Raw genomic sequence first — 144,179 nt, 5'->3', positions numbered from 1 at the left:
CAAAGGAAATGATTTGAAAAATGTGTCAGAGACAGAAAGGTAAGCTTCTTCAGTTAATTGATAAGCTGGTGAGGCACAGGAAGGTAAACAAAAGAAAGAAGGAGCAGAATTGTGGTCATGAATGACTTATTTCTATCAGTATTCAAAAGGAAAAAACATGCAAAAAAGTTGAGGTATAGAATATTAATGCAAATGAAGGCTGCTGGCACCTTTCATGATTCCCAAATCCTTCATCAATGGATAACGTCTCTCTACTACTGACATAATCTTGTGGACTGTACATGCAAATTAATGGTGCCAAAGTACTGCACTGGTCTCAACTGTCCACCAAAGGCTAAGCATCATTCAGCATAGCATTGCTAAGCAATAGTGTTAGCAGGTAGGTTATGCAAACTGCAAAAGGTAACATAAAGTAACAGTGCTAAAGCACTGCAAAGTACAGTTACCTTCCTGAGACCAATAATCCTCACTACCCCCACAACACAATACAACAACATTTTTGTACCAGTAACTGTAAGAATAGGAACAGCTCCCTTAATTTAAATAACTGAAATTTAAATATAAACCACAGTCACAACTAATTAGCCTGAAAGTATTGCAACTCACTCCTTGTCATGTCTGTGGAGCAACATGGAGAAAATCTCAGTGTTAGGACCCTAACCAATAACACATATCTACAGCAAATGTAAAGCTATCTAGGTATAGGTCACAATTTGTGCTATAGACCAATGTTTTGTACAAACATCTGTATCAGGAATAGTGCTGTGTTTACTCATACCCTGATGTGTGTACCATCTTTCCTCTAATGTGGCCCATGTGCAACTTATATAGGTTGGTTCATAGGTTTGTACTAGGCTATCGGCCCTAGAGCCTATACAAGCCTAGCCATAACAATTACCTGGCTATTTCTTCCCACACTATTTACTTCCCTGTATATTAGTTGTACTCTTCCCCCAAACAGCCATTCATGTTTTTTCCAGATGCTGAGGAGCACTATGTGCCTTCCAAGACTCTGCAGATCCATATCAGGAGTACATTTGCACTGTAATTATATCATCCACTTATCTAAGAGGTCCACAAAAGGCTGTGCACAGATGAGAAAACAGTACCTTTCTACATACCTGATCAGTTGCATGAATGACACCACATAATGTCACTCTGCTATGTCTGCATTCTCTGCTTTTTATTTCATTTATAAGGTAACTTGATCTTAGCATATGCACTGACTACATGGAGACTATGAGGTGTCTGTCATCTGCTGTTCACTTACAGTGCTTTATTAAAGATGATTGCTTTTAATAAGAACAAGCAGATAAAGTTTTGGAGGTATCATATGGCTAAAAGGAAAAAAATCTCAACAACAAAACTGATTAAATTTTTGCCAAAGCCACTGCCCCAAGTCAACAAAACAAATAAACAAAAAAGCCTTATACAGCTATTAGCCTATTTGTTTGAAGGTTTGCTTCTGGAAACCTTGTCTTTAATACAATTTTAATATACTAATTTCTCTAGTATAGAAAATTGTGTTTGTGACTACATCTATTTTCTATATATATTTTTATTTTCAGAATTAGTTCACTCTAAAGGGAGAAAGAAATATTGCATCTACCTTATACAGCAAAATAGCCCACTCACAACACGTCTGGGAGTGTAGATTACAGATGTCAGTATTATGCTGAAAATTATCAACACAGACTGGGAATATCAGTTTTACAGTAGTTTCCTACTGAATGCTATATAGTCCTAAACAGCTTATGATAAATTACATTTTCTACATATGTTCCACTCATACCTCTCAACCTCTTAGAGCAAGAAATCTGGACAAAACCACAAATAATGAGGGGACGAAAGCCCAAAATAGGGTCACTTTTTAAATATTGCTCTTACAAACTTGGAAAGTTCATAGAATAGGTTTTGAATTAGCATGAATTTTCTGAAAGATAAGAAGTCTGAAAATCAAATGTCTGCCATTATTTTCTGACTTCAGTCCTCATTGATTTGTCAGTGATTTGCCAGAAAACTGCAATTTTATGAGTAATGGACCAAAAATATGAGTCAAAAATCTGGGCATTGTGTGAACACCTGGACAGTTGAGAGCTATGGTTCTACTGGATAATGCAGTCTACAGGTTCCAGTAGATGACAAGAATGCAGTCTACAGGTTCCAGTAGATGACAAGAATGCAGGGGCATAGCTGATTGCACCAGTGTCTGATCTCTATCCTTGGTAGATGCAAGTGAATTTTTTGCATACAGAGTCTCACATTACCTTGAATCAGCATTATGAATCATAGAAATGTCCAGTCTGTGAAACAACAATAGCATATATAATGACTGTGTACTACAGTATATACTGTTTATGGATACTTCAAAAGCACTTCCCAAATATCACTTCCAGAGTTACAGGGGCACATTTTAAATGCTGGTACAAGGAGCATAGAACTTCTCAAAATAAATTCCAATTTGTGGAGGGATGGTGCCAAAGCTTGAGAAAAAATAGGGGCACCACTCTGACCTATCTGAGGCACAAAGAGTTCATTCGATATTATAAACATACTTTCTAGGAGAAGTATTATCTTTTACCTGGAACATGTAGGCTGCTATTCAACAGGCCAAGCTAGTTCAACTCATGTGAAACATTCAAAGATAGTAAAGTCAAACTAGTTCCTTTCATCATCATAATGTGAGTTTTTTCTTTGTTAAGAAAAATAAGCCAATGCTTTTTCAGCTCCTTTGGCCTTTAAAAAGACTTGAATGACTGTTAAAACCTGAAAGAAGTAATATGAAAATGCATAAAATAAGTATTTAAGCTAAAAGCATTCTGATTCATAGCACTTACTTGATATGTTATTTTGAATTTTTCTTAAAAAGTTTCTAAAGTGATAAATAAGGTAATAAGGAAACCTTGCCTTATACCTTTACTATCGAAAAAAAAATAGACTTTTACCATTTAATAAATAAGTCAACAGATGAAATAAACACTTAACTATGTTTTAAACATTGTAAGAGATGTAAAAACATCAAAAATATAAAACTGCACCTGTTTAGTAAATCAAAAGTTTCATAATCGACTATTGCTGCTAAAGTAAGATCGCCTTTATAGCTGCAAGTTTTAACCTTTGAAATTATTTCCTGAATTGTTTGATTTACAGTACTGATCATCTGAACACGTGCAAAACCATACTAGTTGGAAGGTATTATTTCTTTTTTATAACTATATCGGATAGTTATTCACTTGTTTTGCAATAATCCTGTAAATAGTAATAGGGAAAGAAACTGGCCCAGCATAACTGGATCCTACTAACTTAATATTACAGTTATTTTGTTATATTAAAGTACTGTTGGAATCCAGCTTTCAGTTGCAAGAATAACTCATTATTTTATAAATATATGATCTAACAAATCTGAAAACAATATGTAAAACTCTAGTATAACAACAAAAAATAGGCAGGCAACAGTAATTCTTAAACTTTTATGGTTAGTGCTTTCGTCAAGTATTCTTACACTTAACTTCATCAGACACTAGTTAAAAGAATGGTAGCCATAGTTAAAACCAGATTCATAGTCACATGTTCAGTCACCTCACATGACACCATGTCACCTGATACAATTCTCATTTCTATAACACATGTACCTAAAAATTGTATAAACAATTGTGTATAAAATGTGTATGCACTTTCCTATTGACTTAATACTCAAATTCATATGTACATATACAAAGAATACATAAATATACATGAAAAAGTCAGCTAAAACATCCACAAAACAATATTTGTTGTTGTGTACATAAAAATTGTTACGTCACTAATCAACCTCTATACATTTCAGTTGAATGAAATAAATGCATGTACTTGTGTATAAGGGGGGGGATTTGTGTGTATATAACAAACACAAAGAGTGCCCCAAATTATATGTCTAGTCACCTGAGTATTAGCCTTGTGTTAACATTTTAAACTCCTCAGTTTCAAGACACAAGCCAAAGAGCATACATTGTTCAACCCTGGTGTCACATAGGCCCTAGTTCTAAGCTGCCAAATCAGCTCCTTCACCTCAAGTTTTAAGCCTAATGGACTGCCCCTGATGTCAATTTCAATTTGGTCGATCACCCTGAATGTGAAGGAATGACCAGGGTTTTCTACCACATGTTTTGCGAGAGCGTTGTCTGTTTTGGCTTTCCTAATGTGGTAAATATACTTGTACACTCTTTCCCTTACTTTACGCTCAGTCTTGCCGATGTAAAAGCCCATACAAAACTGACAGGAAGAGAGGTAAACAACCATAGTGGAATTGCAATTAAATCTGCCCTTACCAACAAATTTTTCATCCAGGATGTTAAATCAGTTACCTGTTTGCATAAACCTGCAATTAGAGCAGGCTTCACATTTGTACATACCTGGAATACGTATCATCTTTGGGGGTGGCAGTTCCAAGAGGTTTTTCAAATTAATCCTCCTCCTGTAAACTACATTTGGTGCAGGTCCAAATTTAATAAATTCTTTGTCTATTTGGAAAATATTCCAATTCTTTTGCAAAATCTGTCTAATGTTTTCACCATCTAAACTAAACGTAGTAATGAAGGCGTACCTATAATCGACCCTTAGGTTACTTTCACCTCCAACAGGTATCCTATCATCAATACTTATCCCCTGATTGCTGTTGTCTAAAATGGCTTTAAAATGGCCATTTGTCCTTTTATTTTGAACTTCCTCAAATAGGTTGCTCAACATGTCTACAGGGTAACCTCTGTTTGTGAACATTTGCAATAACAATCTACACTCCTCCTCAAAGTCAGTGGCAGTAGTACACATTCTTGTGGCCCTGACCAGTTGTCCCTTTACTATGGACCTTTTTTGGTGTTGGAGGTGGGCACTACTGTAATGGAGGAAGGAATTACAATGTGTCCTTCCGATGTATTTTGGCTAAATACTGTTTGTTGGCATTATCATCCCTTAATTCTACATCAAGAAAAGCTATTCTTTCAATATGAAATACATGGATGAATACCAGAAAATCTGTTGTGTTGTTGCAGTATATCATAAATTCCTTAAACGTACTTTCTTCTCCCGTAAAGATCAAAGAAATATTGTCCAAAAATCTGGTATAGTAATGAATCTCACCCTTAAATCTATTTATGGTGTTATCCACAAACTGGTCCTCCCAAAAGGCCATTACTAAGTTAGCAAAACTGCCCCCCACTGGGGATCCCATTGCCACCCCACTGTTCTGTAAATAAAACTGTCCGTTGAACAAAAAGAAGTTGTTGGACAAAATTATGTCCAACAGTTCTGTTATTAGGCCGATTTCAGATGCAAGGTGCCCCTCTTTTTACTAATAGTAACTCAAGCCATTCAATACCTACATCACTTGGGATGACGGTGTACAAATCTTTGAGGTCAATTGTGGCAAAGTTAAAATCAGGGTGAAAGACCTGATTGTTTATTGCTTCCAAAAAAAGACCAGGAGTCCTTGCAAATAAAGGGTTCCCTTGATATCTATTTTTTCAACAAACTGTCCACTAATTTTGCCAATGGGTATGTCATTGAATCCCTTCCATCCACAATTAGGCGCATGGGAGGGTCCATCAAGCATTTGTGGATTTTCGGAATCATCTCAGATGTCCATTTAGTGTCAATGTCTATAGTATGGACAAAGTCTATGAATGTTTCCTCTTCCAGCTACATCTTTATCAGTTCATAGGTTCATAGGTTCATAGGTTGGTACTAGGCTATCGGCTCTAGGGCCTATACAAGCTTAGCCATAACAATTCCCTGGATATTTCTTCCCACAATATTTACTTCCCTGGACCCCTGTCTAGCAGGGTGACTGACATGATCCCCGGGGTGAATTTCCTATCTCCCATCCAATCATCAAGGTTCCTTTAGAAGGGGGCCAAGGAGGCACTCTGCTTGACATGTATGAGCAGTCTATTCCAGAGTATGGGGTGTCTCTGGGTAAGGAACCTATCCCTCCAACATGTTTTGTTCATTGTAATGACAAGGTTTAGATCCCTGGAGCATGTGACTCTGAGGGATTGGGATTTCTTTAAGTGGAGCATGTCCAACAGCTCAGGGTTTGACATGGCCTTGTATGTTAAGCAGAGATCACCTCTGAATAGACGATATGCCACAGAGTATAGCTGGAGTTTTTTTAGACGGTCAGCATATGGCATCTGCTTTAGGCCTATGATTCTTTTAGTGAGGTATTTTTGCGGCCTTTCCAGCTGTTGCAGATGTCTTGTGAGGTACATACCAAATGGGGCATTATACTCTATAATGGGTCTAATGAGGGATGAGTACAGTGGGACAATGATCTCCTTTTTTCTGGATGAAAAGCCCTTAGTGATGAGATGTGCCACATAGAAGGATTTCCTGACTGTTGTGGCGATATGGTTATCAAAGGTGAGACCACTGTCCACCTGTGTCCCTAAGTCTCTCATCACACTTTCAATGTTTAGTGTACTGCCACCTATGTGGTAATTCATGGGTACATGTTTTTTCCAAAGGGGATAACTATACATTTCTTGGCATTAAGCTTGAGCCCATGGCTCTGGCACCAGGCATCTGTTTCTGTAAGGCCCTTTTGTAGACTATCCACATAATTTGGGGATTCAGTAATGGCTCTCAGTTTGCAGTCATCTGCGAACTTTGTTAGCCAGAGTCCCTTAGTGTTGGCCTGTACTTCAGACAAGTAGATGCCAAACAAGAGTGGTCCCAGGACTGAACCCTGAGGTACTCCACTTATCACTTGTCTGGAGCTGGATTTGGAGTCGGCTACTTTTACAGTCTGGGTTCTGTCAGTAAGCCAGTTGGCAACCCATTGAGTGACATAGGGAGTTATGCCCAGCTTAGTAAGTTTATCTATGATTCCAGAGTGGGGGATGGTGTTGAAGGCCTTGGCGAGGTCCAGATAGGCTGTGTGGACCACCTTTCCCTCGTCCACAGCTCTGGAGACTGATTCAAAGAAGTCAATCAGGTTCAGGAGACAAGATTGGCCCTTCACAAACCCAAACTGGGTGGGGTCCAGTGTTTGAAGGTTGCCAATGTCTTTGTTTATAAGTTCCATGATAATGCGTTCCATGCCCTTGCAGATCAGGCTCGTCAGAGTGATGGGGCAGTAGTTCCCAGGATCCAAGGTGGATCCTCCCTTGTGTAGTGGGATAACTGTATCTGTGCACTACTCAGTGGGCATGAAGCCAGAGGTGAGGCTGTGATTAAACATGACACTTAGGTGAGGTGCCATTTCATTTTGTAGTTCATGTAGTACACAACCCAGGATGTCATATGGTCCCATGGATGCTGTATTCTTAGCTTTGGAGAGTGCGGTTTCTACCTGTGTGGCCATGATTACTCGAATTTGGCAATCCTTCGGTGTTGAAATGGGCCCTTTAGGGGGTGAGAGTTGGGTGAAGATGGCACTAAATTGATCTGCCAGGATATTGGCAATATCCTTGGGATCAGTATATTTAATGCCATTCTGTTGTAGCTCAGAGCAGATTTGAGCATTGCCATTTAGATTCTTGACATAACTATAGAATGCCTTGTGGTTGTCTTTGGAATCATTGGCAATTTAATTTTCGTAACTAGTTTTTGAGAATTTTATGAGGGATCTCAGCTTCTTACTGAGGCTGGTAAAGGAGTTTTTTTTCATCCTGGGATTTTCCTCTCTTCTGCAACAGTTTCTTCCTTCTGTTGTATAGTTTGTTTATAGCAGGGGACCACCAGATTGGCTTCCTTTTTTTGCAAGAGAGCATCTTGCTTCTATTTGGGATGGCATGATTCATGCACGAGTGGATGTGCTCGTACACTGCCTTAGTGTAGGATTCAGCAGTCAAACTTTCAGATCCCATCTGCATGGGAGTCATGAAGTTTTTCACTTCTGACTTCAGTAGCATGAAGTTGACTTTGGAGATGTTTTTTAGGGAGGTTTCCTTACTGGGGGGTGGGATGTGGCTGTCAAGGGTGATTTGCTTATGGTCAGACCTGACCAATGAGTTGGTGACCACTGGTGTGGAGCATCTATCTCCCATGTTGGTAATGACCAGGTCTAGGATATTGGAGCCCCTGAATGGACAATGGATTTGCTGATCCAGGGCATTGGAATTTATGAATTCCAAGAACCGTTGGGAAAAGGTGTTGATACCTGAGTAGTTTTCCTAGTTAATAGCAGGGTAGTTGAAATCACCCAGTATTAGGGTGTTTGGTTGTATCTTAATATTTTCCAGTATGTTTAGAAAGGTGCAGTGAGAATCTTGGGGCATGGTGGGGGATCTGAAGCAAGCTACAAGTTGGATTGCAGTCTTACTTAGCGTTAGTTGCACCTGGAGAATTTCAGATGCATTGTGTTGGGCAACTAGCCTGGAGGTGTGAATATCCTTGGTGAATATGGACCCTCCTCCACCTTTAGTGTTTCAGTCTTGGTTTTGTGGCCGAAAAGTGTGGTAAGAGTTGTAGCCTGTTATTGCAGGGGTGCTCTCTGGAGCCTTGAACCAGGTCTCAGTTACTGCACAGATATCGATGTTCTCCATTTTTAGGAGTGCCTCGATAGAGTGCATTTTTAGGTTTAGACTTCTAGCATTGAGTAGCATTACCTTCAGATTTTACATGTTTGTATCTGTTATGGTGGTGGTTTTGTCCTTTGAACCTTGCCTAAAAAGGCACTATAGGGGTGGCAAGAGCTTTAGCCAGTAACCTGAATCCCAGGGGTGACAGGTGCAGACCATCTCTGGCAAAGCATTGTGGTTTGTCAATCATGTCTTCCCAGGCAGACAGATACTGGATCCCCTTTCTTTGTATGACATCATAAGCTTAGCCAATTGTTGAAGTCAATCATTTTGTCCTTGTACTGTGGTATCATCCTGGGCGAAGGCAGGATGCTACTCAGGGCTAGGGTCATAACTGCCTGGGCCACATGATCCGAGAGCTCTTCCATGTCTCTTTTCATGTAGTCCAGAGAGGTATGTCTCAAGTCATTCACTCCAACATGGACAATGACAGAGTCGTATTTGTACTTGTTGTGGAGTGACTTGAGTGCATGCATTATGTGGTGGATCCTGGCACCTGACAGGCAGCTGACTAATTTTCTCCTTGTTCAGCCTGGTGAGTGGGACATCAGTGTGCCTGACTATAGAGTCACCTATGACTAAAGTGTTGGGTACATTGTCTTGCCTTAGGGGCTGTTGTTGGGTGGCACACTGGTGTTGTGAGCTATGTGTCACTTTGGTTGTGACTGGTGTTTGTTTGCATTTCAGCTTCAGAGGTCCTTGTTGCTTGGGCAGGTTAATGTTAAGGGCCTCTGCATATGTGGGTTTAGTGTTGCTATGTGTGGGTGTTGATGGTGTATGTTTTGAAGGGCCATGAGTTGCTTGAGGTATAGTGCAGGTGTTAACCTTCTCCTCTTGACTGCCTAGCACAATCTTGGCCGGAGAGAGCTTTGCTTCCAGTTTGGCTATGTAAGTGCATCTCTCATAGGTTGTAGTGTTGGGTGGTAGGAGGAGAGGATTGTCTGTGTACATGAGGCAGTTGCCACATTGCCCCAGTATGCCCAGATTCACCAGGTAGACAGGAGAAATCACTGGAAGCTGACCCTTGGACATGCCTGTTTAGGTGCTTTTTTTTTGTAAAGTACAAGAGCTGTTTTCCCTTACCTTTGCAAGGTACTTTGCAGCTATAAGCTGTTTAGTGCCTACGATTAATTTCTCCTTATTGACAAGGAGAGTCGAGTGCTTGTATCAGTTTCAGGCTTTCTATTGCTTTCCAACAGGTTCTAGAGCAAGTGCTAGTCACAGGGGTTCAGATTTTTAGTGCTACTACTGAGAAACCAGCTTGTTCTAAGGGAAAATCTAAAGAGCAGACTTTCTGGCACCTGGAATAGTTTAACTGTTGCCCCGCGGTGCTGCACAATACGAAAAATGCTTAAACACACACGTTTTCCACCCAGAAAGTTGGAAGGGATAGACATCAGCCCAAACAAAGGCTAATAAAATTACAATTTCATAGCTGGAAACCACTCCTCTAGTGTCTGATAGGCAGTACAATGCTCACCACTCCCACTGGTAAGCAGTAGGACTTCCTTCTACCACAGCAAGGTCTGGATAGCTCTGCACACAGAAAATAAAGTCCTGAGACAAGCAAAGCCTGGGATCTGGACTATACTGGCTAGGAAAGGTAGGAAACGAGCAAACAAGATAGTATTTTTTTTGTTAAAACAGGCTAAACAATGCAATAATACAGTAAACAAACACAGAAAAGGCTAACACATGAGTGTGTAGTCCTAAACAGTAAATGCAATTAAAACTCTACAAAATTAACAATTTAAAACGTTTTAAATGAAGCAAGGCAAGTGCACAACTGAAAAATGATTTAAGAGGCAGTAATACAGTAGAATAAGTAGCTAGTCTACATATACAGAGAAGCCTATATATACAGAAAAGCAGCTAAAACACACAAACAATTCAAATGCAGTGCAACCTAGAGCACTTGAGTAGTAGCAATATTAAGGCGAATACAGTTATAATAAATGCACTAAAATATACTCTATATTTCCAAAATGTTTAAGAGGCACAGTCAGAACACAAGGAGATTCAGGCATTTTTTTTAGAAAGGGAGAAAGGAGCAACAGAAGGGCTTCTCAGATGTTCTCTCTGTATTAGGTAGAATGTGCTAATGACACTAGACTGGGAGGAGTGTCCCAGATCAAATTTACAGTAGGGGCGGGCAACTGCAAAGCCACCAAGTATATCAACAAGACACCAACAGGGAGGGAGGATGGGGACTAATACTAAAGCTATTAGCCTATACTCTTTAGACAGTAAATACTACAGAAATCTTTATGACAGCAATGAGTCACAAAATGAAAGTTTTTAAACAGATAAAGGGGCAAAGAGACTTTACAGAATGCTTTTAACTGCAAACAAATCATTTACCCATGCAGATTAGTTAATAGCAATAAAATACAGTAAAAAGTGTGCAGCAGGCAATAAAAAGTGCTATATATAAATTGCTAGAAGCAATAATCAGTATAATTAAGCCAAAAAAAGGATACTTATACATCTCAGATCAGAGTTGTTGTCAATGCCCCTCCTTCACTCTGCTCAGTGTGTATAGACAGAAATCCTCTCAAAGTTAGGGCCTAAATACCAGAAGATACAACCTTAGACAACTTTTTTTTTTTTTAAAGCACAAAAGAACCAGCCCCCACTAGCCAGCAGCCAATCAACACAATCTAGCCAAGAAGGTGAAGAAAGGCTTTTGCTAATTCAAGATGGCCTGTTCATGTGCTCTGAACAATCACTGCAAGGACAAACAGGCCCAGAGCCAGCAAATCTGAACTGGGACAATACTAAAACTATTAGCCTACACTCTTTAGACAGTAAACACTACAGAAATCTTTATGACAGCAGTGAGCCACAAAATGAAAGTTTTTAAACAGATAAAGGAGCAAAGAGACTCTACAGAATGCTTTTAACTGCAAACAAATCAGTTACCCGTGCAGATTAGTTAATAGCAATAAAATACAGTAAAAAGTGTGCAGTAGGCAATAAAAAGTGCTATATATAAATTGCTAGAAGCAATAATCAGTATAATTAAGCCAAAAAAACAGGATACTTATATTTCTCAGATCAGAGTTGTAGTCAATGCCTCTCCTCCACTCTGCTCAGAAAAATCCATTGAAGCTCCCTGACTGGGAATCGAACCTGGGCCATGGTGATGAGAGTGCCAAATCCTAATCCCTAGACCATCAGGGATCCCCCATGAATGCTTTCCTAAAAAAATTATTTAATATTAAAACATTCAAAAGAAACAGATCAGTCACTCATTGTAGCTATGGAAGATGCCAAAGAACTAGTGGCTGTAATGAAACACTCATTTATTGGTCAGGTGATTATCACTTAACCAGAAGAAACACTCATTTCTACTGGTTAAGATGATCACTTGATTGCTGTGGCCGATGCCTTTGCCAGATGAATAGCCTATTGTGCTTCTAATCATTTTGTCCTTTGAATGTCTTTTTTTCCTTTCTTTTCAAAATTTCAGTTTCATACTTTTCACACTGCATTTTTATTTCCTGAAGTTTAGAAACAGAGAAACCTTGGTGAGCACCATTTCTATTTCCAGTTTTAAATGTTTAATCTCAGAAACAAATGCCATGTGTTTTCATTTATCAAAGTCAATCAAAATTTTCAACTATTTTAATAGCAACATAAACAAACTGTTTACTATAATTATTAAAACCACTCGAAAGACACTAAGACATGAACCGCTGTAGCCAGAAAACTCCACATACCTGGTAACTGAAAATAGTTCCATTTATTTGGAATGCAAGTATTAAATTAATAGCAGCCAAATTTATATGATGGAATTCAATAAAATAGCAACAAACAAGTTCAATCCAACAATATTGCTATAAACCAGCAGCAAACCAATCTTGATCATAAAATATCACGAACAGCAAAACTATTGTCTCCTAGCACCTCGGCTAAAACAGCCTTTTCAGAGTAATTAACATGCAAAAAAGTTTCACTTTTTATATCCTAACCAATTGTCTATCAATAAAATACTCACCAAAAACAAATACAATCAATTATATATGCAAATTAAGACAAATAATTCCTACAAAAGAGTCATACATTCTTAAAGTAACATCTCTAAATAAAAAATGTTCCAACTGCATTCTCTATTAAGTCCCATAGGTTGTAGTATATTGTATTTTAGTATTAAAATAGATTCATTTGTCCTAAGGAGATACTTTATCCTATTCTCACTAACTTAACTTGAATTAATTTGTTCTAGAACAGATACTTTAAAATTCATGAATTGTCCCCCATGCTTTTTACTACAATGTTCTGCAAGTGGGCTTATTATTTTGTTATTTTTAATATCTCTCACATGTTCCTTAATTCTTTCTCCCAAGCTTCTTTTAGTTTCACCAATATCAAATTTACTATATTCACACTTTATAGCATAAATCACTCCTACACTTTTACAAGTGTAGCATCCTTTAGTGTCAAACCTTTTTCCATTTATTTGTTCAAAAGTGTTTACTATATATTGGCAAATAGAACATTTGCCACATGCTGTAGTACCATATTCCACTCCTAAATTAGTTATTATTTCTTTTGGTCTTTTATATATGCTATGCACCAAAAAGTCCTTTAAGCTTCTACCCTTTTGGTAGGAAAATTTAATATGAATTTATGAAAGTGAAGAAACTTCTCTTCTGATAATTTTCCAAAAATCTACCACCATTTTTTGCAACTTATGTGAAAAAATTGTATATTTGGATACAAAAACTATTGTTGTTCCTGATCCCATCCCTTATGTGTTTCCATATATGTATTATTTGGATACCTACTTCTGGGATCTATTTCTTTGTGTCCAAATATTCTATTATAGCTCTCCCTTACCACTTTCTCAGTGTAGCCTCTATCTATAAATATGTTAACCACTTTAGAAGCTTCTCTTCTGGCATCTTGCAAATCACTGCATAGTCTTTTAATTCTCAAATTTCACCATGTGGCAAAGCTTTTAATGTGCGTGTGGGATTAAAAACTGTTTACTATATTTCATACAAGACATTAGTTTCTCCAGGAAATGGAAAATCTGGTCATTTAGCGCATAAACCACTATGTGTTAGATTTTGGTGAACACATTGGAGCAGTGTCATTTCATCATAAAATACACTGATTGTTGAAATTGAGGAAGAGTTAAATGACCCATTGATGAAGGTGCCATTTAGCTATATTAATTCCTCTATAAATATATGTGGAAATAGAAGAGGCAGTGACAGATTAAGTTTTCCTGGTCTAAAAGATCTCTGCAGCTAGTGATTGCAGCCATGGAATCATGTAAGAAAAACTATGGCAAATCCATGTAAGATTTTATAAAAAACAATGACATTGCATTGTCAACAAAGGTCCATTTAGTCAAATCTGTTTTTTCACATTAGTAACATATGGCTGTGAGACACAAATTATAAATAAGGCATGCTGGAACATAAATATTTTTGAATTGTGGTCTTGCAAACATTTTTTGAGAATTATGTGGACTGCAAGAACATCAAATCAATCAGTACTTAAGGAAATAAACCCAGACTGTTTATTGGGAGGACTGATTGCAAAACTAAAATTCAGATACATAATCCAAATGCAATATTCAATGGAGAAGACATGGAGCATGGGAAACATCAAAAACAAAATAAGAATGTTGCAGGTTAGGCTATGATAGATAAACAGCATTACTTAATAATGACTGTGAATGTGTAGGAAATTAAAGAAGCAATTCTTGACAGACAAATATTGCTAACAAATTCACATTAGGATTCATTGTATTTCTCAAACTTTTGATGTATACCTTATATGTGTGCACATATTTTATGTATTGCTCATTTGAATTCATATTTGTATTCACAGACAAATAAAACACATTAATCTAGAGCAATTTGTACATTCTAATATGAGGTAGACTGGGAAGGCAGCAGTGTGTGTCTATGAGTACAAATATAAATGTGTGACTAAATCCCTTATTGGTGCTCATTTATTCCAAGGAGACTACCAATTTCTGCATCAGAAATTGTATTTCCATTCCTGTGTAAAGGCACCACTTTAAGATTTGTTATTCACAGCTGGGTCCTAATACAGGTTACTTGAGCTATGTTCCATGTAGTGTATGAAGTATGAGTCTTCTCTTCAATGCAACAGCACTCCAGGTGTTCCAGATAATATCTGACAAACTAATACCCCACATCTGCAAAATTTCACCTTCTTCTGCTTAACTCGGTATTTAGTCCATCTTTTCTACCTGTGAAGATGTAAAGTCTTCAAAATCAGCTGTACAAAGTGTAACACTGCTTTCTGTCACCATGGTGACACACTGTGTCTTTATTCTCCCTCTTCATGATTACATGTCACTTCTGTTGCTGTGATCCTTAACCATCATGTAGCAAGAGAGCTAGTCCTACAGTGTTGCCTTCCCTGCCTTCTGTAAAGTAGAAACCCACTGTCAGTTGGCATTATATTCATTCTGTTTTCAGCATCACGATTCTGTAACCACAAAAAGTTGCTGGCAATGATCTTTATCAGATTGGGGAGATTATTACTGAAATTATGGATTTTGACAGTCATTTTCAAGCAACTTTCCCCTTTTTTGTTTGGTTTCCCCTTCCACCTGCATTTTTTCATAATGTAAGCATTTATACTTTCCTAGCAAATTCTCTCTTATGTTAGTCTTCATAGTTACCTGATTTGAGAGAGCATTAAAATTCTCCAGTGACTTACTGTGACACCCATGGGTAATTAAGTGCCTGCTACTGAAGTATTCAAATCTCTTAGTTTGCCTCCTGGCTATCCACCATGAACACATGCTGATCGTCACATTAATGTAATGCTATATGCCTGTAACTAGATCTGCAGGCCTCAGTGAAAACAAAACCCTACCTTCTGCACCAGAGGCTTAACAATCTGCACAGCCCCATAGTGCAAAGCACCCCCTTCAGTCATGCTATGACAGAGTATAACCATAAAGAATATTTCCCTGTGTGCTAATTTTGTACATCTCATCCACAGAATCCTGCTTTGCTCTAATCATTTTAGCAAGGCTAAGGCTGTGTACCGCTAGATGAACTGCAATATTCAGCGTTCTTCCTTGTGTGACTGATGTCAGTATCCAAAATATTCATTCCACATCCCATACAGCCCATAAGAAACTGAGTTACAAGGATAGAAACTTAATACTTTTCTAGTAGCTCAGGGACTTTAGCTAACAATCATCTTGATTTTCATCTGCTAGTTATAGCTTTCCACCTAACGGATCCTTCACCAGATGTAATCAGATGTAACAGCCTCATAGCAAAGAAGATGCAGCGTAAATACTGAATCTGTTCAAACATTTTTTAAGTACAATAGTCACTGTAGAAAATGAAAATGAAAGGATACCCTAGATGAGACTGTTTGCATTAATACTATGATACCAAGCAAAACAAATAATTGGCAGTAACCATATCTTCTGTTCTGAAATGCAGCAGCAGATTAGATCGGCTAAGTAGTCTTTATCTACTGTCTCAGTCCTAGCTTCGAAATAGTTTATAAGAAAAGCTAAAAAACACGCCTGCACTGAAAACAGGATGTTACTAGGATACCTAACAAACAGAAAAGGAAGCAGCTATATCCTGATAAAAAGAAATTATTTTATTACTGTTTATACAAATATTTTCTGAAGAAACTAAAGATAAGGTTGTACTCAAAACTGGACGCAGCTAGTACATTTGATACTTAAATAAGGCTGCAGTCATGGTAGTAAGCAGAGAAAATTGTTCAGCCAAGATAAAGCATGCTACTGTAATGGTAGTAAACGTCTAGCAAAAAGGCTGAAATGTAGCCTTTAAGAGTAAAGACGGAAAGAGAAGCATAGCTGTTTCATATAAAAGATTCAATTTAGCAACCAGTACATAAGAAGGAGATGGCAAAATCTGAAAGCCTGAAAATATTTAGGTAGCCTTCCTACTGTACCCACCTGAGGCTTTCCTGTTCCTCTAATCTGTTGAGAGTACACAGGAAGCAGATGGAACTTCAGAGATATCCACAATTTGGTTACTGCATAACCTGAACACCAAATACTATTCTGACGGTAGCAAAAATGGCATGTGTCTGTATGTGAATTTTGTGGAATATTATAGGATGCTGAGGCATGAGTCTTAGAAATACAATTTAGATAATTGTACAAAAAACATAAAGATACAGGTTCCTCCCAAAACATAAGTCTTATGCTTAAAAATGTACACAGCAAGCACCTTCCATACTCTCCTATACAAATGAAATACAGTAGGTCTCTCTCTCTCTCTCTCTGTCACTCACACACCACACACACACACACACACACACACACACACACACACACACACACACACACACACACACACACACACACACACACACACACACACACACACACACACAGCCTCTCTGTAGAATCAGTAGTGTAGCTAGGGTGGTACGAAAGGGGGCAGCTGTCCTGGGCAGAAAGGGAGCAATCAGCTGATCCAGATCACTCTTTAGTGTAATGCCAGTCTTGCATTTGTGGTTTAGCACTCTGTGTATAACAGAAAAAAAGGAAGAGACTTAATTTTTCCATTCAACTCAAGCAAAGAGCTTTTTTGGAGAAGCATCCATTGGACTGGGAGAAGGACCACGTGCAAAAGCAGCTAGTTACACCTCTGACAGGAACCATCTCAAGCTTTCACCTAGTGTCTTCTTTCAGTTCTTTTATCACTATGCTGTCTTTATTCCAGAGCTGCTGCAATGGACATCAGCTCCACCAGAAGGGTTAACAACATTCTGTTTGAATTTAGCTTAGCCCTCCTTTTAGGAAACATAAATCATTTTATTAAGTAAACCTTCTCTAGTCAATACAGCAAATTTTTCTCTGTTCTTAAAGCAATATTCCAATTTTTAAAGTGATAGAAAGAGTTCTACTTCTCCAGCTAACACAATAAAAGATCCTATCTGTCTAAAAGAAACACTCTTGCTTACCTTACATGCTTAAAGGAAATGCTTATTACTAAGAACAGCAATTCTATATGCACAGTTTACATTCAAATACAGCAGTACTTATAATATCTGTGTTCATTCAGAAAGTTTATTTAGTTAGATCCACCATCACTCTCACTCTCTCTCTCTCTATATATATATATATATATATATATATATATATATATATATATGGCTTACTATACAAATGTCGACAGCGATTCCACGAGTGATGACTTACATAAATGAAAATGTTGAAAATGACAACATCAAACAGTCACAAGTACACCACCTGCAAAACACCAAATATCCAATGTCAGCATTGTCGACATTATCAAAATATACCTTCACTTCCGGTGACTGTCTAGTCTCGTTTTGCAAGGGGGTAAGCCCCCCTGCACCCCCACACCCCCTGCTAATTATATATTACAACTCTGTGATTGCACTTTAAATTTTTTTTTTTATTTGTTTCGGAATTTCAATATCCCAAAACATCAATCATATGATCTCGATCATATGAAATTCAATGTTTCGGAATTTTGAGTTTCTGAAGTGAAGATATATATATATATATATATATATATATATATATATATATATATATATATATATATATATATATATATATACACACACACACACACACACACATATATATATATATATATATATATATATATATATATATATATAGCTATATCTAAATACACGACTCACTCCTCTCACACACACACACATGCACAGATATATCTATCTATATATATATATATATATATATATATATATATATATACATTTTTAATATATATATATAGAGAGAGAGAGAGAGAGAGAGAGAAAGATAGCTACATTTCATTCTGTTGAATCTACCTTTTGTTAATCATTTTATTAAGTAAACCTTCTCTAGCCAATACAGCAAAATTTTCTCTGTTCTTAAAGCAATACTCCAATTTTTAAAGTCATAGCAAGACTTCCACTTCTCCAGCTAATACAATAAAAGATCCTATCTGTCAAAAAGAAACACTCTTACTTACCTTACATGCTTAAAAGAAATGCTTATTACTAAGAAAAGCAATTCTATATGCACAGTTTACATTCAAATATAGCAGTACTTACAATACTTGTGTTCATTCAGAAACTTTATTTAGTTAGATCCACCATCACTCTCTCTCTGTATCGTATATATATATATATATATATATATATATATATATATATATATATATATATATATATAGTTTACTATCAAAATGTCAACAATGATTTTATGAGTGATGACTTACGCGAATGGAAATGCTGAAAATGACAACATCAAACAACACCTTCAAAACACCGAATATTCGATATCAGCATTGTCGACATTATCAAAACATACTCTCATTTTACAGGGAAACAAGCTACCCTGCATCCCCCACACCCTCTGCTAATAATATAGTACAACTCTAGATAGCACTACACTGAGGACAAGGGCAAAATTCCCGATCACCTCTGTAATGCGCTTTACAATTGATATGTCAACCTCACAACAGCAAATGCACACTAGCATTCACTGTTGCGGGTTCAACATATCTCAAATCACTGAAATGATAACTTTGAAAACTGCCTTTTGACCTTTCTATAATCAAAGTTTGCATAATGACATTCCAGATTTTGATTGTAAACCTATATGAATATATATATATATATATATATATATATATATATATATATATATATATATATATATATATATATAATATATGTATATATATATATATATATATATATATATATATATATATATATATATATATATATATATATATATATATACATATATATATATATATATATATATGTCTACTTCAGAATGTCGACCATTCAGAATGCTGACTTTCATATGGCCAACACCATATGATCGACATTCTGAAATACCAACATCCTGAAATAGCACCATTTACCTACCTGTAAATACAGTAAAACTGTGTTATGCAGGAAGGCAAGCCCCCCTGCACCCCCCACACCCCTGCTACTTAAATATTCTCACTCCGAGATCGCACTACAGTGCAGGAAAGGGGAATCTCCCAGTCCCGCACTTTAATGGGATCTCCACTATCATTTATCGGCCTTTCAAATGTTCGGTCCTATGGTGTTGGCCATATGAGTTTTGAACATTTGAAAGTTCGAACAAATGAAGGGCTCCCATATATATATATATATATATATATATATATATATATATATATATATATATATATATATATATATATATATATATATATATATATATATATATATATATATATATATATATATAGATATATATATATATATATATATATATATATATATATATATATATATATATACACAAACTCACTCGGAAAAACAGCAAACTTTTAAAACAACAAAGGCGGGCAGCATTGTCAGAAAAGTTGGAGAACCAAATATACTTCAAACAAACACTGTTTAATGAGCGCTTTCGGTAGGCTCAGTGTCCTACTTTCTTCAGACAACTAGAAATCAATTAACAAGGTATTTAAAACATAAAAAACGTCACAATTAAGCAATTAGTAAAAAACCATGAGAAAGATACTTGTCCTTAAAGCTGCAATGGATTACCTAATGCTGCACACTACATAAATATATATACACATTCATTTTTCACATTTAGTCATCAAAGAAGCTGGATATATAAATTATTTTATGGAAAATAGATAAATATCTATAAATAATATATAAATAATATAAACTCGTATACAACCATTAATAAAGAAAAAATAAATATATATAGACATTATTATGTATATTTTAAAAAATATGTAATTATATTTCTATAAAGAATTAATATAATAAATATGTTTAAATATGAGTATAATATTTTACATTTATTTCAATATAAAATGAGTTAAACTTCTTTCAATATAAAATGAATCTAAAACGTGTGTAAAAATGTTTATATACCAACACATATAAAAGCACATATCAGGGGCAGCCTAAAACTAAACACTCTAACAGTAAGCAATCAAGAAAAGATAAAAATATTACCATATAGAACAACTTGCCAACATAAACTCAAGATGGAATAGAGTATATGGCTCATACATATAACATATCCCTACAAAATAAAACAATAGGTAGATTCATATAACGCTAATTAGGTCATCTGTTTAAAGCCAAACGTTTTAAGATACATTTAATAGATATATATTCATTTAGACCTGGATATATGTGGGCTTCAGTTCTAATCTGCCACATAATTTCATCAACTTCTAGATTTAACTGCCAAGGACCACCTCTGAGATCCAGGTGCCTTTGTTGTAAAATAGAAAATTTAAAACCATGGTCAGGGAAGTCAACAATATGCCTGGCCAAGGCATTATTCATATCTTTTTTACTAATGGCATAAACATGCTCATAAATTCGTTGTCTTAATTTTCTCTCAGTCTTTCTTATGTAAAATGCGGAACACTGAGAACAAGTAGCTACATATATAACGGCTTTAGTATGGCAGTTGTACCTTCCATTTATGAAAAATGCTTTGTCTTTTAACATAATTTTGTTGTTTCCACAAATAAACTTACATTGGTGACATGCACCACATTTATACATTCCAGAATTACCATGGATTGAAGATGCTACATTCCTTTCTAAAATAGATTTTAAATTTGCCCCTCTTCTAAAAGTAATTTTAGGTTTTAAACCTAACAGTTTAAGTAGCCCTTTGTCCTCTATTATAATGGACCAATTCTTGTATAACATTTCTTTCATATTATAATGGTCCAGCGAATAGGTACAAAGAAAACTTACTCTGTAGTCTAATTCTGCCTTATAGGGAGACTGATCATTAACTGCCATCAAAGTGTTAGGAGTTGGGGATGAGCTATTTGCCAACAAGGGCCTAAAATGACCTACTTCTCTTTTATTACTGACCTCCAAGCAAATAGAATCTATTAGAGGCCCTGGATATCCTCGACTTATAAACATACTCTTTAGAAGTGAACATTCCAAATAAAAGTCTGTATCATCAGTGACCATCCTAGCCACTCTCACCAATTGTCCTTTCACAACAGCTTTCTTTTGGTGATAGCTAGCTATGTATAGATAAAGCTAAATACACCACACACACATACACGCACACACAGATATATATATATATATATATATATATATATATATATATATATATATATATAAAGAGAGAGAGAGAAGGAGAAATAGGTACATTTCATTCTGTCGAATCTACCTTTTGTTGATGATTGTTTTTTTGTGACATAATTGGTTGAGTGGTGGAATTACTGAGGGCAGCAATTGTTAAAGTGGTTAATATTGTATGCAGGATGAGACAGATTGTGTAATAATGCCAAAACCTTAATTTGTAATGAAAGTTTTGGAAATGGAATTCAGTTTGTGTGTGGGGGGTGTGCACGAGTGAGTGTGAGTGTATGTGTGCATATGTGTCTGCGTATGTATGTGGGTGTGTGTGCACAGGTGAGTCTTTGCAGGTTAGGGATAGAGTAAGATCTATGGTAGGAGATAGATGTGTCTGAAGTATGTCTATGTGAGTGTGTGTGTGTGTGTGTGTGTGTGTGTGTGTGTGTGTGTGTGTGTGTGTGTGTGTGTGTGTGTGTGTATATGTGTGTCTGTATAGTTGCAGTACTATTGAATGTCTTAGATGCTAATCCGCAGTGTAGATGAATGGTGTTATTAATCAATTGTTTAGTGATCAACTATGTTTTGGTCATTAGTTGATTGGATATGTACTATAGTTACTGTTTTACAAGCATGGAGTTGGTGTATTTAAGTTGTGGGAATAGAGGTAATGCCACTACACTTGGTGGTGTGTGTTGATTTTATGTTTTTTTTTATAATCTTTGCATACACTGACTTGTTCTGCACATGGTTTATTGTTATCAAGTCAGACACTTCATGACAGCATTTTGTAAAAACAAAACCCAGTGTAGAACTAATACTGTATTATGATGTCAACGCCATTTGTGGTTTGTATTTTACTGAATTGTTGCTTCACTTTTACTGTTTTTGCTGCTGTGACTGATTCATTCTGCACTCTGTATATTTACATCTTCTGCCTTAACTAGCATAGGCTAGATACAGAATTGCTGAATCTAGACTGTTTGCCATCACTTGAGCACTAAAACCAGCCATCTTACATTAAGAGGGCCCCCCTGCACCCTTGTGGCAGACGTTTGTAGCTCAGGACCCATCTGAGTTGGAGACTGCTGGAATAAAGGCTTTGTGAGGGGCTTTTCTATTGGTAGATTTTGTTAGAACTGTTTAAACTCGCTTGTATTTAAGCATCTCATTTGCATGTAGCAGCGCACCATGCAACGGGGGTTAGTGATGGCTTCTATAGACACAAACCCCTAGAATCACATGTTTTCCCTGAAGACCACTCAGTGAAACCCTCTCAGACTTCTCTACTCCTCTTCAGGCAACTTGGTTGTGCACTGCTGCACTGTAGGCAGCTCAGCTAAGCACTGAAAAGTGCCCCACTTTCTTTGCTAATCCTATTTGAGTCCCCTTGTTTATCCCAGAGTAATAGCTGATCTTTTGCCCTGCCACAAACCAGGAATTACCTGCTGCTATAGATTGTCAATTTCCCAACATTTATCCATCCAGCCTGATTGACATGAGCATCCTGAGGCAATGTAGCAATTGCCTCATGTATACTGACAACCATCTTCTCCTAAAGCAAAAAAAGACAGTATGTGAGAGATGTCACTATACCATGAAACTTAAATCAGTCCCCTCACTTAACAATAAACAAGACATCAAAAAACTTGTCAGCTTACATACCTCTCCTCTTACACAAGATAAAGTCATGACACATAAACCCACATATGTGGAGGTACTCACTAAGAGCCTGCCAAAAGACAAGACACCTTCCAAGTGCAAACAACTCTCACATACTGGTACACAAATAGAATCCACCAGTACATATAACAACACATACAACAGTGTCACAGCAATCAAGCTCCTAAGGAAAAACACTACAAAACCAAATATCCTAGTCATAGGTGACTTAATGAAACACATAGACATCCCTCTCACCAGGCTGGACAAGGAGAAGGTCATGGTCATCTGCCTGTTGAGTGCCAGGATCCACCAAGTCACGCACGCACTCACTCAGCAGCAAATGCCATTATGACACTATTATAGTACATGTTGGAGTGAATGACTTGAGATGTATCGTTCTGGACTATATGAAGACAGACATGATAGATATTTCATATTGTGTGCCAGGCAGGTATGTCCCAAGCCCTAAGTAGTATTGTAGCTTCACCTAATACTACAGTACAAACAAAATTGATTGATTTTAACAAATGGCTTAGTTTCTGATGTCACTCCAAGGGGATCTAGTATCTTTCAGCCTGGGAAGACATGATCAACAGACCTAGATGCTTTGCCAGAGATGGCCTTCACCTGTCTCCTCGAGGCTTTAGGATATTGGCTAAGGCACTTGCCTCTCCCATAGAGCTTTTTTTAGGCTATATCAAAACAACAAAGCTTCTGACTAGAAAAATACTCTAGAGACAAACTCAAGATCATGCTGCATAATACTAGGGGCCTAGACAGTACGCTGCACTCCCAGGAAGCACTCCTCACCTTGAAAGATGCTGATGTCTGTGCAGTCACAGATATGGGTCAAGACTGCAGAGAGTACCCCAAGTACCCCAGGGCTACAATGCCTTCCACACATTCAGACCCCAAAACAAGCGTGTAAGAACCAAAGGTGGATTTGTATCCATTTTCATTAAATCCAAATACACCTTGTGACTGGTGAAACAGTACAACTCTCTTGAACTGCTCCAGGACCAAATAACTATAGGTAAAATATCCTACCACATCATAGATAGCTGCAGGTCCCCCACCATAAATCAGGAGAAACACACCACCTACCTCAACTTGCTTGAAACACTCAGTATACAGTCAAACACCTTGATCATGGGAGATTTCAACTACCCATCCATCAATTGGACAACTTACATGAGCACAAACATGATCACACTGAGGTTCCTGGATTTGTTAATTCAAATGCACTGGAATAGTTAGTCTGCACCTCCACAAGGGGCTCAAATGTCCTAGACCTAGTACTCACCAACAAGGGGGATTACTGCACTACCTCCAGTGTGCTACCCTCCCTAGTTAAGTCAGACCATAAATCTGTCTCATTTGAAGTAAAGATCAGACCTGACACCCCCACAAAAGAAAAAAAAATTTTCCAAAGCAAACTATCATCTTCTGAGTGATGGTATAAATGGTTTCAAAGCCCCTGCTAACACAGGCAACAACAACTCCTATGCAGAGGAGTACAAAAATGCCCTATATAGCCACTTAAGCAAATGTATTAACTTGACAGTACCTAACAGGACTAAAACTGGGTCCTCTCACAAAAACAGCCACCCTGGTGGACTGCAAGTATAAATAAGTTATATAACAAAAGAAAGAAACTGATGTCTAAGAACAAGAAGGAATGTACTCAGCAAAAGAAGATTAACCTACACAGCCTAAACAAGCAAGTCAGAGACCTTCTAAAGTCCTCTAAAGCTGGTTATGAAATTAGACTGGCATCACTAGCTAAAGACAATCATAAGACATTGTTTAGCTACATCCAGAACCTCAAAGGGTATACTCAGCTGTGTGCCAAACTTATACTGGATGGCACCACTCATACTGAACCTGAAGAAATTGCCAACCTGCTAGCTGACAGATTTGGTGTAAATTTCACCCCCTCTCCCCACCAGCCATACCCCATAGCATTCCTGATACCTGTCCTCTATCAATTATCTCCAAAGAACAGGTCATTCAAGTACTCTCCAAGGCCAAAGATACGGCCTCTATGGGACCAGATAACATCCCAGGCTGCATACGAAACAATCTAAAACAAGACCTAGTGGAACAATTTAGCTGTCTCTTTAACCACAGCCTGAGCATTGGTATTGTGCCAGAGAAGTGGAAAATAGCAGCAGTAATCCCCTTGCACAAAGGGGGTCCATCAACCAACCCTAGAAACTATAGACCCATTAGCCTGACCAGCCTTATCTGCAAGGCCATGAAAAGAATCATTATGGACCTTATCAACGAGGACATAGGCAACCGTCAAACTCTTGAACCAACCCAGTTTGGTTTCTTCAAGGATAGATCTTGCTTATTAAACCTGATTAACTTCTTTGAGAAAGTCACCAAAGCCCTGGATGAGGGGAAAGTAGTACATGCCACCTATCTTGATTTAGCCAAGGCATTTGACGCAATTCCCCATTCAGGGATCATAGAGAAACTCTCCCAACTGGGTATTAATCTATCCCTAGATGTGTAGTAAACTGGCTTGCAGATAGAACACTCACTGTTAAAGTTGGGGAATCCACATTCACCAGTAGACCAGTTACCAGTGGTGTAACACAAGAAACTGTACTGGGCCCTCTACTGTTTAGAATTTATTTTTCTGAAGTCCAGTCAAAAGTAGATGGCCTGTGGCTTACTAGGTTTGCAGATGACTGTAAACTAGGGGCAATCCTAGAGTCCCCCCAACAATATCAACAAATTACAGAAGGAACTGACACAGAAAAATGACTGGTGTCAGGGCCATGGACTGAAACTAAATGCAAAAAATGCCTCATTATCCCCTTCGGCAAAGACGTAGTCCTTGCTAGTTATGATATAGGTAGCACACCTCTAAGCTCAAACAGTGGTGCGAGACTTGAGAACGCAGGTTGATAACAATCTAAACTTCGATCACCATGTGTCCACAGTAGTAAGGAAAGCCTTCTACACTGCTCATATCATAAATAAGGGCATCACATCCAAGATGAGGGGGGTCATAACTCTGCTGTACTTGGCCTTTATCAGACCATTGATTGAGTACAGTGCTCCCTTCTATATGTACCTCACCAAAGACCTGCAGCAGCTGGAGAGACTACAGAAGTTTCTAACCAAGAGAATTCGGGCCCTCCAAGATATGACCTATGTGGAAAGACTGAAAGGCCTATCACTGTACTCTGTATCATACAGGCTGCTGAGAGGTGACCTGTGTCTGGCCTATAGAGCAGTATCTGACTCTGCCCTAATGGAAATGCTGCACATCTGCAAAACAAATGGAACAAGAGTCACTCACTCCAGGGATCTCAGCCTAGCCTGTGACATTAATAGAACTTGTGCAAGAGACATATATGTCTCCCAGAGATTGCCACTTCACTGGAATAAGTTCCCACTTCATGTGAAGCAGACCTCCTCAATGACCCTATTTAAGTGCAACCTTGACAATTGGATGGGAAACCACAAATTCACCCATGGGGGTAGTACATATGGCCCTCATAGAGAGGGGCACTCGATGCTGATCATAGTATCACTATGCAAACAATGACCACCTAACTGTGGTTAACTAGGGTACTCTGGGTTTTTTACATGGCTAGGCTTGTAAAAGCACTAGGCCTATTAGCCTAGGAAGCTCTTATGAACCTATGTAACAACAATTCTATGTACAGAGCAAGCACACTATGATGTAAAAGCTGGTCTGAGATAACACTCTATAATAAAGCCCTGTTAAGAATCAATACTGCATTATAATGTCAGTCACCTAATGACAACAACAAAATCTTATGCTGAACTAATAGTTCATTATGATATCTAGGTCAGTTTGTGACCACAATCTTTTAACAATAAATCCCTGAGCAGGGCTAATACTGCATTATGATGCCTACGTTTGTGACATCACTCTGTAACAACAAAGTCCTGTGCAGAACTAGTTCTATATGATGATGTAAGTCACTTTAGGGCAACACTCTGAAAAAACATATTGTGCAGAACTAGTACTATATTATAATGTATAATCCACTTTGTATCAGCACACTGTAATAACAAAGGGCTGTGCAGAACTAGTACTATGCTACAATGTCTAAATCACTTTGTGACAGCACACTGTAACAACAAAGGCTTGTGCAGAACTAGTATTGTATTATGATGTCTAACTCACTTTGTGACAGCACACTGTAACAACAAAGGCCTGTGCAGAACTAGTATTGTATTATGATGTCTAACACACTTTGTGACAGCACACAGTAACAACAAAGGATTGTGCAGAACTAGTACTGCATTATAATATCCAACTCACTTTCTGACAGCACACAGTAACAACAAAGGGCTGTGCAGAACTAGTTTTGTGTTATGATGTCTAACTCACTTAGTTTCAGCACACTGTAACAATTTTATTTATTGAACATTTGTTATCAGGAAAGTTTGGCTTGGAACAAAGCCAATTTTCAGCAGAGCTCAGGAAAGAAATGATCCAGATGCATGTCTTTGTAACGTGGGAGAAAACCGGAGCACCAGCAGGAAACTCACACAAACGCAGGGAAGACATGCAATCTCAGCACAGAAGACACCCCAGCCAAGAATTAAAGGAGAGAGCCTCTTGCTGTGAGACAACAACACTACAGCTGCACCATTGCACCATCCAAACAACAAAGGGCTGTGCAGAACTAGTATTGTGTTATAATGTCTAACTCACTTTGTGACACTACACAGTAACAACAAAGGGTTGTGCAGAACTAGTATTGTATTATGATGCCTAAATCACTTTGTGACAGCACACAGTAACAACAAACACCTCTGCAGAACTATTATTGTGTTATAATGTCTAATTCACTTTGTGACAGCACACACTAACAACAAAGGCCAGTGCAAAACTAGTATTGTATAGTGATGTCTAACTCACTTTGTGACAGCACACAGTAACAACAAAGGGTTGTGCAGAACTAGTATTGTGTTATAATGTCTAACTCACTTTCTTTTTTTTTCAAAACAGGTTTATTGTTTTAACATACAAGAGAAATATCATAACAATTTTATGCAAGTAATTAAAAATAGATATGATTATAACATGCAACAAAACAACTAAAATATTTACAAAGACATCCACTACAATCAGATCAATTAATTAAACTAAAATACCATGCTATTGAAATCAGGATTTTTTTAACAAATTTTGTAAATTATCCCATACAATATAATAAGATGTTTTTCTAGTTGTTCTTGACCTAATTGTGTTTATTTCCATATGGCACACTATATTCATAACATTTTTAAATTCATTGAACGAAGGAGGTGTATCTGAAATCCAATTTCTGGTTATTATTTTCCTAGCCACTGCTAGAATAGACCATAACAAGGGAAGCTTAACCTATTTTAACACTTTGAGGTACAGGTGTGTTGAATAATATAAGAGATTTAGAAATAATGAAATTATCTGTAAAAAGAGCCTGCAAAAATTCATTAATTGACTTCCAGTATTCTTTCAATTTTATACAGTCATAAAACATATGAGCCCAGTCAGCATTAATTTCTACATTACATCTCTTACATAGATTATCTTTATTATTTATTTTATTCATCATCAAAGGTGTATAAAAAAAAAACTATGTAAAAATTTCCATGTATAAAGTCTCCAGACAATGGAAGACGTAGTTCTATAGGCAGATTCAATATATATTGTTTATCTTGTTGATTTGGTGGGTCCCCATTAATAGAAGTGAAATAATTCCAGTATGTATCTACACTGTAAAAGTTTCTTGTCTGATAATTTTATGGATGTATGAAAGTTTACCTTTATCAGAAACTTTATGTTGTAAATTTAATATCAAGTAATCAATCAGTGTTGGAATAGATTCTTTAACTGTTATAGACATTAGATCTATTTTATTAATGAGATGTTGTCTAAAGGTCTGAACCTCTAACCAGCAAGTTTCTCTTAGATCAAATTCTTGTTTTAAGAAATCTAGATTTTTAACTTTATTATCAGATATCAACTGATACCAGTACTTTAGATCATTATCTATAGCTAAATGAGTTCCTTCAGAAGTAGATGACAAAAGCATACCCTGAGTATACATTATAGGAATATAATAAAATTCCATTCCCTATACTTAGGGTGCATGAATATAAAGTTACGATAGCTAATAATAATATTTAATGGGTAACAAACCATATGTTTAGGTGTAATAGGTGAAGTACAAAATTCCTTTAGTAACCATAACATGGAGTTATTTACAATCATATTTTTATGTGTTAAGGAGATTTTCATGAAGTGCATACTAATTAGCTCCCAATAATCTTTCCATTTACATATGACTGATCTATTAATAAAGTAATAACTTTTACAATAGAAGAGATAGTATATAAATTAAAGTCTGGAAAAGAAATACCCCTTGAGACCAGCTATTGGTATGTTTCTTTAATGCAATCCTAGGTCTATTAGGTGCCCATAGGAAATTTAACATTAGTGTATTCAGTTTCTTGATAATTATTTTTGTAGGTGGAAGTATTATTGATTGTATTAAGTATAAAATCTTGGGGAATATTATCATTTTAATAATTGTAAGTCTCTCCTCCATAGTAAAACATATTATTCCAGGTATTAAAAGATTTTGTATATTAAGAAAACAGGTATTATAATTATTATATATAATAGATTTAATATCTTTAGATAGTATTATACCTAAATAAGTTATCTGACCTGAATTGGGTACATATTTAGTAAAATCACTAATGAGAATATTTTTCATGTATATATATGTAGTATTTTAGTTTTTCTTCATTGAATATTAAACCAGAAATACTTTTAAAATTCATCATTTTATCAAATAGAGACTGCATAGAAGAATTAGATCCTGCTGATGTAATTAGAACATCATCTGCAAAAGTTGAATTTTGGATGTTGTATTTTCATCTATTTCAAAACCCTGTACTGTTTCTGATCAAATTAGCCCAAGGCTCCATTACTAAAGTGAATAATAGTGGAGAAAGTGGACATCCTTGTTTTGCACCTTTAAAATGGGTATTTTTGTGAAACATATGTTCCTACCTTAATATAAGCCAATGTTCCTTTGTATAAATGCTCAATTAGATTTACAAATGCATCTGAGAAGTTTGTGCACTTCAGTAAGGTAAACAGATAGTCCCAACTTACTGAATCAAATGCAGAACTTATATCAAGACTAATAAGTGTTAAATCTTTCTTTTTCCTATTTGCAAAATCAATTAATGTTAAAGTTCTTCTTATATTATCAAAAGTATTTCTATTTACAATGAAGCCTGTCTGATCTATATCTATAATGCCAGGGATGATTGTCTTCAATCTATCAGCAAAAATACTCATAAACATTTTATAATCAACATTAAGTAATGAGATGGGCCAATATGAAGTACATCTAGTTGGATCTTTATTAGGTTTTAAAATTGGCGAAATAAATGTATATTGCCAAGATGGGGGAGTTATTAACTCAGTTTGGGCCAAAATAAAAACCTTATGTATTAATGAATATGTACTTTTAGAAAGGATTTTATATATCTCTGGTATAATACCATCATTACCCGGTGCTTTGTTTGATTTAAGCTTATTTATTTGTGTAATAACCTCTGTATATGAAATACTTTTGTCCAATAGTTTAATCTGTTGTTTATTAAGCTTTTTATTCATGTTTGTGGTTATAAACTCCTTTATTTTATCTTTAGGTTCCATGTTAATGTTATTATGGTTAATTTTGTGAAAGTGATTTCTAAATTCATCTAGTATTTCTGGTATACTAGAAACATTCTTCTTTTTCCTTAGAGAAAAGATTTCTTTGATATGGTTTTGTTTATTCAACCTTTTGTTTTATTTTTAAGTCTATGTAAGTATTTGGGGCTTACTGAATAAGACAAAACTTGTATTTCTCTAAAGTTATTTTAACTTTATGAGTTAAAATTTCTTTGTATTCTCATTTAGTTTGTTTATTTCTTCAATAACTTTCTTGTCCATAATATTTTCTTTATTATTATGTTTATAAGAGTCTAATTTACTTTGAATATCTAACAATTCCTTATCCCAAGATTTCCTTTTATTATTATACCATCTGATACTTTGTCCATATAGATATGATTTTAAGGCATCCCAAACATAGACAATGGAGACTTCAGGAGTATTATTTATGTCTAAAAATATTTTACTTCTGAAAGTATATATTCTTTATAGTCTTTTAGTTGAATTAAGTATGCTGGTATCCTTTTGATCTGAACATTATGAGTATTTTTATCATGAATTCAAAAACAATTGAATTATGATCAGATATAGGACATGAAATGATTTTGGAATTAATTAAATCTGTTACCATCTGGTTAGAAATAAAGACCCTATCTATTTTTGAATAAGTTTTGTATCTGTTAGAAAAAGGTGTATGGTAATGATTTTGAATCTATCTGATTATTAATATCATTCAAATGATAAGAATTAGCAAAATCATTTAAATGTTTTGCATTAGATGTAATTCTTCTTTTCCTATAGTGGTAGTATCACTTTCATGTAGTATACAATTAAAGTCACCAGCTAAAATAATATCTCCTATAGAGAATGATATGATCTTATCAAGATGATGTTTCACTGTATTAATACCAATTCCAGGTATCCAATATACATTAATTAAAGTGTAAGTCTTCCCATTAATTTGTATTGTAACCATACAAAACATTCCTTTGTCATCCTGATAAGACTTAATGGTTTTAGGAATGGGCATACTTTCTGAGTGTGCTCTGAACTAACCAATACTGTATATTTGTTTGTGGCTAGTTTATCAATATCTTTTCAAGAGATGGGTTTCTTGTAGGAAGACTAAGTTGGCCTTATGTAAATTAATGTTTCTTATTGGGTTATTCAATCCATTAATGTTTAAAGAAATTCCTTTTAAAGATGTCATTTGGCATTTTTAAAACTTAAGAATCTTATGATCAAAATAACAAATAACAACATAAGTAATGTTACATCTCCTCCTTTAGGTGTACCTTTAAATATAGCTGTATTTATTGAATCTCTTATAGGATTTTGTATAGGATTCAATTTTGTTTGTAGTGACAATGAGTGTACAAAATATATTGTGGATGTCAAAACTATATACATATAACAATGAACAAGTGAAAATAATGTTCAGCTACCACCTTATCAATTTAATACTGGTTATATTTAACTTAAATTAACAGCTTTCAATTCAATTATCTAGCAAGACAAGACTACACATTTGATAAAACAGCATCATATAAACTAAAATAAACTTTTTTTGTATTCAAATAGCATTCAAATAATCTTGATATTAGGAACCAAGAGGAGAGAGAACATATTAATTTATTCAAAGTATGTAAAATAAGTTATAACATTCATTTAAATCAAAACTTTGGCTAATATGGTTCAGACATTACATATATTAAGATGCATCTATTTTCTGTCATGTAAATTGTATATGAGCATTTTACTCATACTCATTATTGTCAATAGAATAAAATATTATATTTATAGAAATTGTTATAAATCATTATATCACATGACAATTTCTTCCAGAATAGAGTTATAAAGTTATTTATGCTTGTCAATCAGATGAATTAAATTAGTTATAGAAATGTATATGATATTTAAGTAATTATATAAAATAACTCACATTTAAATGTTAAAGAGTTCATTTTCCTTCACATAGTAGTGTTCTTCCTGAATCTGCAATGTGTCAGTGTGATATCTGGGTCAAAGGTCAAATTGACTGCTTTCAGCTTCTAGATTGTCTCCCTTAACATTCTAGTGACAAACATTCATTTAGCAGTGTAATATGTAAGTGAAATTGTCTTATTATTTACTGTGTCTATATGATCAAAAGCATTTCTATATATTAATATGAAAAAAAAGTATATACAATGGAATATTACTTACTGTTTATATTAATAGAGTTAAAAATAAAACATATTATTTACTATTATTTAGTTCTAATTATTATTAGTTAAAGCATGACAGATTATTTACAAACAAGCATAAGCAGTATAATCAAGAAAGTATAATTAGGAATAGCATTTGAAGAACATATAAACTTTTAAATATGTTATTATTCCATTTATCATATTTTCATTACTCTTACCCACTACATAATCTAAATAGAATGTCATTGTTTAAACAAAGAAAAAGTTCCTCAGATATTTTGACTGGTTATGAAACAAAACATTTCTTTGCACACAGAGAATAACTTTGATTAAATCTTTTGTGGCTTTCTGGAAATGCAGGAACTATATTTAAAAGATTAATAATGAAGTAAAATGATGAGCATAGAACAAATCATTTGTTTTTAGTCTCTTCTTCTTCTCTGAAGTCTTCCAGTTGCCAGTCTCTTTAATGAAGGACTAGCCCATTCCATTTCCTCTATTTTATCCAAAATCTTATTTTTGATAAACAGTAAAGCAGAGTCTAAGTCATCAAAATTTTAGAACCATCAGGAAGGAAGATTTTTAGCTTGGCAGGAAACAGAAGGTATGTTTGATTTAAGAACCATCTCTTTATCAAAAGATGATAGAAATCTAACTATAACTGATCTAGGATAGTTTTTAATGTTATTGCTTCTAGATCTATTTTCCAGGTCATCCAGCTTTGTTTGTAAATGTGTATTTTGTTTCAGCAGAAACTCAATGTTGATTTCCTCTTCTTGGATTCTATTTTCCATGTCATTCACAGCTTCTTCTATGCCTGTCATCTGGATCTTCTGTTGTTGCAGGTCTATATGTAACAAGTCTATTTGTTTTGTAGTTTTTCTATGAAGGTATCAATTTTAGTATCCATTTTATCCATCTTAGCAGTAAGTTGCTGGATTATAGTTATCAGAGACTGAAGTTCTTTCTTGATGCTGGAGTCTTGAGAATTTGTCTTACTGGAACTCATTTCAGACTGATAAACTGACAGGAAAATTTCCAAAGTGATTTCTTTCTTTTTAGATATAGTTCAAGAACTATATAAAACAAACATATTTAGAAAAATTGGTGGAGCTGAAGAAATCTGCTGCTATTCTAACTCACTTTCTGACAGCACACAGTAACAACAAAGGCCTGTGAAGAATGGGTCTATATTAGAACGCTGACGGGACAAAAGAGCAAATGCCCTTATGTCGACACATCTTAAGCAAAACCACTAAATCTTGAATTGCCAGAACACAGATTTTTTTTTCCCAGAGAAAAAAAAATCTCTGGGCCAAAAAAAAAAACTGACAGACTATAAAGTGTGGGGGGGAGTTCACCCCACACCCTCCAATGTGGGGAGAGGCTCTGCACCCCACATCCTCCTACTTAAATATACCAAATCCGAGATCGCACTACAGTGGAGGAAATGGCAAATTCCCAACAATGGCCCAGCAAATTTTTTCCATGGGAAAAAAATCGTTCTTCTGGCCATTCAAGATTTAGTGGTTTCACTTAAGGTGTGTCAATGTAAGGGCGTTCGCTCTTCTGCCCTGTCAACATCCTAATATAGACCCATGCAGAACTATTACTGTATATGATGTCTTAACTCACTTTTGACAGCACACAGTAGCAACAAAGGCCTGTGCAGAACTGGTATTGCATTATGATGTCTAACTCACTTTGTGACAGCAGACAGTAACAACAAACAGCTGTGCAGAACTAGTATTGTATTAGAATGTCTAACTCACTTTGTATCAGCACACTGTAACAACAAAGACTTGTGCAGAACTAGTATTGTATTATAATGTCTAACTCCCTTTGTGACAGCACACAGTAACAACAAAGGCCTGTGCAGAACTAGTATTGTATTATGATGTCTAACTCACTTTGTGGCAGCAGACAGTAACAGCAAACGGCTGTGCAGAACTAGTATTGTATTATAATCTCTAACTCACTTTGTGTCAACACACAATTACAAAAAAAGACCTGTGCAGAACTACTATTGTATTATAATGTCCATCTCACATTCTGATAGCACACAGTAACAACAAATGCCTGTGCAGAACTAGTATTGTATTATAATGTCTAATCCCCTTTGTGACAGCTCTCTGTAACAACAAAGGCCTTTGCAGAACTAGTATTGTATTATGATGTCTACCTCACGTTGTGACAGCACACAGTAACAACAAAGGGTTGTGCAGAACTAGTATTGTATTATAATGTCTAACTCACTTTGTGACAGCACACACTGTAACAACAAAGGCCTGTGCAGAACTAGTATTGTATTAGAATGTCTAGCTCACTTTGTGACAGCACACTGTAACAACAAAGGCCTGTGCAGAACTAGTATTGTATTATAATGTCTAACTTACTTTGTGACAGCACATTGTACAACAAAGATCTGCACATAACTAGTACTGTAGTATTGTATTATAATGTCTAACTCTCTCTGTGACAGTACACAGTAACAACAAAGGCCTGTGCAGAACTAGTACTACATTATGATGTCAATCAGATTGTGGCAACACTCTAAATACAAAGCCCTGGGCAGAATTAATAACACACTATGATGCCAGTAACATTTGTTAACATCTGAAACAAGAAAGCCCTGTGCAGAACTATTACTGCATTATGATGTTGGTTACTTTTTGACAGTCTATGAAATAACAAGGCTCTGTGCAGAATTAGCATTATACAGTAATGTTTGTCACTTTTTGACAACAGTGCGATTTACCAAAGCCCTGTGCAGAACTAGTACTGTATTATGATGACAGTCCATTTTTGACAATATTATTGATTGATTGATTGATTGATTGATTGATTTTCGACATTTGTTTACCAAGAAAGTCCACTGGATCAGAAACCCATTTTCATGCATCTCTAAGTAACAAACTACAATCATGTTATTACAAATTTGCAAAATTTGCCTCTGGACTACCAAACCAAACACCACTAAATCTATGAAATGGATAATTCAATAGAGGCTTGGGGAGAAAAGCTCCATTTACAAATCAAAAGAAATATTTTAAGGCAAAATTATATTTACAGAATGGACAGTAACCAAAACAATTTTTACACAATTTTCTAGAGATTAGAAAGGCATAGATTATAAAGTTTTATGTAATTCTACCACATACACACATTTCTAGATGTTAGTAATACATAAAGTATGGAGTTTTATATAGTCTAGTTAATGTTGGTAGAATACCTGGATTATTCTTAGTGGCACTTAAATTATAGAGGGAATACACTAGATATAAATTACGGAGGAAATTCAGGAGATACATTCTTATTATAAAAATTTTTTATGCATGTCAATACATAGGCAGTTTTGGCCTGATAGTGAAATTAACAGAGAAAACAATGCCATACCTTAGCAAATATAAAGTCAAATCAGATTCAGAGGATTTAATAATTTCCTGAAACTGATAGGAGTCATGCTAGTATGCATTTCATAGACTTCGTTTATGGTGGATCCGAGGATTTAATAATTTCTTGAAATTGATAGGAGTCATGCTACTATCCATTTCATAGATTTAGTTTATGGTGGTGTATAGTTTTGTGCACAAGAGCAGATTGGTTTGTTGAGGAAGTGAGTTTTTAAAGTGAGTTTGACATTTTTTAAAGGATCCAGTTGTGTAATAGAGGGGGGAGGGCATTCTATAGTTTAGATACGGAGTGGGAGTACAGGCTTTGTCCAGCACTTTTATTAGGTTTGGAAACATTTAGGAGATGTTTGTTAGCAGACTGAAGATTTCTGTTGTGGATGTAGAATTCTAGGTTAGAATGAAGTCAAGGGCAATTTCTGGGTTGTATATTAGTTTATGAGCCAGAGTTAGCTGGGTAAAATGAAGGTGGGGGGAATTCAAGCCATTTCAGTCCTTTAATGGTCTGACAGTGGTGTTTGGTTTGGTAGTCCAGAGGCAAATTTTGCAAATTTGTAATAACATGATTGTAGTTTGTTACTTAGAGATGCATGAAGGTTAGTAAAAATGGGGGAACCATAGCGGAGGGAAGAGAGTACAAGGGTATTTGCCAGTTTTATTTTTGTGGGTTTATCCATATAGAGCTTATGTCTGTAGAGTTTGCCTAGTTTAAAATGTGTTTTTTTTATTGTGCTAACAATATGTTGTTCAAAGGATAGTTTATCATCAATAGTAATGCCTAGTAATTTTGCTGACTTCACTACTTCAGTTTCAGTCCTATTATGGGACTAGATCTTAAAGTCATGTGGAGGTGGTTTAGATGAAAATAATAGTAGTTTAGATTTTTTTGAATTTAGTAGAAGTTGTGCTTCATTTAGCCAATTTTCTATTTTTGTAAAGGCCTTTTGTGTTATTTTTAGGAGATCTCAGAAGTTATTGGAAGAGGATATAATAGTAAAATCATCAGTGTATTGGATAAGTGAACTTTGAAGGGAGACAGAGTGAAAATTATTTATGAACACATTGAAAAGCAAAGGACCGAGAATAGACCCCTGAGGAACACCTGCTTTCTTAACTATGTATCCAGATTGTTTTGCCATTTAACTGATTGTTGTCTGTTATTCAGGTAGTTGGAGAACCAGGTAAGGCTATGTTGGGAGCATCCTAAGGTTGCAAGTTGTATTAGTTTAGTATGTGATACTGCGTCAAAAGCTTTGGACAGGTTTAATAACACTACTGTTGTTAACAGACCAGTGTCCAGAGCCTTATTCACAGCATCAGTAAAGGAAAGTAGGGCTGTAGTAGTGCTGTGTCCAGGTCAAAAACCATGTTGGGTAAGGACAAGGAGTTTGTTGTCACAGAGGTATTTTAATAGTTGACTTTGTATACACTTTTCCAGCATTTTAGATAAAGGAGAGAGAAATGGAAATGGGGCGATAGTTAAGTCATTTGTATTTCCATCTTTGTGCAATGGTGTTATGATGGATTATTTTCAAATTTGAGGGACCGAGGACTTTGAGATGGATCTATTAATTAGAATACTGATGGGGTAGGCTATTGCTTTGGCACCGAATTTCAGATATTCGGAGGAGAGGTTATCAGCATATAAGGAGCAAGGTGTTAGTTTATTCAGCAATGTAAGTACTAGAGAGGTGGGCACTGGTTTTAGGGAGAATATTGGAATTGTTGGGGTGTTAGTGAAAATTACTGTAGAGTTAGGGGTGTATGCTGGAGTCCTTAAGAGCTGAGTTTGAGGTGGTTATCTTGTTGTCGTGGAAGAAACTGATTTCCAGAATTGTTTTGAGTTATTTCTTGAACTAGATAGTTATTGTGAAAAATAGTTCTTTTCATAATTTTTAACTAGTTTCTTTGCTTTATTAAGAAAGTTGTTTGAAATTAATTCGATTTGCTTGATGCCTGTTTTTACACCATTCTTTCCAGGCTTGGTTTCTTGATCAGAGCGTTTGTTTAGTTGGTTTTGTAAGCCAGGGAGCATCAGTACATTTTGTCCTTTTGTATCGAAGGGGGGGCTAAAATATTTAGGGTATTAAAAAAGATTTTATTAAAATGGTTTACTGCTTCTTCTAATGATAAGGTTTTTAGTGGGGTCCAACTATGGGCATTTAGTGCATTGTTGAAAGTTGTTTGGTTGAAGTTAATTAGGTTTCTGGATGCTCTATAAGAGTGGGATTTTAGTACCTGAGTATGGGTTCTATGTGTAAGGGCAGGAAGTTGGTCACTTAGAATGTTAGGGAGGATATCAGTGTTGGAATATTTGTGTGGATCTGAGACTAGGATCCAATCTAAGATAGATTCTGGTTGGTTATTTAGTATTCAAGTGGGGCATGTGACAGCTGTGTATAGCTGTGCAGGTTAATACAATTGACAGGGGAGTCTAAGGTTAAATTTTGCCAGTTGATGTTAGTATCTTCAAAAATGATGGTTTTGTTTGTTACATTTTGGGTTGTCCAAGATAAAAAAATCTTCACGATTAAGGATATTTTGGCCTGGAGGAATATATATTGCTGCTATGCATAAGTTTTTATTATTGATTATTTGTAATGATGTTAATAGAATTTCCATGTTGCTGAAGGGTGGGACATGCTTCAGAAAGGATGTAATGGTTAAAGAATTATGATAGATTATAGCTACACTGCCAAACAAAGCCTTGTCCTGAATAGCTACACCACCCAACAAAGCCTTGTCCTGAACTAATACTATGCTACACTAGGTAATAACGAAGTCCTGTGCAGAACTAGCATTGTGACCAGAGGTGTAGCTGGGTTTTTAGCACCTGGGACTAATTCCCATACTGCCCCCCTAAAAAGGTACTGTCCTTGTACTGTCTCCCCTCCCTCCCTCAGTCATTGTGTTAACATGCATTTTCTGAAGGATATGCAGTCTGAAACTCAAATGTATGTAACTAAAAAAAAGTCAGTGATCAGGTACCTGGGGATCCTCAAATGCATGTAACAATCCGGTCCTGTTTCTTTCTCTAAAAAAATCAGGACTATAACCTCTGTTAGTAAAAAGAGTAATAATGAAATTAATTTCTTCTTCAAACACCTTGCCATTACTAATCATTTGGGAAGCCCTGATAAATTGTCCTCTTGGTATGTTTCTTTTTATATGGTAAGGATGGTTGCTACAAAAATGTAGGTAGCTATTTGAAAAAGTACTTTTGCTAAGTGCCCCACTCTCAAATATCTTATTTTCTTGATTTCATTTTAACTGTACATCTAAAAAGGGAATGTCATGTCCAGTTTCACTGATAGTAACCTTGAAAAATGATGAAACCTTATTTACATGATCTATAAAAGTGGTCCCATCAACATTTCCTTCTACAATAATAATTATGTCATCCATGAATCTTTTCTAAAAGACTATGCCCCTGTAAACCTGTGTTGTGGGCAGTAGTTCTCTCGTCCACCACCCAAGAACATGACTGTTGTAAACAGGGGCAACAGCTGCCCCCATAGCTACACCCCTTTTTTGTTGATAGAATTTGTTATTAAAAAAAGAAAAGAAAATGTTCTCAAGCAAGGTTTCTAATAAGGTATAAAATAATTGTACTCAAGCTACATCATATTTTGAATATTTGCCCAAGTAACTCCTTATGTATTCAACACCTTCTTCTTGAGGAATGCTTGTAAGTAGTGAAACTACATCTACTTAATAACAAAATTCTTAATAGTAAAATAGGAATATGCTTGACTGAATTTCTTAATGTTGTTTAAAAAATTCCAGGAGTCTTTAATGTAAGAGGGTAACTGTTGTACCAACATATTAAAAATAAAATTTAATCCAGAAATATAGAAATCTCCTAAGTAATACCTCCTCTAGCAGAAATAATAGGTCTAAATGGGGCATGGGTTGGATTTTTATACATCTTTGGTATTCCAAACAACATATCTACTTGTAGATTGTCATTAGTAAAAAAATTGTACAACTGTACATCTATTTCTTTATTCATTGCTAAATCATATAAATTATGATTTATAAGCTTATATCCTTTGTGTATGTCATTTAAAGAAATCTTTAACATAGTTTCCATGGCTTTTTGATAATCTTCCACTTCCATTACCACCAACCCACTCCACCTTGTCTGCTTTCATAATACATAAATTGTCCTGTTCACTCAATTCTTTTAAAGTTTAATGTTCTAAGACAGTTAAATTATAATAAGATTGTGCTGGTTTATTGGTCAAAACACCCTTTATACCCTCTCCCAAAGTGCTTCAAATATTTTAATAGTATAATGTGATAGAGGATTATAGACTGATGTCAACATATTTTAAGATAAAATGAAAATTGAGCTTCCTTGTGTAAAATGTAAACTCTAAAATGGCTTGAGTCAATTTAGTCCTATGATTTGGAATAAAATTCAAGCCCAGCTTTAGAAGATTCAAATGGTGTTTGCTTAAAACAAATGTGCTTAAATTAAATATTTTGTCTCTGCAGGACCAGTCTTTGAAATGGAGTCACTTATGTTTTTCTTCTTTTATTTCTCCTCCATGCTCAGTTTCATGTGTTCAGTGTTTTTCGTCACCTGAAGTTTCTTAATTGTTCTCTGCATGTCCCTCAATCTGCAGAAGTAAACTCATATTGGAAGACCCCAAGGGCAGTTCAGGAAAATCTTCCTCATAATTTCTTATAGCAAAATTCCAAGTGGTTAGTTGCCTGGAATTACATTACGGTTTGTAAAATTAACGTTTCAGCAACATCGTTTTGATTTTCCATCATTCAATGAAGTGGCCATTTTGGAATTAGAAGTAGATCCATAAAGATATATATATAGATATAGATACATATATATATATATATATATATATATATATATATATATATATATATATATATGAGTCTTAAGTGCATATCTCTAAAGTATCCATTCAACTTAGGCAATCCTACACCACCTTGTTATATGGGGAGAATCAACTTAACCCATTTAACACCGGACTTCTTCCCCTCCCAAATAAATTTATTTTACTCTTTATTAATTATCATCTATTCCTTCTTCTCTTGTTGATAAAAATCTATATCTCATGCATATAAAACTAAAGGAACTAAAATCATCTTCATTGCTTGTAATTATATCCATATTCATAATCAAGGGATCCAGCTTCTAAATTGTTCTGTTATCTATTGTTTAGGCTCTTTCCACATATCTTTAGCTACCATAATATAATCATTTTAGGCCATACACATAAATATGTCATCTTACCATGTCCCCATAAATGTGTTTTTTGCTGAACCAATTCATGTGTGGTAACATAGTTTACTACAATAGCTTTTATTTTATCTTCATTTATTCTATACTCCAAAATGACTTGAAATTATCTTAATATGTTCTGTAGCCCTACAATTTCCTTTTCTTGATTTATCAAGTACAACATAATATCATTTATAAATAAAGATACCTTTTCTTGATTACCATAGCAGTTATATCCCTGAAAATATAAAACAAATAACAAAGGGGAAAGAGAACATCCCTGGCTGGTTACCCTATTCAAACATAGTTTGATGGAGAGAAACCTCCCACCATTAATTCTTGCCTCCAACCCTTCATGTATCCTCCTTATTAACCATATTATTTTATCAGCAGTATTGAGAACCTCACAATTACCAGCTTAGTTACCTTGCTTTATTTTTGTTTATCTCAGCACCTGCTTGTAGGAGGATGAGTTTATATTTGCCACCTCAGATCTGAGACTGCATGTCTCTAGTTTTATTATTTTTAATATTATTCTATCAGGGAAAGCAAATGCTAACATTGCCTTACTCATAAAATCCCTGCTGACTCTACTGAATGTTTTCTCTTCATCCAGACTCACAAACAATAGTGTAATTTTCTTACATTCTGCTTCCTTCTGGATCATTATAATGATAATATTGTCAAATGTTTTCTACCCCTCCACAAATCATAATGATCCATATCTATCTCTTTTGGCAGCATCTTTGACATTCTTTTAGCTAGCACTGAAATATGCACTTTATAATCATGGTTAAAAATTGAAATTGATCTATATGAATATGGGTCTGAAGTATTTTTGCCATCTTTGTGTAATACAACCAACACAGCTTTCTTGCAATATGCTGGTACCATACCACCTTTTAAAATATAGTTAAGCAAAACCTTTCAGATCTTTATCATTTTCTGCCACCCTAACTTCCAAGCTTCAACAGAAATACCATCTGTTCCTGCAGATTTCCCTGTTGATTGATTAAATATATCATCATTTTATCTAATCTCTTCCGATCTTAGCTATTTACTTCTTGAGCTTCGTGTTCCTTTAACCATAGCACAGTTTAGTACTATTTTAATATTTCCATTTGTGCCTTTTCTAAGATCCCCATTCCTCTGCATTATATACATTTGAAGAATTTCCAAAGGATCTCTTATGCTGGTATAGGATCTCTGGATATTTTTATTCTGATAGGCCCCCTAAGTTTGGCAGCAACTCTTTCTGTTTTCTGTTGCCTAAGTCATTGTGCTAAGAGTTTTTGTGTACTGAAGTTGTTACCAAAAATATTTGCTGAACTGTGATCTTTTTAATACTCATACATATTATCCAAATACTTTATTATTCTCTGTGTTGCACTCAACAATGGCCTCTCTTCTTGTTTTGTTAGATATCTCCTCTTGTGTAATACATTAACTTTTGACAACTCCTCATAATAATTCCGATTACTTTCCCATAATTTCTGTCTAGTGTAGCCCAGTTATTGTACGTTGAGGAATAATATGTAAATTCTGCCTGAGTTCCTGTTAGTAAATTCCCATTCTCTATTCCAAATATTCTCATATATTTCTACTGAAATTGATCCTATTTTGTTATATTTCCCATCTACATTTCCCTGATACAGCTTCACTACTGCAAACCATGTTCCATTCCTCACCCATAAATAATATCACCTGAAGAAACCTAATTATTTCACTCAAAGATCTCTTAAGCTCCATAATATTATCTTTAGTTGAAATAGAAATACATGCCAGTTTAATCCTCCTTTCCTGCCAGTAATCCATTATTACCACATATCTACCATTATTGCCTTTCTTTTCCTCTTCTTTCACTATTACAGCCTCTCTCACAGTCAGTATTATTACCCTCCATTGTCCAACTCCCTGATACTGTGCTGAAAATCTATTCTGAAATAATTTATTTGCCAAGCTCACATGCTCATTTCTGTGCATATATGTCTCCAGTAACGTTGCTATTTGCACCTAACACTTCTTAATATAATTCAGTACTCATTTTTCTATAACTGTAATGCCATTTACATTCCATGATAAAATTGAGAAGGCGGTCATTCTGATAAAAAAATATAACTTTCATACATACCTCTCAACTATTCCTGATTTTCAAGGCATCCCTGATTTTGATTCAAATTTTTCTATCCCACTTATTCCCTAGTAAAACTTGTGACTTCTGGAGAAAAGTTGGTGAATTACACTTAATACTTAATGATAACTATTATAGTTATGGCCTTCTTTTACTTCAGAAAATGTAAATTAATTTGCATTCTCTTAGTCTGTTAGTCTCTCAAGTAAACAGCACTAATATTTTAAAAATGTCCCTGATTGTTTCTGGGTTTTTCCCTAATTCTGTTGTGATTTGTCCCTGATTCACTAAGAGCTATGCTTACATATATTCTGTATAACAGTTCTTTTGAATATAATTTCCAACATGCAATTTACAAGCATATAATAATGCTTTGCAGGCTAATCTTATATGCAGTTGTTACTTCTTACCTCTGTTTGAACCTATGTCACATTCTCCCAAATTGTTCAGTTCAATAAAAACACTTAGGAAAGAACATTCTACATACATTTTCAAACACCCAACCCATTTTTACTCACATCAAACACATACAACTATATTCACTTTCCAAAAATTGAAGTTATCTCTTCACAGAGGAACAGTTGCTTTAACAGCTAAACATGCAGACTTTACTTGGTCTAAAGTTAGGTTTAATTATATTGGAAGTGTATGCTAGAGCCTGTTTTACCACTTGCATAGATACCATCTCTCATTGTCCTATTTCCAGTTCTTTCACATATAAGAAAACTTGCATTCTCTCAGGTAACTGATTTTTAGCCTTAAGAAAAAGTACACTGTCTACATTAAATAAATCAAAATGTGAATGTTATATTTAATACTGAAGTACTAAGGCTGCTGGAGATGCAACTACTTTAAAAAATATTCACTTTCCTTAGTGTCAATTTTCATTTATTTTCACTGAACTGATTGCAATTCTACTTTGAACAAAAATTAGGATGTTTATTTATTTATTGCCTTTTGTTTACCAGGTAAGTCCAACTGGGCACAAGTCCCATTTTTAGTGGTGGCCCTGGGAGAAAAGTTCATCATAAAATACACAGTTACAATGAACAACAATAAAAATTAAACATTTTAAACATTGCTTTGGATGTATTCTTGAGACAAATAGTAAAGATATTTATCATATAATTTAGAAGTTATATTGTTTCACATAAGTAAAAGACATTTTACCATGTAATAGCAGGAGATACAGCAGCAATAATATTCCACATAGGTTCAGTATATGTCCATTGACATTAATGAGGTAGGATGTTTCTAGAGCAGGACAGAAAAGAGAGGAGGAAGAACAGTATAAGCAGAGATATTCAATAAAAACCATAAGCAGAAGAAGTTCTGATAGTGGAGAGTTTGAGATACTACTAAAGAAGGAATTAAAGTATTAAGCAGCAATGTCCAACAATGCACTGAGCTAATTTATAATAATATCACATAGTCTGTTCTCAATATACAAGCAGAAAAATTAGTGCTAACTTTACCTCAGCTGTCCACACTGTTGCCCCCACTATCCATGAAAATTTAGTTTCTGCTGAAGTCACTTTGGAACAAGTCTTAGAATGCCTGACAAAGGTAAAATATAATACTGCCATGAAATCAGAGAAGATAACAGGCTGCATTCTCATCTGTGTCAAATATGCATGATCTGAGCCTCTAATTAAACTCTTCTGCCTCAGCCTAGCCAGAGGGTTTGTTCTTGATACCTAGAGAACAGCCGCTGTAACTCCTCTACACAAAGGTGTTCCTTCTGTGACCTCAGGTAATTATAGGCCAATTAGCCTCACCAGCCTTATATGCAAAGCCATGGAATGTATAAAAAGAATTAATTTATATTGACATAGGCAACTTAACTGATTCATGTGACATGGTTCTCACAATATGTATTGCACCAGATGTGGTACTATTTTCCTGATTATATCAATCTTTGATAGAATATGTAATAAGGAATCCTTCCATGTTGTACTACAGTTGGTAAATGTATATGTAATTAAATTATGAAATATTCTAGTCCAGATTTGCTTTCCATTATAGCAGTTTCACAGAATGTGTTTCAAATTGGCCTGAACTGGTTTATATATAATACAGATCAGTAAAACCTGCCAGCTACTTTAATTGGTTTAAGCAACATTAAACCTGCTTATCCATTTCTTGGTTGTGTAGTATTTTACTAGAAATACAGTACTATAATCTGGGCAATAATAATCAACATTTTGTGAATTAGCCCTGGCTACTGAAGTAGCTGACTTTGAATGGGTCCCACATCATGCAGACTGAGCACTATTGAGCACTAAAATAGTTCTCTACCTCACACAGTAACATAAAACATGATCTTGACCCCAATCTGTTCACTTTTTTTCAAGGGCAGTTACTGTTTCCCAAATCTAGTAAATTTCTTTTAAAAAGGTTACAGAAGCTGTGGACAGAGATCACTCAGTGCACATTGCTTATTTTAACCTGTTCAAGGCTTCTGACACCATCCCCCATGCTGATAGTATTGAAAAATTAGACAAACTTAATGTAAACTGCTACACTGACTACTGGACTGCAAATTAACTATTCAACAAATCCCAGGTTGAGAAAGTTGCTGGTATTTCTATTATAAAGCTCCTTGGTGGTCACATGTAAAGATGATTTGAGGAGTTAAAGTATGAAAAGTTATTTATTAGATGAACAATTTGCTGCAAAATATTATCATGTGTTCTACTTCAGCAGAGGCCCCTACACCTGTAAAAAAGCTGAAAGAGTGGAATAAGGATTTATTATATATTCAATTTAAATTTCAAACATTAAAGCCAAATGTAAAGAAAATGATAGAACCATAAAAAAATGAAACTGAAAATTTAAATAAAAATATTCTCAGCTACTATCACATAAGACAGCAGTAGCAAAAGAAAAATTAAAAATTAGCCTTCTATGCTATGTCACCAAAATATATGCATAACTTATCAAAAAGAGTCAAAACAGAATCTAGATCCAACCATATTTTGGTCTTGACGGCTGGATGGATAGATACAAATTTACACAAGAGTTGTTGTGCATGACCTTGCTCACTATGGAAAGTGAGCACCATTCACTGCTCAAGAAGACAGGCAAGGACATTTAAGTCTGTCTACTTAAATGTGTATATGGCTAGATATCTTATGGTCTAAATCTTTACTTGCTTAGTATTGTTCTGGTTCCTATATTCTCAGCCTATTGTGAGTCCTGATCCCTTCTAGAATACAGTTCTTTAGGTTATATGGTTCATTGATATTGATATATGAGCAAAACAGGACCACGCATGTTGGAAATATTATGAAATTAGGTTAAAGCAATAAAACAACTGTCAGTTATGGAAATTAAAAGTCAAGTTCAAGGAACAGACACTTGTTAGGAATGACCATTAATGTGAAGGAGTTGAGGGATTAGAAGATGGGAGAAGGTTGCTATTGCACAGCAGCTTTGATGGAAAGTATCTTAATGTAGCACCCAGAATAAACATAATGTAATGGATTTTTCACAACTTACTTCAGAGGTCCTGTCACAACCTCTTCCACCAACACAAAAATCATGCAATATTCTCACAAAATCATAGGCATACAATAACTGTGATGTTATCGCCATTAAGATGAGTAGGAGGAAGGGTGAAGAACAAGGTGAGACTTTTTCTTGGCCCAGAACATGATTCTGGTTGTTGTACAAGGTATCAAGGAGACATATACAAAAGGCTAATGCAGTGTCAGCATCAAATTACAGCAACTTAAGTTTTTTGCAGAATTTTAGTTTACTTACTGACTGAGTAAACTCTGTAACTCTGAAATTCTAATGAAGCAGTTTTGTTGCATGTAACGCTCATAAACTTTGCATTGCATTCTACTCTATGATTTTTACTATATATAAAACAAACTTTCTGTATATTGTAGTTGTGTTTGTTAAGTAATGTACTGCAGATACCTTGATTGTATTCTTAATGTTGTTTCTCTCAAGGCTTTCTCCCTGGGCCTTCAGTAAAAAGAGGTTCATGCCCAGCTGGACTTTACCAGTCAACAAATGCCATAACTATATAAATAAATACTGTACACAATCTGCTGATTCCATGTCTATCTGGAAAATATTTAGCAAAACTAGTACTCAAAACTGCAATAACAAAAATATTGTCATATATCAGCAAGTATAATGTTCTGGCGTTGTCAGTTTAGGCTGGGAACAGTTATTCACATTTCAGCTGTGGTTCTAATCCTATCAAACATAACTACACAGGAGAATTAAAAAAAATTGCAACTTACATCTTACACAAATTGTGTGCATGTTGCATTTAGTCAGTATTTTGCTAGCATTTGAAAAAAATAATGGTACTTACGTAGTATCACATTTTTCACGGCAATAGTGGTTGGTTCCCGAGCCTGAAATATGTTCCTTAATGTTTTTAAAATGTTACATAGTGTGTTTTCTTTAACAGTCCAGACTGTTTTCTGAACTATCACTCATATGTAAAAAACATACTGTTGCTGTTGGTTTATGTACTGTATTGCCAGCATGTCTGTTAATCCAACTCTGCCTGCTGAACGTTCCTTTTTTCCTGAGAGCAAATGCAGTCAAATAACGGTTGTAATGAAATTTGCCCATCACAGGTGTGTCATTATTCAAGTGTGACTCGTACAAGACAGTATGTGGCTTAGCTTAAGAAACATGTAGCGTGACACTCAGCTTTCCTAGAAAAAAGACTGTTTTGAAGCAGTGCTAACTGCACTTGCTGAGAAATGCGCACCACATAGAAAGACAAATGCATACAAAGAGCAATCAGCATTGTTACAGCACTACTGAAATGAATAATCACTTAAGTACTAGCTGGGTTTTGTCTGAACATGCCAGCATCACACAAACAAACAAAATCAGTACTGCCTACTTATTCCTTGCAAAACAAGACCACAATCATCTGTCAACCTCATCCATGCTCACTTTTTAAAAGGATTACTTAGGGCAACTTATGCATTGCACTGGCTGTTTGCAAGTATGTATACACATTTCTACAAAAGTAGTACTTCACCCAAACCATATTTTCTGTTTCTGTGTTTTTCTTTGCTGAAGGATTCGTTCCTCACGGTCCAAATATCACATTCATCACTCATACATCATCTGTGACACTTCAAGCATGCGTCTGTAATGCACGCAAAAAGGGGAAGATGCCTTTATCAAGATTTTGTGTTCCTGAGGGTAATCTCCACTTCTTAGCCACCAATAAGGAGGTGGAATATCACCTTACAGTGTTTTATGTGGTCCTTTGTAGTCAACAAAGCAATTTTTGCAACCGCGAAAATGTGGTTGCGATAATATGTAAGTACCAAAATAACATTAACATTCTTACATGCCACTCAGAAAGAAGTACAGGTATCACTAAAAATATCAGAAATTGTTTTGATATCACTTCTTCATTTTTCTTATCTGAGCTAGAAAACAAATCTGTCAGAGTACTGCCTTCAAATAATATTTTTACACATAGTTTGTAAGTAGGTAGTAGTTACAGCAATCATGTCTTTAAACCTCAAAGAACTGTTTTGTAGAGCAAGTAACAGAATGTTTGCCTTGGCTTACAGCCTAAAATGTGTTAACTTGAAAGCATACCATCAAAATTCACACCTGCCACACTACATGTACTGAAGGCTAATGCCAACCCCACCTTCAGGAAATGCATATTGAGCTCAAATAAGGATGAAGTCTGAGCTAAGGCCATGGAGACAGACAAAAAATATTCAGCTGATTTAATTTAGGCTATGCCAGCAATCTGAAAATACAATAAAACATCTGTTACTATGAATTCTACAGTAAAATTGAATCATGGAAATAAGGTGTATATTAAAAGATAGCTGGTAGTTTGTATACAATATGAATACCAAGTACCCATTACCACAATGTGCAACCACCACCACCTACAATGTATGAATAAAACACCTTCAGCACTAACTCATGTCCTCCACCTTCTGTATTCTTCCTGTTTCCCTGTAAATACATTTTGCTTTTGTCATGCTACTCTTTCATCTTTACACGGGGAACCTGTACCTGTTCTTCTGTCCCTACCTACCTAAGCTGTTATGCCAACAGTTATCTTCAGAGAAATGTTTAACTTTGATAATATAAGTAGCAACAACTTTGACCTCTGCAAATGATTTTTAAACACACATTTTTGCATCCATAAAAGCATTCTTATGTATAGCAGTTATTGGTCTCTCCACCCAAGTAAACTGAAATAAACACAGTTTAGAACATATTTTCAGGTTACTGGTATTTACTGTTGCTGACAATTTAATGAGTACATATAAGACTGGCTTTTTTCTTTATGTTTATATATAATATCTGTCTATAACTATAAATACATACATACATATCTGGGTCTACATTACTACGTCAAAACGCTGTAACATTGAACACCTGAATGCCAAGTATTCAGCGAAATTCACTTCCATGATTCGCTGAATACTTGTCGGGCAAATAAATACTTGCCCGGCAATGCAACAGAACTAATTCTAACAAACCAAACCCACCCATCTGGGGGGGCTGTGCCCCCACAATGCCCAGTGTGGGGGGTTGTGCCCCCCACACCCCCATTAACTAAATATACCAACTCCAAGATCGCACTACAGTGGAGAAAAGGGCAACATTGTGTAGTTGGCCAAGTACATCTTTGCTCGACAGATATTCAGCATATCACGGAAATGAATTTCCCTGAATACTTGTCAGCATAGAGGTGTTCAATGTTGTGGCATTTCAACCGGCTTGTTAGGAGGTTTTTTTTTTTTTTTTTTTATCTGTTTGGTCTCCGTTCTTTTCCTGGCTGCTGCCTCGCTGAAAGGGAGGGAATTTAGGCTTGAAGCTGCATTGAAGTAAAGCTTTGCTTCAGGTGCATCGTGACCCTCTGGTATGCAGTACACAGACACACTAACAGAAACAGATGCTCCCAGGTTGCTATGGTAACAGAGACAGAGTGACGATAATGCTTAATGGCTCTGAGGAGCCTCCAAGATGATTCTCAGCAATGAAGTTTTTGGTTTAAAAAATATATATATATAATAAAAGGGCTGTTTTAAACCACCTGTACACATATTGATGATCTTCCAACACTTTGTTTAGCTCATTAAGTTGATTCATGATAAAAAATAAATAAATAATAAGCACAATTTTATATTTAAAATGTATTGTGGTCTAAACACTTTAAGGACTTACATAAGAGTGGAAGTCTGAGTTATTGTGAAAGACTAAGAGCACTTGGTCTTGTGCAGTACCCTTTACAATGGTCTGGGAGGTGAGCTTGCTCAGACATGTTGGGCATATGGGGATAGCTGATTCTAGGGGTGTTTGGGGTTGCCAGGATGTGCTAGAGAGTCATCAGATTTCCTTCATGGAGATATTTGTGGGAATGGAAGGTATGTTTAGTGGCTCACTGGCAGAGTGGCCACTGCACGGAACAGGCTGGGAAAATGGAGCAGAACAAATATTGGTTTGGATATTTTAAGAACAGCCTGGAAACAAACCACATAAACTAGTGAATGGAATTCTGGCAAAACTGGATGGGCGTTGTTGCCCGTGCTTGAAGTACTGATATGTGTGTATGTAAGAATGGAAATATACTTATAACAAATAAGAAACTAGAAGGGTCTCATAATTTAAAGTCTATGGACTTTATAAACATGCTTGGAAGGAGCTAATAATAAGAATAAGCATTACACCTTTTGGTCTCTAAAATAACTAAGCAACAGCCAAAAAAAAAAAAAACACACACACACAATAGTTATGTAATGCATGATTTTAGTAAATCTAGACATAAAATATATAATCATCATAGAAGATGAAGCAGTCAGCTGAATTTAGATATTAAAGACAGGATTTAATAACATGGGCTTGTGTATAATAACACTACTGTCTTAACTTGTCATAAATGACATACACTACATTGAACATCAAGGGGAAGCATGATGATTTTCTTATATAAGTAAATATGCATAACAAGTCATGTAATTGCTTTAATTTGAATTGTAGTTTTTGTAATCCATCTTGACCATATATAATACTTTAAGCAGCTACCAAGGTAACTAATGTTTTATACATGACATCAAACTGACAAAGTTGTTCAAGAGAAACAATAGAAGCCTGAACTTGAAATGTCACAGAATGTAACAATCATATTCTGAACAAATAGTATTAAACTGATAATAGACACTCAGTTTAATAACATGGGCTTGTGTATAATAACACTACTGTTTTAACTTGTCATACATGACATATACTATATTGAACATCAAGGGGAAGCATGATGATTTTTCTCATATAAGTAAAGGTGCATAACAAGTCATATAATTGCTTTAACTTGAATTGTAGTTGTGTAACCCATCTTAACCATACATAATACATAAGCTGTTACCAAGGTAAGTAATGTTTTATACATGACATGAAACTGACAAAGTTGTTCAAAGGAAACAATAGAAGCCTGAACTAGGAATGTCACAGAATATAACAATCACATTTTGAACAAATAGTATTAAATTGACAATAATCACTCAGTTTAATCTTTGCTGATTATACAAAATAGAATGTTGCCATTTAAATCTAAAAACTTTCAGTATATGCCATAAAATGGCAATTTATGAATATGGAAAGGGAACTTGTAATCATTAATCACAATAAGTGAATTTGTAGTTTTTAACGTATAATTTTACTCATTTTATAATAAGAAATGACAGATATGAAAATCCTTATGTGTAGGAAATTGGGGAAGAGGGATGCACTGATAATTAAAATGCACTAACTTTTCATCAATGTCCACATAAAAAAACTTGATGCTTTACGTAAGTTAGCAACAAACAAAGTGATTACTTAAATGCTGGCAAACAATAAATATAACTTCTGATATACCCAGTAAATACATTATATTATAAACATTAGGTATAAATATTATTACCATCTATTTTTATTAAGTAACAAGTTTTGAAAGACTTCATCAATAAGGGTGAATATATTAAACAAATGTGTGCTATAATCTTTTACTGAGGTTTTATATATGATACATCCTACTTTACCATGATTGAATTGCTTGTCAACTATCTTTCATGTAAATATTAATTGCTTATACAATAAGTAGACATTTATATTGTACTAGAATCTAATCTACAATAGTACCATATCTATTCAAAATAATAGAAATATTGCTTATTCCTATTACAAATATTCTACATATGATAATTCAATTTATGGAGCCCTGGATTGTCAAGGTATGAGTGATAATCTGATAGATTTAGGTTTATCCATCAGATTAGGAATGATTTTCATTCTGTGGCTATTGTGGATCTTAGTTTTGTTAATATTTATTAATTTAAATTTATTTCACAAAAACATTTTTAGCATGTCTGACCAAAACATTACTTTATTGATAAACACTCAAAGTATAAACTGATAGTTTCCTTTAAAAGCTCAAACATATACTTTATAGTTATCAGAGGAAAATGTTTAATAGTCACAATAAAATGAGAAATACATAGTCTAAATAACCTAAGATGGGTTTAACTTCATTATCTTTAAATACCAATGGCTTAAACAATTCTAGCAAGAGATCAAATCTACTGAAATATTTAAAACTGAACAAAGCACAAATTGTCTTCCTTCAAGAAACTCATTTCAAAATAAATGACAATTACAAATGGAATCCTAAGGAACATATCATATTGGCACAATCCAGTTATAAGACAAAGACAAAAGGAGTAACAATTTTATGGAAAACAAATGTGATTAACCCAGAAATCATTTATAAGTATGAAGATAAAGAAAGCCTTATGGCATTAGTAATAATTAAATATAATAACAGAATATAGACCCTAGCCAATCTATACTGGTTCCCAGGCATTGAAACAGGAACTGCTAAAAAACACTTGGATTTAATTTCCAACAATTATAAAGGCAACTTAATATTAGGAGGAGATTTTAACTGTATACTCGATATTTCTGAAACTACAAATAAAAGACCGCTGCGTACATCTACTGTATCAAAAGTTTTAAACAATTGGGTAGAATCATTTCATCTTGTAGATACTTTCAAATTTAAAGAAGATAAATCTTTGTTGTTTTCCCATCAAGATCACAGATTTGGTACCCAAACTAGAATATATAAAATATCTGTTGCCCATGACTTACACTCTAAAATCATTAATTTCTCAATCACTTCCTGACCCTTTTCAGACCACAATTCATTGATACTAAAACTTCAAAATGGGTACAAACCATTAATCTTTAACTCCAGAATTCCAGCATATATAACTGAAATTAAAAAGTTCAAAGCCTGGTCATTATCTGAATTACAGTTCTTCTTAGATATTAATTACACCACAGAAATAAATAAAATAATGATATGGGACTCATTAAAAGCTTACATATATGGTAAAACCCTAACTTGGTATAAAAAAATCAGAGAATGGGATTCTGAATTATTAGATCTACAATCCAAACTTTTGTCAGTATTAAACAATAAATGCAATGAAATTCTAACACATAAAACTAGTTTAACTTTAGAAAAACTAAAAATTAATATCTTGGCCACTTCTCCCAAATATCTACATACTTTACCCACAAGAATCAAAATACAATCAAAAGCTAATAACATTAAAAGTATCTTCCATGAAAAAAGGGAAAAATGTATCGGATACAGGTGACATTCTTGATGCCTATAGAAATCACTATATGGAACATTTCCAAAAAGAAAATATACATATCAATCAATTAAATCTAGATGAAAAATGTTCTAATATAAAAAAATACCAGAAAAATTAAAACTAGGTCTGCAAGTACCCATATCCTACAAAGAAATTACAGATACAATAAAAGAGGGTAAAAATAATAAAGCTCCAGGTATAGATGGCATAATTATGGAAATATATAAACTTTTTCCTTCAAAGATACTGTCCCTCTTCCATAAAACTCTATTAGAAATTCAGTCACAAGTTTTAATACCACCTTCTTGGAGATATTCCTTAATCACCACAATCCTAAAGGAAAACAAATCCCCAAATCTCTGTACTCATATAGACCTATATCATTATTAAATAATGACTATAAGATATTTATGACAATATTAACTATCCAAAACAATAAGTAATGATCAAACTGGATTTATATATCATAGACACACACATGACAACATTAAAAGGATAATTTCTCTTATAGATTATGTTAATAAAGAAAAAAATATAAGGAATCACTGATAATTGGCTTAGATATAGAGAAAGCCTTTGATTCCTTAAATTGGGATTATTTATTCAAAATCCTAATGCTATTTGAATTTCCTGCATCCTTTGTTCATCTCCTAAAGAATATATATACAAATAATTTAGCATATGTCAAGTTAGATCCTTTTATCTCTGAATCTATACATATAACAAAAAGCACTAAACAAGGATGTCCCATATCACTGATTCTATTTGTGATGGCTATTGAAATATTAGCAGATTCAATTTGTAACAATATAAAAATCAAAGGAATAGATGTTTATGAACAATACAATTCTAAATTAATACTATTTGCTGATGATATATTACATTATCTAATACAAAGGAGACATTAGAAGTATTAGATATATTAATTGACAAATTTCACATGACTTCAGGACTCCATTTCAATAAATCAAAATCAAAATTTTTATTTTTAAATAAAAGAAAGACTAAGGGGAAGCACATCATAGGGAAACAAAAATCTACCTTAAAATATCTAGGTCTACCTGATGAATCTGGGCATCTTGGGGCAATGCAGTAATTGCCTCATGTACACAGACAACCCTCTCCTCCTACCACCCAACACTACAACCTGTGAGAGATGCACTTATATAGCCAAACTGGAAGCAAAGCTCTCTTCACCCAAGACTGGACTAGACAGTCAAGAGGAGAAGGTAAACACTTGCACCACACCACACTCAGCACATAGTCCCTCAAAACCTACACCACCAAAACACACATATAGAAACACAAAACACACACCTACTTTCACAGAGGCTCTCAGTAAAAACCTGCCCAAGCAACAGGGACCTCCAAAGCAGAAATACAAGCAACCTCCACCCCCAACACAGCCCAAATGACACATAGCCCACAAACTCAGTGTGCCACTCAACCACAGCCCATAAGGCATAACAACATACCCAACACTCTAGTCATAGGTGACTCTATAGTCAGGCACACTGATGTTCCACTCACCAGGCTAAACAAGGAGAAAGTTACTGTCAGCTGCCTGTCAGGTGCCAAGATCCACCACATAATGCATGCACTCAGGTCACTCCACAACAAGTACAAATATGACTCTGTCATTGCCCATGTTGGTGAGAATGACCTGAGACATACCTCCTTGGACTACATGAAAAGGGACATGGAGGAGCTGTCCAATCTTGTAGTCCAGGCAGGTATGACCCTAGCCCTGAGTAGCATCCTGCCATCACCCAGAATGATACCACAGTACAAGGACAAAATGATTGACTTCAACAATTGGCTAAGCTTCTGGTGTCATTCTAAGGGGATCCAGTATCTGTCTGCCTGGTATGACTTAATCGACAAACCATGATGCTTTGCCAGAGATGGTCTGCACCTGTCACCCCTGGGATTCTGGATACTGGCTAAGGCTCTAGCCACCCCTATAGTGCCTTTTTAGGCAAGGTTCAAATGACAAATTCACCACCCTAACAGGTACAGGCAAGAAGAATCTGAGGGTAATGCTACTCAATGCTAGAAGTCTAAACCTCAAAATGCACTCACTCGAGGCACTCCTTAAAATGGAGAACATCGACATCTGTGCAGCAACAGAGACCTGGTTCAAGGCTCCAGTGAGTACCCCTGCATTACCAGACTATAATTCATACCACACCTTTCGGCCATCTAACCTGGTCTGAAACACTAAAGGCGGACGCGTGTCCATATTCATTAAGGATATCCACACCTCCAGGTTAGTTGCTCAGCATAATGCATCTGAGATTATCCAAGTGCAACTAACTCTGGGCAAGACCGCAATCCAAATTGTAGCTTGCTACAGATCTCCCACCATGCCCCATGATTCCCAGCCCTCATTTCTTAATACACTGGAAAATATTAGGGTACAACCTAACACCCTAATAATGGGTGATTTCAACCACCCTACCATTAACTGAAAAAACTACTCATGTACCAGCTCTTGTGCTCAACGTTTTCTGGAATTCATAAATTCCAATGCCATGGATCAGCTTATCCACACCCCCACCAGGAGCAGCAATATCCTAGACCTGGTTGTTACCAACATGGGCAACCGGTGCTCCACACCAGAGGTCAATTCCTCATTGGTCAAATCCAACCACAAGCTAATCACCCTAGGCATCCACATCCCTCCCCTACCCCCCATTAGGGAAACCACAGTAAAAAATTTCTCCAAAGCCAACTTCACACTTCTTAAGACAGAAGTGGCAAACTTCACAACACCCATGCAACAGACAATAGAGGTATGACTGCTTAATCCTACACAAATGCACTTTATAAGCACTTACATGAGTGCATGGATCGTGCAATCCCTAACAGAACCAAGATGCTATCCTCCAAAAAAGGAAGCCAATCTGGTGGTCCCCTGCCATAAACAAACTCTACAACAGAAGAAAGAAACTGTTGCAAAAAATAGTAAAATCTCATGATTGAAGAAACTCCCTGGTCAGCCTCAGTAAGAAGCTGAGATCCCTCATAAAATCCACCAAAGCTAGTTATGAAAACAAAATTGCCACTGACTCTAAAGCCAACCACAAAGCATTCTACAGCTATGTCAAGAATCTCAATGGCAACACTCAGATCTGCTCTGAGTTACAGCACAATGGTACTAAATATACAGAACCAACTGATATTGCCAACATCCTGGCAGATAGGTTCAGCACTAACTTTACCCTCCTGTCATCCCCTAAAGGGCCCATCTCTGTACCAGAAGAATGCAAAGTTCTTGTAATCACGGCTGCACAGGTAAGAAACACACTATCCAAAGCCAAGAACACAGCATCCATGGGACCTGATGACATCCCAGGCTGTGTTCTACATGAACTACAGAATGAACTGGCACCCCACCTAAGTACCATATTCAATCATACCCTCACCTCAGGCTATGTGCTCACTGAATGGTGCACAGTGACAGTTATCCTACTCCACAAAGGGGAGCCACCACAGACCCCAGAAACTACTGCCCCATTAGCCTAATGAGCCTGGTCTGCAAGGCTATGGAACGTATCATCATGGAACTTATAAACAATGACACTGGTAATCTCCAAACTCAGGACCCCACCCAGTTCAGGTTTGTAAAAGGCAGATCATGTCTCCTAAACCTGATAGACTTCTTTGAAGCAGTCACCAAAGCCGTAGATGTGGGTAAGGTGGTTCACACAACCTATCTAGATCTTGCCAAGGCTTTTGACACCATCCCCCACTCTGGAATTATAGATAAACTCACTAAACTAGGTATAAATCCCTATGTCACAAGATGGGTTGCCAACTGGCTCACTGACAGAACCCACACTGTGAAAGTAGCAGACTCCAAATCCAACTTCAGACCAGTGACAAGTGGAGTACCACAGGGTTCAGTCCTGGGTCCTCTCCTGTTTGGTATCTACTTCTCTGAAGTACAGGCCAACACAGAAGGTCTTTGGCTAATGAAGTTCACAGATGACTGCAAACTAGGAGCCATAATCAAAACTCCAAAAGATGCAGACATCCTACAAAAGGGCCTCACTGAGACAGATGCCTGGTGTCAAAGCCATGGCCTCAAGCTCAATGCCAAAAAGTGCATTGTCATCCCTTTTGGTAAAAACTCAGTACCCATGAACTACTACATAGGCAGTAGTCTACTTAACACTGAAAGTGTGATAAGAGACCTTGGGACACAGGTGGACAATAGTCTCTATTTTGATAATCACATCGCCACAGTAGTCAGGAAATCCTTCTACGTGGCACACCTCATCACAAAAGGTTTCTCATCCAGGAAAAAAGAGGTCATTGTTCCCCTCATTAGACCCATTATAGAGTACAATGCCCCTTTTGGTATGTACCTCACAAGACATCTACAACAACTGGAAAGGCAACAGAAATACCTCACAAAGAGGATTACCAGCCTCAAACAGATGCCCTATGCAGACCATCTCAAAAAACTGCAGCATTACTCCATTGCATATCGCCTACTCAGAGGCAATCTCTGCCTAACACACAAAGCTATGTCAAACCCAGAGCTTTTAGACATGCTCCACTTAAAGAAATCCCAATCCCTACAAGCCACATGGTCTAGGGACCTAAACCTTGTCACCACAATAAACAGAACATGCTGGAGGGATAGATTCCTGTCCCAGAGACTTCCCATACTCTGGAACAAACTACCTATCTATATCAAACAAAGCTCCTCATTAGCGCTCTTCAAGTAAAATCTTGATGATTGGATGTGAGATAGAAAATTCACCCCGGGGATCACTTCTGTGGCTCTGCTCAACAGTGGCACAGGAAAATAATTTTCTTGGGTGGCGAAAGCCAGGGTACCTTTGGCTAGGCTTATATAGGCCCTAGGGCCAATAGCTTAGTACCTACCTATGAACCTATGAACCTATGAATTGATTGAGTTATGAAAGGATATTAATGAATTAGTCTAAAAAAACTACAATAATATCATCAATACAATTAAAATCTCTGTGGAAAAATGGAGCACAATAATATTAACATTTGAAGATAGACTACAGTTAATAAAAATTGTTTTACTGCTCAAGATCCTATATATAGCCTTGGCAATACAACTGTTACCAGAAAGGAATATACTTAAAGAAATAAATTCATGCCTAATAAAATTGTTATGGTTTCCCAAAAGAAACAGAATAGCTTTAATACATCATATCAGACCATGAAAACAGGGACGATTAAACTTTCCTGATATAGAAGCATATAAAAGCATCACTATCTAAAACAATCTCAGATTGGATAATTCCAAATTACTCTGCAAATTGGAAAGAATTACAAACTGTAATATCAATAAATGAATTTGATTTACAAAAATAATTTCAAATAGATAAAAATTTGACTCATTTAGGAAAAGTATTAATGCAAATATAGATTTAAAAATGTGGTTTGATATTTTAATACCATTTATAGTCACAAAGAACTTTCCACATAAAATATATAGAGAAATATTAATTCCTGGGAACAGAAAGGATTTGTTTGTTGCCTCCAATGTATCAAAGAACTAAAAGTTTTAGATATGCAAGTAATAAAAACAACATACACAATTCCACAACAGGATTGGCTAACTTTACAAAATATTCTGTCATATTCACAAGATTTAAGTAGAATAATTAACAATTCTTCATTTAAAGAAATACCTACATTTACAAAATACATATGTGAAATCATATATGACTTTGACATGGAAAACAGTATTTCAAAAATTTACAAAATATTCATAAACTATAAAACAAGACCCAAAACCTCATATTGGAAATATATAACAAAAGGACACTCAATACAGTTAACTGAAGATATTAAAACAAATATCTTATTATCGATAAAATATACATCCTTTACACAATACTAGAAAGTTTTTAATTGGATATGCTTGCACAGAGCATTCTTAACGCCAGACAGAATCAGTAAAATTAGTTCTTCCATAAAAGGAATATGGTGGAGATGTGAGCAAGTACACATGGCAGATTGGGACCACATTTTCTTTGATTGTGTTATAATTAAGCCATTTTGGAATTGTATTAATAACTTTCTACAAACTTTATTTAATGAATCAAGCTCTTATATTATTGAATTGTATAACAAGAAGATAGAATACAAACACAATACCAACTCTGGAAGACTTCTGCAGCCTACTGAAGACCATAGCATTATTGGAAATTAAAATTAAAGAACTAAGAATTTATCCAAAGCCATTTATCAGCAGCCCTTGGGGAAAAGTTTTATCGATTGACACTATACAATAATTGATCAGACACTCTGATAATGGATTGGATATACTTATAAAGTAACTGTATACATTAAGATCTGTTATAGTGTTAGGCTAATATAAATAGTGTAATAATAATGTAAATAACGTAAATAGTTATTTAAGATGTTATGTATAAATACTATGGAATTCATTCAAATGTATTTGAAAAAATAAAAAAAAAATTAAAAAAAAAAAACCTGCTGGAGAGACAGGTTTGTCTCCCAGAGGCTGCCCTGTCTCAGGAATAGACTTCCATGCACGTCAAACAGAGCACCTTGCTGACCCTCTTCAAGCGCAGCCTTGATGAGTGGATGGGAAACCACAAATTCATCCCAGGGGTTCTACCTGTGTCTCTCATTGACAGGGGCGACAAGTGCTGACTGAGGTTTCTTTTTGGGGATGAACTCTTGGCTAGGCTTGTAAGAGTCCCAGGGTTATTAGCCTAATACCCTCCTATGTTCATATATATATATATATATATATATATATATATATATATATATATATATATATATATATATATAGATAGATAGCTATAGATATATAAAACTGTTTAAAACATTTACATTTGAGCTACATAAAATAATATTTATATTAATTTCTTATGATTGTAATGTTTATAATGTTAAATATGTTAACTTTCTATGTAAAATTCCTGATTTATTTTATTATTAACATGTTAAAAACTATTGTTAAATTAATTATATTTATATATTAAATAAAATGTTAAATAAATTTACATTTACATATTAAAATGTTACATAATATATTAAATTCCTATGTAAAATTCCTGATTGAAATATTAAGTAGTAAAATGCTTTTATTAAATTTAATTGCAGTGAAATAGTCCAGGGTCAAACTCTCCAATAAATATTCTCATAGACAATAAATGTGAATTTTAATGTGAAACTGTATCCAATTACATTGTGGTCAAACTGTCCTGCTTCCACTGGGCCAAGAGTATGCCTGTGAGATATCCACTGTGCCCCCCACTCTATCTGTAAAAGATCCTAGTGGCAAGTATAGTGAGTGCTGTATATGCCTTGGTATCCAAAGGAATAGGAATGATATGCATTTCCCGCAGTTCCAGTTTGAGAGCCATATAACTTCATCAAAGCTCTGATAATCTCTCTGTCCACTGTAAACCCATCAAGCAGCACTGGCCCAAAAGGTGTAATGGATAGCCCTTTGCCTGTATCTCCTACTCCAAGTAGAACTGCTTCATTGCATGTTAGGGATCTAAACGTGGAATAACTTGTACTTCAGAAGCAGTCTGAGCAATGCAACTAGGCCTATGTTTCTGTGCAAACAGAAATGATGTTAAGGGTTCTGAGGAACAGGAATAAACAGAAATGTATAAATATTTGAGACTGGTCTTTGATCTGTCTTGCTTTTGAGAGGAAGAAATTAGTGACAATTCTGTGAAAAGGTCTACATGTATTTTTATTATGTTTTCTAACATCAGAAATTATGACTAGTATTCTTTAGCAATAGATAGCTAGGATGTTTAGTTTTCCATGCAGCAGATTTTATTTTCATACCCTTAGTTTGATATTTCCTATTCACTTTCTTATTCTTCTGAAGATTGAATTTGCAACTGTAATGTCTGCATTATTTTAAGTAAAGGTTATTTACTTTAAAGCTCTTTTGGGTGATATTTATTATATGTAGTATTGCTACTTATTATCTAAGAAGAGGGATACCATTTATTACTGTAGGTTAACAAGCTGTGGCTCCCATCCCCTCTTGGCTAGATCACTTGAGTCTACTACCAATGAAAATATGTATGTGTATAATTTATTAACTAGCTTAATCAAAAACAACAAGTAGTTGGAGATTCTGGGTATATCAGGGGTGGTATCGGTATTACAGTACCCTGAAGAAAGCTATGGTGAATTGAAGAATTATGCAGGTTTTCCCTAGAAATGTTTTGTGTGTGTGTGTGTGTGTGTGTGTGTGTGTGTGTGTGTGTGTGTGTGTGTGTGTGTGTGTGTGTGTGTGTGTGTGTGTGTGTGTGTGTGTGTGTGTTTATTATATATGCATGTCTGACACACTTTTAAATGGCAATTTGTTCAAAAGTGTATGCACCTAAGTAGATAAATTGAAAACACTGATTGTCAAGTATGTTGGAAGTTGAAGGCAGAAGGTTTGATCTTGTGCGTTTATGTTAAGTGGGTTGCGGTAGGTTGATGTGAGAATGTATGTGTTTTAGGGTTGATAAGAGTTGGTTAGGGAATAGGTTTAATGATGTGTGTGTGCATGCATGTATTTTAGATTTAGGTAAGGGTTAGGATAGGGGATAGGTGTAATTGTATATGTTTGATAGTAGTTTGCAAAGTCCCCCTCTCCACCTAACTCAAGCATGCTAGCCTTAACCCAATACATATCCCTGCTCCCATCTCTAACTCTGCACTTTAATATAGGAAATCCCCTTTCCCTAACAATATCATTATTCAGGCAACTTTAATTTCTGAATATTAATAGAGTTATGATTTAGAAATTGGAAAAGGAAACTGTTTCCTTTTTCAGTCGCTCAGTTTTTTTTTAGTTTCATTTTTTCAGGTTTGTTTATTGAACTGCTGGCATCTATGGTTTATATCAATGTTACTACAGTTCAATTATCTGTCATAGAATCATATAAAAAATACTTTCTTTGAAAAGCAATTACCTTGCATAAGGGGCACTGAAATACTTTGTGGTTCACAGAAAGAGTGGTAAGAAAGTGACCTGGGGTGCTAGGCTAAAGATTCAGCTCTGTAGGTGGCCTGTGTGTAATCTAGTCTGGGTGAGGATGTACAAACAGTAGCACAAGCTCCAGTGGGAGCAAAATAGAAGATGGCAGAGAGATGCCACTGCTGGTTCACTCATATTGGGGAGTGAGGGCGGCTCTGGCTCACCATAAGGGTTACAGCTAATGAGGGCACTAAGTGTTACCTAGTGCAGTTCAAGCCTACTGAGCACTCACTGGCATGGTGTATATGCACCAGGTAGCTGAAAACACCTTGACATGCACACGCACACTTCTTCTCAGGAAACAGTGATGGCATAGCTCAGAGGAGATGCCAATGGGAATGGGAGGAGTTCCCATGTGGTGAGGATAGACTATCCCCTGGACAAGCAAGCTGTCCTGCTCCCTACTACCTGACTCTTACCTGGGAACTTCTGGTCAATTGGGATTCCCAGGCAAGAACAAATGGGCTCTAGGGTTTTCACTTCACCTTGATGTGCCAGGCCTCCAATTCCCCTCGAATGAGTGGGCTAGCCAGCTACTGGTTTTAGAGCAATCAGATGAGATCTTGAAGGGGAGCTAAAAAAATCTTAACCAAATATATAACAAAATAGAAAGATTTATAATCATCCACCATAGCAGGACTCATCATTGTTCAACACTACACAGCCTAAACTGGTTGGCATTTCCCCAGGAACTGTCTCTAATTAAATCAAAATTTGTTCAGAAATTCCTTTACATAACAAATTGTCATCATATAACATAAAAGGGATCAGTTGGCATAACGAGTAACATTTTTGCCTCTGATTCACAACGTCTAAAATTCAATCCTGACCTCCAACTAATGTCTGTTTGGAGTTTGCATGTTCTTCCTGTGTCGCTGTAGGGTTCCACCCATCTCCAAAACACATGCCAAGTGTTTCCGTCTCGAGCTCAACAAAGAAGCAAGCTGTGAGCATTAGACTCTTCATGGTGCTCTATAAGGGGAAGAGTTGCACAGACCAGCCGCTTTTCACAGCTATTGTAGTGCTCAGTGTCCTCAAGATAGGAGAACATGGATCACAGACTGCACATTGTGTCAGGGCTATCCACCTAACAGTGTAAAATATGGCTCTAGCTGATTGGTCATGTTAATTAATGTTACCAAATGGGCAAAGTTATTTGCTGGTAACAAGTTGGTTGAGGATCCAGCCTTCTCTGACCTACCCAAGGGACCCATGCTAACAGTGAGAGCTGTGAATGTGCCCCTGTTGACCTGTGTGTGCCCATCATAAAGCCCAGGAGTCCTGGGTCAATAAACTACTGGATGGTGCCCACTTGCCCAGCTTGGGTTACCTGGAAAAGCTCTTTTGTATGAAAGCTGGATGTAAAAACAATCAACCTGCCAAATATGAACTTAGAATTGTTACACTTAATGTAGGTTCACTTTGTTCATAGGTTCATAGGTGATTACAAGGCTAATGGCACAAGATCCTTTACAAGCCTAGCCAGTAATACCCAGGATATGACAGTATTATATCTTAATTCCCCAAATATGGAATGGGGAAATGACATGATGATAAGGAGGAGGCTGGACATCCTATGTATCCAAGAGACAAGATGTAAGGCAGTGCAGCAAAGCTAATTGGCTTGGGGTCCAGAGTCCACTAATCAGGAGGAGAACAGGCTAGAAATAAATAGTGTGGGAACTGTGGTGAGAGAGAGTCTTTAGAAGGCAATGAGGGATGTCATCAGAATAAGTGATAGACTCATGGCAATCAGATTCCAACCTAATGATAGAACAGTATCCATAATCTCAGCCTGTACTCCATAGCAGGGTTGTGATAGTGAAGAGAAGACTATGTTAAGACAGCAATTGCAGGAAGTACTAGATAAAGCAGGACAATATGAATTTGTGTTGACAATGGGTGACTTGAATGCCACATCTGGACAGAAAGAACAGGATATGAGGACTACCTGGTTCCACATGGGTGGGACAACAGGAATTAAAGAAGGAAAGGCCATTCTAGACTTCTGTCTGGCAAATGGCTTGATGGTGACCAACACATGGTTCAGAAAGAGAGACAGTCACAAGATCAGGTACAAGAGTTGCCAACATGCAACTCAGGTAGACTTCCTCCTAGTAAGAAAAGGGCAAAGGGCATTGGGGCAGAATCAGTGATTGCAAAGTCATCCCCAATAAAACAGTCAGCCCACAGCATAAACAACTAGTTGCTACAATCAGCTGCAAGCAGTGGTCTGAGAAGGCTTTAATGTCAACTGAGACTGGGCTGAAGACCTGGAAGCTAACTGGAGAGAAAGCACAACAGTTCAAGGAATTACTCAGGCTTCTAGCACCCCAAGAAGAAGAGGAAATAGGTGGAGTTGAAAAAGAATGGCCGCACCTTGAAACCGCATGTGTGAGGACTACAGAATGATATGGAGTTAAGCCAGGTATGGAAATAAGGTACATTAAAGAAAGCTGGTGGCAGAATGCAAAAGCCCAGGAAGTCAACAAAAGAAAAAAGGAGTTCAGGAAAATGTGGGAGGAAGAAAAGATGGACCATGCTAGGAAGGAATACTGGTTGGCTAACAAAGAGGCTAAGAAAGGAGTTGCAATAGCAAAAAATAAGGCTCTACCAGCTTCTGGAAAGCAAGTCAGTAGATGGCACAAAGAAACTATATCAGGCTGCAAGGCAAAGGCAGAAAGATAAAGAAGATAGTCAGACACCCTTTATAATGGATGCCAGCAACAACCTGCTCACCAGTCTACAAGTCATCAAAGGCAGATGGAAGGAGTACTTCCAGTAACTTCTGAATGAAGAAAATCCCACAGAAGCTGTACTGCCCCATGCATAATCTACAATAAGAGAAGAAAAGGAACTCACCATAGAAGAAGTAAGAACAGCACTAAAGAAAATGAAGTAAGGACAAAAGGCTCCTGAGGCTACTCACAGCAGTATGGAGAGGACGGAGTATTTCAGATGACTGTAGAATAAGCACAGTCATGGTAGTGTGCAAGAACAAAGGGGACATCCACAGTTGTGGCAGTACAGAGGTATAAAACTCCTATCACATTGCATGAAAGTTCTGGAAAGGGTAATTGATAAATGGATATGCAGAATAGTAGAATGAAAGATGGAAGATGAGCAGTTTGGATTCAAACCAGGATGCAGAACAACTGACCCAGTATTTATTGTGAGAAAGAAAGTTGTGAAGAAGCCAGAGATGAGGAAAGAGCCCAACTGGGCATTCCTAGACTTGGATAAAGCATATGACAATGTCCCAAGAAAGCTGATTTGGGCAGCCCTCGGGTGGTTTGAAGTCCAAGAAACATTGGTAGAGTTAGTGCAGGCTATGTACAAGGATTCAATAATTCAAGTACAAACAGTGTTCAGTCTCACAGAGGGGTTCCCAGTGGGAGTGGGTGTGCATCAGTGTTCAGCTTTGAGCCCAATGCTGTTCATACTGGTGATTGACTACATTAGCAAACAAGATGGAGAGGACAGATCAACAAAGTTGCTGTATGCAGACAATGTGGCATTACAGGCAGACTCTGAGCTAGAACTTCAGCAAAGGATAGGAGAATGGAATGCAAAACCGAAGGTACATGGGATGAAACTAAGCACAGATAAGATAGTGGTAATGCCAGCAAATGGGGGAAATCAGAAGAAGCTGAAAACTGAGATAGAAGGGAAGATAGTAGAACAGGTTAACAGCTTCATGTATCTTGGATTGGTGGTTGGGGAAAAGGGAAATCTGAAGGAAGAGGTCAAATCTAGAATCAGAGTGGCTGCAGCCAACTGACATAGAGTGTCAGGGGTAGTGTATGACAGAAGAATGCCAAAGAAGCTGAAAATAAGGTTTACAAAACAGTGGTGAGAACAGTTCCACTGTGTGGTACAGAAACCTGAGCAGGAAAGGCAGAGCAGTTGAGGAAGGTAGAGGTGATGGAAATGAAGTGCCTGAGATGGATGGTAGGATGCACACTGTTGGATAAATGAATAAATGAGGACATAAAAGCAGAACCCAAAGTAGCTCCAATTGCAGAAAAGGTCAAAGAGAACAGATTATGGTGATTGCAGCACATGTGCAGAAAAGCAGAAGACAATCTGGTGAATAAAATTTGGGACAGACAAGAAGAAGGCAAAAGAAGATGAGGGCAAGAGAGATTGTGTGTGAGAGATCTGCAACAGTCAGGCATTAGTGTCAAAGAAGGCAGGAGTGCGGCATTGAATAAAGTGAGAGGGTGACAGTTGACATGACACCCTGGCCTTATGTAGAAAATGGGAAAAAGGGTGTGGATGATGATGAAGAGGAGGATGATGATGAATAAATTGTCATGCTTGGATAGGTGATAGAAGAATGGGCATTAAATCCATGTTGAAACATATTCTTATATGACATGAATCTCATCTAAAACAAGGATATTCTATCGGGAGGATACTCTGCATTCTGAAAGCAAAAAATAAATTTGGTGATACTCATAGGTTCATAGATTAGTACTAAGCTAACTGCCCTTGTGAGCCATTTTAAGCCTAGCCAATTATCCCGTGTGAGGCACAAACCCTGCACATTCTGTTTGTAAGGCAAACACCTTAACCATTAGGCCACCTTCCCAACTTATTATCTTGTTTTTATTGGCAAACTCTGAAACTGGCAACCCCCAATTAATTGGTCTATATATTCCCCCCAAATGCATCCTTCATTTGTCTTAAAAATGTTTGAGTTGATCTCCAGGAATATCAAGACAAAAACCTTAGTAGTCACTAACGTAAATGTTAATTGAAACCAACATACAAAGCCTTTCATGTAGCCAGAACTATTTCTACATAACAAGACTACAATTGAATAGAGTTTATCTTCTACCCCACAAAATATCAAACTTATTAGAACTTCATCTGACACCTTAAGTGGCCACATTCCTGCATTCACTATTTGGCATACTGATAAAATGTTAAATACTCCTCCACTATCCTTAATAGAAACCTCAGACATTTCTGTCAAGCCTCATATGATCAATTGTGCCAAATAGCAGACTAATGACATGATCTCATAATTTTAATGATGAACAACAGCAAATAGTTGACATATTGGATATGTGCCAAAAATGCATGACACAAATGGGTGAATGATGATGTATGTATGACAATGGCCAAGAGAATTAACCACTGAACATCAATCAAGGAACCTAAAACTCAGTCCTTAGTCGGGCAGTTTTACCCACAAGAAATCATTGCTAGTGATTGTGAAATAAGTCTAAATGCAGAGAGGTTTCCATACACTACAAGAGACTTCATTAATCAATCCTGAAATAGTCTAAACTAATTTAAAGAACTTAATAAGGCCAGGTCAAGAAACAGCATCCAACCCTTTCCCACATCATAATTCTGCCCAAAATGCAGGACAATTGTCTAATCGTTTGTAGCTATTATACCTATAGCTAATGGATAGCTGGGGCTCACCTGTAAACTTACTTCAAATGTTATCAATAGTCTTTTTCACTTAAATTACACAATCATCTTAGGAAACCTTGAAAATATTATATTTTGTGCTGTGCAGCAAATGACCAAATCCATCCTGAGTTTCCTCATCAAAGAGCTTATAATTGTCTTATTCTGCAATATAGTTTCAATCATTGTATTAATAAGATTCTGTTCTACTCTTGATGCAAGCTATGATACTATCTTTAAACAAAAGTGTACCCATTAATAACGTACAACATCTATCACACAGGTGTTGTACTACTTCATCTAATAAACTTATCTGGATAGCCATTCACAAGTGACTCTTTGACCAGTTACTATCTTAAAGTAATAGTGACTGCCGACACGGCTTCTGTCCAGTCACAAAGCAGACACAGCAACTCTAGCTGTCACTGCCTATCTTAACTGTGAATGCAGGAAACAATGCTTGCTGCTGTGATTTTGGATTTCTCTTAAGCATCTGGTACAATTTTTTTTTTTTTTACAAGTGAACATATTTATAAAAGCAAATATAAATCACAATATAAATAACTTAATATTTCAGCATGAAATATATACAAGAAAGTTGAAAAGTACATGGCAACCAATTGTAAAGAAAAAACAAACAGCTAAAACATTCATAGCTATTTATAATGGTGTCTAGCCAAAAGAGAAAAAAATGATTTATACAGATTAGATGAAGTTCAAGCTGAACTGATGTCACTTTTCTCTAATAATTCCATTATTTTCAGCCAAGAATTATAATATGTAGTAAATTTTTTCTCTTCTTGTTTTTATAGTGGCAATTTCTATTCGAGCAACAGATAGTGTTAGATTCTTATATTCTTTGAAGGAAGAAGAATCACTTTTCCAGCTGGTAGTTATTATCTTTCTGGCTATGGCTAACAAAGTCCAGAGAAGTGAAAGTTTTTTCCTGGGAACACATTTAGGTATAGGGGAATTAAATAAAACTAATGATTTGGTTAAATGAAAATTATCATTGAAAACAGACTGAAAGAAATAATTTAATTTCTCCCAATATGTACTAAGTGATTTACAAACATAAAACATATGTTGCCAGTCTGCTTTTGCTTTTAATTTGGTACTCTTGACAACTTCTTTTGGGATTCAGTCATCCTGTGTTACTCAGGTTTCCATTTATCATAGGCAGCAAAGTGTAAACTGACAAATATCACCTCAACATTTATAACTTTACAGTGCATACATACTAAAAGGAGGACACCACAAATAAACTGCAAATATAGAATGCAAAAAACATCATCTGTACTTCAAAAGTTATGGTGGTATGAACCAAGCACCAACATCTGATTATAAATTCACACAGGCAGAGAGAAAAACTTTAACATACTCATATTTCCATGTTTGTAGATTTCCATTTTTGTGTTCTACACTTGTGGTTCCTGTACTCATTTTTTCTGTGATAATGAATTATTTTTCTACAATAAATGCCTTAGGGGGGGTCTACCCTTGATCTTCAGCTGTACTTTGTAAAGACCATGCACTCCTGCTCACAAAAATGCATTTTTGTATTATGTTGATGACCCAGCCCTCCTGTGCTCAGCCCTCACTGCAGGTCTTGCCCAACAATAGCTGCATACTAACTTTATCAACTTAACAATATTGGTGAATATCCTCAGTCTTTCTATTTCCAAATGAGGCAAAGCATATATTATGTAAACCATGGTATCATCAATCCAAATGGACAAATATGCTAAGGATTGCATCCTTTGAGCAAACCAAAACATAAGGAGACTCATCTAGTTAATGCTTTAGAATCTATTCAGATCAGGATTTAATAATGGGCATCCCAGTAAAAAAATGTCATACCCAGTTCAAATAAAATGCTACGTTTCCTTTAAATGTCAAATGCCAAGCCCTTCGTCACCTCCCAACCACATTAATCCTTCAAACAACAAGCCTTCCGCCCAAGTCTTTCTTTTGTCATATTCTCTACGCATTATTTTGCCAATGCCCACTTTATCCTGTTCAGTATAATAGTGGAACCAGAGCCTATCCTGTGGGCTAAAGGGCATAGAGCAACAGTTTATTGCAGGATACAAAACACACACTCCCTCATTCAGACACACACACAATATACACATACACACACACACACACACACACACACACACACACACACACACACACACACACACACACACACACACACACACGGAGCTACAGAAAATTTGGAAGATGTCCAGTTTTCCTGCTTAAATTTCTTTGGGATGTCAGAGAAAATCAGGGCATGCAGGTAAAATTCATTTAGTCAGAAATATACCTCAGCCAGGGAACAAGCATTGTAAGGTAGCCATGCTGCACCACTGCACTGTAAAAATATTTCGAAATATATCTTTCTCTGTACAAACTATTAAAAAAAAGTTAAACAAACTCATGAAAAAGTTAAAGTTACATCTGCCATGCACTAAAGAAGCCTTCCTCTCCATGTTCTTCATTCAACTAGCTCTCACTCTGCAAAAGAAAAGCTGATACTAATCTTTAGTGTTTGTTCTAAGATTAAGTTTAGCGTGTGTGTGTGTGTGTGTGTGTGTGTGTGTGTGTGTGTGTGTGTGTGTGTGTGTGTGTGTGTGTGTGTGTGTGTTTGAATATTTCATACTTAGTTAAACTATTATATTACAAAATTAAAAGTAATCCAAATGTCCATGACTTCAAGAATTATGCACAAGGCATTATGCCCATCACTTGAGTTACTAGTAAAAGGATTTAAACAGGCCATATGGATAATACACTTATTCATGTAAGGCTTTATATAGGGCATAAGGATAATTCATGTATTCATGTAAGGATTTATATAGACCATATGGATAATACACTTATTCATGTAAGGATTTATATAGGCCATATGGATAATACACTTATTCATGTAAGAATTTATATAGGCCATATGGATAATACATGTATTCATGTAAGGATTTATATAGACCATATGGATAATACACTTATTCATGTAAGGATTTATATAAGCCATATGGATAATGCACTTTTTCATGTAAGGCTTTATATAGGCCATATGGATAATACATGTATTCATGTAAGGATTTATATATGCCATATGGATAATACACTTATTCATGTAAGGATTTATATAGGCCATATGGATAATACACTTATTCATGTAAGGCTTTATATAGGTCATATGGATAATACATGTATTCATGTAAGGATTTATATAGGTCATATGGATAATACACTTATTCATGTAAGGATTTATTTAGGCCATACGGATAATACATGCATTCATGTAAGGATTTATATATGCCATATGGATAATGCACTTATTCATGTAAGGATTTATATAAGCCATATGGATAATACACTTATTCATGTAAGGCTGTATATAGGCCATATGGATAATACACTTATTCATGTAAGGATTTATATAGGCCATATGGATAATACATGCATTCATGTAAGGATTGATATATGCCATATGGATAATGCACTTATTCATGTAAGGATTTATATAGGCCATATGGATAATACACTTATTCATGTAAGGCTTTATATAGGCCATATGGATAATACATGAATTCATGTAAGGATTTATATAGACCATATGGATAATACACTTATTCATGTAAGGATTTATATAGGCCATATGGATAATACACTTATTCATGTAAGGCTTTATATAGGTCATATGGATAATACATGTATTCATGTAAGGATTTATATAGGCCATATGGATAATACGCTTATTCATGTAAGGATTTATATAGGCCATACGGATAATACATGTATTCATGTAAGGATTTATATATGCCATATGGATAATACACTTATTCATGTAAGGATTTATATAGGCCATATGGATAATAAAGGATTTATATAGGCCATTTGGATAATACATGTATTCATGTAAGGATTTATATAGGCCATATGGATAATACCCTTATTCATGTAAGGCTTTACATAGGCCATATGGATAATACATGTATTCATGCAATGATTTATATAGACCATATGGATAATACACTTATTCATGTAAGGATTTATATAGGCCATAAGGATAATACACTTATTCATGTAAGGCTTTATATAGGTCATATGGATAATACATGTATTCATGTAAGGATTTATATAGGCCATATGGATAATACACTTATTCATGTAAGGATTTATATAGGCCATACGGATAATACATGCATTCATGTAAGGATTTATATATGCCATATGTATAATGCACTTATTCATGTAAGGATTTATATAGGTCATATGGATAATACACTTATTCATGTAAGGCTGTATATAGGCCATATGGATAATACATGTATTCATGTAATGATTTATATAGACCATATGGATAATACTTATTCATGTAAGGATTTATATAGGCCATATGGATAATACACTTATTCATGTAAGGCTTTATATAGGTCATATGGATAATACATGTATTCATGTAAGGATTTATATAGGCCATACGGATAATACGCTTATTCATGTAAGGATTTATATAGGCCATACGGATAATACATGTATTCATGTAAGGATTTATATATGCCATATGGATAATACACTTATTCATGTAAGGATTTATATAGGCCATATGGATAATACATGTATTCATGTAAGGATTTATATAGGCCATATGGATAACACACTTATTCATGTAAGGATTTATGTAGGCCATATCGATAATCCACGTATTCATGTAAGGATTTATATAGACCATATGGATAATACACTTATTCATGTAAGGATTTATATAGGCCATTTGGATAATACATGTATTCATGTAAGGATTTATATAGGCCATATGGATAATACACTTATTCATGTAAGGCTTTATATAGGGCATATGGATAATACATGTATTCATGTAAAGATTTATATAGGCTATATGGATAATACACTTATTCATGTATGGATTTATACAGGCCATATGGATAATACATGTATTCATGTAAGGATTTATATATGCCATATGGATAATACACTTATTCATGTAAGGATTTATATAGGCCATATGGATAATACACTTATTCATGTAAGAATTTATATAGGCCATATGGATAATACATGTATTCATGTAAGGATTTATATAGACCATATGGATAATACACTTATTCATGTAAGGATTTATATAGGCCATATGGATAATACACTTATTCATGTAAGGATTTATATAGGCCATTTGGATAATACATGTATTCATGTAAGGATTTATATAGGCCATATGGATAATACACTTATTCATGTAAGGATTTATATAGGCCATATGGATAATACATGTATTCATGTAAGGATTTATATATGCCATATGGATAATACACTTATTCATGTAAGGATTTATATAGGCCATTTGGATAATACATGTATTCATGTAAGGATTTATATAGGCCATATGGATAATACACTTATTCATGTAAGGCTTTATATAGGGCATATGGATAATACATGTATTCATGTAAAGATTTATATAGGCCATATGGATAATACATGTATTCATGTAAGGATTTATATAGGCCATATGGATAATACACTTATTCATGTAAGGATTTATATAGGCCATATGGATAATACATGTATTCATGTAAGGATTTATATAGGCCATATGGATAACACACTTATTCATGTAAGGATTTATATAGGCCATATCGATAATCCACGTATTCATGTAAGGATTTATATAGACCATATGGATAATACACATATTCATGTAAGGATTTATATAGGCCATGTGGATGATACACTTATTCATTTAAGGATTTATATAGTTCATATGGATGATACATGCATTCATGTAAGGATTTATATAGGCCATATGGATAATACACTTATTCATGTAAGGCTTTATATAGGGCATATGGATAATACATGTATTCATGTAAAGATTTATATAGGCCATATGGATAATACACTTATTCATGTATGGATTTATATAGGCCATATGGATAATACATGTATTCATGTAAGGCTTTATACATGCCATATGGATAATACACTTATTCATGTAAGGATTTATATAGGCCATATGGATAATACACTTTTTCATGTAAGAATTTATATAGGCCATATGGATAATACATGTATTCATGTAAGGATTTATATAGACCATATGGATAATACACTTATTCATGTAAGGATTTATATAGGCCATATGGATAATACACTTATTCATGTATGGATTTGTATAGGCCATATGGATAATACATGTATTCATGTAAGGATTTATATAGGCCATATGGATAATACACGTATTCATGTAAGGATTTATATAGGCCATATCGATAATCCACGTATTCATGTAAGGATTTATATAGACCATATGGATAATACATGTATTCATGTAAGGATTTATATAGGCCATATGGGGTCTATATTATAACATCGAAATCTACAAAGATCAAATTTTATAATATCGTACTCTAAACACCAAAATCTGCAAACATCGAACAGTCAGAATAGCGATTTTTTTCCCAGGGAAAAAAATGACTATTCAGAGAAACATACACACAACACAAACACACACAAAAACAGCAATCCACACACATACACTTAAAATCCTACACCTAAACCTAAACTAAACTTTACATGCACTACTAGCTATCCACTTACCTTAACCCGACCCTAACCCTAAGGTCCATCACTATTGCACACTCACCTCACCTTTGCCCTAACCTTAACTCACCTAACCCACCCCCAACCCTAACCTACACACAACCGCACACTTACCTGACCTGCTCCCTAACCCTAACTCACCTAACCTGCCCCTTAACCCTATCCTACACACAATCGCACACTTACCTGAACCCGACCCGTAACACTCCAACATATCGAACGCTGAAAACAGCGAAGCCACAGCAATGGCCCACCGAATTCTTTCCCTGGGAAAGAATTTGGTGTCCTGCACCTTCGCTGTTTTCAGCGTTTGACAAAACTGGTTCTATATTATAACATTCTAACTTTATAAAATTCGATGTTATAATATAGACCCGGCCATATGGACAACACACTTATTCATGTAAGGATTTATATAGGCCATATGGATAATACACTTATTCATGTATGGATTTATATAGGCCATATGGATAATACATGTATTCATGTAAGGATTTATATATGCCATATGGATAATACACTTATTCATGTAAGGATTTATATAGGCCATATAGATAATACACGTATTCATGTAAGGATTTATATAGGCCATATGGATAATACACTTATTCATGTAAGGCTTTATATAGGGCATATGGATAATACATGTATTCATGTAAAGATTTATATAGGCCATATGGATAATACACTTATTCATGTATGGATTTATATAGGCCATATGGATAATACATGTATTCATGTAAGGATTTATATATGCCATATGGATAATACACTTATTCATGTAAGGATTTATATAGGCCATTTGGATAATACATGTATTCATGTAAGGATTTATATAGGCCATATGGATAATACCCTTATTCATGTAAGGCTTTATATAGGCCATATGGATAATACATGTATTCATGTAATGATTTATATAGACCATATGGATAATACACTTATTCATGTAAGTATTTATATAGGCCATATGGATAAGACACATATTCATGTAAGAATTTATATAGGCCATATGGACAATAGACTTATTCATGTAAGGATTTATATAGGCCATATGGATAATACACATATTCATGTAAGGATTTATACAGTCCATATAGATAATACACGTATTCATGTAAGGATTTATATAAGCCATATGGATAATGCACGTATTCTTGTAAGGATTTATATAGGCCATATGGACAATGCACTTATTCGTGTAAGGATTTATATAGGCCATATGGATAATACATGTATTCATGTAAGGATTCATATAGGCCATATGGATAATACACTTATTCATGTGGTGTTGCTGTTTTTGACCATCACACTTCTAAACTACATATCAGCCTATCTCATCATATCCGAAGCTGCCTTACTCTGTCACTGCTCTTTTTGCTCCTTAAAGTCCAACAAGACTAGAATATAGAATGTTTTTCCAAAAATACATAGAATGTAAAGTCTACTTTTCCAAATTAAGTCACTTAAAATCAGATTAGTACTCACTAAAGATACTGACAATCACCTTACTTTAATGCTTCCCACCTAACACTCCCAGGGCCATATTCCAAAAGATAATTTTGGACAGCACAGCGCACCACAGGAAGATGTTGACGTATCAGCAGCAGATGTGATTCCTTAACCATTGTTAAAACAAGAGCATGTAATAATTTATTCAGCATAGGATAATCACAGACTCCACTCACACCATCCAGCTTTCAAAACAAAATGGGCCAGATTCAATAAAGCCTACACCAAGTGTGTACACTAAGTGTACCATGTTCTGAGTGAACAGACCAAACAGACATAACTCACAACTCCCTCCTCTTAATTTTAGTTTTCCTACTGATATTCTTGCAGTTTTAAATATTGACAGGGATTCATAAAGGTTGCCACAACGTGTAAACTACATGTACACTTAGTGTAATCTTTCTGAGTGACTAGAAAGCACAAAAATGTGATAAGAATTTTATTGAATACATATTGTGCTTTATTGAATCCAAACTATTGTGTACATCTAACAACAATAAAATGTGACAGACTAGTGCAGCAAAAACTTTATGAACGCACTCATTGGAGGCCATATGTGCTAAACTTTTTGCCATAAAAGTTGTTACAGATTGTTCCGCAATCCTGTGGATTCCACAGTATATTTCTAAACAAAACAAATGCAAGCTGCATTCAGTGCATTACAGCAGGCTGGGATATTATAAGCTATAATAGAGGACAATCTGCAAATGCATCCCAGAAGGCAGCCAGCAAGGAGCTGAGCCATGCTACAGCTAAGCCAGCTCTTTGACCAAGATATAATAGATACAGATTAGACAGAGAGCTCGTTCAGGCTATCACAGGCTGTGTGCAGGATGTGTGCATCTCATATGTCTTCACACAGTCTGTGGAGTAACCCAAAACAGGTAGAAACAAAAGTGTGTTTGATCCAGGGTATACTGGTCTCTGGGACATTTCAGCAGCATATGGATGATGCCACAGGAGTGTCCCAGACAGCCACCAGTCACATTCTAGAATGGTTTCTGGCAGTAATGTGCAGGAAGGTGGATGAATTCATACTTTTACCAGCGACTACTGTGGAGTGTAGAACTGCCATGGAACAGTTCTATGCCATTGGCAATTCCTCCTGTGTCCTTGGTGCAATAGACTGCACATCCATCCCAATCAAAAGCCCAGTAGTACCTGATGCTGAACATTACATCAATAGAAAGGGGTGGTCATTGCTCATCTGTAGGTTGCATGCACAGCAGATTGCCTCATTACCGATATCATGGCAACACACCCTGGTAGTGTGCATGATACAGAAATATGCAGGGAAAAGAGTCTGAGGGCTGCTTTACAATATGGCAAAATTCCTGATGGGCTCCTACTCAATAAATACAGGGCCACAGCCATAATGTAAGCATAATCCAGACCTGTCAGCAGTAAGCATGAGGACTAAATATTTTATTTTCCCCATCCTACAAACAGGTGACTATGGTTATCCACTGGATCTTTAGCTTATGATGCCATACAGAGTACCATCAAGACATGTTGAGGATGCATGCAACAGAGTGCAGACTGTGTCAGGCAACACAAGTGAGCAGATGTTTAGCATGCTGAAAGGAAAATTTAGATGCCTGAACACATCTGGGGGGTGCACTCCAATACATACCAGGGGTTGGGAGGCAGGCCTAATGGTTAAGGTATTTGCCTTGCAAGCACAAGGTGCAGGGTTTGAGTCTCACAAGGGATAATTGGCTAGGCTTAAAATAGCTCGCAAGGGCAGTTAGCTTAGTACTAATCTATGAACCTATAATCTATGAAAAGGCGTCACAGATGATTACTGTGTGCGCCATGCTGCACAACATGCTAACATCAAATCATGGTCACCTGCCAGCTGCAGGTGGGAGTAATCTGCCCCAAGAGCCTCAGAGTTCTGATATGGAGCTATCAGAGCTCTCAAAGGATGAGCAGGAGGACCCAAGGGTGAGAAGAAATAGGGCATGGACGACATAGGCTGGAGACGTATGTTCTAGCTCAGGCAACATGGCAGTGTCTGGCTCACACCTTTGGGTCATGACAAGCCACACATATAGAAATATACATACAAGACAGAGATGTTCACACAGGATTACCCCACAACAGCAGCACGGAATACAACTAATGGAAAAAGCCCATTAGAAGTGTATATTAAATATCATGCATATCATAATCACAATATTCACCTGCAAAACCTTATACACATCTACATGACATAGCAGTGAACACATCTGGATTTGCACAGAGGAACATTCCCCATAGAACCACTTCATACAAAGTACATCACCAAAAACTGACCCTCCTGGCATGTGTGTGGCACACCTCAGGTGTGCACAACAGAAGGGGTTGGTTGTCATTATACGTACAATTAGAGAGTGAAGGTAGCTGTATAACAGCCATTAGCACACTAAATGTTGGATAATACGTTGAGGGGGGATGTACCATAAGCAACAGAACCTAATTTCAGGGACAGTGCAATAACATTGAGATGCATCATATATGTCATACAGATGTGTAACGCCATAGTACATCACACTATTCAGCAGATCCCAGCAGCAATAATGACAACATGGCAAGGCTGATAGCAAAGCCACATACCCAACATGGCACATACAAGTAGTATAGGACATGCCTGAACTGGAACACCACACATAAGGCAACATTATAATGCACACATTGGTGCAACAACAAGGGCCACCCAAATGAGCAAATATGTTCAGTTCAACAAAGCATCAATGACAGGCATTCCACATCAGCCATGGAACATGCAGCATTGTATGGGATATGACAATATAAGTATGTATGTGTGTATGTAGGAAGGTAAATATGGAAAGGCATACATCAGATGTACACTTCAGCCAGAGAATATCACAGGTAAATATATAAACAAATGTGCACATTATGCTGAGGTATCACCTGTATGCACAATGAAGTGTACCTGTGCATGCACAGGTATACTTCATTGTGTATACAGGTGATACCTCAGCACAATGAAGTATACCTGTGCATGCAGTTAATGCTGACAACAATGATAATGTGCAATGTATAAATCAATGCCATAAGAATAAGGTAATATGCTGATGACTGGGAGAAAGGGTCGCTATATGTCAACTAGCAAGAGCTGCTGAAATGGAAGCAATATATTACCTAAATTATCACTATGACAAATATGTACAACATAACACAACATGAAGGCAATCATTAATGTCAGACAAATGAGCAGAAAAGCCTGTGGCATAACACATTTGAGAAACAATTACATGTATAGTAAGAGGTGGTCAGCATAGCGGTCATCATTGCCACAGGGTTAGAAAGACACAACAGGACACACATTGGATCAACTGCCAGCATTACTCTAACATAGTCTAGGGCACCCATGCTGACAGCTCACACTGTTATCTTGGCTGAAAACACTCTATGGAGAGTGCTGTACTGAGGATCTGGTTGTGGTGACATTAACAGGTTGGGACACAATGTGGGTATGAGCAGTGACAGCTGGGTTCAGAATAGGTCAGGCAACAGCAGATGTGCATGTAAATTGCAGTATAGACAATGATGTTCAAGGCCCATGTGTAGGTCTAATGAGACAAAGTCTGCCTCTCTGCACTGGAAGTATTCTACTCAGTACAGTTACGGCAAGTAACACCCGGATTGTACTGCAGCACTGCTCTAACACCACTGCATCAAGGCTTTCAACACAGCATGAAACAGATACCACACTGTCATGATGTGCAGCCAATGCTGACATGACCTCTCCATGTCTGCTCTCCTGACCTTCATGTAGCATATGCAGCTAATGTGCTGCATGATCAGTGGCATGGGCAAGTGCATGCAGGTCAGAGCCATGATGTCACTGTGAATATTTACATACCTGTAACAGTAAGTATACACCATTACTGTCTGACACACATCCAAGCACATCAGCTACACTCATATGCATAGTCTGATAGGTACTATCAGACTACTGTGTGAAAAATTCATCATCACTACCAGACTCAGCTTGGGAAATCGGGGCACAGTTATCATAATGTCCAACATCTGATGCTCCTACATCATCAGACTAGCTGGACACCCTATCCTCACACTTGAGAGCTATACCATGAACTACATGACTGTCCCTTTCTGAGCCAGACAGTATTGAACCACTGCATTGTCCTGTGTGCTACTGGATGTACTATCAGAATGAGGCACATCACATCCCACTTCAGGATCAGTGGACAACCTTTTGGAGGAGGCAGAAAATGGACGTGCTGCAAATACAGAAAGAAGATATATGCCATATACATTTAACTCATTACATCTGAGTGACACCTCCAGATGCATCTGCAGTTAACTCCCATTGATGCCTCTAGGCATCACAAGTCAAATAAAGCATGATTTTACTGGCCAAGTAACTAATTGCACTGACTTATTATGGTGTTATGGACTTACTGGGTTGGCATGCCCATGGTGGTGCAGTGGCCTTATAAAGCAGAGATAAGCCACATTAGCCACATATCAAAGAAATATGAAGGACAATTTATTTAATATTTGTTTAACTGGGACAGAGCCCATTTTCAGTGCAGGCCCAGGATGAAATGCTCCAGATGCATGTCTTTGGAATGTGGGAGGAAACCCACACAGATGCAGGCTAGACATGCAGACTCCTCACAGAAGTCACCCCACCCAAGAATTGAACCAGAAAACCTCTTTATGCGAGTCAACAATGTGAAACACTGCACCCCTGGATCACCCAAATGATAATTGACTATGTTAAAACAATCATACATGATGACATACCTGAAATGTCCTCCTCTAACTCCACCTCTGGTGGTAAGGGTTGAAACTCCAGATACATGTTGTGACACCCATGCACTAGCCCAGTAATCAATGAGCCTCAATCCTCACCACTAGCACCAGTGTGAGGCATGCACATTGGGGGGATAGCAAGTACACACACAGTAAAGTACAATTTCCCGTAAGAGCACACAGAGATCACCGTCAGTCTGGGGCTGGTTTCTCCCTTTCTCTCCAGATCCCCATTAAGACTCCCCACTGGCACAGCTATAGGGACCAAATCTCAGCCTAGTGGTCAAGCCAAAACCTCCAGCACCCTCTCTGTCCAACCAGTGCTTTGTGTCCCTGCCCAAGTAGCTGACACACAGACTCTTTAAGAGTTGAGTTATATACAAACACATAGACACTCCTGGGGAAGGCTGGCACAGGTTCTCCAGCTATCCCTCCTTCTCTCCAGACTATAAGGTAGAAATCACTGCCACCGACCACTATTTATCAGCTACTAATAAGGGCCTTACAAAAGGGTGTCCAATTTTACTGTGTAATATTGCTGTTATCCAAATAGTATGTGTGCCGAACAGCAAGACTATTGGAGTGGCTTGGACAGTATCACCAAATACATGCAATGTACTCTAAGAGCTTAAATTATCTCCACACAAAACAGCCACAGTTGAACAGTTTAAAAATATTTAATAAACAATAAAAACACAAGACAATACTTATTACTTCAAAACAATGCCATTACAGAGTTCAGAAATCACAGAAAAATGTTTAAAACAATATTGTAGGATAGTCTGACATAAATATAGAAAACAGCTAGACTAATCCTGTCTCTGAGCTTCAGATCAAACAGTCACAAAATGCTTCACTTATCAGCTTTCTTCCAGCAGGGTGCACTGCGGTTATAGTTTTGAAGCTCAAAACATATAACACGGTTTTCTTATATTTAGTTTTTTTTACATTTGTAAAAACATGCCTGTGGATCATATTAATATTTACAATGACATAGAATTATTTACAAAATTCTATCTAGCTAGGCTGGCAGCCTTCACATCCCCCCCCCCCTGCCAGAAAACTCAAGCTAGTTTTTCAAGTGAGCATTGAGAAATGTTGCTTGAGACGGTTAGGTCTATCTGAGTATACCTTACCCTATTCTCTGTCTTGAGAGCCTATCTGCATTGTTATTCCTAACCTCACTGCAGTGCTGCACTGACATATCATATGCTCGCAACCCTAGGCTCCATCTTAGCAGCTTGGCATTTTGCTGGCTGGCTCGGTGTAACCATGGTGGGGCATTGTGATCTGTAACTACAGTGAATTTCTTTCCATACAGATAAGGCTGAAGTTTCTGCAGCACTATGGCTAGACATTCCTTTTCTACAGCTGAGTAGCATTCCTCCCTGGGTTGGAGCTTATGACTGAGATAAACAACTGAATGCTCCTCTCCCTCTGAAGAAATCTGGCTAAGTACAGCCCCTACCCCATGGTTCAAAGCATCCACCTGCACAACAAATGATTTGCTGTAATCTGGACTGGCTAACATAGGGGGTCCTCCCAAAGCTTCTTTAAGCTTCTGGAATGCCTGCTCACATGCTGAGGTCAACATTAACTTATCTGCCCTGTTTTTCCTTGTCAGGTCTGTGAGGGGAGCAGCTATGGTACTATAACTGGGGACGAACTTTATGTAGTACCCTGCTGTTCCTAAGAATGCCCTCCCCTGCTTTTTTGTAACAGGTGCAGGCCATGCTTGAATGATTTCCACTTTGGCAGGTTCTGGCCTGATCTTACCACTCCCCGCTCTATGTCCCAGGTTGGAGACCTCTACCATACCCAACTGACATTTGCTTGGCTTAATGGTCAACCTTGCCCTCTGTAGTCTATCCAGCACCTCCCTGACATGTTGAAGGTGCCCTTGTCAGGAATGGCTGTAGATGGCAATATCATCTAGGTAAGCAAGGACAAATTCTCCTGCTCCTGCTAGGATATGATCTACCAGTCTCTGGAAAGTTTCTGGGGCATTTTTCATCCCAAAGGGCATCTTTGTGAATGCATACAAGCCAAAAGGAGCCACAAAAGCTGACCTCTCTCTAGTACTGGGAGTCAAGGGCACCTGCCAGCAATCCTTGGTAAAATCAGTGGTGGTAAAATACTTAGCCCCACACAGTTGCTCAAGGGCTTTATCTTTCCTAGGCATGGGGTAAGCATCTGACTCTGTGTGACTATTTAATTTCCTGTAGTCCACACAGAACCTGGTGCTGTCATCCTTCTTTGGCACCAGCACCACTGGGGAGGTCCAGGGACTGTTGGACTCTTGAATTACCTCTAGTTCCAACATTTCCTGTATCTCCTCCCTCAGAGTTTGTTTAACTCTCTCAATCACCATAAAAGGGGCCTGAATAATAGGCCTTTGGGGTCCTGTATCCACCTAGTGCTGCAACAGGTAGGTGCACCCTGGTTTCCTAGTTAACATGTCCCCAAACTCTTGTAACACTGCTCGGATTTCTCGAACCAGGGTAGGAGATAGCTGATGGGACATTGCTACCCCTTCCACTGAGGTGTCAGTCTGAGCTTCACTGATGAGATCAGTCACAAGATCTCCCTCAAAATCTTCCAGCAATCCACTGCAAATGGTCAGTACAAGGGCCTCCCTAGTATGGTAAAGTTTCACCATGTTAACATGGTACAATTTGTGCCCCTGCAATCCTGCCTAGCAGTTCTACCATGTAGTTAACATCACTGACTTTCCTTACCACCTTGTAGGGTCCTTCTCAAGCTGCTTGTAGCTTGTTGTGTCTGACAGGAATGAGAACCATTACCTACTGCCCTATAGCATACTCTCTAGCTTGAGCATTCCTGTCATATCCAACCTTTTTCTGTTGTTGGGCTTCTTTTTCCTGGTTCTTCTGGGCCAAGCCCCTGAGGTTCCTGAGCCTTACCCTGAGGTTTAGGACATATGCCACAACAGACTCCTTGTGGGATTCACACTCACCTTCTCACTCATCACAAATTAAATCTAGAGGCCCCCTCACCCTATGCCCATACAACTCAAAGGGTGTAAAACATGTGGTCTCCTGGGGAACTTCTCTGTAAGCAAACAACCGATTGAGCAAATATTTGTCCCACACCTTCTTAAACTGGTCTGCAAATGCTCATAGCATGGACTTGATTGTAGAGTTTAAAACCTCTTGATAAGTCCATTAGTCTGGAGATGGTAGGAGGTGGTCTTCAGGTGCTTCACCCCACATTACTTCCACAGACAAGTCAGCAGGTCTGACATGAAAATGGCACCTCTGTCAGTCAGTATTTCTTTTGGGAAATCTACCCTGCTGAAAATTTCTAACAAAGCATTTGTCACCTTTTCTGCCTCAATGGAGGACAAAGCCAGTACCTCAGGGTATCTTGTAGCATAATCTAATACCATTAGGATATGCTTTTTCCCTGTGAAAATTGGGGTACTCAGAGGCCCCACAATATCCATAGCTACCCTCTGAAATGGTTCCTCAATCACAGGCAAAGGCATCAAAGGAGCTCTCACCTTGTCTCCTGCCTTGCCTACCTTTTGGCACTGCTCACAGGACCTGCAGTACCCTGTTACATCTCTGGAAATTCCAGGTCAATAGAAGTTCTGCATAACACGTCTCACTGCACGTTTTATGCCCATATGACCTGCAAAGGGAATATCATGGTCTATGGCTAGAAGCACCAGATGGTAGGCTCTAGGCACTACCAACTGCTGTATTCTCTCACCTTCTAGCCCTCCCTCAGGGGTCCACTCTCTATACAGTAACTCTTTGTACCAGTATATAGAATCCCCCCTCCCTTGAGAATCAGGTGCCTCACTAGCTACCTCTCTCAGGCCTTGTAATGTAGGGTCAGAGAGCTGAGTCTGACTCAACTCACTCTTTGTAATCCTTCCTGGCTCCCCTTCCACAGGAGGACTGGTAACCTCTGACAGCGGTGCCTCACTGTCAGCCTGGGTACTACTACTCACCTCTGCCCTTGCAGTCACTCTGTCCAAGGGACTATCAGTACCCACAAGCAGCTGTGGCTCACCGTCAGTCTCACTGCTACAGCATAGCTTCTTCCCTGAAGTAACCACCTCACCAGTTCTGGCTGCAAGTGTGCGGTCTGTCTGGGTCTCCCCAGGCTACCAGACCCACATGCTTGTCTCCAAGCCTGACTGCATGTTACTGCATTAACACATGGTACTGCCTCATCAAAATCCTTCTCTATCAGGACATCTACATGGATGGTAGTTAGGTACCCCTGTTGTCTCGAGACAACCTACTATTGGTATTTTGTCTTTTCTACTTACTGTCTCCCTCACCTTTTGTTCCCTACCTTGCCTCCATGGACATCTATATGCCACATTGTCCACTGGTTGCATTCAAAACATTTAACCCTAGGTCCTAGACGTGTACCTGGACTAGTGGCTTCCCCTGCTACTGGCAGATTCTCCTGGGGCAGTCTGGGCTGCCCACCATGGGTTCCTTTAGACTGATGAGCAGCACTAGGTGTCCCTTTCCTGTGCAGTGATGCCCTGCTTGCTAGGTATAGGTCTCCCTTCATCCCCAACTCATCTGAAATAGCACATTGTCTATCAGCTAACCAGATCCTCATGTCCTCAGGCAAAGTGCTAAGGGCTTGTTCCCTCACCAAAAGGTCTGCCAGCCCTTCAAAAGTAGTGACCTGACATCCACTCACCCACCTATAAAAATAAGTGCTTAGTTCAGCAACATATTCGCACACATTTTCATCTGCCTTGAGTCTATGCTCACAAAATCTTTTCCTATAAGCCTCAGGTGTTAGCTTAAAAAATTCTAGCAAACAATTCTTAAAAACAGTATAATCAAAAAAATTCATGATCAGATAATTTAGACAGCACAGTTACAGCTTTACCATTGAGTAAGGAGGTCAGGAACCATACCCAGAGCCTTTGGTCAACATCATACTGTTTACATACCCTCTCAAACATATGAATGAAACTATCAAAATTATCCCTCTCTGTAAACTGTGGAAGAAATTTACTGACCTTTTGTGCTTCTGGGGTCCAGTTACTCCCTTCCCCATTACCTCCATGACTCTGATGAAGAGTCAGCATCTCCTTTTCATGCTGCCTCTGCCTTGCCTTCTCCTCAGCTTCCAGGCATAGCAGTTTCTCATTCTCATCAGGCTGTAGACATCTCAGTCTCTCTGCTGCTTCTGTTTCCAAATGCATGGCCTCCAACTCAAGTTTCTTTAGCTCCAGATGGATTGTTAAGTCCTCTGCAGAAAGGTAGAATGGTTGAGCTACCCATTCTCTCAGTGTTGTACATCTCCATGGCTAGTCTGATCATCCTCCTGGTTGATATTCTCTGATGCAGCTGTAACCAAAGCTGCAATCATGCCTGCTTTAGTCAGGTTTCCATGCACCAGACATTTAGCCTTGCACATCTCAGCCAACTGGCTCCTTGTCAGATTACTGTACTCCTCTGCTGACATGCTTGCCTGCTCTCCCTGACTAACTAAGCTAACAAAAGAAATAAAACAACTGTGATCTGAACTCTGAATATTCACTGCATGGCTGATTTAGAGTACATAGGTTCATAGATTAGTACTAAGCTAACTGCCCTTATGAGCCATTTTAAGCCTAGCCAATTATCCCTTGTGAGACTCAAACCCTGCACCTTGTGTTTGTAAGGCAAACACCTTAACCATTAGACCATCCTCCCAAAATACCTTCAGTGATCACTGTACACAAGCTACAGGAATTCACTAGCCACACCACTACAAGCCAATTAATATGTGATGTGGTTATCTGACCACTATCAAACAATTAATAGTTGATGTGGATATCCCACCACTGCCAAACTATTAATATGTGACCCAGTAATCAAGGACCCTCAATCCTTACCACTAGCATCAGTGAGGGGTGTGCACATTGGGAGGATAACAAGTACACACACAGTAAAGTACAATTTCCCTTAAGAGCACACAGAGATCACAGTCAGTCTGGGGCTGGTGTCTCCCTTTCTCTCCAGATCCTCAATAAGTCTCCCCACTGGCACAGCTATAGAGTCCAGTTCTCAGCCTAGTGGTCAAGCCAAAACCTCCAGCACCCTCTCTGTTTAACCAGTGCTCCATGCCCCTGCCCAAGTAGCTGACACACACACAGACACACACACACACACACACACACACACACACACACACACACACACACACACACACACTTTAAGATTTGAGTTATATACAAACACACAGACACTCCTGGGGAAGGCTGGCACAGCTAGAAATCACTGCCACCAACCACTATCAGCTACTAATAAGGCCCTTACCAAAGGGTGTCCAGTTTTGCTGTGTAATATTACTGTTATCCAAACAGTAAGTGTGCCGAACAGCAAGACTATTGGAGTGGCTTGGACAGTATCACCAAATGCATGCAATGTACTCTAAGAGCTTAAATTATCTCTACACAAAACAGCCACAGTTGAAAGGTTTAAAAATATTTAATAATAAAAATACAAGACAATACTTATTACTTCAACACAATGACATTACACAGTTCAGAAATCACAGGAAATTTTTTAAAACAATGCTGTAGGATAGTTTGACATAAATATAGAAAACAGCTAGACTAATCTGGCTAAATTTCTATCTAACTCTAAGAGAAATACTAAGTTCTAAATAACTACTTGCATACAGAGCAAAGCAAATGCCTGGTGAGTTGTTGTCAGCTTTAGACAAAATTCAAAATGCCCAAATCTTTCTATCTGAGATAGTCTTAAATTGATATACACATTACTGCTGAGTCATTTCACATTACACCATTTTTGACTCCTCTGCTGAAGTTTCCCAGGCTCACAGAACTCAAAATTTAACATTTGTTTATAATCTTGCACCTGCCAGGAAACCACAGCAATAAAGGACACTTTACATATAAAACCTAGTAATTAATTCTTGTCCTAAGACAATAGAAAGAATTTCTTAGTCCAGACATCCTGTCTCTGGGCTTAAAATCAAACAATCACAAATGCTTCACTTACCAGCTTTCTTCCAGCAGGGTACACTGTGGTTACATTTTTGAAGCTCAGAATATATAACACAGTTTTCTTACATTTAGTTTTCTTACATTTGTAAAAACATGCCTGTGGATCATATTAATATTTACAATGACAGATAATTATTTGCAAAATTCTATCTAGCTAGGCTGGCAGCCTTCACACATGCGAATAAAGCATCAGTACACATGGTGCTGACCGTGTCACCTAAGCATTATTCATTTAATATAATATACTAGTAGTCCTACCAGGTCTTCCTGCATCCAGGATGTTCATGCATACCTGATGTGCTACTGTGACATGCATAAAAACAGGTAAGTGTGAATGAATGTCTGAGAATACCAGTTGGATTATGTTGGTGTGTTTGTGAATGGTGAACATACCTATACATTCTGAAAAATCTGCCTCAGTCCCCCCCTGGGTATTCGATGATCCTGTCAGGTGTTATGGTGAGAGGCCAGGAAAATTATTGTCTCATACAGGAGGTGGTAATGGTGGCTACTTCCAATGGCATTTCTCTCCCTTTTATAGTAGTGAAGTCTGTTGGCTTCATGGAGGATCATGTCAGAGTGACAGTGATGGCAAGCCACACTGGAGCAGTTGTGTCCACCCACAGTGTTCACTGTGTTGGCAATGTCCCTCCATAGGTTCATAGGTTCATAGGTTGATACTAAGCTATCTGCCCTAGGGCATTTATAAGCCTAGCCAGAGTGTGTTTGGCTTTTGCCACCCTTTTAGTTTAGTTGACTGTCCCTCTGTCCAGCAGGGACACAGAAGAGACCCCAGGGGTAAACTTACAATCTCCCATCCACTCGTCAAGATTTCTCTTGAATAGGATCAGTGAGGGGCTCTGCCTAACATGGATTGGGATATTGTTCCAGAGTGAGGGGAGCCTCTGGGATATGAATCTGTCCCTCCAACATGTCCTATTTATTTCTGTGCTGAGGTTCAAGTCCCTGGAGCATGTAGCTCTAAGGGATTTGGATTTCCTGAGGTGGAGCATGTCCATTAATTCTGGGTTGGACATGGCTTTATACGTCAGACACAGATTGCCTCTGAGTAGGTGGTATGCAACTGAGTAGAGCTGGAGTTTCTTTAGCCGAACTGCATAGGGCATCTGTTTGAGTCCCTTGATCCTCTTGGTGAGGTACTTTTGGGGTCTTTCCAGTTGCTGCAGGTGTCAGGTAAGGTACATCCCAAATGGGGCATTGTATTCAATTTTGGGCCTGATAAGTGATGAGTAGAGGGGCACAATGATCTCTCTTGATCTAGATGTGAACCCTTTTGTGATAAGGTGGGCTATATAGAAGGTCTTTCTAACCACTTTGGCAACATGATTGTCAAAGGAGAGATTACTATCTACTTGGGTCCCCAAATCCCTAATTACTTCTTCCATACTTAATGGATTAACACCTATGTGGTAATTTGTGGGCACTTTGTTTTTCCCAAAGGGGATGACTATGCACTTTTTAGCATTTAGCTTTAGGCCATGGCTTTGGCACCAGTTATCCATCTCTGTGAGCCCCTTTTGGAGGATGCTTGCGTCACCCGGAGAGTCAATTATGGCAACCAGTTTGCAGTCATCCGCGAACTTTGTCAGCCATAGTCCACCCGTGTTAGCCTGTACCTCAGAGAAATATATACCGAACAAGAGAGGTCTCAGGACTGAGCCTTGTGGGACACCACTTGTAACTGGTTTAGAGTGTGACATGGCACCTGCAATTCTGACCATGTGGGTTCTATCCCTGAGCCAGTTTGCAACCCATCTTGTGACATAGGCATTGATATTTAAGCTGGTGAGCTTATTTATGATGCCCGAGTGGGGTATTGTGTCGAAGGCTTTTGCGAGGTCCAGGTAGGCTGTGTGGACTACCTTCCCTTCATCTATGGCTTTGGTAACTGTTTCAAAGAAGTCGACTAGGTTCAAGAGGCAAGATCTGCCCATAACAAAGCCGAATTGGGTAGGATCCAGTGTATGGAGGTTCCCAATGTCTTTGTTTATGATTTCCATGATGATGCACTCCATAGCCTTGCAGACCAGGCTAGTCAGGCTTATAGGGCGATAGTTTCTGGGGTCCGTTGTGGCACCACCTTTGTGGAGGTGGGACCACTGTTGCTGTATGCTATTCCACAGGTACATATCCTGTAGTAAGGCTGTGATTGAACAGTGACTTTATGTGAGGGTTTAGTTCTTCTTGGAGCTCATGTAAGACGCAGCCAGGGACACCGTCTGGTCCCACTGATGCTGTGTTTTTTGCTTTGGAGAAGGCAGCTCTCACCTGTGCATCTGTGATCTCAGGGAGGTTACACTCTGTTGGGATAGACATTTGCTCTTTTGGGGGGGAAAGGGGGGAGAAGTTTGCACTGAACCTGTCTGCCAGGATGTTGGCAATTTCTGTGGGTTCAGTATATTTTTTGTCATTTTGCACTAACTCAGAGCATATCTGGGAGTTGCCTCCCAGGTTCCTGACATAACTAAAGAAGGCCTTGTGATTATCTTTAGTGTCTTGTGCAATGTTTCTTTCGAAGCTGACCTTAGATGATTTTATGAGGGATTATAGTTTCTTGCTAGTACTGATCAGAGATGCCTTCCCTTTTTGGGATTTTGCTCTATCATGTAGTAGCTTCCTCCTTCTGTTGTATAGCTTATTTACGGTCGGGATCTACCAGACAGGTCTCCTGCCTTTGGAGGAGTGAGTCTTGGTTTTATTTGGGATAGCATGCTCCATGCATTCCTGTAGGTGTCCATAGAATGCTTTTGTAAAGGATTCTGCATTTTGGGCCGTATTTTCCACTGGCCCGGGGGCTTTGAAGGATTCCACCTCAGTTTTGAGAAGTGTGAAATTTTCTTTTGAGAAGTTCTTCACCATAGTTTCCTTGGCTGGGGGTGGGGACGGAATATGGATGTCCAGTGAGATTAATTTATGGTCTGATCTTACCAATGAGGGGTATACCTCTGGTGTGGAACATAGAGACCCCATGTTGGTGATTACCAGGTCCAATATGTTTTCCCCTCTTGTGGGAGTGGTGACCAGTTGTTCCATAGCTTTTGAGTTTATAAATTCTAGGAACCATTGGGCGCGGTTGTTGGGGCTTGAGTAGTTTTCCCAATCAATGTTTGGGTAGTTGAAGTCACCCAATATAATGGTGTTTGGAGAGACCTTTATATTCTCCAGTGTTCTCAGGAAAGCTGAGTGGGGTTTCTGTGTTTGGGATGGTGGTCTGTAGCAGGCTACAAACTGAAAGACAGTTTTGCCCACTGTTAGTTGCACATGGATGGTCTCCGATGCTTTGTGCAGTGCTACTAACCTGGAGGTGTGGGTATCTTTGATGAATATGGATACTCCCCCTCCTTCTGTGGTTTGGTCCAAGTTTTGGGGCAGAAAAGCATGGTATGAGGTATAACCTGATAGTGCTGGGGTGTTTTTGGGAGCCTTGAACCAGGTTTCTGTTACTGCACAGATATCGATATTCTCCATACTGAGGAGAGTCTCGAGTGCATGCATCTTGAGGTTTAGACTTTTGGCGTTGAGCAGCATTACCCTTAGTTTTTTTTCTTTGTGTTGTCTATGGAGGTGGGTTTGTCTTTTGAGCCTTGCCTAAAAAAGGCACTATGGGGGAGGCAAGAGCCTTTGCCAGTATTCGAAAACCCAGGGGTGACAGGTCAAGTCATCCCTAGTGAAGCAACATGCCTTGTCGAGCATGTCATCCCAGGCTGACAGACACTGGATCCCCTTTGAATGACACCAATACTTTAGCCAATTGTTAAAATTGATCATTTTGTCTTTATACTGTGGCATCATTCTTGGTGAGGGCAAGATGCTATTCAAGGTCAGGGTCATACCGGTCTGGGCTACATGATCAGAGAGCTCCTCTATGTCTCTTTTCATGTAGCCCAGGGAGGTACATCTCAGGTCATTCACACCAGCATGGACAATGACGGAGTCATATTTGTACTTGCTTTGGAGTGACCTGATTGCATGTGTTATGTGGTGGATCCTGGCACCAGACAGGCAGCTTACAGTGACCTTCTCCTTGTTCAGTCTGGTGAGTGGGACGTCAGTGTGTCTGACAATAGAGTCACCTATTACAAGTGTATTAGGTGTGTTGTTTAGCCTTAGGGGCTGTGACTGTGTGGCACACTGACTTTGTGAGCTATCTGTTACATGGGTATTGTTGCATGGTAGGGGTTGCTTGGATGTCTGCTTTGGAGGTCTCTGCTGCTTAGGCAGATTTTTGTTTAGAGTCTCCGAGCATGTTTTTGTGTATTTATGTTTTTGGTTTGCTGATGCGATAGGTCTATGTGAGACTGGATTTGTGGTGTGTGTGGTTACCTTTTCCTCCTGACTGGCTGTGCCAGTACTGGGTTGAGAGAGCTCAGCCTCCAGTTTGGCTATATAGTTGCATCTCTCACATATATTTGAGCTTGTTGGGAGGAGGAGAGGGTGGTCTGTGTACATAAGGCAGTTGTAACATTGCCTCAAGATTCCCAGATTCACCAGCTGGACTGGGGAGTAAACCCGAAACTGACCTTTGGACATGCCTGAATAGTATAGGGAATTACATATTGACTGATCAGAAAGGACCAATAGGGAGCAAGTACTTAAAAGGAGTATAAGAGGGTGTAGTGCTTAAGTTTATTAGTGTTTACCTGTAAGATTACTTATATGAGCAAGTGCAGGGCTTTAGAATGAAAATAGAGTACTTATTTTGAGATTTAGAGAAGTTCTAAGGGAAAAAGTGAAGAGCAGAATTTGTGGAGCCGGGAATAGTTTAAACCTGCTTAAGCGGCGCTGCCCAATGCTGCGCTATGCGCAAAATCGCGCAAAACCACTCTAAAGCGGGTTTTAAAGCAGGGGACTTGAAAGAGCTAGGAATTAACCCAAAACGGCCAATAAACAACTAGTTTCTGGGCTGAGACCACTCCTCCAGGGACAGATAGGCTGCTCAAAGCTCCCCACTCTCACTGGTGAACAGAGATGCTTCCCCCTATTCAAGTAAGGATATTGGCATCACAGGAACTTGTACTAGAGTCCAGAATACAGCAAAACCTGAATTCAGGACTATTCTAGCTCAGTAGGTATCATTGAATGTGAACATCTGGAACATGTGCCTGATGCCCACCAATAGACTGCTACCACCCTATGTGCGCCACTTTTAAACTGTGATACTGACACATTTTCAGATCATATCCTTGCTACCTGCAAACTAAGTGGCACCTTTTTGAGCATTTTGTACAAAGTGCTCTTTTCTGAATGTTTGTTAGATTTGAAGATGATGTCAATGGAGAGGAGGCTGTGGAGTATCTGAATGCCCAACTGTATCAACAAGGAGACCCTCTGGATGCTGGTAGTCTATGTGGTACGTAAACAGAGGATGTGGGCACAGAAACAGAACTTGCCACAGATAAACAACTGAAACTGGATTGCAAGAGAGCGCCAAAGATGCTCCAGAATCTACAGTTCTGTTGTGCAGCTCCACCATCAATACAATGATCTTCATCGCTGGGACCAGGATGACCTTCACCAGAGGATGGCAGAGGAGAGGTTCAACAACATTTCCTGGAATCCTACAGTAAGTACCACAATCCATACCTTAACACCTATGAATTACTGCTTTCGTTTATTTAACGGATATGGTGATATAATGAATTGGGATCCATAATTATTCAATGTATGTATGTGTTCCTATCAGAGTTACTTGTAATGAAAAATAAGATTTAATAGCTAATTATTCATGGCCTTCCAACTGCGTATCCCCAACTTATCTGCAAATAAACAGGGCCAGAAATATAGATTTGCAGGATTTTATAGTAACATAATTTCTCATTATTGACTGCATTTATTTGACATGTCTCATTAACAGTTCTATTCATTAACAGAAACTGGTACATGCTAAAAACAACTGTGTTGTCCATTAGCAAAACTGGTTAAGTAATGTAGTAGTATAAATAAAAGATGATAGTCGGCAGATTCAAGACCCATGAAAGCATCGTTAATCAGAATACTGTATGACTATGTTGCATGATTGTGTGCTGATGTATGAAAAAACCTACATGTTTCCTTGTCAGAGTGTGTTAATGACTACAAGTCATAGACAGCATATGAATATGCACTCCTCCATTATCTGTAACACTTCCAGATCGTTCCATACAGTTCAGCTTATTATCGAGGATCAGTTTGTGATTTCCTTGCTATAGTTATGGAAAAATAAAATACAAAAGTTAATTCTTAAATGTTTGGTAGTAACTATTTGTATAAATTACTTTCTGGCTGAGTTAGAAATGTATAAGCATTGCAGGTAAACATTTATTTATTATTTACTTATTTTATTTTACATTTGTTGACCGGGAATAGTCAGACTGATCTGAAAATAGCCCTTTTTCAGTGGAGGCCTAGGGAGAAAAGTTCCAAAAGATTAGACAATGTAATAAAAAATTATAGAAGCAAACATTCAAAAAAAGGGATGGCAGAGATATTAATTTGTAAGTGTTAACAACATTATACAAGCATCAAATATTTACAAGTCAAAATACAGACAATGTGAGAAAAGACACATTCTTGCAATCTCAACGTATTAAATCAATATAAACATTAGTTACTTTCAGGTGATGTTAGAGGAGGTATTTAGGAAGAGAAGAATTAAGCTGGAGCATAGGAATCAAAGTCTAAAAGAGAGGTAGACAAGGCCAAGGGGGTAGAAGTGTTAAAACAGTAAGAGAGTAGAAGATAAAAGTTAGGGATAGTGATCAATTAGTGAGCAGTTTAGAGATGGGGGACAGTTTATGGTGGCTGCGTACAGAGGCAGGACCAGAGAGTTTTTAAGTGTTCTTTAGCAGCTGCTTTGATTTTTTTGGTTGATTTAGTAATCTAATTTGAAGTGGAATCTTTTTCCATGCGATGGTAGGATGGTAGCTATATAGGTTGCATCCAATATTAGTCTTAGGTTTATAGAAAAGTAGTAGGTCTTGGTCTGAGCTGCTGAGTGATATAGCTGGAGAATAGTCGGATATAAAGGAGGATAAGTGAGGGCAACAGAAAGGTCAGTATAATCTGAAGCTGAGATAGAAGAAGCAGGTTGGGTAGTTCCAGCCAGTTTAAGTGTTTAACTCAGACACAGCAATGTGTTTTATAAGTATGTTGGGCAGAGAATCTGGCTACCTTGTTATAGGTTAAGTTAAGTTTTGCTAGGAGTGTGGCGTTAAGGTTTGTGAGTATTTGAGAACCATATAGTAGACTGGGTAGGAGGTAGGTATATAGGGTTACTTTAGCTTTAGAAGTGAGAAACTTTCTGTTTCTGTATAGGAGATCTAGTTTCTGATGGGTCTTCCTGATGCAGTTGTGGATGTGCAAGTCAAATTTAAGTTGATTGTCTATAGTGACACCTAAGAGATTGGTGCTAGATTCAGGTACTATTAGAGTCTTATTGAGAAACAGTATAATAAAAGTAGATTTCAGATGGGTGAGTTTTTGGGAAAAAGAGTTGAGTTTGTTTTTTTTTTTTGGATTCAGGATTAGTTGGTTGCTGGTGAGCCAGGTTTCCACTGATGTAAAAGCAGCCTGAGTAGTAGAGATGAGACCAGAGGGAGAGTCAGAGATAGTGATCAGAGTAGAATCATCTGCATACTGTACAAGAGATGACTGAGAGCAAGAAGTATAGAGTAGATTGGTGAAAATATTAAATAGCAATGGACCCAATATGGATCCTTGGGGAACGTCCATCTTTAAAGGGAGGGAGGGAGGGAGAGATTGCAGAGAGTCATTTCACTGATTATAATCAATCGGAGAGATAGCTAGACAACCAAGTGACAGTAGCAGGGGAGAAGTTAAGATTTGTCAGTTTAGCCAGAAATAGAGAGTACGAGACAGTGTCAGATGCTTTAGAAAGGTCTAGAAATAAACAGGAGACAAGTTTGTTATCACTTGCCAGGGAAATAGTGTTGGTAAAGGAGATAAGGGCAGTGGTTGTACTGTGTTTTGGGCGGAAACCATGCTGAGTAGGAGTGAGTAGGTTTTCCTGTACTAGGTATTGCAGAGTTTGGTTCTGTATGCATTTTTCAAGTAACTTATAGAGGGGTGACAGAGTGGCTATAGGCCTAAAAATAGAGATTTCTTGGGAATTACCTCCTTTGTGGATAGGTAATGTGTAAAATTCTTTCCAGACAGATGGAACTTTAGACTCGGAGATAGAATGATTGATCAAGATGGATACAGGAAAAGCAAGAGTATCAGCTGCTAGCTGGAGGAAGTAGGAAGGAATGTTATCAGCAGAACTCAAGGTTTTAACTTGGAGAGTAGAGATTTGATATAAGTAGTAGAGACAGGTTGAAAAGAAAAGGGTTTAGAGGAGTTGGAACTAGGAGGTAGAACAGAGTGATTACATGCTTTTAATTTGAGTGAGTTTTGTAATCACACTTGATTTACAGAAAATATGGATATGTAATCCATAGACTGTGGTATAACTGAAGAGCTATCACTCTACGTGAAGTTAGTAACTGCTGTCCTACTTGTGTGTTTGTGGATTCTATTCCCACAGCAGTCCTGTAATGCACAGCTTGGGGTTTGTTAGACATTTAGGTATGTTTTTTTACATGCAACTTCTGCAAGGTAATCTCTGGGTTGTAGTAGATGATTCTTTTATGCTGCAGATATCAACATGTTTTATCAATGTCTGCAATGTCTGGAATAATAATAAGTGTGTGATGTTTACTGGGGGCACAATCTGTCACACAACACAGGTTAACAGATGCCATTTATCTTTATTATTTTATACCATATAGGTACATAGTCACAGACATCCCTCTCTGTCTCAAAACACTCTATGTATATGTAAGTTGAAACAGACATATATATATATATATATATATATATATATATATATATATATATATATATATATATTTTTTTTTTTTATATATACATATGTGTGTGTATGTATATCTATATCTATTATATACATGGGTACACTGAATTACATTGACACACCACAATGTTGACGACCAGTTTATGGACCACAAGAGGTTGACATATGCATGTGGTCGATAGATGTGAAAGATCGACAATCCCTGACTGAGAGAATATTACCATTCCTCAGGGACTGTACAATGTTGGAGGTAGTATATACAATTAGCAGATTATTTGATGGTTAAAGGGGGCTTGCCCTTCTGCAAAAACACGTCTTTTTTTATTGAATGCAGCAAGGATTTTACTCCCTCATGCACAGATGACTGTCAGCACTTCCTTTGGCAACCTTTTGTGGACGATGGTCTTGCCAACAACAGTGTGGTGTGCCAACATAATTCAGTAATCTTCTATGTATATGTATATGTATATGTGTATATAAATATATATATGTGAATATATGCACTGGATATAAAAAGTGTATACACCGCTGTTAAAATGCCAGGTTTTTGTGATATAAAAAAATGAGACCACAATAAATAATTTCAAAACTTTTCCCTCCTTTAATGTGACCTATAACCTGTACAATTCAATTGAAAATCAAACAATTCTGTTAGGGAAAAAATATAAAAAATAAAAAATTGTCTCACTCTTCTGTGTGTTGTATTAATGGGGCTTTTCTCCTGGTGTCCACTATGATGAGCATATTCTGTTTCAGGATGTCAGCTATATTTCTCTGTGTAATCTTCTTAGGTTCAGTGATACTTGCACGATTTGACAACAAATTCTACTTCCATCTGTTATGTACATATAGCATAGCATGGCCAGGCTATATTTTGAAAGGGCAATGTGTAAAGATGTGACCCTTCCATTCCATTCCTATTCTGAAGTAAGTATTCTGTGATATTATGTGTTATCCATAGTGCAATGTCAAACTTATTTGCATAAACATCCCAGCAATATACTTGCATTTCTAAATATGCTGATTTTCATAAAATCACATATCCGACATGGGTTATGTCCACATGTATTAGACGTTACACATATTACTGTGTTATCATTTCATGGTACCGTCATGGTAACACCGCAACATATATGTGTGCATTAATTATTGTAGTCTAAATCTAATTGTCTAATATTACATATAATCTGTATACAGTGGTTTTATTTATTTTAATGGTGTTTATTTTTGTATATGTGCTGTACTTGTGTGTGCATTTTGTCTAGGCATACAATCTGCTGCTACTGGCAAACATGTATTTATAACAATGCATGTTATTCTGATCTTCCATGCAATTTATTTAAATTAATGTCACTGATGGACAGACTCAGTCATTTATGAGATTCACCCTATATTATTATCATCTATGTATTGGGAAGGTGTCAGTGCTGTATATGCCCTCATGTCAGGTGTGTGATAAGTACAACTTGATAGCTTTTACTCTGAATGTGATAATCATCCTTTATAGGCAGTAATGTGATGTTAAACATTCCATGTCCTTACAGGACAGTAATGTTAGGTATGCAGTTTCAATACACTCATCCTGTACAGCAATTATTGATGTTGTTCATTACACATCATAACGTGCACACTTCCAAGACATGGCACAGGCCATGTGTGCCTCCTTCCAGAAGATTGCAACGGAGATCATTAGAGATGTTCAACCCCATCAAGGAGGGACCTCGGGAATATAAGTATTGTCTATGTGTTCTGATCAAGTCATGCTGCCACCATGTTGTGCTCCTACTTCGTTATCTTTCATTATTAAGCACAGGTCTGTGCACACATCCCATACTGCAGTCATACCTTTAATATGCAACTTGTGATGCACACTTCACAGTCCAGGTCATATGGGGTTATACAGTTTCACTGCATTATGACACATGTACAAATATGTCACTGCCATTATCCCCATTGTGTCACATGATCTTCTTATACTGTCACTTATGTGGACAGGGTTATGCACATGCAAGTTAAGTATTCCTGCACTCTGCGTGTGTTTTGCCTCGTTTGCATACAGTGGCCTATGAGATTGTTATTTCTTATACAGTCTGGGCCTTGTATGTGGATGGTCTGACCCAGTTTGCAGTCTGCCAATGTCATACACTTACCCTCTGGACAGTGCTCATGTGACTACATGGAAAGGTGATGATATATGACATGTGTGATACAATGCACCTACATTTTATGACATTCCACAGACATACTATTGTAGTGCCATTCTTCTATGAATATATGTCCATGGTTGATATATGTGCATACCTTACACACACTGTTGTTGCAATACTGGTTTTTGGCATTCTTTTTTACATACATGCCATTTCAGTGTATTTGTTAAGGTTTGTGCCATTGGTGTGTTACAAAGTCCTATTGGCATTCTACCCTCATGTGTGATGTTTCATGCTACTTTGTGTGGCTTGTATTACACAGTTTTCTTCTACTGTCATCATTTATGCCTCAGGGGTTAACATCTGCATAGGAACAATACAGTGGTGATTTGCCATAATGACAAGGCCACACAATACAGTAATTCATTACTTGTGCCATTAACATGATACCATCATAAAATGTAAAAAAAAAATGCTGAACCTCAATCCTTGATATATGTCATTAATGGCAAGGACTGAGGTTCAGAATTTTTTTGACATAATATGATGGCAACATGTTAATGGCACAAGTAATGAAGTACTATATTGTGCAGCCTTGATATTATAGCAAAACACCACTGTATTGTGCCTATAGCTTCTCTTCTAACATGTATGTACCTTTGCTGCCTGTTACACATGTTAACATTCCTGGGCAGTATTCCTTCTGTATAACCCATCTACATTGCTTTGTATGGCTGTACATTTGTATGGCCCTAACAGCAACAACTTACAAATTGCCCCCTTGTAATGTAATTTTATGAATGAGTATTGCACCTGCAGGTGGTGTGCTGTAGCTGTGCATACATGACTATCCTTTGATCAGTCATACATATTTTCATGTAATATTGTGATCTTTTTTGGCTAATATGCCACTTGGTATCTTAGGTTTGTGTGGTAGTATAAATGGGTGTGTGATATTGAACCTTACTTTTGTTATGTACCTATGCTAATTGCTGTTCACCTGTTGCACATTACTGTGTTATTTGCGTCATTTGTACATGGGCATGTTAAAAGAAATTACAGATGCACAATGCACACACATGTCAAACATTGGTCCCTTTGGGGGCAGAGCCTGAATGGCCAACTGACAGCAGCACTTTTTTGAGCTCCTTAAACTACACCAAATAACAGGAAATTAAATTATCTAATTTCTTCAAAAACTAGATAAAATTGTTAATAAACTACTAATCTAAAGATACACCAATTTTGGAGTTTTAATCTAAAACATTCCCTGTCACAATATTCTGGAGAAAATATAGTACTGAGGAAATGAGCAATACAAAGAATTCTGACACTCTATTGAGGAAGGATATACAACAGATGTCTTCCACTCTTCAGGATCTCTCCTTAAAAATGGATAAATTTACTGACAAACTTGAAAGTCTCAAAGAGAACTGTCAAAATTAAATTGACATCTAAAGGAAATTCTTCACCAAGAACAACTTAAATTAACAGACATTGAGACATCACTTACTGATACTGATGGAAGAATCAGGGAAGAAAAGACTCCGGTTTTATTTCTTACTCAGCAAAACAACTGGTTAACCAACAAACTCGATGATCTGGAAAACAAAAAAGAAGAGCTAATATGAGAATTTTTGGTCTTCCTGAAAAGGTTAAAGGAGAAAACATCATTTTATTCTTAAACAACTGGCTCCCAGAAATTCTTGACTTAAAGGAAGGCTTAGCTAATGGTATCAAGAGAGCCCATAGAGCAATAGAAACCTATATCTTCTTCAGCTTCTGCATCTCCCAGGTCCATAGTTGTTAATTTTTTATCATATCTGGATAAAGACCTTATTCTCAAATCAGCTTGGAGGAAAAACCCAATAATCTATAAGAAGCAACAGATAAGATTTGATAATTACTACTCCTCAAAAGTACTGGAGCAGAGGAGGAAATCCTAGCCATTAGTAATATTACTAAAGCAAAATAAAATTAAAACTCAACTCATATATCCAGCAAAAATCAGAATTTTTCACTCAGGTGATATAAAAACTTTCAATACCATTGAATAAACCATCTCCTTCATTAAAACAACAATATAATTCCCATTCCTGAAGAAATGGACTGGCCAAGTTCTTCCACATTAAAAAGATCTCCTGAGAAAAACAGCTGGTCAGAAGCAGGGAAAAAAAACAAAAAACTGAGATTAAAAGTCACATTACTTCTAAATCTCTTAAAGCACCTACTAAAATCTGAGTTTTAATCACCTGAGCAAAGGGACAAAAAAAAAAGAAAAGGAAAGTAGGTATTTCATATGATTTTTTTATCATATAACATAACATATGATTTATTGATATCTTATCTGCATTTAGTTATTTATTGCATCTAGTTGACTAAATCACTAATAGGAATTGAAGGCTATGTTTACTGCAGTTAAGTTTTACCTCATATGTAGTTTTCTATTCACCCCTTCTATCCTACACTGATATATCAACTTGCTACGCAATCTGCATTACTGATCTTTTAAAGGAGGAGTATAATATGTTTTTATGAATGAATACACTCTTTGCATTTTAACAGTATTTAGATTTAATGGTTATTTGTGCAGTAACAGTTTTCTCCTATCTACATTATCTGTTTTTTAATTTTAATGTACCTTTCATATATTTCGCAACTCTTATCTTTTCACCTGCTTTGGAAATAGCAGCATATCCATTAGTCAGCGCTGCTTGGAAGTTTTTATAAGAGCTACAGTTCCATGTTGGTAGTTCTTACTTTCATTCTCATCTATCTGGCACTTCTGAGACTGTAGTATATTTCATGATAGCAGGACAATATGGCCAAAAAATTAAGAGTTTAAAATATCAAATCATTTACTGCACTCTTTTAACTAACACATTGCAGGGACATCACTTGTTTGCTTCCTGCAATGAGCCTGTGATCGAAGAACATTTCAATCTGAGAAGCTAATACAGCATATTATAACCTATAAAGATCTGCCGAAGCAGCAGAGACCTCCAAAGCAGACACCCAAGCAGCCGCTACCCCAAAACAAAACACGTGCAACACATATCTCACAAAGCCAGTGTGCCAAACAGTCACAGCCCTTAAGACTAAACAACATACCTGATACACTTGTAATAGGTGACTCTATCGTCAGGCACACTGACGTCCCGCTCACCAGGCTGAACAAGGAGAGGGTCACGGTGAGCAGCCTGTCGGGTGCTAGGATCCGCCACATAACACAAGCACTCAGGTCACTCCAAGGCAAGTACAAATATGACTCAGTCATTGTCCATGCTGGTGTGAATGACCTGAGACATACCTCCCTGGACTACATGAAAAGAGACATAAAGGAGCTCTCTGAGCATGTAGCCCAGGCCGGTATGACCCTGACCTTGAGTAGCATCTTACCTCACCAAGAATGATGCCACAATATGAAGACAAGATGATCAATTTCAACAATTGGCTTAAGTACTGGTGTCATTCAAAGGGGATCCAATGCCTGTCAGCTTGGGATGATATGCTCGACAAGCCACGATGCTTCGCTAGGGGCGGCTTGCACCTGTCACCCCTGGGCTTTCGGATATTGGCAAAGGCTCTGCTACCCCATAGTGCCTTTTTAGGCAAGGCTCAAAAGACAAACCCACCTCCATAGGTATCACAAGGATAAGAAACTAAGAGTAATGCTACTCAGCCAGAAGTCTAAACCTCAAGATGCACGCACTCGAAACTCTCCTTAGCATGGAGAACATCGATATCTGTGCAGTAACAGAAACCTGGTTCAGGGCTCGAGAGCACCCAGCACTACCAGGTTATACCTCATACCATGCTTTTCGCCCCAAAACTTGGACCGAACCACAAAAGGAGGGAGGATCGATATTCATCAAAGATACCCACACCTCCAGGTTGGTGGCAAAGCACGAAGCATCAGAGACTATCCATGTGCAACTAACAGTGGGTAAAACTGCCTTCCAGTTTATAGCCTGCTACAGACCACCCTCCCAAAACCAGGAACCCCACTCGGCCTTCCTGAGAACACTGGAAAATATGAAGGTCTCTCCAAACACCATTATATTGGGCGACTTCAACTACCCAAACATAGACTGGGAGCCTTACTCTAGCTCCAACACCTAGCCCAAAGGTTCCTAGAATTTATAAACTCAAATGCTATGGAACAACTTGTTACCACTCCCACAAGAGGGAAAACATACTGGACCTGATCATCACCAACATGGGGACTCTATGCTCCAGACCAGAAGTGTATCCCTCACTGGTAAGATCAGACCATAAACTAATCTCACTGGATATTCACATCCCGACCCCACCTGCCCAGAAAACCACAGTGAAAAACTTCTCTAAAGCAAATTTTACACTCCTCAAAACTGAGGTGGAATCCTTCAAAGCCCCGGGCCTGTGGAAAATACAGCCCAGACCGCAGAATCCTTTATAAACGCATTCTATGAACACCTTCAGGAATGCATGGATCATCACGATCCCAAATAAAACCAAGACTCAATCCTCCAAAGGCAGACGTCCTGTCTGGTGGACCCCAGCCATAAACAAACTATACAATAGAAGGAGGAAGCTACTAAATGATAAAGCAAAATCCCAAAAGGGAAGGCATCACTGATCAGTATTAGCAAAAACTACGGGCACACATAAAATTGTCTAAGGCCAGCTTGAGAGAAAAATTGCACAGGACACTAAGGATAATCACAAGGCTTTCTTTAGTTATGTTAGGAACCTGGGTGGTAATTCCCAGATATGCTCAGAATTAGTCCAAAATGACAAAAATACACCGAACCCACAGACATTGCCAACATCCTAGCTGACAGGTTCAGCGCAAACTTCTCCCCTCCCACCAAAAGGGCAAATATCTATCCCAGCAGAGTGCTGCCCCTGACATCTCAGATGCTCAGGTAAGAGCCGCCCTCTCCAAAGCAAAAACACAGCATCAATGGGACCAGATGGTGTCCCGGGCTCGTCCTACATGAACTCAAAGAAGAGCTAAACCCAAACATAAAACTACTGTTCAATCTCAGCCTTACTACAGGATATGTGCCCAAAGAGTGGCGTACAGCAACAGTGGTCCCTCTCCATAAAGGTGGTGCCTCAACGGATCCTGGAAACTATCGCCCCATAAGCCTGACTAGCTTGGTCTGCAAAGCTATGGAAAGGATCATCATGGACCTCATAAATAAAGATATTGGGGACCTACAAACACTGGATCCTACCCAGTTCGGCTTTGTTAAGGGCAGATCCTGCCTCTTAAACCTGGTTGATTTCTTTGAAACAGTCACCAAGGCCATTGACGAAGGGAAGGTGGTCCACACAGCCTACCTGGACCTCACAAAAGCCTTCGATACAATACCCCACTCGGGCATTATAGATAAGCTCACCAGCTTAAATATAAACCCCTATGTCACTAGATGGATTGCAAACTGGCTCAAGGACAGAACCCACATGGTTAGAATTGCTGGAGCCATGTCAGACTCTAAACCAGTTACAAGTGGTGTCCCACAAGGCTCAGTCCTGGGACCTCTCTTGTTCGGTATATATTTCTCGGAGGTACAGGCCAACACAGAAGGACTGTGGCTGACCAAGTTCGAGATGACTGCAAACTGGGTGCCATAATCGACTCTCCAGCCGACACAAGCATCCTCCAAAAGGGCCTCATAGAAACAGACAGCTGGTGCCAGAGCCATGGCCTCAAGCTAAATGCCAAAGTGTATAGTCATCCCCTTTGGCAAAACAAAGTGCCCACAAATTACCACATAGGTGGAAATCCATTAAGTACAGAAGAAGTAATTAGGGACCTGGGGACCCAAGTTGATAACAATCTCTCATTTGACAACCACGTGGCCAAAGTGGTTAGAAAAACATTTTATATAGCCCACCTAATCATGAAGGGATTCACATCTAGATCAGGGGAGGTCATCGTGCCTCTTTACTCATCCCTCATCAGGCCCATAATTGAGTACAATGCCCCTTTTGGGATGTACCTTACCAGACACCTGCAGCAACTGGAAAGACCCCAAAGTACCTCACCAAGAGGATCAAAGGGCTCAAACAGATGCCATATGCTGCCCGGTTAAAAAAACTCCAGCTCTACTCAGTGGCATACCGCCTGTTCAGAGGAGATCTGTGCCTGACATATAAAGCCATGTCCAACCCGGAATTAATGGACATGCTGCACCTCAGAAAATCCAAATCCCATCGAGCTACACGCTCGAGAGACTTGAACCTCAGCACTGAAATAAATAGGACATGCTGGAGGGACAGATTCATAATCCAGAGGCTCCCTTCACTCTGGAATAAAATCCCAGTCCAGGTTAGGCAGAGTCCCTCATTGACTCTCTTCAAGAGGAATCTTGATAAGTGGATGGGAGATCGTAGGTTTACCCCGGGTATCACTTCTGTGTCACTGTTAGATAGAGGCATAGTATACTAACCTCGAAAAAGGGCATAGCAAAATAAATTTAAAATGGGTGGCGAAAGCCAAACACATTCTGGCTAGGCTTATAAATGCCCTAGGGCAGATAGCCTAGTATGAACCTATGAACCTATGAACCTATATGTATTTGCACATAATATGCAATTAGAATTAGCCTTGCAATTTCATCTTAGCACCTCAAATGCTGATGTTCTCTTCGCCTTATAATAACTAATCTGTCACACTTCTACTTATGTACTTTGCTATTTACCTTGGGGTCTATTCAGCTTCCAGTCTCTCCGTCTCTGCCTGTTACACACCCAACTTTCCTTTCTTAATTATTGTAAATGTTAATATATGTCTGTACTGAAATGAATCTAGAGAAACTATGCTATGTGAACTCTATCCAATAAACAATGATGTTAAAATATTAAAAACAGCTGAATTTAAATTTCTGAGTACTACACAATATTAACAAGTTTTTTTTATTGTTTTTGTATGTGTCCTGCCTTTTGTTTAGGTCATGACTGAAAAAGAATATCCAGATTAGTCTACTTATCTAGCTAAGAATATTTTTATAAGTATAACGTTTCTTCTCAAAAAGGTTATAACTGGAAATACGAGACAGCTTTATGCCCATGTTTTAAAATCATGAGGGATTCTGAGAATTCTATCTAAATTGTCATGCACTGTTTATATATGTGATATAAACACATGCATTTATTATAGTGTTCATTAGATTCTCAGCTACATAGCAACTGTGAATTTTGTGTTTACATGTATACTATCTCTATTGTTTTTACATATCTATATTGTAAGCCTTTGAATATTTTTTTCCTTCTCTCCTTATAATATGGAACACAATGCACGCACTTTTGAATATTGTTTTAGCACTGTAGATTCTAGTTATTGCAACAGGAAGTTAATGTGCCAGTCTTTAGATTATTAAAAAAATAGCACACAAAACAGGCTATATATACTAGAAATTAAATAACACTCTTATTGCATATTATGTATGATATGGTATTCGGAGGATCACAAGTTTGAAGATCAGAATAATGATGTTTAAAGGCATTGAGAATGTCACTAATATCAAACACTGCTTTACTGTTTTTACCTTCATGTAAAATTTTTGTAATACTGTGGTGGTCATTGTGATATTTCCACCTGTGTTCATATTTTACTTGTGTGACATGCATCTCCCTGACATTCTTTCCATGCTTCTTGCACAGTTATGTATGCACATTTTAACCAAAACAGAGAAACCCAGTGTTCTACTTGGTTCCCCCTTCAGAAGTCAAATCTGATCTTTTATATTCTGTGAAACTAACTTCTAATCTTCAAATGTGGAAATATTCACATGGAAATGTTTGCACAGAGCTTTCTATACTCCCAACAAAGTTACTAAAATACAATCATCCAGTACTATTGTTTGCTGGAGATGTTCTTTGATATTCTTAGCTGATTGGGAACATTTTATTTATGATTGTATAAAAATTAACAAGTACTGGACAGATATTGGTAAATTTTGTCAAGCTTTATTTTCAGACTCATTTGTTTTAGCAACATCTCTAATTCTCTTGAATGTAAATGTTATGAATAACACAAAAAATTCCAATCTCTACCTCCTTTTGACAATTTTAGCAGTGGCAAAAAAATGCCTAACCAGAAAATGGAAATCAGTTCATCCACCTACCATTGACAACTTTCTATTATTATTAGAAGAATCAGCATCTACAGAAATAAAAGTTAAAGAATCAAGAATCTTCCTCAGGAAATGGTCTAATAATCCTTGGATCAAAGTTGTTGGTTTAGTTGAAACTCTTAAATTATCGTATTCTCTATAATTCTGACTGAATGTTTTTCTTAAGTGTTTTGAATTATTGTTTTGGTAAATGGAAGTTTCATTATTTCTTTTCTGATGGAAAATTTTCATTTTAGGCCAAATGTAAATAATGTATATAATTATTTAACAAAGAATTATATTAGAATGATTGTATTATTTACATGTGTTTAAACTGAATAAAAATTTTGAGAAAAAAAATTGGTCCTTTGCTGCTTGTAAACTAAAGGGAAATTGCAACACATCTTGTGTTGGGAATACATGAATGTCCTGTGTCTTTATGTGCTTGTTTTATCAGGCATGGCCTTCCCTTACTACTGTGGACATATGTCGTTCATTCACTTTCCTCCTTATAGCTTTTGACTACTTGTTACAAATCTACATGGCATATGTATTTATGTACGCCTTTGTATACTGTATCATCATTGGCCTATAGGTGTACTGGGCTTAAATGACATTCTGCCACCATGATAGTTTGTCATACATATGCAATGCATTTCCACACACTGTGGTGGTCATTGTGATATTTGCACCTGTGTTCATATTTTACTTGTGTGACATGCATCTCCCTGACATTCTTTCCATGCTTCTTGCACAGTTATGTATGCACAGGTGTGTATTTCTTAATTTCTTGTATTAATTTGCTATTTAGTGATGTATCTATATCACCATGTGGTATCTACTTGGCAATTTCCCATTGCATGTCATTGGTGGGGCTATGTGTGCTGAGCATTCTGTATATTCAGCTTGTGTGATATCATGGCATGCCACATATCTGCACTGTATACTTGAACACCATCTGTGTAGCCTCTGGCATGTATTGTCTGCTCTGACATCAGGATCCAATTTTTCTTGTCTTACTATGTGTTGTGTATAGTTAGTTGTTCATAACACAGCCACATTTGCCTTTTCCAACACTGTGCTTAGGTATTTGCCTATTGTATGCAGAGCTGGAGGTTCTGCTCTGACCTTAGCCTGTCTGCTGCTACAGTTCCTTGGCTTCATTCACTCAGTCTTGCTGTTGCTTGGCTTAAACTTGCAGTGCCAACAGCCTAGTAGATGACAATGTCTGATGTTCATTGTGTACTGCACTGCCAGCAACCCCCTTTTAGTGCTCTGTGTCATACAATTACAATCAGTTGTACTCCTTAGGGTATGACTGTCACACAGTTTGCAACATCTCTTCACTGCTTTGTGCATTGGTACATAATGTATTATTGAGGTGTATTATGGCTGGTATGCATCCCTACCCTGTTTGTCATCTTTCCTTAACCCATGTCATGCAGTTCATATGTGTGCTGCATGTGTACTACATCTACCCTTTATGTGTACTACCAACCACAAATGATAACAGGTGTGTGTGTGTGTGTGTGTGTGTGTGTGTGTGTGTGTGTGTGTGTGTGTGTGTGTGTGTGTGTGTGTGTGTGTGTGTGTGCACGTGTGTGTGTGTGTGTGTGCGTGTGTGTCTGCATCTTGTGACAAAATCCACAGCATATTGCAGATATTTGTGGTTTTGTCACATTTCTCTTCTGTCAGTGTTTTTCACACATTACTGACAAGTTTGACAACTTGTCACTCATGTAAATGCTAATGGAAATATATCACCTTGTGGACATGTTTTTCTTTGGAATACGATTTTGCAATACCTGATTGTAGTTGCAGTGACATTGTATCTGCATTGCAATTATATAACCCCCGGTGGTGGTGCTGCAGTAGCATTGTTGCCTCACAGTAAGATGCTGTCCGGTTCGATTCTCAGCTAGAGCATCTTCTGCGTGGAGACATGCGTGAATGGGTGTGCCTTTGTTGAAGGTTGTGCATCAGGGCTGGTAACTCGGCACGTAAAAATCAACTAGCAATCATTAGCGGACTGGAGTTCTGCTGTGGCAACCCCTAACCAGGAAAAGCTGAAAGACACAACATGCTCATTAGACTAGGATATATTTGCATATTACTGATTTCCCACAAATCTTGTGCAGAACTCAGTGTACTCCTCCAAATTCTGCAAACCTTTTGTAATTCGACCCTCAGTATCTAGCCATTTCTGTCTTCTCTCACTTGGATCATGCCAGTTCTCTCAGTTTTCTCTTTTACTTTTCTGACATTGAGATCTGCAACAAGGATGGGATGAAGATGGTGGCTGTCTTGAGTACAAGAAGTTAGGAGGTGAGTTGGCAGGTGCTGGTGGGTTGAGCATTCATTTTTTTTTTGAAGTCACAAGTATATTGGGGCATTGTAAATTAATATGAATAATGTATTTTATTTGTGGTGAAGGTCAGTGTGAGCTAGTAACTTATTGCTTGTTACAGTTGTACCTGTAACTTTTAACAATTAGAAATATGGGAGACCTTTTTCTTAAGACCTTTGTTATGTATGTTTTTTTTTGTCCTTAACTTTGGGTTGAGGTGGGGTGCCTATCTGGGGAACTGCTCAAGGCACCAGAAGACACACCAGTGGTCCTTCTGTCACCCAGTGCCAGGCTGTCCCACAAAATGTATTACTTTATATTTTTTTTACCATGTTCCACTATAATTCTTTGTTCTGTTTGCTGTCTTAATTTATTCCTCATAATTTTCAACAAATGCTTTCTAAAATAAAATTGTATGTCTGTATATTCTTTCTGATCAAAGGGCATCTGTTGATTTTAGCCGTCCTGATAAATGTTGCCTATATATCATGTTTTATGTGTCTCACTAAAGTACAGAAATGTTTAAGAGATGCTTCTAGAAAAATTGCATATATTCAGTGTTGGTACATTAATTGTTTATAAATAAAGTTATGCACTTGTCTATTGTTAAAATTGCTACACATTGCTTGGAATGTTTCTCTTCCAGTTTCCACTGTATAAGTGGTCTTCCTAGCTGATTTCTTTTGTTAACAATCCCAGTAGTATTTGTTGCCCATGCCCTGTGTCATTGTGATGTCTATGAACAGTCTACTTTTTTAAGATGCACAGTGCAAAACTAAAATGTAGGTTCTTCATGTAGAGCAGCATACCATTCCCAGCCTTATTTCTCTTAACATTGCCTTCTGCCGTCCTTCTTTCCCTGCTTTTTATGTTTTATTTCAAGCAATAACTTTTCCCACATCATAGCCTGGCTCTGTGGTACAGAAGGATAGAACCCCGTCTATGGCCCTGGCACTGGGGAGCCCTGCAGGGGGGGGGGGGCATTGTGGGAGCATGGCCCACTCCTCTCCCTAGTGCCTCCACAGATGTACATGAGGTTAGGGCTGGGAGGAAAACCAAAAAAGCTTTGAACTGCTTCAGTGGCTGCCTGGATGATGGGCCCTGTTGGTTGACTCATGCCTAGTGAAGGAAACAAGTGGACTGATTGACCAAGCAAGAGTCTACAGGCAGTGGGGCAAAAAGTTGCAAAAGAAAAAAAATTCCCAAATCATTCTTGAGTATATACATAGATTTTTAACACGTTATACTGTGTTAGTGGGGAGTATGTATCTGGGCATAGAATATCACAAAACACTGAATCTGAGTGCACAGAAATATGGCTTTAAACCTTACACACAAAAAACTCACAATTCAACAAAAGTGAGGAAGGGAAGGTCACACTGCAAAGGGAACTTCTCCTCATCCCCAAGATGCAGTGACACAAAGTTAAGTAAAATAAGAACAGAACTACACTGTTGTTATAGATGGATGTGGAGGACACAGCCTCCCCCGTCCCCCGAAAAAAAATTATTTCAAAATATTTTGTTGAATAGACTAGCAATCATTTGTTTCTGTCACAATTACAGTCAACAAAATAGATCTCATTTAAATGGTGCAGTCCCATTATATCTATAGCTATGTGTCATATCTATAGCTATGTATCATATCTATAGGTATGTATTGTATCTATAGGTATGTATCGTATCTATAGGTATGTATTGTATCTATAGGTGTATATCATATCTATAGGTATGGATTATACCTATAGGTATGTATCATATCTATAGGTATGTATTATATCTATAGCTATGTAGCATATCTATAGGTATGTATTTTATCTATAGGTATTTATCATATCTATAGGTATGCATTGTATCTATAGGTATGCATCATATCTATAGGTATGTATTATATCTATAGGTATGTATCATATCTATAGGTATATTAAGGTGACTGTACCTTCCGCTCGGAGTTAATGCTCCGTTGTAAATAGCAAAAACAGAATAAATGAACAAAACGCAAAGGAGCAAAACAATGAAGGAGTAAAAATTTTCAAGTCCCATCCACAAATACACTCTCAGAAATAATGTATTCCAACACTCTCAAGTGAAGAATCAACAGATATAGTTTAATTGCAATGCAGGTTAGCGCTTTCGCTGGTTAGCTTCTTCAGACCTTATATAACAAAGTGACAGAAAGCACAACTTTAAATACACAAAAAGGCACGAAATTTAAAACTCAAAACATCCTTTCTCCTTGATCAATACAATAAATGTCTATAAAACCATTAAAATCATTATTAAAATCATAACCAGTATTCCTATCAACTAAAAGCATATACTTGTGTACTCAATATATGTTTGCACAATATATACAAATACTATTGGTAATAAAATACATTAATTCATCAATAGTGCAAAGTGGATCTAACTTAGTTCAAGCATACCAATATTTGATCAAAAAGAATCTACATCACAGGCCTTCTATTAAATGTATTCCATTATTTATTATGTTTCAAGCTCCTCAAGTACATTTATACCCATGATACACCCTTTAGTTGCGGCATACAGCAAATTAGTTGAGGATGACCTATATAGAATCAAGGGATGCTATGATTTCAACAATAAAAATAGATACAATTTATCTTATAAACAAAGAGCAGCCTTGAATCGTTTACGCAATAGACAGGATATTGTCATCCGCCCAGCAGACAAGGGCGGTGGAATTGTAGTTTTTGATAGCGACAGGTATCAACATGATATGTTCACAATGTTAGGAGACTTGAGATCTTATGAATTAATCACCAATACAAGGGTGGATCTTATAATAATGAGTATACAGGCTGTTTTAACAACCCTTCATAAGGATGACATTATTGATCAAGCCCTGTTAGATTTCTTATTTGTACAACATCCATTGATACCCGTCATGCAGGGACTTCGAAGGTGCACAGGATTCCACCCAACCACCAATGAGACCAATAGTGGCTGGGAGGAGTGGTCCACTGAACCCTTGTCTATTTATATAGAAAGTTTATTGAGACCTGTAGTGAATTCTAACTGTTATATTCTCAGGGATACCAAACAGTTTTTGTTGGATTTGTATCAACATACTAGTTCACTTAATAAGTCTGATAATATTTTGTTTGTAACTATGGACGTCCAATCTTTATTTACAGTTATACCAAACAAAGAAGGTATAGATATGATAGGTAGTTATTTGAAGAGAGTTGAATCAATTCCAAACATGAATATTGAACTGCTTCTTAGTCTACTAGAGTTAGTGTTGTGCTCTAATGTATTCTGCTTTCAGGACAAGATTTTCCTTCAGCGAGATGGCGTAGCTATGGGCACTTCATGTGCCAATAGCTACGCCAATCTTGTCATGGCTGAATGGGAAATTAGATATCTGTTTCAGAGTCAATTTTATAAGGAACATGTTTCCTTTTACAGGCGTTTTGTGGATGACCTGTTCCTTATTTGGACCGGTACATCCACACAACTAGAGCTGTTTATGGAAGAGATTAATACATTCACTGAATTTCTGAAGTTCACGGTTGAATGGTCTGACCACTATATTCCATTTTTAGACATTTATGTTGAGAAAATGGCTAACGGTATGGTTAACACAGGGCTATACATAAACCATGTCATAAAAATACCCTGCTGCATCGACATAGTATGCACCCAGGTTATGTCTATAAAAATATAGTAAGAGGACAAGCCATACGTATATCTAGGTACACTCCCGTGGATACAGCTTATGAGATGGATATAAGTAAACTTAAAAATATGTTTAGTGAGAGATGTTATAACACAACTGATTTGATGTCAATTACAGAAGATATGCCAGATTTAAGGGACACAAGAGCTAAGCCCTATTTTTCTAACAACATAGAGGAACCATGTATGAATGATACTGATGATGTTAGGATAATTGAAGGTTCACATAGGACCACACAACAGGTATTGTTCCCTGTGTACTATACTAAGGATATAGCCCCCATTAAGGACATTTTTAATAAGCATTGGCATGTCCTATCAGTGGATCCTAAAATCAAGGAAATTACTGGAGATAAACCAAAGTTTGTATATAAGAATAAAAAAAACTTGAAGAGTCTTTTATGTTATCCTAAGTTAGAAAGGAATGATCAGCATATAGAACAGCTCAACACCAGACCATGTAATACGTGTAATTTCTGTTCCTATATTCTAACAGATCCCATGTTTACACACCCTTTAGGATTAGGTGATTTTAAAATAAGGGCAAGTGGGAATTCTATGACTAGGAACGTGGTATACATGGCATCCTGTGGTATTTGCCAAGCTTTCTATATAGGGAAAACAAATCGCTGCCTTAGAGACAGGATTCGTGAACATATTTACCACATTAGGAAAGGAAACTTGCATAATGCACTAGCTAGACATGTCCATGACGAAGGCATCAATCACTCTTTTGTGTTCAGGATTCTAGAACAGATTCGTACCTCACTTAGGAGGGGGGATGTTGACAATTATACAGAGGCCAGAGAGACAGAATGGATTATTAAATTCAGGTCTGACATGCCACCAGGACTTAATGGTAAAGTTCCCTTAAGACCACTATTAAAATTGAGGAGTTTGAAACACAATAAATAATGGAATACATTTAATAGATGGCCAGTGATGTAGACTCTTTTTGATCAAATATTGGTATGCTTGAACGAAGTTAGATCCACTTTGCACTATTGATGAATTAATGTATTTTATTACCAATAGTATTTGTATATATCATGCACATATATATGCATAATGCCATCAGGACTTAATGGTAAAGTTCCCTTAAGACCACTATTAAAATTGAGGAGCTTGAAACATAATAAATAATGGAATACATTTAATAGAAGGCCTGTGACGTAGATTCTTTTTGATCAAATATTGGTATGCTTGAACTAAGTTAGATCCACTTTGCACTATTGATGAATTAATGTATTTTATTACCAATAGTATTTGTATATATTATGCACATATATATTGAGTACACAAGTATATGCTTTTAGTTGATAGGAATACTGGTTATGATTTTAATAATGATTTTAATGATTTTATAGACATTTATTGTATTAATCAAGGAGAACGGGTGTTTTGAGTTTTAAATTTCGCGCCTTTTTGTGTATTTAAAGTTGTGCCTTCTGTCACTTTGTTGTATAAGGTCTGAAGAAGCTAACCAGCGAAAGCGCTAACCTGCATTGCAATTAAACTATATCTGTTGATTCTTCACTTGAGAGTGTTGGAATACATTATTTCTGCGAGTGTATTTGTGGATGGGACTTGAAAAATTTTACTCCTATATCTATAGGTATGTATTGTATCCATAGGTATGTATCATATCTATAGGTATGTATTGTATCTATAGGTATGTATCATATCTATAGGTATGTATTGTATCTATAGGTGTATATCATATCTATAGGTATGGATTATACCTATAGGTATGTATCATATCTATAGGTATGTATTATATCTATAGCTATGTAGCATATCTATAGGTATGTATTTTATCTATAGGTATTTATCATATCTATAGGTATGTATTGTATCTATAGGTATGCATCATATCTATAGGTATGTATTATATCTATAGGTATGTATCATATCTATAGGTATATTAAGGTGACTGTACCTTCCGCTCGGAGTTAATGCTCCGTTGTAAATAGCAAAAACAGAATAAATGAACAAAACGCAAAGGAGCAAAACAATGAAGGAGTAAAAATTTTCAAGTCCCATCCACAAATACACTCGCAGAAATAATGTATTCCAACACTCTCAAGTGAAGAATCAACAGATATAGTTTAATTGCAATGCAGGTTAGCGCTTTCGCTGGTTAGCTTCTTCAGACCTTATATAACAAAGTGACAGAAAGCACAACTTTAAATACACAAAAAGGCACGAAATTTAAAACTCAAAACATCCTTTCTCCTTGATCAATACAATAAATGTCTATAAAACCATTAAAATCATTATTAAAATCATAACCAGTATTCCTATCAACTAAAAGCATATACTTGTGTACTCAATATATGTGTGCACAATATATACAAATACTATTGGTAATAAAATACATTAATTCATCAATAGTGCAAAGTGGATCTAACTTAGTTCAAGCATACCAATATTTGATCAAAAAGAATCTACATCACAGGCCTTCTATTAAATGTATTCCATTATTTATTATGTTTCAAGCTCCTCAAGTACATTTATACCCATGATACACCCTTTAGTTGCAGCATACAGCAAATTAGTTGAGGATGACCTATATAGAATCAAGGGATGCTATGATTTCAACAATAAAAATAGATACAATTTATCTTATAAACAAAGAGCAGCCTTGAATCGTTTACGCAATAGACAGGATATTGTCATCCGCCCAGCAGACAAGGGCGGTGGAATTGTAGTTTTTGATAGCGACAGGTATCAACATGATATGTTCACAATGTTAGGAGACTTGAGATCTTATGAATTAATCACCAATACAAGGGTGGATCTTATAATAATGAGTATACAGGCTGTTTTAACAACCCTTCATAAGGATGACATTATTGATCAAGCCCTGTTAGATTTCTTATTTGTACAACATCCATTGATACCCGTCATGCAGGGACTTCCGAAGGTGCACAAGGATTCCACCCAACCACCAATGAGACCAATAGTGGCTGGGAGGGAGTGGTCCACTGAACCCTTGTCTATTTATATAGAAAGTTTATTGAGACCTGTAGTGAATTCTAACTGTTATATTCTCAGGGATACCAAACAGTTTTTGTTGGATTTGTATCAACATACTAGTTCACTTAATAAGTCTGATAATATTTTGTTTGTAACTATGGACGTCCAATCTTTATTTACAGTTATACCAAACAAAGAAGGTATAGATATGATAGGTAGTTATTTGAAGAGAGTTGAATCAATTCCATACATGAATATTGAACTGCTTCTTAGTCTACTAGAGTTAGTGTTGTGCTCTAATGTATTCTGCTTTCAGGACAAGATTTTCCTTCAGCGAGATGGCGTAGCTATTTGCACTTCATGTGCCAATAGCTACGCCAATCTTGTCATGGCTGAATGGGAAATTAGATATCTGTTTCAGAGTCAATTTTATAAGGAATATGTTTCCTTTTACATGCGTTTTGTGGATGACCTGTTCCTTATTTGGACCGGTACATCCACACAACTAGAGCTGTTTATGGAAGAGATTAATACATTCACTGAATTTCTGAAGTTCACGGTTGAATGGTCTGACCACTATATTCCATTTTTAGACATTTATGTTGAGAAAATGGCTAACGGTATGGTTAACACAGGGCTATACCGCAAACCATGTCATAAAAATACCCTGCTGCATCGACATAGTATGCACCCAGGTTATGTCTATAAAAATATAGTAAGAGGACAAGCCATACGTATATCTAGGTACACTCCCGTGGATACAGCTTATGAGATGGATATAAGTAAACTTAAAAATATGTTTAGTGAGAGATGTTATAACACAACTGATTTGATGTCAATTACAGAAGATATGCCAGATTTAAGGGACACAAGAGCTAAGCCCTATTTTTCTAACAACATAGAGGAACCATGTATGAATGATACTGATGATGTTAGGATAATTGAAGGTTCACATAGGACCACACAACAGGTATTGTTCCCTGTGTACTATACTAAGGATATAGCCCCCATTAAGGACATTTTTAATAAGCATTGGCATGTCCTATCAGTGGATCCTAAAATCAAGGAAATTACTGGAGATAAACCAAAGTTTGTATATAAGAATAAAAAAAACTTGAAGAGTCTTTTATGTTATCCTAGGTTAGAAAGGAATGATCAGCATATAGAACAGCTCAACACCAGACCATGTAATACGTGTAATTTCTGTTCCTATATTCTAACAGATCCCATGTTTACACACCCTTTAGGATTAGGTGATTTTAAAATAAGGGCAAGTGGGAATTCTATGACTAGGAACGTGGTATACATGGCATCCTGTGGTATTTGCCAAGCTTTCTATATAGGGAAAACGAATCGCTGCCTTAGAGACAGGATTCGTGAACATATTTACCACATTAGGAAAGTAAACTTGCATAATGCACTAGCTAGACATGTCCATGACGAAGGCATCAATCACTCTTTTGTGTTCAGGATTCTAGAACAGATTCGTACCTCACTTAGGAGAGGGGATGTTGACAATTATACAGAGGCCAGAGAGACAGAATGGATTATTAAATTCAGGTCTGACATGCCACCAGGACTTAATGGTAAAGTTCCCTTAAGACCACTATTAAAATTGAGGAGTTTGAAACACAATAAATAATGGAATACATTTAATAGATGGCCAGTGATGTAGACTCTTTTTGATCAAATATTGGTATGCTTGAACGAAGTTAGATCCACTTTGCACTATTGATGAATTAATGTATTTTATTACCAATAGTATTTGTATATATCATGCACATATATATGCATAATGCCATCAGGACTTAATGGTAAAGTTCCCTTAAGACCACTATTAAAATTGAGGAGCTTGAAACATAATAAATAATGGAATACATTTAATAGAAGGCCTGTGACGTAGATTCTTTTTGATCAAATATTGGTATGCTTGAACTAAGTTAGATCCACTTTGCACTATTGATGAATTAATGTATTTTATTACCAATAGTATTTGTATATATTATGCACATATATATTGAGTACACAAGTATATGCTTTTAGTTGATAGGAATACTGGTTATGATTTTAATAATGATTTTAATGATTTTATAGACATTTATTGTATTAATCAAGGAGAACGGGTGTTTTGAGTTTTAAATTTCGCGCCTTTTTGTGTATTTAAAGTTGTGCCTTCTGTCACTTTGTTGTATAAGGTCTGAAGAAGCTAACCAGCGAAAGCGCTAACCTGCATTGCAATTAAACTATATCTGTTGATTCTTCACTTGAGAGTGTTGGAATACATTATTTCTGCGAGTGTATTTGTGGATGGGACTTGAAAATTTTTACTCCTATATCTATAGGTATGTATTGTATCCATAGGTATGTATCATATCTATAGGTATGTATTATATCTATAGCTATGCAGCATATCTATATGTCTATTGTACCTATAGCTATGGATCATATCTATAGGCATGTATTGATGCATTTGAGGTTGTGTTGATCCATATTACACTAAGACATGCACACTTTCGTAATGCTTACTGTGGTGTATTCAATGGTCTGTTGTCTTCTAAGCTTCCGCTTTCCTAATCAAATAAAGATTATGTTGCTCCGTGTAAGGAGAGGGTTAATGTCAAAATATCTAGAATTATAGAACAATTAATGTTATTACAATGATAGCAATATCTAGGGAATACTGTAGTCATGATTTACTACAGAAAATAATTGTTTATGATTAATATTATCAGCAACATTGTTTTGTGAAATATGTCACCACATATGAGTACATTATAAAGCATTCAGTCTTAAACAGAGATTTATGTGCATGTGATTTGTGTGAATTTAATTTACAGTGTTGAAAGGATAAATCACTGTAAACTTAAAAACAAACCTCATAAGCAACATCTTAAGAGCTATTTATCGAACTAAATTACATCAAAGTTGCATGGGGCAGCACAACTACCCTATATATATTTTAATGGTTATGAATATAGGATCCCAAACAGCTCTGTCCTGGTGCTTTTTATGTTTATATCTCTATAATTTTGCAGTTCCAGTATATATCTGGCTCAGCATATTTGCAAGTAATATTCTGTGGCATTTTGTCTGATGTACTAACAAAACAATAGAGGAGCTAACATTCTGTTATTAGTGATGGAAGTAACTTACGAATTCGGGTTTTATTTTTTTCAAGGAAAAAACAGAACATTAATCTAAATAAAAACATCTTTTCTACATCCCATAAAAACCCTGTGAAAGGACTATATCCCATATGACCACAGAAAAGTATGTAAGGCTCAAATACTTCACACTTTGGCTCAGGTAATCTGCTGCCTCACTGAGAAGAGTAAAGTGCACTACAGTGTGGAGACAGTGTCAGAAGAGTTAACTACAACACAGTACATAGACAATCTTAGAAGAGTGAAGTAATACAGTGCGAATGTGGTCCCAGAAGAAGGAATTACAATGCAGTGCAGACACAGTCTCAGAAGAATGAAGTACAGTACTGTGTAGCGACAGTGTCTGGAGAATGAAATAATACACTGCAGCGACAGTCTCAGAAGAAGGAAGTACAATACATTGAGGAGACAGCTTCAGTGCAATACAGACCAGAGACAATCTCAGAAGTATGGAGACAGCTTCAGAAGTATAAAGTACAGTGCAGTGAGGAGACAGTCTCACTCTGAGACTGATGCACCCTGCTCAGTCAGGTGTTTTTGCACTCCTTTATTCCTTGTTTTAGCCTATAATTCAGCACCGCCACCCCTTAACTGTCTGGCATTGGAATGTTACCTAATATAGGGTGTCCAAGCAGTATGTAGCTAGCTTTAACCATCTGTGTACACATCACATAGGACATGTACTTTGCCATTGCTAGAATGCTTATTTATTATTATTGATCATCAGTATTTCTTGGGCAGTGTGCCCATGTTCTTTAATTCCAGGTGAGTTTGGTATAAACGTTTAGTGTCAGTACAATATGTGCTGATGTTAGCTAATTTGTCCTAGGTTTTATGTTTTTTTTTTCTTTTTTCTTTTTTATACGTAATTTTCATCAAGTAATGGTTAGTATCACTATCATGCTCTGAGTACAAGGAATTGGCCTTGTCCTACTTATAAAGACACATTCCTGTTTATGAACATTATATGAACATGTTATTTATGGCTCTTGTGATAGGCGCCCCATTTACATGATATAATCTGGTAGATGTTCATCATTATTCAGGGCTCCCTGAATCAAATAACCCTACGATGTTTGAAAGTCAGACCAAGGGAAGACGCACCTATGCAACAAAAAATGTCTAGTAAGTCACCAACATGACAGTTCTAATGGCTGCCAGTAACTGCAAAACACAAATAACATGACACTGACTGCAGAAAGCCAGTGAAATATAGGAGTAATGGACTCTGGGCTGAGTGACCCTGAGCTTTTGGCCATAAGGCTTGAGACCCTTAGATTTACCTGATACCACTCAGCTGTCCAGATTTTTGCAGAATGTCCACATTTTTGCCTCATATTTTTGGTCTGTTCTTCATAAAATTTGTGATTTTCATGGATTTTGGTTGCAAGTCAGTAAAGACTGAATTCATTAAATAATGGCAGGCATTTGAGTTACAGACTTCATATCCTTTAGAAAATGCACAGTTAACACAAGACCTTATATTTTTACGTTTATAATAGCAATATTTAAAATGTGTTCCTATTGTTAGGGATTAGTTCCCCCATGATTTTTGGCTTTGTCCAGATTTATGAGCTAAGAAGTTGAGAGCTATGCTAGACCCTAAGAATTTCCAAGTATGGTGCTCATTCATATTAGTTGCTGATTTTACCATTTGTTGTACAACATAGGCTGCCCTTAAAATACATTAGTGTCTGCCAATGTATGTGTAGCAACATTGACATCGTGTGGCAAAGCTTTGAAAGTGCATGTGCAAAATACCAGTACAAGGAAATGTAATATTTTCCTTGGGTTCTGGTCTGATTTTTTTCTGTACGTTCTTTGTGTTTCATACAACAACAATTCATTATAAAAGCACTGACAGCACAGTGTAAGAAGGCCACGTGCTAGAATAATTTGTGATGTGCTGATATTGAGGCCTTTGAACAATTATTAGAGAAGCAGAAAACTCTCCATGCCTCTGCCTAAATTTTACCTGTTTTTCTGATTAGTATAGTGTTTTACTACCTATTTCATCTGAAAGCCTATGCTTATAACAATCCTCAGTGCATCCATTAGTCTGCAGACAGTGTATATCAACATTGCTCAGTAACCATTATTCATACTAGGCTGATATTCTCTCAGGGGTTCTCGGGAGTCTGTTCTGCCTACCTATAAAAGTATTTGGATTGCCAAGTACATAGCTATTATCAAGTTAGGATCAGGTATCACCAATGACACTGATTATAGTATGTTCATTACAATCTTTTAGTAAATGCAATTTCATGACTTTTGGGCCCTTGAAAATAAATCATGGCATGGGGAATACCTCTATTGAAAGTACTTCCTTATTTAAACATATTGGTGTTTACATTACCTACAAACTGAATTTTAAAGTCAATGCTTCATGGTCAGATCTAAAGCCCTAAAAATATGTACTCAATTTATAACTTGTGGTTTACTTATAAAATTATTTGAAACTTATGTTAGGCCAGTTAGTGAGTCAAATTTTATGTTTGCTCATATTGTGCTCAGAGAGATTACAGAAAATTTACTAGACACCATGTGATCCTCAAGATCACAGCTATTCTGACAGAGTTCAACTCTTTGGCTTATTTTCCTGTCACTTCTACTTTATAAAAGGCAGAGTATGCATAGGATTCAAAGCTTTGCACTATTAGCAGTTAAGAATTTTGTTGGGGTTGAAATTAACTTATAACAATCATTTTCACAAGATAGTTTTGAAATAGTAATCATTGTTACAATCTAGGTTCTTGTAGAACTGTAAGATATTTTAAATTCACTTCTTACAACTTTGATAATTTACAGCTTAAACTTCCACTTTGTACACCTAACTCTTATTCTAGGAGTACATTTAAGATGTCACCAGACTCTTGCATTGATCATTTAATATACTCTGTGAAGTATGTATTCTAACATGGCCTCTAGCTTGAACACAGGTATAATTTGAACTATGAACATCATAAAGGTGTATGCATACAAAGGTGTGTTACATGGACAGGTCTGAGTGGCAAATCTGAAAACAGGTGCCCTCTTTAAGGCTGTTTTTGAATGCACACAAATCATGTATTTCCTTGGCATGGTATTACTGTAGTAGACAGAATCACATAACTAACCTATGCAGTTGTATTGATACAGTTGTATCTATACAGTTGTATTTATACGGTTCTACCTGACATAGTCGAAACCACACAACACCGACAACCACATCACCGACACCACATATTCGACAGTCCATAAACACGAAACCACACATAACAAATAACCGGTACACAAACACGAAACCCCATACACTGCACACACCACAATAACAATTAAAACAAAACACATCCCCATTCCACAAACCACACACACAACACAAGCACACCAAAATCCTTACAAGCCCACACTAAACTCACTTAACCCACCCTCCCTAACCCTAACTTCACTTACCCCACCCCTATCGCCTAACCCTAACTCACTTAACCCACCCCTAACTCACTTAACCCACCCCTATCCCCACAGACCGTCAATCTCCACACTTACCTGCTCGCACCCTAACGTCCGTCACTACCGCATACTCACACAGCCTTTCCCCATGTCGGCATCCTCGGCGTTGGTGTTGTCATCCGTCGTGTCGGTCTTCTGCATTGTCGATGTTCTGCCACTCGCGATTCGCGTCGGTCTTCTTCGATGTCGATCTTCTGGAGCTCCGGATTCCGTTGTCGGTCTTCTGCGCTGTCGACGAAGTCAGGTAGAACCATTTATACAGTTGTGTACTCTAAACCTACTCTACTCTGACCCCTCCTCTACTTTATATGCTAAGTCCCCTCTTACTTGGACACAAATAAGGGCCACAAACCCAGTGACAAATATTTGGCCTGCCCATTGAGACCCCAAAAAACAGCTATTGGGTCAGTAATCTTCTCATACTGCATAAAGGCTAATGAAGTGACCTTTGTCAGTGGAATACCCAGGATATATGCTAGCCACCTCATGCTATGAGATTTCCATATTATTATGGTTAATCAAGACTTAATATGTAGGGTCCCATGACTTACCATATTGTTTCCTCATCTGTGATTAATCAGGTCTTCCCATTTGCTTTAAAACAGGTCCTGGGCAATTCCTAACTTGAAAATATCTACTTTAGATCCTTGACAGCCTTGGTAATTACCATGCATCACTAACCTTAAATTTACTGAAAATTATGAAAAGGTTGTTTACTCACAGCTTGATTCTGTCTTACAGGAGTACCCAGCTATTCCAAGCTGGTTTCTGCCCTAAGCAAATCATTGACAGAGCTCTTACACAAGTCTAGAATGATTTAATGGTGAAGCATCAATGACAATATTCCTTCTTGGTTCCTCTGATTTCACCATTTGATACAGTGCACCATAATATTCTTTTTGACTATTTCTGAACCTGCTGTGGGACTGCATATACCATCCTGAACTAGTAAGCCTCTTTCCTTTTGGAAAGACAAAATTGATAATATCTAAAGTTAACACCTTGTCTCTTCATTGTCTTCTGTCTGGTTCTCACAGGGCTCCATTCTTTATCATCCTCTGTCCTTAGATATCTGATTCCATCGATAGAACAATTAATACCACCTTAAGGAACATCGGCTGTTTGGTTTTAAAACCCACTATAATTTATAGTGGTGAAGAGCTGGAGCTCATGGATAATGGATAATGGGAAGAAACATGACATGGGTTAGGATGATAGAGTGGCAATCAGTGACCAGCTGTCATCTGCTGACAAGCCATCATTTCAAAGAATATTACAACACTGCACACATTAAACAACTTAGCGGCTGTGATGGTCTCTTTCATCAGTCCTGCACCTACAGTTTAATAAGACTAAAATGGACAAACTGCATCTGGTGCAAAACTCTGCATCCTACTTAGTTACAGGTATTCCTAGTTACAAAAATATAGATTCAGTTGAATTATGTTTGCACTTGCTGCTGGCTTGGACCTGTATTGTTCTTAAAGTTGCAGTGTTAGTATATTTAGCCCTACATGAAATGGGTCCCCCCTTACCTGAAGGAGCTCTGGTCCCTAACTTTCCAACTACACTTTTGTGTTCCTCTTCCATGGATTGATGGAGGTCCAAAGAGTGCGTCTTGAGTCATCTGACATTTTTCTTTGTTGTCATTAGGTACCCTGCCTTTGGAATCTCCTTCATCACAGGATGGAGTAATCCCCCATGGGAGCTGATTTTGAAAGGTCATTCAGGGCATATCTCTTCACACTGTCAATATGGTCCAATATGTTTTTATTGATTTTAGCGATTTATTATTGTCTAATTATTCATTATATACACTGTGCACTGCAATATATATTTGATTTATGTTTTTGTTTTATTTGTTTCATTGCACTGTTGCTTGACTTACAAACAGCTTAATAAATATGAATTTGAAGTAATAGGAACAAAGCATTCATATCAGATTTAATGAGCTATGATATCTGGAAAACTAGTTTTCTTTTATTCTATGCAAACCTGAACATGGGAAATACTTATGAACTTCTAAAAATCTTGAACTTCAGAGATAAGATCAGTGTTTGCAAAGTAAGTTGCAATGAAGTGCAGGTAATTTTTTGTTTGCATGACAGTAGGGTATATATCTGAGGGGCTGAGGTAGAAAGCTTCTAGTTTACAGCAGTGGGGTCACCATAAATAAGTGTACTTAAAGCTTTGTTGTAAATATCCGAGGATCAATTCGTATTGAATACTGCTGAACTCCATAGCAGTATTGTAGCTGAAGGGAGGCTATCTGGGGTAATCTAGCATTAGCATACAAACAGTGAAGCAATGTTTAAGGATTAACTCACTCAAGATTACATTTGGATTTTAGCTGGAGTAGTTGATTCTCAAATGGTGAACCAATACACCTGAACTATAGCCTCACACACACCTTTTTATCTTCAATATTCTGCAAATTAGAGTGGACAAAAGAATATTTCTGCAGTCCCCACATGCTCTAGTATACACTACGGTATTACTAAGACAGTAGTTTGGGCTGCTCCCACCTCCTGATTACAGCACCCACTAAACCAGAATAAAAGCTAATTAATTAACAGGGACTCAGGCCTCCAGTTACTGCAAACATTATCGCTCTTTCTTTACTGGGTTGGTAAACCTTGGGTTCTTACAGAATCACACAGAAGTGTTTTGACTCAATCTTTTGTCTACATTGTTTGTAAACTGTGCACACAAACAGCTCTGCCTGTTCTTGTACATGAGCCGGTGTTCTGACTAATCCTCAAATACAACTTTACTGTAGGAGCTGTAGGAGCTGTAGTCAGGGAATTCCTTACTTCTAGCTATTACAGTTGCTTTTAATTTTAATTTTCCTCTTTTTCATTAGCTTCTGCTCTTTCTCTTTGGTAGTTTTAGCATTAGGTGTTGTCAGCTGAACCTATACAACATAATGATTTTCTTTCTGACCCTCCTCCCTTCCATTTTTTAAACAGTACATCTGTGGAGAGAATTGCTCCTCAGAAGGTATGAGCAGGTAGACTTTCTTAGGCTGTTAATAGCAGGGCAACTGCTGTGTAATGACAGCCCATTAGAGCAGTTCACTAGTGGTAGTATTGTGGCTTCCAACTACTTCATCAGCTGTTGAGAATCGGACGTGTGTGTGTGTGTGTGTGTGTGTGTGTGTGTGTGTGTGTGTGTGTGTGTGTGTGTGTGTGTGTGTGTGTGTGTGTGTGTGTGTGTGTGCGTGTGTGAATGACAGAGAGAGAGAGAGAGATTCCATGTATCTCTTTTTGTACTTCTAAATGTATGTTAGATTAGCTCAGGCTAGACAATAAGGTGAACAACATTTCCTGTTATCGGTTATTTCATGATTCAGATCTTTCAGCCTAAAAACATAACGGCCTGTAATTTATCCACCTAACTCAGATGGCTTGATGGCTAGGGATTATAGACAGTTATTGTGTAAACGGTGCTACTTCAGGCAAAGTCTGAGCTGCCTCATTAATAAAGCAACATTAGAGTACTAAGAAAAAAATGATATTACATTCAGTAGCCCGAGTCAGTAATTTAACAGAGCAAAGAGAACATAACTCAAAACTCTTACATTTGCCTTTTTTCAAAGTATTGTTTTTGACTAGGAATAGAGAACCAAGAGTCATTAATCTGACAAAATTAATCTTTTCCTGTATCTTGTGATAGCACTGTGCACTCCCACTAATGCGATATATACTACCAGAATTCTTCATATCTTCTCCTGATTTTTCCCTCAGAATGATGCACATATTAGTATGATTTGTTAATTGGGTTAGTTGTACTGTGAATGAAACCAGTAAGAATGCTGAGTCACCACATCTACTGCAATCTTTGTCTCACTTTTCTTTATTATCGGGGTTCAAAATTCAATACAGCTGAGGATGAGGTTTGCACTAAAGGGGTGTCATCCACGCTGTAAGATAAACATTACCCTTCATAAACTTGATGCATTCCCAGGGCACTGAATCAGCACAAGCTTCTAAGCCTACACGACACTCCATGGATACTGAACTGACCTATCAATGCCCTATGCTATAGATAAGCTGCTTCAGACAGGCAGCAAGTAATCCATCTGTAGGCCATCTGCTATCTCACTAGGAAAACTGAACATCAGTACAGTGTAAAGACACTGTTGCACTGAGATTGTTACACCCACCTTGTTGCCCAGTCCTATTCACCCTTCACTCACATACCCTAGCTCAACAACACTTTCATATTGCTACACTTTCATCATATTAACTGAAAAACACACCTTTTAAAACTCAGTTCCACTTCAAATCACACCTACAGCTGTACTCGTCAGGTACACTTCATTAACTGATTTATCCATATACAAGAAAAAATATCTCCAGAACAGAATGGTAGTTAAAAAGGAATCCCTGTAAATGAATTACAAATCAAACTAAACAATTAAAAATCCAAGATAAATACTAGCACCAGCAGAACCTCATGGATCATAATTCTACCCACTATTTATTAAACAAGTAACATTTATTTCCAAGCCTCCCTTCAGTCTCATAAATCTTAACTAAACCTTATAAATTGTTCCAAACGTGAAAAAAAAAATAAACACAACAGCTCCATTATCAAAATACACATCACACTAATACCAAAAAATATAGAACAATAGCCACAATTCCAAACTTAGTAACACAAAGGAATGAATAATGTATATCCACCTCATCAAACATAACAGAAAAGTTAGTATAATCTTCCAAAGTCAACATGGATTTCTGTCTGGATATATCGCAACCACAGTAACCTTGTCAGATATCTCAAACTTAGTTAAACAACTAACAAAAACAAAGTTTACTGGCTCTGGAAAATCCTTAAATAACTTAAACCACACTATCACTTCACTACCACGTAGTTAGTTTCTGTCCCACTTCTTGCTCATGATTTGCTGATTTTCTGGAAAACACTATCATCAGAGTCATAGTCAGCACATACATGCAACCAATCTGACTAATAAAGGTGTCCCAGAAGGGTCAGTCCTGGGCCTACGTTTTTTTTTTTTTTTTGTCAACATCGTTTACTTTAGAACTTCATACTTACAAGCAAACTTTTTTACAGATGAATTTGTAATTCTGCAGGATAGCCTCATACAATCAGTCATATAACAACACCTTCTAATAGACTTACACAATAGTGTCAAGCCAATGGCTTTAAAGATGATACAAGCCAAATGAAAAGCACATTTTCCTAATAAATGCTCCTGAAAGCAAAAAATAAGCAATACAATGATGTTCTTGTTCAAACAGCATTGCAATATTAATGAGTCAATCAAATTAACTAGAACTAAAATCCTTCTCAAACATTGTACACAATGCTTAGAACCTGCTACCTAGCAATCTTAGTATGTTGTCATACCATAATCTCTTCAAGCACAACCACTTAATCTAGTTAATAAAGTAAGCAAAGCAACTGTCATGCAACATTGTTTACTTAGCATGATGCAGGAACTCAGCAAACATTTCAGACATGCAAGACTAGCATCCCTAAAACCATTTAATTTTAGAAATCTTCAGTGGTTTGTGACAGTATTTTAGTGTTCACTCCAAATCCTCTAACCAAATAACAATATCATTTTTCAAAGATGGTTGACATTACAATGATTAATAAAAAAATCATAAAAAGCAGTGCCCTCGATTTCAGACCAAGACTATAGGAGCGCTGTTACAAATCTAAGTAGTATGGCTTACCTTCTCTTAAAAGAACTGCAAAGCTTCATAATGAAACAACTATCAAATACCCATAGCTCATTTTATTGCAATGAATTTCACATACAAATTATAAGTGAGGTGCTGTTGTGGCAGAAACAATAACATTATGTACCATTTCATTTCAGTTTTTTGACTAACCTAAAGAAATGTTTTACACAGCAGTAAACGCTAGATCAAAATGGCATATATTTGTGATATAAATATATTTACATTGTGATGTGCACACATACTGTACAAAGAATGTATCACATCATATATTAACATTATATACAAACAAGATCATGGCTGAAAAGGTTCTTTAGACTATTACATTTACATAAAGTAAAATAAATAGCTTCAGTGGCAATGTCAGCCTGATAAATTAGTATTTCAATGGCTTGTGGCAGGTTTGCTGCAAGAATGGAGAATAATGGCACGAGTATAAATATAAAATACTTAGCAAGACTGGCATTTATTAAATGGAATAAACACTTTGCTTACCATACTGACAAAATCACCATGGAATTTAGATTTAGGAATTATAATAGCGCCAGCCTAAACCTTAAAAGTCACACTGGAATAATTTACACAAAAGCTAAAGAATGAGTATGTTTTATATCAGGGAGCTCAACTGTCTTATCACCAATGTAGAACTCTGTTGTTAGATCTTAGCAGGAGATTTAAGTCACACTGAGGTATTGATACAATAACATAACACATCTGAGGCTAGTAAAACATTGTGAAGGATAGCTAAGCAACTTACCTAATTAAGGAGTTGATATAATGAAGCACAAATGCACTGTTGAAATCCTTATTCACTGTCATGGTATAGACAACAACTAATCAGTAAGGGTCACCTGAACTTTATAGGATGGTTATTTGTCTGAAAGTTTAGACTTGCAAATGTCAATAAGTTCATAGGCTCATAGGTAGGTACTAGGCTATTGGCCCTAGGGCCTATATAAGCCTAGCCAAATGGTACACTGGCTTTTGCCACCCAAGAAAATTATTTTCCTGTGCCCCTGTCAAGCAGAGCCACAGAAGTGATCCCCAGGGTGAATTTCCTATCTCCCATTCAGTCATCAAGATTTTTCTTGAAGAGTGCTAATGAGGAGCTTTGTTTTATATAGCAAGGTAGTTTATTCCAGAGTAGGGGAAGTCTCTGGGACAGGAATCTATCCCTCCAGCATGTTCTGTTTATTGTGGTGACAAGGTTTAGGTCCCTAGATTGTGTAGCTTGGAGGGATTGGGATTTAAGTGGAGCATGTCCAACAGCTCTGTGTTTGACATAGCTTTGTATGTTAGGCAGAGATTGCCTCTGAGTAGGCAATATGTGACAGAGTAAAGCTGGAGTTTTTTGAGACGCTCTGCATAGGGCATCTGTTTGATGCCAGTAATCCTCGTTGTGAGGTATTTCTGTGGCCTTTCCAGTTGTTGTAGATGTCTTGTGAGGTACATACCAAAAGGGGCATTGTACTCTATAATGGGACTAATGAGTGATGAGTAGAGGGGAACAATGACATCTTTTTTCCTGGATGAGAAACCTTTTGTGATGAGGTGTGCCACATAGAAGGATTTCCTCACTATTGTGGCGATGTGATTATCAAAGGAGAAACTACTGTCCACCTGTGTCCCAAGGTCTCTTATCACACTTTCGGTGTTGAGTAGACTATCGCCTATGTAGTAGTTCATGGGTACAGAGATTTTACCAAAAGGGATGACAATGCACTTTTTGGCATTGAGCTTGAGGCCATGACTTTGACACCAGGCATCTGTCTCAGTGAGGCCATTTTGTAGGATATCCACATCATTAGGAGTTTTGATTATGGCTCCTAGTTTGCAGTCATCTGTGAACTTTGTTAGCCAAAGACCTTCTGTGTTAGCTTGTACTTCAGAGAAGTAGATTCCAAACAGGAGAGGACCTAGGACTGGACCCTGTGGTACTCCACTTGTCACTGGTCTGAAGTTGGATTTACAGTCTGCTACTTTCACAGTATGGGTTCTGTCAGTGAGCCAGTTGGCAACCCATCTTGTGACATAGGGAGTTATACCTAGTTTGGTGAGTGTATCTATAATTCCAGAGTGGGTGGATGGTGTCGAAAGCCTTGTTGAGATATAGATAGGCTGTGTGAACCACCTTACCCTCATCTACGGCTTTGGTGACCGCTTCAAAGAAGTCTATCAGGTTTAGGAGACATGATCTGCCTTTTACAAACCTGAACTGGGTAGTTTCCGGAGTTTGGAGATTACCAGTGTTATTGTTTATAAGTTCCATGATGATACATTCCATAGCCTTGCAGACCAGGCTTGTCAGGCTAATGAGGCAGTGATTCCCAGGGTCCTCCGTGGCTCCCCTTTGTGGAGTGGGATAACTGTTGCTGTGCGCCATTCAGTGTGCACAAAGCCTGAGGTGAGGCTATGATTTAACATGGTACTTAGGTGGGGTGCCAGTTCATTCTGTAGTTCATGTAGAACGCAGCCTGGGATGTTGTCAGGTCTCATAGATGCTGTGTTCTTGGCTTTGGTGAGTGTGTTTTATACCTGTGCAGCCGTGATTACAGGAACTTTGCATTCTTCTGGTATAGAGATTGGCCCTATAGGGGGTGAGAGAGGGGTAAAGTTAGCACTGAACCTATCTACCAGGATGTTGGCAATATCAGTTGATTCTGTATATTTAGTGCCATTGTGCTGTAACTTAGAGCAGATCTGAGTGCTGCCATTGAAATTCTTGACATAGCTATAGAATGCTTTGTGGTTGTCTTTAGAATCAGTAACGATTTTGTTTTCATAACTAGCTTTGGAGGATTTTATGAGGGATCTCAGCTTCTTACTGAGGCTGACCATGGAGTTCCTCCAATCATGGGATTTTACTCTTTTTTGCAAAAGTTTTTTTTCTGCTGTTATAGAGTTTGTTTATGGCAGGGGATCACCAGATTGGCTTCCTTTTTTTGGAGGATAGCATCTTGTTTCTGTTAGGGATCCATGCACTCATGTAAGTGCTTATAAAGTGCATTTGTATAGGATTCAGCAGTCATACCTCTATTGTCCATTAGCATGGGTGTTGTGAAGTTTCTCCCTCCTAGTCGAGCTAGCAAGTACGGCCGGTGCAAGGCAACATGAATCCAACAGCATACAAAAAGAAAGGCCAGTACCAAGGACTCAAGCAAATAATCAGTTTATTTCACCTTGGTTCAGACCGGTTTCGGCAACATGCCTTCCTCAGTGATGAAACATTAATTTCCCATATTCATTATATAGCATACATGTCAATCATTATGACATCACTTACTTAACAAAATAATCACACCAAAATATGCATACAAAAATACAGTATATATCTCATGACCTTGTATTAAAAATAATATATCTACATGTTCCCCTTTCTTACTAGAATCTTTATCTTGAGAATTCATAATTTATCATTCAGACCTTTATGGAATAGTGCTCCCAATTTAATAATCAATTTTCTCTCTTTGTTTGTTAAAATAGAATGCCAACCCTGTTTTGATAACCTATTGCCCTTGACCTGATTAATAATAATAAATTTAAAGTTAGCTGTTAAGTGAATTTGACAGTGTCTGTAAAGGGCATTTGTAAGTCTTTTGTGACACATGTCACTAAGATGTTCTAAAATACATTGTTTCAGTTGTCTAGAGGTCTGCCCTACATACAAGGCAGAACACTGACAAGTCACCAAATATACCACCCAATCCTGACTACAATTGCCAAAAAATGTAATATCAAACATTCGGCCAGTGTTCTTACTACTAAAAACTGTAGTCTTAACCATATACTTACAAAAGCTAAGGTGACCACACGGGTAAGATCCAATAAGTCTATCCCCTGTAATGGACAGCTGTTGTTTATTCAGATAACCTGTTGATATCCTTTTCTGTTATAAGATCAGCAGAAATATTAAAACAATTTTGTATAAGAAGGGGACAAATTTAAAGGACCATTGGATTGTTATTTTTTGTAAAAAGTTTTTCCATTGGTTATATTGGATGCTTTGTTTTATTAATGGGTCACAATATAGACTTATTGGACACATGGATCTATCAGGCTAAACCATTACAATAATACTTGGTCAATTAATAAAGCAAACATGTTTAGGTCCTAATTAATCTCCCTATATAATAGTGTTGGTTTATTTGGTTGAGAGTTAATTCGTACACCTAGACAGTATTGTGGCTCCCCTTTTTGGATTTTTGGGGCTTGGTCTTCTCATTAGTCATCTGTAATGGTTACATCTTTATTATTAGTGCTTTATCGGACCTTTCCTTAGCTTTTGAACTTATTAGTGTGGGACTCCCCTCCCTAATTTTCTGCTTTGTACTTCTATTAGGCATGAGAGCTTCAAGCTAGGATAAGTTGGTGGCTTATGGTCATGGATCTCCAAAATATATTACAAGGACTCTGTGTGGACAGAGATGATATTAAGATTTTTGGAATAGGTTTGAATAAAGAAAATGGCTTGCAGGATAAAGGAGATCCAGTTGACGGCTGCAACCTAGCTTTCCATCAGTTGAGCAAGGAGATGAAATCTTTGAGAACTAATATATGGCACTTGAAACTGTTCAAGGCGTATAACTATAAAGGTATCACACCATGAGGTTTGAGGGTAAGGACCCAGCCCTTGGTGGGGAAACCAGATGATTTGCTCATGGAAGAATGGAATAAGGCACAACAAAAGGCCTCTATGGTGTTTGTTGAAGTCCTCACATCATATTATCAAAGAATTATTGAACAAAATATAAAGGATGTTACTGAAATATGTGAAGGCATGAGAAAATATGAGGGGAGCCCACCTTTTGTTGAAGGCTTGGGAAAATTGTCCAAGGACTTGTTTAGTTTTGAAAATATTCTTAAAGAAAAAAAGTTACGTAAATTTCAAAGAGATATTGATGACTATGAGAGGGGCATACCCTTTGAATTCCAGAGAGGGGTTAGATTTAATAATAGCAATACATTTAGTAAATCTAATACAAGAAAGAAAAGACCACATTCTATCTTGAAAAAATCTACTCAGGGCCTTAGTACCTCAGGGGAGGAGTCATCTTTGACCGATACAGAGGGGGTTTATGTTAATGATTCTCCAGACCCTAAAAAAGTATGAATCCAAGATAGCCCTTTAGTGGGAAAACACACAGGGGTGGATGCAAACACCAAGGTGCAAGACTTAGAAAACTTACTACAATCAATGATGAAGTATAAACACAATTTTACAACATACATAACATTTCTAGCTATGTATTGTCTGAGGATGAACAAAGATTACTCAATAAAGGACTGGGATTTGTGCCCAGCTTTTTTGTAGAAGAAAATGTCTTTGCTTCGGATGTTATTGCATTTTGCAGAAGACTTAATTTAAAATTGTTTTTTGGGACAGGTGAAAATGTTGAAAAATCTAAAAAAATCTATTGAATTTCATTTTCACAAATCCACAGTCATGCCTCCTATGAATTGACATGTAGCCATTTTTCAAGAGGCTATTCTTAAGGATCTACATTTTAATTTTAGTACATTTCAAGGTTTCAAACATAATCTTTCTAAGGGAGAGCAACAGGCTCTCAAAGGTCTAAACAATAATACTGATATTACCGTCCTCCATGCAGATAAGGGTGGGGCTGTCATCATTATGGATGCCAGTTACTACTGGAATGAAGGAAAGGGACAATTGTCCAATTCTACTCATTATATAAGGAAGTTGACAGACCCCACCCCAAAATTTAAAGAGGAAATTAATCTATTTTTGGAACAGGCGGTGGAGGAGGGTATTATCAGTACACAGGTAAAAATATCTTATGGTTAAGGATCCTGCCCCACAATACCTTTACCTATTGCCCAAAATTCATAAAAATTTAAAACAACCTCCTGGAAGGCCTATTGTTTCAGGGAGGGGGTCCTTAACTGAACCAATTTCAGCCTTCCTGACTCAATATCTACAACCATTACCTTATATCAGGGTGAGGTTGAAGAATACTACAGAGTTTTTGCAAATTATTTCTGAATCACAGTTGGAACCCATCTGGCTCATGTGTACACTGGATGTCAAATCTCTTTATACCAGTATTCCCCCCATTGGGCGGGGTTACAAGCTTTGGATTATTGGTTGAATAAAATTAATCTATACCCACCTGGATTCAACACCCTCCTCATTGTTTTGACGGAACATGTTTTGACCAAGAACATTTTCTATTTCAGGGGATAATGTTATTGGCAACAACAATGGACAGCTATGGGAGCCTCATTTGCCCCTATATATGCGGACCTCTTTATTGGGTTTATAGAAGATCAGATTATATATGATGAAATGCATAATATTTTCTTTCATGAAATAGATATTTGGAGGCATTTCTTGGACAATTGTTGGATGACCTGGAGAGGGGTGTTGACTATTTGATGGAGTTTTTGGAATATCTTAACGAGAATAGTTGGGGGATTGAATTCACTGTCACATATCAAAATAAAGCAATACATTTTCTGGATGTTAGGATTTTGTGCCTACCTGATGATACCTTGAGTAGTTCTGTTTATAGAAAGTACCCACAGTACAATAATTTACTTTATGCAACCAGTCTTCATCCTAGGCACACTATCAATAACACACCAAAATCACAGTTTTTAAGGGTAAGAAGAATTTGTTCTTCTGACAAGGATTTCCATTCAGCCAAACAAGATCTTGTGGCCAGATTTTTAAGTAGGTGATATGGGACACCAGATGTACATCCGGACAGTTTTTGGGCTACCAACTTTGACAGATCAGATTTGTTGAAATATAAAGATAAAAGGGCAGGATCTGAATCCATAAGGTTTGTTACAATATTTGGTAACAATGTTAATTTACTAAAATATGTAATCAATAAACATTGGAATATACTAAAAGCCAACAAGGAATTGGGTTCATGTTTGTCCGACAGTTGCCAATTTTCTTTTAGGAGGGGCAAAACATTAACATCTCATTTTGCCCACTATAAAAGGATATCAGCAGGTTATCTGAATAAACAACAGCTGTCCATTACAGGGGATAGACTTATTGGATCTTACCCATGTGGTCACTGTAGCTTTTGTAAGTATATGTTTAAGACTATAGTTTTTAGTAGTAAGAACACTGGCCGAATGTTTGATATTACATTTTTTTGGCAATTGTAGTCAGAATTGGGTGGCATATTTGGTGACTTGTCAGTGATCTGCCTTTTATGTAGGGCAGACCTCTAGTCAATTGAAACAACGTATTTCAGAACATCTTAGTGACATGCGTCACAAAAGACTTACAAATGCCCTTTACAGACACTGTCAAATTCACTTAACAGCTAACTTTAAATTTATTATTATTGATCAGGTCAGGGGCAATAGGTTATCAAAACAGGGTTGGCATTCTATTTTAACAAACAAAGAGAGAAAATGGATTATTAAATTGGGAGCTCTATTCCATCCAGGGCTGAATGATAAATTATGAATTCTCAAGATAAAGATTCTAGTAAGAAAGGGGAATGTAGATATATTATTTTTAATACAAGGTCATGAGATATATACTGTATTTTTGTATGCATATTTTGGTGTGATTATTTTGTTAAGGAAGTGATGTCATAATGATTGACATGTATGCTATATAAGGAATATGGGAAACGAATGTTTCATCACTGAGGAAGGCATGTTGTCGAAACCAGTCTGAACCAAGGTGAAATAAACTGATTATTTGCTTGAGTCCTTGGTGCTGGCCTTTCTTTTTGTATGCTGTCATGAAGTTTGCCACTTCTGTCTTAAAAAGCGTGAAGTTGGCTTTGGAGAAATTTTTTACGGTGGTTTCCCTAATGGTGGGTGGGAGTTGGATGTGGATATCTAAGGTGATTAGCTTGTGGTCAGATCTGACCAACGAGGAATTGATCTCTGGTGTGGAACACCAGTTGCCCATGTTGGTAATGACTAGGTCTAGGATATTGCTGCCCCTGGTGGGGTGTGGATAAGTTGATCCAAGGCATTGAAATTTATGAATTCCAGAAAATGTTGAGGGCAAGCGTTGGTACATGAGTAGTTTTCCCAGTTAATGGTGGGGGTAGTTGAAATCACCCATTACTAAGGTGTTATGTTGTACCCTAATATTTTCCAGTGTATCAAGAAATGAGGAGTGGGAATCCTGGGGCATGGTGGAGGATCTGTATCAAGCGACAATTTGGATTGCGGTCTTGCCCAGAGTTAGTTGCACTTGGATAATGTCGGATGCATTATGCTGAGCAACTAGCCTAGAGGTGTGGATATCCTTAATGAACATGGACATGCCTCTGCCTTTAGCATTTCGGTCCAGGTTAGGTGGCTAAAGGTGTGGTATGAATTATAGCCTGGTAATGCAGGGGTGCTCTCTGGAACCTTGAACCAGGTCTCTGTCACTACACAGATGTCGATGTTCTCCATTTTAAGGAGTGCCTCAAGTCAGTGCATTTTGAGGTTTAGACTTCTAGCATTAAGTAGCGTTACCCTCAGATTTTGCTTGCTTGTACCTGTTACGGTGGTGAATTTGTCATTTGAACCTTGCCTAAAAAAGGCACTATATGGGGTGGCAAGAGCCTTAGCCAGTATCCAAAATCCCAAGGATGACAGGTGCAGGTCATCTCTGGCAAAGCATCGTGGTTTGTCGATCATGTCATCCCAGGCAGACAGATACTGGATCCCCTTAGAATAATACCAGAAGCTTAGCCAATTGTTAAAGTCAATCATTTTGTCCTTGTACTGTGGTATAATTCTGGGTGATGGCAGGATGCTACTCAGGGCTAGGGTCATACTTGCCTGGGCTACAAGATCAGACAGCTCCTCCATGTTTCTTTTCATGTAGTCCAGGGAGGTATGTCTCAGGTCATTCACACCAACATGGACAATGACAGAGTCATATTTGTACTTCTGGTGGAGTAACCTGAGTGTGTCCATTATGTGGTGGATCCTAGCACCTGACAGGCAGCTGACAGTAACTTTCTCCTTGTTTAGCCTGGTGAGTGGAACATCAGTGTGTCTGACTATAGAGTCACCTATGACTAGAGTGTTGGGTACGTTGTTATGCCTTATGGGCTGTGGTTGAGTGGCACACTGAGTTTGTGAGCTATGTGTCATTTGGGTTGTGTTGGGAGGTGGAGGTTGCTTGCATTTCTGCTTTGGAGGTCCCTGTTGCTTGGGTAGATTTTATTGAGAGCTTCCGTGAATGTAGGTGTGTGTTTTGTGTTTCTATGTGTGTGTTTTGGTGGTGTATGTTTTGAGGGACTATGTGATGAGTATGGTGTGGTGCAAGTGTTTACCTTTTCCTCTTGACTGTCCACTCCAGTCTTAGGTGAAGAGAGCTTTGCTTCCAGTTTGGCTATATAAGTGCATCTCTCAGAGGTTGTAGTGTTGGGTGGTAGGAGGAGAGGGTTGTCTGTATACATGAGGCAATTGCTACTTTGCCCAAAGATGCCCAGATTCATCAGGTAGATAGGAGAAAATACCGGGAGCTGACCCATAGACATGCCTGGATAGGTACTTATTTACTAAGTACTAAAAACTGTTTTCCTCTAGACAAGTGAGGAAAGTTGAGTGCTGTAGTAATTTGTAGCTTATTTAGTGCTTACAATGAGTTCTGAACAAGTGCTGAGCTCAAAGAAACAGATTTGAGTGCTGAAACTGAAAATTGGCTAGTTCTAAGAAACAAAATTAAGCTAGAAGGCTTCCCTCCAACACAGAAAGGCTTGGGGGCTCAGAAGCGTACAAACAGTCCTGGATACAACAAATCTGTATCTGGACTAGATGACTTACAGGAAAAGCAGGAAACAAGCTTAGAATTTTTTTTTAAATCTGAAGGAGAAAAATGTGTTGAAGCTGAAAAACTATTGTAGTATACAGAACCCTGTGATAATTCCTCTATAGAGTAGCAGAGGTCTGAAACTGCATAAAGTATACTGTTTATGTATGTTGTTCTGCAGAAGAATTAACAAAAGAGCTAAACACTTACTTGGTGTAAGAATTGAAAAGACTGTACTGTACTGGAATTAACTGGGAACAACTGAAATGAAAGCCTTTATCTGTTAATTACCCAAACTCATGCTGAACAGGTGCCAGTCTCTCCTTTATAGGGCAAGTCTTGTATACTTTTCAGAATGAATTCTCCAAACACTGCAGTTCATTCAATAAGGCTTTATTACATCACAATATCAGAATACTGTCTCTCTTCATTAACAGTGCTGATAAACAATAACAATCTATAGAAATGCTGGGGTGCTGATTAGTATCCAAAGTTACTGCACATCATATTCTGATTGTCCTGAACAATGTAAACTAAAATAGTCTTTACTTGATCTGTCTCCTGTACTCAGGCTCGAGTGTCTGTATTGTAGCTTAATCTTCTCTGCAATGACAGGTTGAACAAACTAACTAACCTTAACTGAACTACTATCCTGAACATAACATATTATATTGCTTCAGTCCTGTAATTTTTTTTGTAAACCGCATTCACTTCCCCTAACCTTGGTCTCAGGCCCTGTCTCATATGTGCTTTATTTAACATTCAATTAAGGAACATTCTGTAGCTGGCAAGATCGTATCCTTCCCTTGAGAAAAGAACATTCTGCATTTCTGTATTTTCTGCACATTTCATGCTTATCTTTCCTTTCTAATAAACTGTCCTTCTCTGAAACTACTTTAAAATGGAGGTCCCTAATCTAACAGTTGTCCCTGAGTTCCCTGACGAATGTCAACTACTTTTGAAGTTATCTTACATTTGTATTGCTAACTACTGTATACAGCTTTATGCTACCTGACTCATAATCTGAAAATATTTGTTTTATTTGGTAAATAAACCTGCAATTTTGAATTTTGACCACTAGGTGTCACTTGAGCCTTTATGACCTGTTTTGATTGAATTCTCTTAACTTTATGATTTAATTATAACTAGGCAATTGTTTTTCTTTATCTGGTGAATAAACTTGCAATTTTAATTTTGACCACTAGGCTTGAAATCTGTTAACTTTATGATTTAATTTCCATATTACCTAGATTCATAGTTTTTAGAGAATTAAAATCTAAATTCTGATGTATGAGTGACATATTCAAGACCTGTACATTATTCTGAAAATAACTATTTTTTTAATTCTGTGCCTTTTAAAGCTGATTAGAAACTGCCATACACATTCTTAAGTTAGACAGAGTATGAACTATTAACCCTATCTATTTTCTCCTCTCTGTATTCTGTAATGGTAAAATTCTGTTTTTTACCTTATGAATTGGTGCCTTAGTTTACCATGATGTCAGTCTCTTATAGCAAATTAAACCTTTTCCTGTTGTTCACAGATTTAAATCTTTAATCATTGTACTGTTTGTTTTATTGTATATTCTATCAAGCATGATGGCTATTCTCTGAAGACTAATTGAAATTGGCACTAAATAGTTAACTCTATAATGGGTCTTGAAGCATAATTACCATATACTGTATTAACTTGTGTCTATACATTTTTATTTAGATTTGCTAATAGTGCTACTTACCTTTTTAACTTTTATGTGCTGTAATAGATGTTTGCCTCCTAAATTTGTGTCTGAAATACTCTATGAATATTTATGAGCTGTAATAGTTTACTAAATCCTATGCTTTCTGTATTTCGAGTCTATACATTTGCATTTTCTGTTAGTGTCCTTTTAATTTTCTGACTAATGTACAATAATTATGTAAAGTGCACTGTAATCTGTAAACTAATTAACAAATTAAGCCTGCCCTGTTATGCCTTGAGTGCATTGAATAACTATTACTACATATTCTTTGGATAACTTATCTTAATAGTTTACTAAACTTATACTTTCTGTATTTCAGGTCTATAGCTTTGCATTTTCTGTTAGTGTCTTTTTTAACTTCCTGACTAATGCACAATAATTATGTAATGTGTACTACAATCTGCAAATTAATTAACTCATTAACCCTGCCATGTTATGCCTTGAGTATACTGAATAACTATTACTACATATTATTTAGATAACTTATCCTAATAAGCCTGTAATAAATAATTTTGTCACTTTACCCTTAACTAATGACTAAATAATGTGAAGGATGATGTAGTAGAAATGTATAATTTAATAAGTCTGTTAAAAATAAGTCTGCCACTTTACCCTTAACTAATGACTAAATAATGTAATTCTGTTATTTTACCCTTAAAACTAATGAATACTGTGAAGTAACTGAATATTATTTTTATATTCTTAAATTTAACTGAAATGTACTATGCTGAACATGCATAACTGAGTATGAATGTCATATTCTGAATCTTGACTGAAATTTACATTAGCATGATACATATTTATACTGAACATTTAAAATAGTTGTGCATATTCTGGAAACTAACTAAACTAATACTAAAAGAATATCTTTTGCCAGTGTTTGAACACAGGTAAAAGCATAACTGAAACTGGTAAATGTTATTTTTGAAAACTAAATGATTAGTACCTTTTTCTGTCAGTATTGTTTGAACATAAACTGAAAACTAGTACTGCTGTACAATTGTCTGAAAACATAAGAATAGTTTGACAGTGTTACCTGAACACAGATAAAAAATAAACTGGAATCTGTTTTCCTGTCAGTATTATCTGAACATGGATAAACTGAAAACTAGTACTGTTGTACAATTGTCTGAAAACATGAGAACATTTTGACAGTGTTACCTGAACATGGATAAATTGAAATATGTTACTGTTATATTCTGGAGACTAAACTATTAAGATCTTTTGTCAGTATTACCTGAACATAGATAAAAACATAAACTGAAATTAGTACTGTTATATAACTGTCTGAAACATACATACTTGCTTTAACTGATAAACTAAAAACTAGCACTGTTGAATAACTGTTTGAAAACATGCATACTTGCTTTAACTCATACATTTTAACTTTAAACAAACATTGAGGAAATAACTGAAACACATAGTCAACTTCTGCACCACAGCTTTTGCCAAATTTTACTCTGCATTGTCCCAGTCACTGATGAGGTAAAGAAAGGTCTGCTTTAATGTCGAAGTGTCCTTTTTACAGTTAGGCCTTTAAACCTCTTCTTTTCATTTCTTGTGCAAGGCTGGGTGACTAAAGTTCTTGATTGTATTTAGTATCAGGTTTTTAAAATAACATTTGCATCCTTAACAATTATAATCTGATAGTGTTGAATATTGTGATCTGTAGTGAGAGTAGGGAACAGGTGGAGAAGACCATGGAGAGATGGAGATATGCTCTAGAGAGAAGAGGAATGAAGGTCGGCAGGATTAAGACAGAATATATGTGTGTGAATGAGACAGAGGATGGAGGAATGGTGAGGATGCAAGGAGTAGAGGTGGTGAAGGTGGATGAGTTTAAATACTTGGGATCAATAGTTCAGAGCAATGGTGAGTGTGGAAGAGAGGTGAAGAAGAGAGGACAGGCAGGATGGAGTGGGTGGGGAAGAGTGTCAGGAGTGATTTGTGACAGACGAGTACCATTAAGAGTGAAAGGGAACATCTACAAGAGGGTAGTGAGACCAGCTATGTTATATGGGTTGAAGACTGTGGCATTGACAAAAAGGCAGGAGTTTGAGCTGGATGTGGCAGAGTTAAAGATGTTAAGATTTGCACTGGGTGTGACGAGGGTGGACAGGATTAGGAATAAGTATATTAGAGGGTCAGCCCAGGTTGGAAGGTTTGGAGACAAAGCCAGAGAGGCAAGATTACATTGGTTTGGACATGTGCTGAGGAGGGATGCTGAGTATATTGGGAATACGATGCTAAGGATGAAGCTACCAGGTAACAGGAAAAGAGGAAGGCCTAAGATAAGGTTTATGGATGTGGTGAGAGGACATGCAGGTGGTTGGTGTGACCGAGCATTATGCAGAGGACAGGAAGAAATGGAAACAGATGATCCACTGTGGCGACCCCTAATGGAAATAGCTGAAAGAAGATGATGATGATGAGTATTGCGTATTACCTTGGCCTTATTTACATTTTCCTCCATGTAATAAACATTTGCGGCTTTAACAATTATAAACTGATAAACTGATAGCATTTCTTATTGCCCTGACCTTATTTACATTTTTCTTCAGGAAATAAACTTTTGCAGCTTTAACAACTATAAACTGACAGCATTGCTTACTGTGCAGACTTTATTTACATTTTCTGCATGAAATAAACATTTGCTGCTAATAAACTCTTGCAAATCTGTAAGCAGTAATAACCTCAAATGAAACTAAAGTATTAATGTAACACTGTGCATTTCTGCACCTATGAAACTATAGTAATGTAACATTGTGCCTTTCTGCACCTATATAAAGTCATTTTTAACTGTAGAACTTTTAACATTTTTTCTTGTGACCCTTAGATTTTAACATACTGTTCGGTTTAGCAAACTGATAACCTCAAATGAAACTAAAATAATAATGTAACACTGTGCACTTCTGCACCTATATAAAATCAGTTTTAACTGTTGAACTTTTTACATTTTCTCTCATGAACCTTAGATTTTAATATACTGTTCTGTGAGTGAAACTCCAGCCACTGTCTCATCACCATAACCCTTTCTTAGCTGATGTCATTTAACTTTTCAGTACTACTGAATGCTGCAAGAATTTATCATTACTGTCTA

Source organism: Protopterus annectens, chromosome 6.part1, assembly GCF_019279795.1.
Source record: "Protopterus annectens isolate FY-2018-M chromosome 6.part1, PAN1.0, whole genome shotgun sequence".
NCBI lineage: Eukaryota > Metazoa > Chordata > Ceratodontiformes > Protopteridae > Protopterus > Protopterus annectens.
This window is presented reverse-complemented; position numbering follows the sequence as displayed.